This window comes from Cervus elaphus, chromosome 2 (genome assembly GCF_910594005.1).
Source record: "Cervus elaphus chromosome 2, mCerEla1.1, whole genome shotgun sequence".
Classification (NCBI taxonomy): Eukaryota; Metazoa; Chordata; class Mammalia; order Artiodactyla; family Cervidae; genus Cervus; species Cervus elaphus.
In genome coordinates, this window is record NC_057816.1 from 10,561,322 (window position 1) to 10,702,500 (window position 141,179).

The 141,179-nt window shown below is 55.6% G+C and overlaps 1 protein-coding gene across 9 annotated transcripts; it reads right to left on the minus strand.

Moving 5' to 3' along the window:
• Positions 1–4,845: 4,845 nt before the first annotated feature.
• DAGLA (diacylglycerol lipase alpha) lies at positions 4,846–77,571 on the minus strand. 9 transcript variants are annotated; one of them, XM_043871936.1, is made up of 21 exons: positions 77,439–77,569; positions 75,779–75,913; positions 33,268–33,406; positions 32,722–32,933; positions 31,076–31,177; positions 30,085–30,223; positions 26,878–26,965; positions 24,715–24,849; positions 24,112–24,189; positions 22,186–22,310; positions 16,375–16,528; positions 15,796–15,879; positions 15,605–15,682; positions 15,026–15,106; positions 13,852–13,994; positions 13,234–13,302; positions 12,818–12,890; positions 11,425–11,621; positions 10,583–10,712; positions 9,892–10,079; positions 4,846–8,299 (listed from the first exon to the last, which is right to left on the minus strand). In XM_043871936.1, the coding sequence occupies exons 3-21, from the start codon at positions 33,360–33,362 to the stop codon at positions 7,351–7,353; spliced, it is 3,120 nt and encodes a 1,039-aa protein (XP_043727871.1). In that variant the 5' UTR covers positions 33,363–33,406; positions 75,779–75,913; positions 77,439–77,569; the 3' UTR covers positions 4,846–7,350. The 9 variants fall into 9 exon arrangements, with proteins under 9 accessions (XP_043727871.1, XP_043727834.1, XP_043727888.1 ...); XM_043871899.1 differs by lacking the exon at positions 75,779–75,913 and having other exon boundaries at positions 77,439–77,571; XM_043871953.1 differs by lacking the exons at positions 75,779–75,913; positions 77,439–77,569 and adding an exon at positions 55,267–55,403.
• Positions 77,572–141,179: the final 63,608 nt, after the last annotated feature.

A 141,179-nucleotide genomic window follows, 5' to 3' on the forward strand; every position in this document is an offset into this window, starting at 1 on the left:
CTTAAACACTGGATGGCCAGGGTAGTCACCCAAATCACTCTTTTTAAAACGTAGATCGGATCATGTCACTTCTTTCCTAAAACCTGGGGTTTCCCTTTGCACTGAAAATAGTATCTAGGTCCTACCATGCTCCTGCAAATGGCATTATATTTGTGTATGTATAACTGATAGGCTTCCCAGTTTGTGCTAGTGATAAAGAAACCCGCCTGTCAATGCAGGAGACTTAAGAGACAAGGGTTCCATCCCTGGGTCGGGAAGATCCCCTGGAAGAGGAAATGGCGACCCACTACAGTATTCTTGCCTGGAGAATCCCATGGACAGAGGAGCCTGATGGGCTACGGTCCGTAGGGTCGCAAAGAGTTAGACATGACTAAAGAGACTTAGCACACATGTATGTATAACTGATTCACTTTGCTATATAGCAGAAACTATCACAGCATTGTAAATCAATTATACTCCAATAAAAATTTAAAAAATAAAAACAACATCTAAACCTCCACCCTGGTTTCCAAGGCCATGTGTGACCTGCTCCTGCCTGTAATGCTGACCTCATCATCTCCTTTTCTCTTCGTTGCTAAGTCACAGCCACCAAAAGTCCTCCTTACGATCACTCAAACATGCCAGACTCACACCTGCCGCAGGGCCTTGGCACATGATGTTCCATCTGTCTGCAACATTGGTTCCCCTGAGCTGGTTCCTTCGGAGTAGTCAGTCTCAGCTCACTCATCACCTCCCTGGCCATCCTACTGAAAGCAACTCCCCCTGTGTGTGTAAGTGCTAAGTCGCTCAGTTGTGCCTAACTCTTTGCAACTCCGTGGGCTGTAGCCCACAGGCTCCTCTGTCCACGGCATTCTGCAGACAAGAATACTGGAGTGGGTTGCCATGGCCTCCTCCAGGGGATCTTCCTGACCCAGGGATTGAATCCGCATGTCTTAAAGTCTCCTGCACTAGCAGGCGAGTTCTTTACCACTAGGGCCACCTGGGAAGCCCAGGTCCCCCTACCTAGCCTTTCTTTCTCACCACATAAAAGATTTGTGTCTACTCTTTGTTCATTCTTTGTATGATACTCTTTGTATCATTCTTCTCCTCGCTCATGAATGGAAGCTCTATGAGGGTAAGGGCTTTTTCTGACTTGGTCATTGCTCTAACTTCAACACCAAAAATGCTACTTGGCACTCAGTGGGTGCTCAAAATATTGATAGATGTGATGAATGAATGACTGGAGGGTGGCGTCTTCAAACTGCAGAATCTTAGAACTCTGAAACCTCGGAAGCAGGGAATTCTGGAATCCTGGACCCGGCGAATCATCTCACTACAGAGTGGCTTCGCTCACAGCCTCCCTGGGTCCTCAGACACAGCACGGGGGCTGGAAAAAAAACCCACCCCACCCCAGCCCTGTTTTGTTGTTGTCCAGACGCTAAGCTGTGTTCTCCTCTTTGCGACCCCAGGGACCGCAGCACGCCAGGCTTCCCTGTCTTTCACTATTTCCCGGAGCTTGCTCAAACTCATGTCCATTGAGTCGATGACGCTACCCAACCATCTCAGCCCCTGTCACCCCCTTCTCCCCCTGCCTTCTATCTTTCCCAACATCGGGGGCTTTTCCAGGAAGTCAGTTCGTTGCATCAGGTGGCCAGCGTATTGGAGCTTCAGCCTCAGCATCAGTCCTTGCCGTGAATATCAGGCTCGGTTTCCTCGGCGCTGATTGCCGGACGACAAAACTGAAACAGAGGCCAAGGAGGGGGTGGTGGGGGGACCCACAGGCAGATCAAGATGCCGGCCTAGCCAGCCCACCGGTGGCCCCTCAGAGGACAGTGGGGGGTGGGGGGGCGAGCTGGGCTGCTGGGTGGGGCTGGCGATGAGAGCCTGCAAAGCGGTTCCCACCCAGGCCACCCTCCTCCTTCTCCCCAGCGGCCAGCCTTGGTGGGGGTTGGGGGGGACGGCCGGGGCCCGAGCCCCAGATGTGGCCCAGTCAGCAGGCCCGTGGTGGCCCGCCGAGGAGGGTCAATGCCACGACAGTTCTGGGACTGGGGGAGGGGGTGCCCAGGCCGGCGGGCACCTCACAATGAGGTTTTGTCCCCCGGGGGCCGCTCTCCGAGCTGTTGCTCTTAGATATATAGAAATGGATTTTGCTGGAGGCCCCAGCTGTGTGTGCTGACCGGCGCTCCCCCCGCAGGGGCCCGACTGAGGGAGGGAGAGGGCCACACTGAGACGTCTATTCTTTTCCAGCTGATACACCCCAGAGGTTTTTCCCCCTCTGCAGCCTCCCTTAAGACAATTGTTATTCTCTGCTGTGCCCCTTCCCCCACCCGGGTCAGGCCCGCCCAGCGGACAAAGTAGACACCCGCCTACGCCGAGTGATTTTTTAAAATGAATTTATTTTAGGAGTTGCCCAGGACCGCCTGGAAAATCAGCTTCTTTATAAGCCTCCCCCATCCACAGGTCTTCCTGCCACATCCCACGCGGTGCCCAAAAAGTCTACCGTTAGGAGGCGGTCCCCATCCGCAAGTGATGCCTTACCCTGGCAGTGGGTGGGTGGGGCTATGCGTATTTCGTCCTCAGCACCCAAGTCCTCAGGCTGGGTTGTTGGGTCTTGGCGCATGAGCCTTGAAGATGCATGCGGTGGGATGGGGTTTCCTGTTCATCTCATGGGAGCTGAACTCACTCAGGGGGTTCTAGTCCTGCTGTCTCCCCTGACTCCACTAAACCACTGAGCGAGGGAGCAGTGGTCCCCTGGGATCTTCATTTCTGTGCTGGGGGACTAGGGTGGCTGAAAGGTCCCAGACTCCAGGGCTCAGCGAAGAGTCAAAGCTGCCACCCTCCAACTCCATAATGAAGGAGGTTGAGGCTGGCGAGGGAGCCCCAGAGAGCCTTGTGTATGCAGGACCTTGAGGGAACCCCTCCATGGAGAGGAGTCCCTGCCAGTACCCCCTCCTCACCACGCCACACGAGTGAGGGACCAAGATTTCCGTGCTGGCCTGGCAGACATAGCTGTCCCTGGGGCTGGCTCAACTATTCTGTAAGGCCCGTCCTCTGCACCTCCATCTCTGAGTCAACCCATTTTTCCCCACCTCACGGTGTAGGTTAAGTACCAGGGATGTGATTGATAAATGAGGCTTTCTCTGATTCCAGGTCAGAGCCCAGCGCTGGCCCTTGAGGGGGCAGTCGGGTCAGGAAGAGGCAGCCACTCAGCAGGCAACCCTGGGGAGAGGGAGGCAGGGACATGAGCATTAATGAGTAACGGGCTGGAGGCTGGCCCAGGGGAGGGTGGAGCGCTGGGAACAGAACCCTCCCTACTGCAGCCTGCAGGACTCCGGGCCTCCTGTGGACTCAGACAGCCCTTGGCACCTGCCCACTTTGCAGAGGAAGAGAGGAGGGCCCAAAGGGTGGTGAGCGTGAACCCAGGGAGTCAGCGAGTGAGGGGTCCTGCAGACTCACCTCTCTCTCCCACCTCCCTCCCAGCTGAGACGGGACAGGCCATCCGGGGCTACTGAGTGGGGTCTGGGAGGCAAGGCGCTGCTCCAGTCCTTCCCCCAGTCGCTCCTCATGACAGCCTTTCCTCGTTCCACACTCTGGCTGTGTGACCTCAGGCAAGTCACAGAACCTCTCTGATCCTCAGCTTCTGCTCCTGCTCCCCTGATAGGACAATTTGCAAATCAAATGAGACCACAAGGTGTGAAGAGCCTTTGAAAACCATTAGGCAAGTGTGGAGGCAACCGTCCGGGGCTGGGAAGGCCTGGATTTTAGTCCTAGGTCTGTCCCTGGGCCTGAGCGCCCTGGAGAAGGTTTCCACCTTTATGTAGCCTCCGCTTCCTCTGTTCAAAGAGGCCTGGGGGAAGACAGAACCACTCTGTCACCCTCCCCAACCCCTCAGTCTGCGCTCAGAGCTGGGAGCTTGGGCAGTGTGGGGAGGGGAAGGTCCAGGTCTGGTCAGACCTTGGCTGGTCCATGCCTGGGCGACGCTGGTGCAGGTCCCCTAGGGACTGGCTGGAGGAACAGCGCCATCTGCTGTGCGGAGGGGGCAGACCTGGGCACCGGGCTGGCAGGCGGCCTGGCCGCCAGCCCACCTTGGCCTTGCAGCCACTCCTCAGGACTCACTGGCCTGGGGCCAGGCTGGAAGGGGGTCCCTGGGCCTGACCAGGGCTTTTGCACCCTCCCTAGGGAAGGTGGGCTAGGTCTCCATGATGGGAGATCTTGACTTCCAGTCTGAGTGCTGCCAAGACGGGCTTCCCTGGTGGCTCGGACGGTAGAGAATCTGCCTGCAACGTGGGAGACCCAGGTTCGATCCCTGGGCCAGGAAGATCCTCTGGAGAAGGGAATGGCTACCCACTTGCCTGGAGAATCTCATGGACAGAGGAGCCTGGCGGTCTACAGTCCATGGCATCACAAAGTCAGACACGACTGAGCTACTAGACACTTTCACAGGGAAGCTCTCGGCAAAGACTTCCAGTGGCCCCTGCATTCCAGTGCTACCGAAATCGGGAGTTTCAGTGCCCTCACCAACCGGCCACTCCCTACCCCTGGCTTCCAGCAGTCGGGGTCGGAGTGGGGAAGGGCAGGCACTGTCAGACCTGCCAGGGGGAAGAAAGGGCCCTAACAAGGTCAGACAGATCCCCTGGCACGTGTCTGACACAGGCAGGGCCCAAAAAGGAACTGCCCCCATTCAAACGGGGCTTCAAGTGTTTTCTGGTCTCTCACTGCGACTCCAAGGGTGGCCCTGGACCAGGGCATTGACAGTGGTGACAGCCGGCCTCGGGCTGGGGTGGGGGGGTCCCCTCCCACCACTCTGCCACGGAGATCCACCCCCACCCAACCTGCGGGCAAGAGAGGTCACTCCAGGCAGCCAGCGTGCTTCTACATCCAGTTTATACACAGCTCTATACAATATACAGAAACCTTTATATACAGATATATTTATAGAATAAGCTATATTAATTTGTCTCTCCTTTTTACAGCAATATTAGTTTGGATCTTTCATACATTAGGTACAAAAAAAGTCACGGGAGGATGGCACGAACAGTGCATGAGTGTCTGTGGCGCCCAGCTCTCACTACTGATTGCATATGGAGGTCGCCCAGGCCCCTGGGAGGACGGGCCGGTGCCGTCCGGGAGACCTTGTGCTGCGGGTCTGGGGGACAGAGTGGGGGGACTGTCTGAGCCGAGCTGGGCTGAGGGGGGTGGCTCAGACCCCCCTGAGTGTGGTGCGTGGAGGAAGGGAGACACACGCAGCAGGCCCATCCTCCAGGGGCGAGGTGGGGAGGGGGTGGGCTGACCCGGGGGCGTCCAGGGCTGAGTCCGAGCCTGCCCCAGCCCCAAGCCTGCAACCCTGTGTGGCTGCAGCCTTGGGGGTGGGGAGTCTGTCCCTGATGGCTCAGTCCTGGGCATGGGTGGGCACCACGCCCCCTCAGAAGTCCCAGGCCCACCCTGGTGGAGGAGGAATTAAAAGGCCAGATCCCAAGCCCCTCTGCTATTGGCTGGGGTGCTAGTTGGAACTTTACTCTGATTTATGATTTGTCTTTTTTTTTTTTAACTCTAAGAGCCACTGATTCCATCTTGCTTCTGTGCAGGGGGGCGGTGGGGGGGCAGCCAGCAGGGGTAGGAGATTGATGGTGGGTGAGGGAGATTGATGAGGGTGGGAGTCACAGAGGGTGAGGGAGGCCCAGCTCCCAGGTCTCTGTCCCCATGTGGTAGGGTGGGCAGGGGTCCCAGATAGCAGTGATCGTGAGATGGGGGTCTTGGTGAGGGAAGCCCTAGGCGACCCAGGGAGGCCGTGGGTGGGCCCAGAGTAGGGGGGACCATGCCTCCGAGGAGATGAAGGCACAAGCAGGCGGTCAACGCCTCGGCACACACCTGTCTTCCAAACCAGGGGTCAGTGGCCGGCGAGACGAGGGGGGAACCGTGTGTCAGAAGTTGAGCTCGTCCCGTGGCCCCCACTGCATGGTGCCCCTTGTGTTCGCTGCCTGCTGTTTCGGCAGGCCGAGGTGGGGGCCAGTGGGCAGACGGGGCGGGGAGGGCGCTCTAGCCACCCCCCCGACCCTGTCCTCAGGGACGGCACACACTCATGCACATGCACACACACACACCCCCACCCCAGCATGCACCACCCCCCTGCTGGGCCTCCAGGGACAGGCAGGGTCTCCACCCCATCCCCTATGCTTCCCCAACCTAGCAGGGAAGGCGCCCCTCCAGTGGAGGCTGTGGAGGCCTCAGGCTAAGCCCCTGGCCCTCCCAGGTCTCTAGCCAGGTCCCACAGTACCCTACTCTCGGCCCCACTTCCTGACAACAGGTCACGGCGGGTGGGAGGGGAGAGAGCCCAGCTCCCAGGAGAAAGCCCAGGGCGCGGGGCAAAGTGGGAGCTGCGGGGAACGGAGGCTTGTTTGGTTTCAGATCCCAGGGCCTGGAGTGCTGAGGCCTGGGGGAGGTGATTAAAGGGGGGAGCGGGGTGTTGGTGGGGCCTTCCTTCTGCCCAGGGCACTGAATCTGCAGCCAGGGCTTTTCACACCTGTGCCCTCCACCCTTTGAGTGGCCAGGATCCTGGGGGTAGAAGGCAGGCCAGGAAGGGACAGGCTGCCAGGGCAGGCAGGCCCAGGTACCCGGGACCCATCGACAGAGGGATCACCGTGAGGGACATCAAGCAGAGATGGATGGGCCCCCCGGCTGCTGTGGGCCGTGTGGAGGCTGGCCCCTGCCTGCTTAGAAAGGGGCGGCTGAACACACAATCGCAAGGGCGAAGGGGGCTTGCAAGCCCAGGACACATCCTGAGCCCAGCCCAGCAGCTTCTGTAAACATACACGGCACTGCGGGCCACCTTGGTGGAGGGGGGGGTCACCCCCAGGGGGCTGGCCAGCAGGCACCAGATCTCGGGGTGGCCAGGGCAGGTGCCAGCCTGGACCACAGATGAGAATATGTGGGGAGGGGGCCACTCTCCATCTCGGCCCTGGGAGAGCAGCCAGAGGGCAGTGATGGGGAGTCAGCATACTCATGGCCTGTCCCAGAATAGGGGTGCCAGGATGCCCCTGCAGGGGAGCAGTCAGGCTGGGAGGGCAGAGTGCGGCCCTGCCCCACCCCTGGCAGGCTGTCCCTGCAGCCTCCTCCCTGCTCACGGCCCTCCCTGTCATTCCCTATCTGGAGGGCCCAGATCCCAGCTGCCTTGGCTCCGGGGGAGGGGGGGGTCCTAAGCTGAGGTAGGGAGGCGGACCCCCCAGCTCAGCAGCAGTGCTCAACGCCTGAGGCGACACTGGCCCAGGAGGGGCCTCTCCCTAAAGCTGCCCGGCCCGAGGGGCAGCCACCAGGAGCCCGAAGGAGCCACCTGCTCTGGCCTGGGCCAAGGTTGGTAGCCACTCCTGGGTGCTGCTAGCGTGCCGAGATGACCAGGTCGTCCTGCTTGGTGGGGCTGGCCCCGCGGCCGGCCTGGGTAGAAGTCCGGACCTTGTCCACTGCCAGGCATTCCTGGCTGCTGAGGCCCGTGGGGGTCAGGTCCATGAGCTCGCCCGAGGAGCTGAGTGGGAAGGAGGGTGACAGCGAGATGCCCGAGGAGGGGTCGGCCGAGCCGGCGAAGAGCCGCGGGGGCTTGGGCACCAGATTGGGCTCGAACTGGGCTCGGAGCAGGATCTCCTGCTGGCTGGGGGACTTGGGGCCCTCGGCATAGTCGCTGGTGGGGCTCTCCGGCACCACCATGCAGTAGAGGTCCTGGAAGGAACTGCTCTTGCTGTCCAAGTTGAAGAGGCTGTCGATGAACTCGGCGAACTCTAGCACCTGTGGGCTGGGTGAGTCCCCCAGGCGCCTCTCCTGCAGCGCCAGCTCTCCGCTGCGGGGGGCTCCGCCCCCTTCCTCCGGCTCCTCGTTGGCCGCCGCGCTGGGGGGCCGCTCGGGGGTGACGCCCCCGCTGCCCAGGGCGGCCTCCAGGGGCTGTGTGTCCTGCGAGTGCTTGGACAGGCTGTCCGCCGCCAGCAGCTCGGTGCGTGAGCTCAGGGACGGGTTCTCCTCGGGGATGGCCGGGTCGATGTAGAAGAGGTGGCCCTCGTCGCGCTCCAGCACGGCGTGGAGGCTGGGCGAGCCGCGGATGCTGCGGAAGCCGGAGGAGCGGCGTGAGTCGAAGCTGTACAGAGACTCCGTGTCCGACAGGCTCTCCATGGTGGCCAGCGGCGCCCGCCGCGCCTGCAGCTCGGCCGCCAGCCGCTCCTGGGTGGACAGCAGCAGCAGCTCCACCGGGTCCTGGCGGGCCGCCGAGGCCGCGGCCACGGGGGAGAGCAGCCGGCCCTCCGAGAAGCCCTCCAGGCTCATCTCAGACTGGGACTTGCTCCTGCAGCGGGGGAGGGCAGGGAAGGGTGAGACTCACAGGGGCGGGGAGACCCCCCGCCCCAGCTCCTCTAGCTGGACGGAACTTGGGGAGGGGAGGAGGGGGAGGTAGTTGAATGGTCTGAGAACAGGGAACCCTCATTTTTAAGACCAGCTCAGGAGACCCCAAGATAGAAGACAGGAGGGTTGATGCAGGGCTGAGCAGGACAGCGATGGGCGGGGACACTAGTGCCATTGTACCGACCAGGAGACTGAGGGCCAGAGAGACTGGCTGCCCCAGGTCCCTGAAGGCAGAGGGGAAGGAGAGAGAGGGAAGGAGGGAAGGCAGGGAGGGAGGCGGCACAGCTGAGAGCCGCATCCACCAGGTCCAGCACCCTCCGGGCCAGCACCCAGAGGGGGTCCCTTCCAAGCTGCTGTTACTTCCTTCCTCACCCTGGGGTCCCTCCCACCTCTCCCAGGGGGTGTAGCCCTCTGCTGGATGGGGCCCCGGAGCCCCGGGCTCCGCACACCAGACTGCAGGGAGTGAATGAAAGTCCAGGGACGGGGAAGCAGCGGTTACTGTGGCTGCACGGACACTGGCTCCCCCGTCTGGTCAGCAGCAGGGAGAGACGTCCAAGCATGCCTGCCAAGGGCGGGGAAGCCACCAGCACCCTTCTCAACTGCCTCTGGGCCAGATTTGTCACCGGGACCCAGGACCTGGGAGGGAAGGGTCCCAGGGAGGCAGGAGGAGCCCCATCCGCCTCAAGAGCCACAGCCTCAGAGGCCCCAAAAGGTGTGTATGAACGCAGGGTGTGTGCGCACACCTCTGTTTGTATGCAGCATGCGTTGCGTGTCAGCCGGTCCAGGTATCTGAGTGGCTGGGTCTGGGCACAGTGCATCCCTCATTTACATGCATGGCTGCCCGTGCAAGCATATACCTGTGTTCGTACAAGTGTGTTGGCTGCTGTCTTGGTGTGTGTTCTATATGTGAGTCTGTCTGTATGCGGCTCTGTACACTCAGAGCTACTATCTGTGAACACAAGTATATACACATGTATGCTTTAACACATGATGCAAAGAGCCGACTCACTGGAAAAGACCCTGATGCTGGGACAGATTGAAGGCAGGAGGAGAAGGGGACAACAGAGGATGAGATGATCGGATGGCATCACTGACTCAATGGACATGAGTTTGAGCAAACTCCGGGAGATGGTGAAGGACAGGGAAGCCTGGCGTGCTGCAGTCCAGGGAGTCACGAAGAATCAGACACAACTGAGCGACAGAACAACAAATGTGTGTGTTTATGTGTAAGTGCATGGGTGTCCACCACTTCGGGTCTAAACGGCTAATGAGTGAATCTGTGTTTGTGACTGGGGGTGTGTGCATCCCTAGACGCCCACTGGCCCACATGGGCTTCAGTGGTGGCAGGCTGAGGGGCAGTGGGGGGCAGAGCAGAGTGACCCCAAACAAGGGGGCAACCGCTCCCGTGCATGCGTACAGAGCCGTGTGAACATACGAGGGCCCAGGGTGTATATATGAAGGTCCACAAGCATTCACGTTCTGAAGGCACACTTGGGGCCCCTGCACGCACTCCCTGGGGTGGGGAACAGCACTGACCTGACGCTGCTGTTCCGGTGGTCTGCAGCGGGCAGCTCCAGGGCCAGGCCGGCAGGCACAGGTGGCCCCGTGGGCAGCGGCTGCTGCTGGAAGATGAGCTCGGGGGTCAGGTCCACCTCCGTGGGGCTCACCATGACCTTCGCAGCGGACAGCAGGGCAGTCTTCCCCTTGTTGTAGTTCTCCAGCACCTGGGGATGGGACGGGGAAGCAGGCAGTGGCCGAGGGGTGACAATCACGAGTGGGCGCGGGGTGGCAGGCCCAAAAGACCTTCATGGGGTCAGCCGGGCCCACTCTCCTTCCTGCCAGGCCCCCGCTCCTCCAGGAAGGCCAGGGACGGGCCCTGTGATGGAGCCTCGCCCCACACATGGGCCAGATTGGAGCTGCCCTGTGGTCGGCCGTTCCACGGCCGGGAGATGGCCAAGGCGGCCCCAGCTTGGCTGTGTATCCGCCCAGCGCCAGGTGGCTTCGGGGTTTCTGAGCCCAGCCTGCCTCAGGGACAGGTCCCCACGCATCTTCTAGACTCTCCCACCCCAGGACCACACAGTGGTGTGGACAGAGCCGGGGTGTGGAGGCCAGGACACGAAGGGGCTCCCCGGCCCACTGGGTGTCCAGGGAGTGGACGCTTCTGCGTGTCGTGGCCCCCTTGTGTGCAATGCGGGGACGGACCCGGACAGCGGGGGCCGCAGCTCACCTTGTTGAGCCCCTCCATGACCACATAGGGGAGGTGTTCGTGAAGCATGGCCGGTGAGATGATCACCTCGTTGAAGGCCTTGTTGTCGCCCCAGATGGCGAAGTACGTGGGTTCCTCCTGCTCACAGCAGCTGAGGGATACAGGGGCCAGAGGGAAGCAGGGGGAGGGGGTGGGGGCGGCCTGACCTTGGCCCCCTGGCTCTGCTCTCGGCCCTGCGTGGATTTGGAGACCCCTTGCCTGGCCAGGCCAGCCGGGCTGCGTCCCTGGGCTCCTCGCTCCCCACCTGCGCCTGGAACGCCTATGCCAAACGGAGCGAGAGAGGCTGACCTGGGGCCCTGTCCTGACCCTCACAGAGCCTTTGATCACAGAGCCAAGTTGTGGTCTTGGCCATTCCTGCTCCATCCCTGGGGCAGGGTCCCAGTTCACTCCTCTGAGAGATCAGAGTGGGGGGAGCGAGGTGGGAGAAGTCTCTCTGATGCCCCCCTTCCTTTCCTCTCTCCTGCCCCCACCAGCTGACTGCCAGCTGATCCCAGCAGCTGAGGTGTGGGCCAGCCGGGGCCTTAGGGTGACCCTCCAGGGCATTTGCTTTTAAATGGACGCAAGTGGGGAGAGCTGTGCTGGGGGAACACCAGGGAAGGGCTGATGCTGGGGGCATGGGCTGGCCGATCATTCCATGTCCAGGGCCCGAGACGGGGGCAGCCCCGCGGTGGGGGCCCTGGGCCATCACTGCCCAGCCTTTGCCCCCTGCCCCGAGCGTGACCGAGTGAAGGTCGGCCCATCCCCTGCCCCCCTGCCCCGGCCGCTGCCGCCTCCCAGCTGCCCGGATCACAGGCAGCACCTACCAGCATTGCTCCGCTGGGTGGTTGTGGACCACGTGGATGATGCGGCCGGGGGGGTAGAGGGGAGTGCTGGCTGACAGGGCGATGGTCAGGTCGCTGGGGTGAGTCCAGAGCCGCGTGCTGGCCAGCGTGGTCACCTCCACCTCCTCGGGCAGCTCTGACTTGGGGATGCATTTGGTGGCCCCCACAATGATTCGCCACTGTGGGGACAGGGGGAGAGGGGGGGTCAGGGCTGAGCAGCGCTGGCCAGCTGGGGAAGTGCTCAGAAGGAGGGCTCACAGGTGACGGGCGAGCTGGGAGGGGGCAGGGGAAGGGCAGCGCCCAGTGAAGAGGCCGGGGCTGGAGTGCTTGGGGGCCACGATGGCCAAAAGGTGCCAGGGACAGCTGGCGTGGGATGGCTGGACTTTGGGACTGCAAGACCAGTCAACCCCTTGTGGAGCGATGGGAAACAGGCCCAGCGAAGGAAGGGGACGTGCTCTAGGCTGTAAGTCAGAGGCAGGATAGACCCTGAAGCTCAGGTCAGCTGCACCCACTCGGCCAGGCCAGCATCAGGTCCCCCACTGCCTCCTGGGCCAGACGAGCGCCTGGGAGGGGCAGCTCCACATCCTGGAACCAGGCCCCTCATAAGGCTCTGTTGCCTGACCACCCTGGCACCTGGCACCTGGCCCAGCGCCCTGCCTGCCAGAGGGTCCTGGGCACCAAGGCTGGGAATGGTCCCACCTGGGCTGAGAGGGTGAGTGGAGAGAGGGCCAGCCTGGGGGCACAGAGGCCCTGCCTGCCTCGGGGAGCCTGGCTGCAGCCTGCCCACCCCCGGCCTAGCATGCTGAAGGCCAGCTTGCTACAGGAGGAGCCTCCAGTGTCCCACCCTGCACGGGCCTGAGCAAGGGGGTTAGGAAGGGCTGGCTTTCTCCTCTCAGCTGCAGGCAAAATCAGAACCGACTGCCCCCAGGTCCCCTCTGCAGGTGACCTCCAGCCTCCCTAAGCCTGGGGGATCGCGGTGGGCTTTGGAGGAGGACTTCCAGTCACATGGGACCACTGAACCTCGGGACTGCTTTGGCCGGACTGTAGGTGGCTCTGGGCCCAGGGGCCAGGACTCAGGAGTCCTCAGCTCCAGTCCTGACTGTTACAATGGGCTGTATGAGCAAAAGTGAGTCCCTTGCCCACTGTGGGGCTCAGTTTCTCCATCTGCACAAGGACAGACAGGGGGCAGCTGGGGAGAGCGCAGAGATGCTGAGAATCTAAGAGCCTGAGGTCCCTGAGACACCAGCCACACCCCCAGTCTGGCCTCCCGTGGCGGGGGCCCCTGTGCTTTGCGCCGAGGGACCCATGCGCCAGGAGGAGGTCGGGGAGACCAGAGCCCTGGCTGCCCAGGCGGGAGAGAGGGGAGCGAGCTCACTTTGGGCTTGGTGCTTCGCTGCAGGACATCCAGGAGCTGTCTTCGGAAGCCTTCCAGCTGGGAGAGGCCGATCCTGGGGGAGGGATCAAGACAGAACGTCAGCTGGGACTGGCCAGGGATGGGGAGGTGGGGGTGAGGGCCAGCCGGAGCCCCAGGAACAAGGAGACCGGTCCATCAGGGTCACAGGGCGGGTGGGGCAGGGCCTGCAGCTCAGCAGGGCCCAGCGAGGAAGCGGGGCCAGGGAGGGCGGTGGGGCAGGCCGGGCCTACCCTCTCCTCTCACCCTGGACACGAGTAGGGGGGATTCTGGGGTCCCTCGAGGAGGTGGGAATCTCAGTGAGAAAGATGGGCCTCCTGGGTGAGGGCTGAGAGGGAGGACAGCCCAGACCAGGCCGGGGGAGAGAGGGACCCACTTGCCTGGGAACAAGGTCTTTGCCCAGAACCACAGCCGTCACAAACTCCTTGGAGTACTCCATGGCGTCCTCGCTGCAAGGAAATCCAAGGGGTGCTAAGGCAGCGGAGGGGTGCGGTGTGTCCCGGGGGCTCTGCTCCAGCACTCCTGGAGGCAGTCTCTTGACTCGAGACCCTCTGGGGGGAGACTTCCCTGGTGGTCCAGTGGCTAGGACTCCATGCTCCCAAGGCCGAGGGCCTGGGTTCGATCCCTGGTCAGGGAACTAGATCCCACAAACGGCAACTACAAAGATCTCACAGGCCGCAAGGAAGAACAAAGACCTTGAGTGCCACACCCAAGACTTGGCACAGCCAAATAAAGGAATTAAAAAAAAAAGACCCCGTGGGGAGTGGGGCTGGGGTCCCTGCCCCGCCTACCCTGTCAGCAACTCTTTGCTGGGGCTGGATCCCAGGGTGGGCCTGGTATTTGACAGAGCGCCCAGTTCCACCCTCCAGGCCATCCCTAGATTCCCTGATGACCAGATACCAGTCTGCCAAGTGCAGCCCCCGGCCCAAGCCAGCTCCCTCCACCGTCCATCTTTGCCCCACCAGCCCCAGCCAAGTCTGGGGCCCTGGACCGCTTACCTCAGCAGGCCCCCTGGGGGGGAGTAGGCAAAGCACTTGAGGGTTGGGTACTGGGGTCTCAGGAGGAAGGAGAGGATAGCGGCAGTGCCCGCGCCCAGGGAGTGGCCCACCACAATCAGGCCGTAGTGTTTGGTTCCGCGGCCCTGGGGGCAGAGAGAAGCCCTGAGACGCCTGACCTGCTGCTGCCAGGCTGACCCCAGGGAGGCAGAGGGTGCTCCCCAGAGTCCTGGGATCACGTCTTGTGTTGTATTGGGCAGAGGAAGAGCCAAGCTAGACACCCAAGGAGCAACTTCTTAGAGAGACTATTTAACAAACTCCTACTCATCCTTCAAAACCTTGCACAGAGGTGACCTCCTTGGAGAAGCCCTTCCTGATTTTCCAGGATGCGCCTGTACCTGGGATTATTGCTGTTGTTCAGTCAGTAAGTCATGTCTGACTCTTTGAGACCCCATGGACTGTAGCCCGCCAGGCTCCTCTATCCCTGGGGTTTCCTAGGCAAGAATACTGGAGTGGGTAGCCATTTCCTTCTCCAGGGGATCTTCTTGACCCAGGGATCAAACCTGGGTCTCCTGCACTGGCAGGTAGATCCTTTACCTCTGAGCCACCAGAGAAGCCTGCACCCAGGACAGACCTTTATATGGGTGATTATGCTCTATTATGACCATGTGGTCACCTGCTCCCATCCCTGGACCTGCTCCCAACAGCTGGACCAGGTCTGAGCCCAGGGACAGCTTGACTGTGGGAAGGGCAGTTGGGAGCCTCTTGGCTGCCTGCCTGCACAGGGAGGGGTGGGCAGTGGGCCGGGCCCAGATCACCCCATCCACAGCAGCACCCCTTCTATCTGCTCTGCAATCACGTTCTGTGTTCTTTCTGCTCAGCATCTCAGAAGCTCCGGACCTGAGCCACCTTTGTGCTTCAGCTGCCCGGCACCGAGCACGTGCCCACCACTCGGGTGGGGCCAAGCAGAGATGTCCAAGAGGAGCTGGTGCAAAAGAAGAAAGGGCCAGAGGGGGTGGGAGGGACTGAGCAGTGAGGAGAGGGCTGGGGGCCTGGGATGAAAGGAGAATGTCCGAGTCCGGCTTGTGGGGGGCGGGCAGGGGTGCGTCATCATTCACCCATTCTGTTCCCAACCTGTCGCCTTGCGGGAGGGCTTGAAGTATGGAAAACCCCTCACCAGGTCTCGCCCGAAGGCCTGGGACAGGACCATCTCCTGCTCCAGCTTCTTCTTGATGTACTCGGCCGAGAGGACCATCCCCTGGGTGAGGAGGAACAGAGGTGGGTGTCACTATCATGGGGAGGCAGGGGGGCCTGTCGGGGACCAGTGAGGCCAGTGATGTGAAGCTCACCAACCCCGTCCCACCCACGTCCCCCTTGGGTCCTCAGGACAACCTGGCGGTGGGGGGGATGGGGGGTGGGCTGGTGGACACTTGATCACATTATTTCCATTTCACAGATGAGAAGACTGAGGCTCAGAGGGATTGTGGGTCTAAGAGGAACCAGTGAGATCCCTTCTCCATTGCCTCCTTGAGCGCTCTCTTGTGGGACAGGGTCTGGGCTGCACAGGGCTGTGGGGTTCCCGGCCGGTGGGGGGCAGTGGACCTTCCAGACTGATCCACACCGCTCTGACCATCTCTCTTGGTGAGAGGAGCGACTCCGGAGGAGCCCCCGCCCCAACCGCGGGCCAGGCCTGCCTGCTGGCAGCAGAGAGGAGAAGCCTGGGGGCCACTGGGGGCCCACGAGAGGAGGGGGGTACCTTATGTCCCAGCCAGGTGCCGTGGTGGCCCTCCACGGGGAGGCGCTCAGCATCACCGGTCAGGTCTGTCAGGGCGTCCTGGGGGGCAGGGAGAACAGTGAGGCGTGGGGCTGAGAACAGGGAGAAGGTGGGTGCCCCCCCCAGGGGCTGTGAGGGGGCCCGGGGGCGGGCGGGGTCACTGGGCGGCGTACCTTGGGGGACAGCGTTCCCCGGATACTGATCACCACCTTCTTCTTGTCGTGGTCCACTGCCACGTAGAAGGGGGTTTCATAGACCTGGGAGAAGGGCAGCTCGTGAGCCTCAGTGGCCCCTGGGCTGGGGCCAGATGTGGGGAAGTGACGGAAGCAGGTTTCCTTCAGGGCCCAGGAGTCTGGCTCCACTGGCCCCTGAGGCCGGCAAGGGTCACAGTAGGTCCCTCCCAGCCCAGCACCCAGCCTGCCCTGCCCTCCCACCTCTGCTGACTCGGGCGCCCTGAGTACCAGGTCCTGCCTGCCTGGTCGAGGGGCTGCCCTCTCCCCTCCCGAGTGCCTCTCTGTGTCCCTCAACTCCTTCCCCGCAAGGCTGGAGCCAGGAAGCCGCAACAGCAGGTGCAGGGCTGGGGTCCACGTCCAAGCCCCAGAGTGGGCCCAGGCCAGGATGTGGGGAGAAGGAGGCAGCCCGGCTCTGGCTCGCCCACCTAGGGGAGCCACGCCAGCCAGGCCAAGGGCTCCTGCCCCTGCGCAGGACCCAGGCTGCGGGGAGGCTGCGCACCAGCCCGCCGGGACCCTCACCGCATCGTGGCAGGAGGTGTAGACGATGTCCACCGCGGTCATGTTCTCGTCCAGGAAGTGGCGTCGAATGGCAATGGCGTTGCAGCCGCAGCAGTTGTCTTCCTCGATGGTGACTCCGGGGGCGAACCGGGGCCGGGCAGGACATAAGCAGCACCTGGGCGGGGGGCAGAGAGCTCAGAGCCCGGGACCCCGATGGAGCCACAGTCTTCCCCATCCTCTCGGGAATCTGTTCTTGCAGCCAGCCCCACGCCCTCTCTGAAAGCCTCCCTTGCAAAGCTCTCCAGTCCGTTCCCCAGGCCTCGCCTTATTCAGCCTCTTGACAACACGTGACCCAGGGGGTCTCTCCCGCCCCGCTTCGCTCTCTCCATCTGGCAGAGGGAGCCCTCTCCTGGAGTGCTTCTTCTTGTCCGTGTCTTCTCACTGAGACCAGAGGTCAGCCCTGGACCTCCTCTTCTTTCTAATGACAGGAGCTCCCAGGGCCTTACCCAGTCTTGGGCTTTAAATACCACCTGAATGCCAAAGAGCCCCCCAGACCCTGCTCACATTCAACCACCCATGAAAACCCTCCTCCCAGATATCCCCCAGGATTGCAGTCCCCTCAGCTCCAGATCCCAAGGGCCTACCTAGCCCCCTTGCTTCAACAGTCCCCCACACCTGCCCCTGAGCATTCAGCCCATGCTTAGAACCACTGGGTCCTCAACCCACCTCATATCCCATATTGTCGGTCAGCACATCCATTAGCTGTGCCTTCAAATTCACATCCAGATGCCAAATGCTTTCCCTCACCTCTCCCCACCCCCCTGTCCCGCTCCAAGCCACCTTATCCCTGCCTCCCTGCCTCAGAGTGTCACAGGGGCTCCCAACTGGTCCTCCTCACTCACAGCCGCCCCTTACGTTCTCAGCCAGAGTGACCTTCTATGATAAAAGATGAGGCGGCGTCCCTGGTGGCTCAGTGGTAAAGAATCTGCCTGCCAATGCGGGAGACATGGGTTCGATCCCTGGTCTGGGAAGATCCCACATGTGTTGGACCAGCTAGGCCCATGCATGAGCCGCAACTATTAAGCCTGTGCTCTAGAGCCTGGGAATTGCAACCATCGAGCCCACGCTCCGCAACAAGAGAAGCCACTGCAGTGAGAAGCTTGCACATGGCAAGGAAGAGTAGCCCCCACTCTCCACGGCTACAGAAAAGCCCGTGCAGCAATTAAGACCCAGCACAGCCAAAAACAAATAAATAAATAAAGTAATTTTTTTAAAAAGATATAAGATGAGCCACATCACTGCACTCAACATCTTCCAATGCTGCCCTTCCTGCCCAGGGTAAAGGCCAGAGTCCGAGCAAGCGCTGAGGGCCCAGCTCCATCTGGCCCCATTCTCTGGCCTGTTGCCTCCCACTCCTCTCCGATGCACTGGTGATACATTCCGTCCTCAGCATCTCTGCACTGCGGTTCCCTCTGCCTGGAACACTCTCCTCCTGGATACTGTGTGGCCGGATCCCTCACTTCTTGAGGCCTCTGTGCAAAGTTTATACTGCTGTGAGATCTGCCTGGGGCCATCTCATATGACAGCTACTCCTTGCCCGGTGTTCCCCAGTTTGACCACACAGTCAGCTCAATTTTCTCCAAAATACTCCTGTGTTCCAAAGCGCTGCATTTCCTTGTCTGGGCATCCCCAGCACCAAAAACACAGTTGTTGCTCAGTCGTTCAGTCGTGTCTGACTCTTTTCGAGTCCATGAACTACAGCACGCCAGGCTTCCCTGTCCTTTACAATCTCTCGGAATTTGCTCAAACTCATGTCCATTTGAGTCGATGATACCATCCAACCATCTCATCCTCTGTTGCCCCTTTCCCCTCCTACCCTCCTCAGTCTTCCCTAGTATCAGCGTGTTTTCCAATGAGTCAGCTCTTCACACCAGGTGGCCAAAGTATTGGAGCTTCAGCTTCAGCAGCAGTCTTTCCAATGAATATACAGAGCTGATTTCCTTTAGGAGTGACTGGTTTGATCTCCTTGCAGTCCATGGGACTCTCAAGAGTCTTCTCCAACACCACAGTTCAAAAGCATCAGTTCTTCGGGCACTCAGCCTTCTTTATGGTAGAACTCTCACATCCATACATGACTACTGGAAAAACCATAGTCAAAGCTATGGACCTTTGTTGGCAAAGTGATGTCTCTGCTTTGTAATACCTTGTCTAAGTTTGTATAGCTTTTTTTCTAAGGATCAAGTGCCTTTTAATTTCATGGCTGTAGTCACAGTCAGGAGTGATTCTGGAGCTGAAGAAAATAAAGTCTGTCTCTATTTCCATTTTCCCCTGTTGCTTCTTGACCTGCATACAGGTTTCTTAAGAGGCAAGTAAGGTGGTCTGGTATTCCCATCTCTTGAAGAATTTTCCACAGTTTGTTGTGATCCACATAATCAAAGGCTTTAGTGTAGTCAATGAAGCAGATTTTTCGGAATTCTCTTGCTTTTTCTATGATCCAGAAGATGTTGGCAATTTGATCTCTGGTTCCTCTGCCTTTTCTAAATCCAGCTTGTACATCTGGAAGTTCTCAGTTTACACACTGTTGAAGCATAGTTTGAACGATTTTGAGTATTACCTTGCTAGCATGTGAAATAAGTGCAATAGTGGGGTAGTTTGAACATTCTTTGGTATTGCCCACAACACAGTTGCTGCTAAGCTGCTAAGTCGCTTCAGTTGTGTCCGACTCTGTGCAACCCCAGGGACGGCAGCCCACCAGGCTCCGCCATCCCTGGGATTCTCCAGGCAAGAGTACTGGAGTGGGTTGCCATTTCCTTCTCCACCACACAGTAGGCTCCCCCAAAAATGAATGGGCGAACTGCTGAGCAGGGCACCCATCTTGGGTGCAGTTACTCCTTGGGCCACCAGAGGGAGCTAGCACCCAACATATGGGGCTCAGGGAACCAGAAAGCATGTGACCCAAATCTGCCTGCATTCCTGTTGCTATTCAGTCGCTCAGTTAGTTGTGTCTGACTCTTTGCGACCCCATGGACTGCAGCACGCCAGGCTTCCCTGTCCTTCGCCATCTCCTGGAGCTTGCTCAAACTCATGTTCATCGAGTCAGTGATGCCACCCAACCATCTCATCCTCTGTCATCCACTTCTGCTGCCTTCAATCCTGCCCAGCATCAACGTCTTTCTAATGAGTTGGCTCTTTGTATCAGGTGGGCAAAGTATTGGAGATCCAGCATCAGTCCTTCCAATGAGTATTCAGAACTGATTTCCTTTAGGATTGACTGGTTTGATCTCCGTGCAGTCCAAGGAACTCTCAAGAGTCTTCTCCAACACCACAGTTCAAAAGCATCAATTCTTCAGCGCTCAGCCTTTTTTATGGTCCAACGCTCACATCCATACATGACTACTGGAAAAACCATAGCTTTGACTAGACGGACCTTTGTTGGCACAGTAATGTCTCTACTTTTTAATAGGCTGTCTAGGTTTGTCATAGCTTTTCTTCCAAGGAGCAAACATTTTTTATTTCATGGCTGCGGTCACCATCTGCTTTCCTGATTTGATGGCTAAGATTTTACTAAGAATCCTAGATTTAGGTGATGTGGAGAGGTCTGTCTTCACTGCAGCAGCCCCTGGGGGACTGATGCAGACCTCCCAATGGAAAGAGGCCTCCGCAGGAAAACCCAGGGTCAAGCCACGTCTTGAAAGCCATGGGTCTGGGGTGGGCGACCACTTCCATTTACTCCGGGAGACCCCTACTCCCTCCCCTGCCACTACTGGTCCAAATGGACACAGCTCTGGGTCTGTGGGCCAGGCTCTCATTTTCAGGCAGCTAGCACTCCTCTCCAACCTCAGCCTGGCCCTCCAGCACTGAGGCTGTGACTGCCACAGTGAGGCCTGGGGAGACAGAGGCCCAGGCTGGAATCCTCGCTCCAGTGGCCCTTCCTGACTGCGATGGCCTGGCGGGGTGGGGCAGATGCCAAGAGCTACTTCACAAGGCTGGGGTGAGATCAAAGGCCCAAAATGCACAAAGAGCCTGGCACCAGGGAGATGGCAGCCCCCGAGTCAGTGATCTGGGGGCCTGGGGAACCACGAGAGCGGCAGGGCCAGCAGCCTGGGAGGAAAGGGCCATGGCACCTTTGAGGCCAGCACTCCCGCCTAGAGGAGGCTGGGTACTGAGGGGCTCAGAGGCTGCGGGAGCCCTGAGCATTTGCTTGGCCTTTGGCAGGGCCTCTCCTGCCCACAGGAGACCAACCACATGTCCAGGGCAGGGCTGGGTCTGAATGGGGTGTCCCCAGGGTTGGGGGGCACATAGGCAGGCCTGGCTTGCCTTGCTCTGCATGGGACGGGAAAACAACTCCAGGTGACAGGCCTGGGCCTGAGGCAGGTGGGCAGTCCTTCCTCTAGCCTGTGCTGGAAACCTGGCCTGCTGTGGACAGGCTGGGCTCGGAGAAGGGAGCCCGACTCTCTGGGCTGTAGGCTGGGACTTTGGGCCTGCCTCTCCTCCGCCCTCCAGGCACCTGGCTCTTCTCGGCAGGGACCCAGCTGGGCCCTCACGGGTCTGAGGTCTTTCTGCTGCCTCTCCTGGCAGCTCTGAGAAGCTGATACGAATGCAGCCTTGCCCCTGTTGGCAGAGCCCCTCAGATGCCCAGACCGCCAGGGACACTGCCTCCCTCCCAGCTTCTGAAAGATCCCGCCGGCAGGAGAGGCAGACCCTGCCTGTGCAAATGTCGTTCCTGCCCTGCCAGTGAGTAAGGAGTGTAAGTAAGTAAGTGAGAAAGCCCTGCCAGGGCTGTGGGAGCCCGGGTCTCAGAACTCCTGGTGCTGGGCTCATTCCGAGGACCTCTCAGTGGCCGCAGGGTTCCCAAGGATGCTGTCTGTGGGCTGGCAGAGATAGGGAGGGGCGTGGGGTGCCCTGGTCGGCTCTATCAGTCAACTGGGGGATGGTGATGACAACCCAGAGAGCCCCCCGGCTTTCTGGGGAAAGGACACTGAAGGACGGGGTGGCTGCTGTGGGCCCCGAGGGTAGGGGTGTGGTGGACAGAAGCTGCCCGCCCAGCATGCCAGCCTGTCCGGAACAGGGAACCCGGGCAACCATCCTCCTTCTGCCAGGCCTGGGCAGAAGGTGGAGATGCCAGAGAAGGGGAGGGGCCCTCACGGAGCCAAGCCCTCCTCTGGCCCACTTAGGAAAGCAGGGTCCACCCTGGCCACCCCCCGCAGTTGGCCAAGGGCGGCACCCAGCTGAGGTCTTGCCAACTCCTTGTGAAGAGGATTGGAGCCGTTCACAAAGGGCCTTCTTGCTGCCTTTCCAGACGCTTCTTGGGATTGGGCCTCTACCCAGAAAGGCCTTTCTTCCAGAAAGGCAGAGCACAGGAGGGGAGTAGGAGGGGAGTCAGAAGAAGGGAGGATGTGGGCAGAGGGGAGTGGTCGAGAGGGGCGGGGAGGGAGATGGGGGGTGGGGGGAAGGAAGCGGTAAGCCAGCCAGATGCTGGGTTCATTTCAGCCTCTCAGAACAGCTCTGGGAGGTATGTATTACCATCCCCATTTCACAGATGGAAACTGAGGCTTGCAGAGGTATGCTGACTTGCCTGACTCTGAAAATGACAAAGTATGGGTTCAAACCCACAAAGTGTGATTCCAAAACCCCAGCCATGATAACGCAGAACCAGAAAGGTTCTGGCCCAGAGATGGTGCAGAAGTGCAGCGGTGTGGGCCGCAGGGGGCACGGTAGCAGGTCCAGTTCATTTAGGGAGACCCGGCCCCACCATGGGCTGGCCCGGCATTGTGACCTCAGCCCTTCTGCACTCGCCACTGGCAGGGATTGGGGAAAGGCCAGGGTACTCACGAGCAGGACCGGGCCAGCTGGCAGAGGCCACAGGCGGGTTTCCGCATCAGGTACATGGGCCAGCCATAGGCAGCCAGGGCAAACAGCATGTAATAGCAGACCTCCTTATAGCGGAGCATCTCGTGCTGGAAGAGAAGCGGCAGAGGAAGGTTACCTCCTGCCCTTCCCGCCTGTAGCCTCGGCGCCCACGGGCTCCCCTCCATGGAGGCAATGGAGGCGGGAGCCGCCCTCCCCACAGGCAGCAGACCATGCCACCCCCACCCCGCGTGGAGGAGGGAACACGCCTCCAGATGATAATTGCATTTCCCTAATTATCTGCATGCAACCAGGGCACGAAACCTCCCGAGACCTGTCCTGTTGCTCCAATCTCAGAATTAATGATTTGGGGACAGAAAAACACTCAGAGCACTGGATCAATTTCCTTGCCGGTTTCCCAAGAAGGGGAGAGGGGGAGGTGAGAGCCACAATCACCCGCCTTGGCCATCAGGCCCCGGGAAGGGCAATTGAACCCCAAGAGGCCTGGATGCTCCCCTCTGGAGCAGGATGCCCAGGCCAGAAGCAGCAGGGCCGGCCCTGAAGATGCAGACATGCTGGGGACCAGACCAATCACCCCAGCCGTGCTCTGCACTCAGGGAGACCTTGGCTTGACTCAAGGGCGTCTGGGGCAGTCGGGATCGTTCTGAGAAAGGCGCTGGTTTGAAAGCCAGCGTCTGAGGCCGGTGGCTGCTGTTATCAGCCAGACTGCCCAGGGAGGCCCGTCAGGAGGCACACGTGTCCCAGGGAAGCCGCTTCTCCCCAGTCCTGGGCGCCCCAGGCGCTGGGGGACTCCTGCACTTAGAGGGAATTAGTCACCTTGTAAAAGTTAAAGACAGTGATTAGTCATCTCGTGAAGTGAAATAAGCAGGACTTTAATCAGGGCCCAGAGGGATGGAACCGTCCCGGGCCGCTGGGTCTGCTCTTCAGGAAGGCGCAGAAGGAGGTAATTAACCTCTGGCTCACGCCTGGAGGGCGGGGCGCTGGCACCTGGGGGCTCGGCGGCCCCGCCCCCGCCCCCGCCCCTCCGCAGGGGAGAGCGAGCCGGGCGGGCATCCCCGAGGGAGGCGGGGACTGGCAGGCCGGGGGCCTGCTACGGAGGGGCTGTTTGGAGAAGGGATGCAACCCCCGCCCGCTTTGGGGAGCTGGGCGGGGGGGCCTATGGAGAACCGGCGTTTCCAGGTGAGTCAGATGTGAAGGCCGAATCCTTTCTAACGCTGTCCTTACGGGCACCAGTGTTCACTCACCTCCTCCCCACCAGGGCTCTCGGTGGAAGGCAGGCCCAGCACCGCTTCCGCTGCGGGAATAGGCTCAGCCGGGTCAGGGACTCGCTCAAGGTCACAGACCCCGGTGGGGAGCCGCACATTAAACCTGTTTGCTCCCAGCGCAGGGCCCGCTCTCTGGCTGCAGTTCCAGCCCTGGGTGAGGGGCTCCCCTAGCCTAGGACCAGCCCCCTCTTCACTGGGACACACAACGCCAGAGTTTCTACTAAAGGCGCTTGAGAAGAGCTCCTGCTACTCAAAAAAAAAAAAAACAAAACAACCCTTGGAAACCAAGTGCTACGTCTTGCTGCCTTTTATAACAATAACAACCGTGGCAAAAATAACAGCAGCTCAGCCCCTGGAAGTACTTGACAATCTCAGGAGGCCAGGGCCAAACATTCTGAGCTCAGTGGAACCGATTCAGGGGGTTGGCCTGCAGAACCAGACAAATGTGGAGGGAGGCAGGTCAGAGTGTGCTTGGGAGGAAGGGGGCTGCTTGGAGGGCCAGGCGGGACCCACAGCAGAGCAGGTGCAGCCAGTGCCTCAAGGGCCGCGGGCAGGTGGTCTGCTCGGGTCAGCCCAGCAGAGGGAGAGAGGGACCCGGCACGCGGTGGGGGTGGTCCTGACTCACCGAGTTCTTGAGGTCGAGGTACTTAGTGTTTCTGGTCACTGGCATGCCAGACAGGAAGGCCAGGATATCGTTGTTGGCCTGCAAGACAGGCGCGTGAGGGTGGCTGCCCCGGGCCCAGCCCGAGAAAGGGGTCCAGGCCCTGGCTCTGCACTCTGCCTGCCTCCCAAGGGCCTGAGAACCCAAAGAGGTGTGTGGTTTCTAGCTCTTCCACGACCGGGCCGCTTTACAAATCCGAGGTCTCCTCATATATCCAGTTGCTTCCCTTCCACCCAAAGCATCCATGCTAGGGGAGGGAGCCGGCCCAGGGCCAGAAGAAAACATAGTTGCGAGACCCCAGCTAGGACTGGCGAGTTGCAGGGGGGAGGTGATGAGGCAAGCACGGAGGCTGGAGCGCAGCACTGGGTGGGTCGTGGGGCCGCTGTGATTAGATGGTAGATGGGTGTAGACAGCCTCTGGGCCCTGCAGAAGGAAGCAGCTCGAGCAGGGGCCCTGGGTGGCTGGCTGAGGGTGAGCTGGGGAAGGGAGGGGAGCGTGGAACCTGGGGGCGGCAGGGACGGCCTCGGCAGAGGGCAGTGTAGGGATGCGACTCGCGCGTGGGCTCACCTCGTCCAGCACGGCATTGCGCTTGGCCCGCTGCCGCTGCCGGAGCAGCACCAGGCCGGCGATGATGTCCGATGGCACGATGTCCAGGTCTCGGAAAAACTCGGCAAAGAGGTAGGCGATTTCCGAGTAGGCGTCCTACGTGGTCCGGGGAGGCGGCGGGGGGCGGTGGCAGGGAGCAGGAGAGAGGACAGAGGCCGGGCGTGAATGTCCGGGGATGGGCATCCGCTCTGGGTCCCTCTGCAGGGACCCTTCTCTGGCCCCCCCTTCCCAGCCCTCCTGTCCTTGGCACTCCTTCAGCACTCAGGCACCGGCCTGACGCCCCCAAGCCATTTCCTGCTCCAGGACTAGGAACCAAGGCCTGCAGGCCCAGCCTGTTTCTCCTTCCACCCTTCTCTCCAGCAGAGGAGCCAAAACTGAGCTCCTGGCTGCTTTTCTCCACGCTGTTTCTTCCCGCCTCCCTCCAGCTGTGACCCTGAATGGCCCTGCCAAGGGCCCTTTGGAGCCCAGGGTCTCAGGCCCCCTCCCCCTCCTGCCCACAGCTGGAGGCGCAGGGACCCCCACCATGTGCCTGGACAAGGGACGTCTGATGCGGGGCCCCTGGCCCCCAGCTGCCCTGCAAACTCTGTCCTCAGGACACCCGTGCTTGGGGCCGGGGCTTTGGGGGAGGTCGTGAGGACAGAGGCAACCCCGCCAGTCCTGTGCAGAGGCCTGTCTGCCTCCCGACAAGTGGAAGCCTGGAACCTCTTCCCTAACCTGTCAGGAGAGGCTGTGGTGGGAACAGACTCATGGCAACCAGCTTTCTCCTGCTGGGTTTCGCCCCTGAGCGTCTGGCACTTGTGAGAGAAGAAAAATCAAGGGCTGCAAACTCAAACGCCTAATGCAAGGGCCGAATCTAGAAATACTGAACTCGACACAAACGCCCCCGATTTTTAAATCCTGGCATCCAGTGCAAATGTTTGAGCAACACAGCATGAGCTGATCAAAACTCTGGGCGGGACCTGACCTGACCTGACCTGATCACCATCAGTGTCTGGTGGGACCCAGCTTCTGGGGATCCCCCCCTGCCTTATTTGAGAAAAGACTTCAGCCTTTTCCCCAGGGTCCAACACCAGCCCCCAATCTGCCTGCCAGGAGGGGTGGGTGTGCCCTGGATGAGACCCGGCCCAGAGAGCCCCGTGGGGGGTGCTTCCCACCCACCAGGGAACCTCCGGGGTGGGCGGGGCTTTCTTACTCTCGATTTACTCACTCTATGGTTCAGCAGGGGCTGCGGGTGGGTAGGAGCCACTGGAGGCTTTTCCGGTGGCTTCCATGGAGGGCACTTGCTGTCTGGCTTGGGCAGGAGTGGTCTCCTGACCTCACTGGCTCTGCCACTACCTAGCTGTGGGACGCTGAGCAAGTCACTCCACCTCTCTGGACCTCAGTTGCCTGATCTGCAAAATGAGGGGTGGGGCTAGATGATCCCTAAGGACCCTGCCAGCACTGCAGGGGCGCTCCACTGGGGGGCGCTCCACGGAGGGCTCCCCAGGGCCCTGCCTCCCCTCCCCCACCAGGGGGCCACCCGCTGCTGACCCACCTTCCTTCTGCAGCGCCCTAGTGGGTGCGGAGGACAGCGACGGCCGCACTGACCACATGGCTGCTGATCTTACAGAAGGACTTGCAGCTGGATGTGGTTTAGTCTGACTGCTTTGTGACCCCATAGACTGTAGCCCGCCAGGCTCCTCTGTCCATGGGATTCTCTAGGCAAGAACACTGGAGTGGGTTGCCATGCCCTCCTCCAGGGGATCTTCCTGACCCAGGGATCGAACCCATGTCCCTTGCATTGGCAGGCGGATTCTTTACCACTGAGCCACCAGAGAAGCCCTTGTGGCTGGTGAGATGCTGCTTGCTTTGCTTCGTCTTCAGGTCACCCTGATACTTGAGTACCTCTTCTCCTAGACTCATCTCTAAGTTCCAAGGGGGTCAAATAAAAGGTCTTCCCATTTTTCTGTCCCTTAACAAAGGAAGGGAAGGGCTGTTTCACATGAAGGAGGGAGTCGGGCGGTGAATAACAACAGGTCCTCTGAGGAGCAGGCTGTAACCTCCGGTCCTGCTCAAAGCCCAGCCTCACCCAACCCGGCAGAGAGGAGGACCTGAGCCCCAGGGCAGCGACTTCCCAGTACTTACTGACTGGGAGTCCTTCGTCCGAGTGCAGCAGAGGAACACTTTGAGCCGACGTGACCAGCTGGTGGCCTGACCCTCTTCTAAGCGGTGCCTGCAGTGGGGGAGAGTTGGTATGTGTGAGGTCAGAGGGCTGGACCAGAAGAGCTGGGCCTAGATGTTACAGTAACAGAGCAGCCTGTTCCCAGGACCCCGGCAAAGGGCTCCCCGGCAGGAGGGTCTGGGGGGGCAATAGGCCTGGGCCCGGTCAAAGCCGGGTGGCCAGTGAGCTGTCAGCCTGCAGGGCTCTCCCTGAGGGGCTCCTGCTGGCCTACGATGGCGCGCTGCTGGCCAAGGCCGGGGCCTGTGCCTCTGGTACAGGGACACCAACACACCCGGGGGGCTTCGGAGCTGGGAGCCGGAACTGGGGTCCGCCCTGAAACCCACTCCAAAGGCTCTAACCAAGGGCCCTGGGAGACGGCGGCAGGGTGCTGGGCCTCCCTGCCGATTTGTTCCACGTTGGGAGCAGACCTGCTGGCCAGACCTGTTCCCCTCTCAGAAAGGATTTCTCTCATCTCGGTACTTGGGGAAGCTTAAGGGGCTGAATGAGGTTCAGCATGCTGCAGTGCCTTGGATCCATTATCTTACAAGGGAGAGGGCCCCTGCCCTTCCCCTGCCTCTACCCCCAGCCCCAATGGGTATGTCTGCTTTGATGGGGAGGCAGGGTACCCAGGGGTCTGCACTCAAAGCGAGAATGATTGGCCGGTTATCCACGGAGACCGTTCCAACACTGAGTGTCCAGAGGTCGGTGTGTGTTTTGAGCATAAAGATCACAGATCCAACATTAAAAATGTAAATTTCCAGACTGAGCAAGAGGGGCTGGCTGGCTTTTGTGACATGCGCCCTCCCCGCCAGCCCTTTCAGAGCCTGGTGCTGGGTGGTCAGGAGGGGCAGGCTCTGAATGACCCTGGATGCCTGCAAGGCACTTAGCATCCATCAGGAGTGACAGGCCAGGCGGTCGCTGCCTCCGCCTCCTCTCTGCAGCTAACAGCCGCTTCCTGCTCCCAATCCTGGTGCCACAGCGCTATGGGCCACAAGGACGGGGAAGCCACAGCGCCGTCAGGGCGACAAGACGGGGTTAGGAAACAGGGCAAGGGACTTGCTGTTTCTGGAACCTGCCAGCCCTAAGGGACTTGGGCAGCCTCATATCCTAAGCCAATGTCCCCCCTACTGGGGGCTGGATGAAGGGACAGCATGCCAGCTAAGCTAAGTTCCCAGAGCATCACATTCTTTAACTCTTTCTAACCAAACTGGTGGTCAAACATTCAAAGACAATTTCCTCCCTTCCCCCTGGCAGATTAAGTCCTGTATACTATATTGCAGTACCCTTTATGCCCACCAGGGGGTAGATGGCGCCAACGACAAGTTTGGCCTAATACATCCGTTGGGCTACAGAGACCAAGACACTCGGTCTGGACAGAAAGTTCATGGACCTGCACCCCTCTGCCCTGGGGCTCACTAAAGTGAAGGGAGGGCAGACACTCTTGCAGAGATCCAAGGTCAGGCTCCCAAGGAGCAGTGGTGGGAAGAACCCATCTCAAATCCTACCAGATTTCACCGGAAGAAGAAAGGGCCCAGGACTTGAGCAGCAACCTAACTCCCGGAAACTAAAATAAACCATCGGTGTGGGAGCAGCACGACTTGTGCACAAAACCAAACCTGGAAGCGGATGAAGGGTCAGCAGGCTTGAAAAATGTCCTTGTTAAGAAAAACTTCTGTTGGTCTAAGAGCAGAGTGAGGGGGCCGGGGGAAGAGCCGGAGAGGTGGTCACAGTAACGCAGTCGTGGACTGGGCTGCCCCCTCCAGCCCATCTGAGAGATGGAGAAACCACAACAGGTGGGGGTCTAGGAGCCTGAGACCTCTTACAACCCAAACAGGGCCCGGAAGACTTACTAATTCAGATGACAGCCACCACCAACACCCCCTCCCCCCCACCCCCACTGTAAAGGCATTGGCTGCCCTGGGCCCCAAAGGCAATTATCCAGAGTAGGGGAGGGGAATTTTTTTTTTCCCCCAGGGCCCCAGGAGTCCAGAAACCAGGTCAGGTGGGGGCATGTGCTCGGAATGAGCAAAATGGGACGGGTGGTGGTGGCCAGCTGCGCCGCCGGGAGGAACAACAGGCTCTGGGGCCTTGGCTCCCAAACCTGGCATTTGGGGCTGGGAGGTGGCCAGTCCAGGCGCGGGTGTAGCTCTGGCTCCAGGGCCCAGCTGACGTGGAGGGCCCGGGGGGCTGGATGGAGGGGCATGGGAGGGTGGGGTGGGGGCCCAGGCAACCCGCTCCCCTGGGTGAGGGCTCCCAACCCTGCTGCCCTGGGCTGGGGGTGGAGTGCCAGCTCCACTCCCCCACCACCCTGACCCGGGCATGTGGCCTGCCCTCCCTGGGATTTGGACCGCTCATCTGTAGAATGGGTCTCACAGCCGCACCAGGGTTGGCAAAGGGATGAAACAGACTGCTGTGGAAGTGTAGGGCCAACCCAGGACAGAAGCTCGATGAACGGGAGCCACTGTGGCCTACCCTGAAAGCCCCTCTGCTCTTTTTCTTTCAATAAACAGGAACTCTGTGACCATCCCAGACGCCCTGCCTCATTTTCTCTGCTTCCCTCCTTCTCCAAAACATTGTGCAAAACATCCCCCCCACTGCAAGAAGCCTTTTGCCTTGGTTAACCTCCTCTAGCCCCCTTAATCCTAGAGGCAGCCTCGCCTAGTGGTTAAGAGTCAGGGCTCTAAGGCCAGACTGTCTGAGCTTGATCCCAGCCCCACTGTTCACCAGCTGTGCAACCTCAGGCAAGTCACATAACCTCTCTGTGTCCGTTTCCTCATCTGTATTATGGGGATGACAGGAACAGCGACCTCGGGGAGTTATTGTAAGTTAATACGTGCACCTCTGGGCTTGCTTATCCAAGTGCTTCCTACTATTACTCTCATGTTTTCAGTCCCGAAGATGATCTGAGCACGAAGCTCCCATGAGCGTCCATGTTCATCACTCTGATAAACCTCACGGCAGCTGCATGAGGCAGAAATGATTGCGTTCCCACTTTACAGACCAGGAAATTGAGGTAAGCCTTGGGCCAGCACCTGGGACTCACACAGGTTGAGATGCAGTGAGGGAGGTGCGGGGCCGGCCTCTGCCTGCCTGGGGTCAGCAAGTCCCACCCTCCCGCCCGGCCCACTGACCGCAGATTGTAGGTCCGCAGGTTACGCTGCCTCCTCTTGGTGGCCCTCAGCTTGACGAAGGTGCGGCCCGTGGGGTCGAAGACGCAGAGGACCGTGATGCACACGCTCAGGATGACTACCCAGTTGCAGACGACCATCCCTGTGGAGGAGGGGTGGGAAGCCAAGGGGCATGGCACTGGGGACACCTCTCTGAAAGAAAGGGGCACTGGGGCCTCCCTACCTCAAAATGCTTCTGGGGCCCGACAGCCAGACTCCAAAGACCCCAGCCCCAACCTCCAGCTACACGGCCGTTACCTGCTGAACTGTGACCACCCTCCACCGCCCCCCCGCCAGGCCCATCCTTGGCACAGAGCAGATGGCTATGTGGGTTTCCAGAGCCCTGGTCAGCTCTGTGCCTTCTGCTGTGCACCCCCAGACCAGGGCCCCCAAGTGGGGGGACAGCAGACCTCAGGATGAAGGCTACAGCCTCACCCAGCCAATCCGTCAGCCGAGCTCACAGAAACTGTTTCCGTCTCAAGGTGCCTGAGCTTATTGCCCTCTAACCTGGCCCCTGGACCCCCGATCCCAGGGTTAGAGTTAGGGCTGGCTATGTCCCCTCCACCTCAGGGTTGCATGAGTGCTCAGTCACTCATGACTCTTTTGAGATCCCTTGCACTGTAGCCCGCCAGGCTCCTCTGTTCATGGAATGCGCTGCTGTTTAGTCACTTCAGTCGTGTCTGAGTCTTTGAGACCCCATGGACTACAGCCAGGCTCCTCTGTCCATGGGATTTCCCAGGCAAAAATAATGGAGTGGGTTGCCATTTCCTGCTCCAAGAGATCTTCCCGACCCAGGGATCAAACCCATGTCTTCTGCAGTGGCAGGTGGATTCTTTTACCACTGAACCATCGGGGAAGCCCCCAGCCCAGGGTTAAGGATGCTATATCCCCTCCACCCCAGGACTGCCCTCTCTAACCTGGCCCAGCCCTCCTACCCCAGGCCCGACCAACATACCGAGCGTGACGTTCTTGGCAGTGAGGTCGTTGCAGGAGGTGTAGTACTGGGTGAGCCAGACAATACCCACGATGGCATAGATGAACTCGATCACCAGGATGGCTGCAAGCAGAGCAGGGTCCCGGCTGAAGGACGGGGAGGCCCTGGAACCTGGGCCCGGCTCCTCGGCAGCAAACCACCCACTGCCCCGCTCTCAGGCCTCAAGGTGCAGAGGCCCGGGGAGTGTGGCCGTCCCATCCCCTGCTCTGGCTCACGTGCCCTCGGCCCTGACACTTCCCTGACAAGGTGACTACAAAGGCAGATGATGAAGAGGCATTTCCCTGCTCTTTCAGGAATTAGAGTTGTATCGGTGAACTCTGGGATCAGATGTGGGGCTTCCTTGGTGGCTCAGTGGTAAAGAATCTGCCTGCAATGCAGGAGACCCAGGTTTGATCCCTGGGCTGGGAAGACCCCCTGGAAGAGGAAATGGCAACCCACTCCAGTACTCTTGCCTGGAGAATCCCACGGACAGAAGAGCCTGGCAGGCTACAGTCCATGGAGTCACAAAGAGTCAGACACAACTGAGCAACTAATACTGTATCTTAGGTAAGTTACCTAATCTCTCTGAGCCTCCACTTCCTCCTCTGTAAAATGGGAGTGAGGAGGTCCACAGTTCAGGGCTGTGAGAACTGGAGGACAGGGTGTTCATTTCATGGAAATGGCCGTTCCCGGGGAGGCGGCCTCCAGCACTTGAGGCAACAAGAGGAAAGGGGCGAACCAGCTGCTCAAGGTGCCCTGTCCAGGGCTGAGCCCAGGGCTGACATGGAGTTGGGTGTGGGGAGCAGGGGGGAGAATGGACGCCACCCCCCACCACCCCGGGGACAGCACTGGAAGCCCCAGCTCCACAGGCAGCCCTGGTGGCAGCCAAGAGTCCAGGTTTTGGAGTCTGACAACCTGGGTTCAAATCTCAACTCTGACACTTGCACACTTGTTAGCTGTGTGACCTTGAGGGAGCTAATTAACCTCCCTGGGCCCCAGATTCTTCATCTGCAAAATGAGACCAACAAAGGGCTCCTCCCTGAGTTAACACAGGAAGAGGGCTAAGCTCAGGCCATGGGAGCACAAGAGTGTCCAGCAGGAGTGACCGGGGGAGGCGGCTGAACCCGAGTCCAGGAGGAGGAGACAGGTGTGTCCTCAGGGAGCTGGTCTAGGCTCCTGAGGGGCCTCCCCAGGACGAGGAGGAGGGGCTGTTTGGGGAAGGATCACAAAGCCGCTGAAGAGACACACACAGCCGAGACAGAACAGGGGTCGGCAAGCTTTTTCCATAAAGGGCCAGAGAGTAAATATTTTAGACCTTGTGGGTCATACTCTCCATCACAGTGACTCAGCTCTGCCATGGTTGTGCAGAAGCAGCCAGAGGTGGTAAGTACCAAATGAGTTGAGTGTGGCTGGGTTCCAATAAAACTTTATTTAAAAAAAAAAAAAAGACAGCGGGCAGGATTTGGCCCCCAGGCTGCAGTCTGCCCATGCCTGGTCCAGAAGTGGGTGCAGGGAGTCTGCCTGTTCGCTGCTGGCCCTCGGTGCTGGCTGAATGAATGTTAGGCACAGGAGGCGGGTGGGGGTGGGGAGGGCCGGAGTAGCCCCCGCCCACGGCGGGTGGCCCTTACCCAGGCGCACGTAGAGCACGTACTGCATGGATTCACGGGGCTCTGTGTAGAGGATGCCGCCGCGCATGCTCAGCCAGATGATGGCCATCTCGGCGATCATGCAGCTCAGTAAAATGCCCAGGTAGCCGCGGCCGTGGTCCACCAGGTTCAGGGAGCAGGCCTCGTCCGGGTTGTAGACCAGGCCGAAGAGCACCACGGACAGGATCACAAACCTGGGGGAATGTGTACATTAGAGGGGCTAGGCGGCCCCTGGCAGGCGGCCCCGCCCAGCCTGGACTCCAGGAGGAAGGGCTTAAGTGATCTGGGCAGGGGACCACTGTCCGCCAGGCAGCAGGGCCCTCTGAGGACACAGGCGCCCAGGGACAGGGCAGTGGGAGCAGGGAGCCCAGGGCTAGGTCAGCTCCCGGAGTGGCCAAGCAGGGTCTCTGGGCTCCGCGCGGGTATTGCCCTAAAGGGGGTGGATGTTTCAGCGCTGACTCCTGGGACAGGGTCAGGACAGAGGGTCAGAAGGCCTCTCCCAGGCCTGTGAATGGCCCTGAGGCTCACCAGGTGGTATGCAGCAGAAAGAGGAAGATGGCTGGCAGGACGAGGTCATCGCTGCCCACAGACCAGCGCCGCCGGAACACCACGATCCCAGGCATGGCTGGCGGCTCTGCGGAGGCTCAGCGGGCCTGGTGCTCACCTCCTGAAACAGAGCAGATGACCCCCAGGTTGCCCGGGCCGCGGTCGCATCCAGGGCCACTGTGCTCCTGGCCAGGCAGGCCCAGCAGCAGGGGCATCCTCCTAGTACGACATCCCCAGGGCTTCAGTCCCGTCCCTGGGCAGGACCCACCTCCCACCATGTCCATCCCCCTGGAGCCAGTGTGGAAAACTGCAGTAGCCAGACACTGGCTTCAGTCTAACCCCCGAGGACTTGCCTGTCCCCAAGAGTGGCACAGGCCCCTTGAGATCAGCTCAGCCTGGGGTTACCCCAACAGGAACTGCTAAGCTCCACTAAAGACCTGGGCTTATTCCTGCCCCCCTCCAAGGGATCAGGGGACCCCCACCCACCTATCCAGTGCATGCAGTCCTTGGTGTGGGGTGGGGGGTTCCCAGCCCAAGCCTGAGCCTGTCTCCCGGCATCAGCCAAGCCAGGGAGGTGGAAGGCTGAAGGCGCTGGGGAAGGTGGGGGTGAGCGCACGCGTGGGGCTGGCACTCACTCATGGAGGATGGGAGCACTCAGCACATAGTAGGTGCTCAGTAAATATCTGTTGAATGAGGTCTGTTTCGTGCTTTGCTGGAATGCCAGGAGGACACTCTATGACCTGATTTTGCACCCATCAGACAGAATCCCCAATCACAGCGACGCCCCTTGGTAGGGAAGGACCTGGTTGAGACCGGGGGCCGGGGGGGGCGGTCAGGAGTGTCGCTGGGGTGCCCAGCTTCTCTGCCGGAAGGGCAGTGGGTGAGCCCTGGGGGTATCCCATCCTCCTGGCAGCCACCCTCCACCCTCCATGCTCCACCTGAGCCATGCAGTCTCTACTGCCTGGATCCCAACTCTCCGAAGTAGCTGAATTCAAATTAGCCGCAGGGAAGCTTGGGGAGAAGGGCCCAGGAGTCCGGTCCTCCCCTCCCAAGAGCCCCAGGAACCAGGGCAGTGGCGCAGGCCACTGGCTCCCCACAGGGGGCTGGTGGGGAGACACGGGGGAGGGGCTCAGGGTAGCCCCGCGCTCAACTCAACAGAGAAACCCCAGCGACAGGAGGCTGGGCGCTGGTGGGCCGCTGCTCCCAGGCTGGCAGAGGCTTACATGGCACCTGGTCCCGGCTGGGTGGCAAGTCCTCCTCTCCCCGGTGACGGCTCCAGGGAAGAAGAGTGTCCGTGGAGACCAGCATCACTCAGCAAGTGGCCAAGTCTCCCCGGCCGGTGGGCACGGCCCTCAGGGTGGGCTGGGGGGTGTGGGGCCAGGTGGCCGGCCCAGCACATCCGGCCCGGCCGGTCTCCGTCGCCCTCTCCCGGGTGCAGCCGCTTCATCCGGCCGCTGCCAGGCTGCTCTCAGCGAGGTGGCGGCCTGGCGGGCGGGCGGGCTAGCCTGCCGGGGTCGTGCCTACTCCTCCCCCCACCCTCAGGAAGTGACATCATCCCACTCTCTCCAAGGAGGAGTCGAGCACGGAGCGCGGATTCTGGGAAGCGGGAGAAGGATGGAGAGCCCGGCGCTGCGTGGCGGGGCGTCCGGGGGCGGGGGTCTGGGACCGCGGGAGGCCGGGGCTTCCAGTTGCCTGTCGGGGACGAGGGGCTGGCCGCGCCGCCAGCTTCGGTTCGAAGGGACGGGCGGGAGGGGTGGGAGAGGCTGGGACGCCGTGGGCGGCGGCCGGGCTGGGGAGGACGGAGCTGCCAACAGCTGGGATGGCAGCCGCCAGCCCCTCCTCGACGCCAGGTGGCCCCCGGAGGGTGAGGAGCCGCGTGGGGCTGGGCCCCGGGGGTCCCTCACACACACATACACATGTGAAACCACTGCGAGGTCCCAGCAGGTGCAGCAGCCGCTCTCAGCAAGCCAGACCCCAGCAGAGGAAGGGGAGGGCTGTCCCAGAGCGGCTGGCAGGCGCGGGCTGCCCTGCCGGGAGCCCAGGACGTCTCGTTTTCAGGGGTACACCCAGTGAACCCTTCCCAACCGCCTCCTCTCCCAGCCCTTCACCTTTTAAAGAGTCTAGAATGGCTAAAACTCCCTCAACTCACACGTTATCACTGAACAACCTCACGCGTGGCCCCACCCTCCCGGCTCTCTGGTAGAAGTGGGTGGGCGGGGAGCCTGGCACCCGTGTAGAGGGGGCCGAAGATCTGTCAAGACCCCTGTAGTGATACGAAGAGTGGCAGCCTCTGCCCCCCTGGCTCGGCGAGGGGAGGAGTGCCCAGCTGACCCCCCGCCGTAGGCACTGACTAGGTCACACCTAGGTCACATGGCAGGGTGGCTGCGGGCTGACCCCGCCGGGGTGCCTGGTAACAGGTCTGGGGACCACACCCCACGACCTCCGGGGCCAGCTCGCCACTGCAGAATCCCAGGTCCAGGGCTGCCTGGCTCCCGACCCCGGCTCCATCACCCACTCATGGTATGACTTACTAGCTGTGCCTCAGTTTCCCCATCTGTAAAATGTCGATGGTCCCCACCTGCTAAGGGTCTGGTGCGAACCATACGAGAGGCCTTGGCAGCACTGGACGAAGCCAGCGGCAGTTTTAGCTCAGGAGGGCGAAGCAGAGAGAAATCGTGTGAACCGGGTGGACGAGCTGTCCCTCCCCTGCCTGGGCTGGCGGATTGTCCGGCTGGTCACCACCGGGTCATGGGGGGTGAGGGGGGGTGAGGACAGGGCCTGTGCTGCTGCTGGGGGTGGGGAGGATGGACCCTGCTACTCCATGCGGATTCATAAATCTCAGGACTGCTATTTTTAAGGGCCTGAAAGACGCCCTTTCTCTCGAGACCCCAGCCCTTCACAATGGGGTCCTGTTCCCCTGCTGGGGATGTGATTTCATCTGGAGGAAATGTCTCAGGATGGGGGAGGGCAGAGGCTACTTCCTGGTCTGGGGAGGCCACAAAGCATCTCCTCTGGCTCTCCTCCCCCAGGGCACAGGGGCCTTAATGGGACGGAGGGCATCCAGACCAGGGGGCACTTCCAGGGGAGGGGCAGTGCCCCCTTCAGGGGGTGCAGAACAGAAGCATTGCTGGGAGCCCCCTATGCTGCTGACTGGACATCCCCCCCACCGCCCAGGCAGGTGTGAACGCCCAGGAAGCTCCCCACACATGGGTGGAATGACGAGGGGCACTCTGAGGCCCTTTCTTCCTCCACTCACAAAACCCAGTTTCCTTGATGGGGATTCAGGCCTTTGATTTAAGTATGAACCATCCTCCGAGTTCCTCTTTCTAAAAATGCAAAACTGTTTTTCAAAAATGCACAGGCTGACCCCTACTTTAAAAATCGTCCATGGCTCCAGGGATCTGCAGGATAAAGTCCAAGCCTATCAGGCAGCACCTAACGGCCGCAGCAGCTGGCAGGCAGGCTGTGCAGCCTTGGGCAGGGGCCTTGCCCTCTCTGAGTCCTGGAGCAGGAAGTCACTCCCCAACTCCTAGGGATCCAAGGCACAGACAGGCACAGGGCCGCCTTCTGGCTGGGGAGGCACTCCAGTGCCCTCTCACACTCCCTCACCCTCCTTTCCCAACCCCCAAACTTGTTGCTCCCTTAAAAACACCTCATTGGAATCTGTGCTTTGTTTATCCTAATTCCTCTGGCAGGCAAAATCCTACTCATCTTTGTAAGCCAACCAAAAGCCAGCCCTCTTTGAATCCCTCCCTGACGGCACTTCCCCCCCCCCCCTTCTCGTGCAGAACAAGCCACTCCCTTATGGGATCCCCTCATCTCAATACCCTGGGCATACCGGCTTACACTTGCTGATTCCTTTTTGCCCATCCCGGCTGGCCGTGCTCAACAGAGAGTCCCGGGGGGGGGGGGTGGGGGGGCTGGCAGCACTGCTCTCCTTCACACGCCGCCCCCCCTCCAGCTCTTGCCCCTGGAGTGTGAACACAGCCCCTCTCCCCCTGGGCAGCCCTGGCCCTTCCAAACCACTGCTCCATCCTCCTGAAGCAGCTGCTGTAAGGGTAGGAGACACGACTCCTGCCCCTCTTAGCTCAAATCCTTCACTTTGGAGGAAATGTCCCTCCCCAGCACCCCCACCCTGATCGCTCTCAGAGGACCACTCTCTCCTCTGGCTATCTTAACTATTCTAGGGCTTCAGTTTCTCCAGCTGCAAAAGGGGGACAACCGCAGCCCCCAGAAGGCTGCAGCGAGAGAGGGTTGGGATGAGGTCACAGAGGTCTGCATGGGTCCCGGCAGAGCCCAGGCTCCACTCGTGGGTGGGTGGGGGGATCGTATCAATAGGGCTTCTGGGGGCTTCCTGGCAGGGTGACCTGCGACAGGTGCAGGGTCTGGGCAGGTATTGCTGGGATGTCCCTGATCAGCTCTAACTGATCAGAAACGGCTGGACTGAACTGACCTGAATCCTAACAGGGTCCCCTGCCCTGCCATGGGCTTTGGGAGGCTGCTATTTAGAGATGGGGCTGGGCCTCATCCCCTGACCCGAAGGTCCCCTTGAGCTCGGCCCTGGGAGCAGGCTTCAGGGAGAAGAGCCCCTCAGCAGTGGGTCCCAGCTGATGGGGTGCTGAGAGCTCCAGGGGGAGGGACCAGGGCACGGAGAATTCCAGCTCGAGCTGGTGGGAGGTGGGACGTCACCTCGCTAGTCTGCAGTGGGGCCAGGGACCAGAGTCAGGCTCAACCACAGGGGACAGGATGATGTGCTGTGGGAGGCCCGTCCAGCAGCCCCTAGGTCAGCCCATGAGATTTCCCATCTGGCAGAGGTGGCCTCAGGCATCTGGACCCAAGGATGGGCTGGAAGTTGAGCCTGAAGGAAGCGATGACAGCCAGGTCCAGGCCACTAGGATACATCTGACATCAGCTGAGCACCTTCCATGTTCTGAGTCCCGGACGAATTGCCCACCATCCTCACAGCGGCGATGCAGGGTGACAGCCTCACTCTCACTCCACATGTGTCTGGGTCCCGGCTCTGCACTTCCTGGCTGTGTGACCTTGGATAAGTTACTTAACCTCTCTGTGCCATGGTTCCTTATTTCTAAAATGGGGCGAAGAACAGTAGCTACCTCGGAACTGTCACAAGGGTTAAATGAGTCGCAGACACTTAAGCCAGCACCTGTCACAGATGTTTAGCGAACGTGGCTCTTCCACTCATATTTTCATTGAAAATGAGGAGGCTGAGGCTCAGAGACCCTGCCCCACACCTTCTGAGGAGCAGGAGGCTGGGCAGGCAAGAGACTCGGGTCCTTCCTCCTGCCATCTAAAGCCCACACCCACTGCAGGAATGTCAGGCTTAGAGGGGATCCTGGAAACTGTCCTGGGGCCCCCATTTATGGGTGAGGAAACACGTTCAGGAAGGCCCCAGAGGCTCCCAGCTTTCTCATTATGTCCCTCTCAGCGGGAGCTGGACGTGCAGCCAGAGTCTCTGAGCCGGCCAGGCCCTTCCCTGCCACACAGCACACGCCTTCTCCAACTCCTGAGAGCCACTCCCATTAGTAGAGTGTTGCCCCAGGGAGCCTGGGCTGGGATCCTCTATCACACTCTGGATACAGAACCCTCTTGGAAGCCAGCAAAATTCACATGAGCTCCCTTGCTGGAGATCAACCTGCAAGAAGGCATCAATCACTTGAGCAGTTTCAAGCAGAGTCATCAGCGGCTAGCTCTCCACCGCCCAGAGGGTGGGGTCCCCGCGGCTCTGCAGCTCAGTTGACAAAGGAGAAGAGGAGACCTCAGCCCTGAGCCCACCTTCCCTGGATCCTGAACAGCCGTGCTGGTTGAGGCTGGTGATCGGGCCAGGTCCAGCTACGCTCCGGAGCTGCCAGTCCCAGACCACGGGCAGCATCCCCAGGACAGAAAGTCACTGCCTCTCCAGACCTCAGTTACCTCTTCCGAAGAATGAGGAGCCTGGACTAAGGGGCAGCTGATGTTTTTGTATTTGTTAACATTTATTTGCATCCAAGGCTGCATGTACCTATATAGGAACCCAAAACAATGAAAAGGTGGAATATAAATTTAAAAACAAACTTGAAAACAAAAAGTAAGTAAATTAAAATAGAAGGCTGGGAAATCATCGTACATGTACAAGACATAAAGCCCATCATAGGAGCTGCATGTAAAACTAGCATTAGCCTCCATGCTGCCTGGTGGCCAAAGTGAAAAGGGAAATTGGGTAGTCTGTATGCACTCTCTAGGGCTTCCCAGGTGGCATAGTGGTAAAGAATCCACCTGCCAATGCAGGTGATGCAGGAGACGTGGGTTTGATCCCTGGGTCGGGAAGATCCCCTGGAGAAGGGCAAGGCAACTGGCTCCAGTATTCTTGCCTGAAAAATTGCCCGGACAGAAGGGCCTGGTGGGCTACAGTCCGTGGGGTCACAAAGAGTTGGACACGACTGAGCATGCACATGCTAGCAAGGCCTCTTTTAGCACTCTGTAAGGTGTTGTATTCCTCGGGGTTCTGAGGGGAGGGCCCAGGACTCCCATTCCCATAATGAATGGGATGCCCCCATGCGACAGGCCTTAGAGAAGATGCTCCCAAAACGGTGAAAGGGACCTGCTGCCTCCTAGGCCCTCTGGGTCTGTCTGTGTTGGCCGCTGGAGCTTGACTAGTCTTGAAGGGTGGTCATCTGACCTGGAGGACTGACTGCAGGGAGGTTGGGCCCCCGGGCAGCCTGCGGGGCGGGTGCTGGCCCCTAGAGGCTCAGTCCCAGCTGGGCCAGACTCAACAGGGGCTGCCCCTTGGCCTATGTGGGCTGGCAGATGCCTCCTGCCCTCTTTATCTCTGTCCAGAGCACGGGCTCCCGGGGCGGTGGAATCCTGGCACGGCCAATACTACTCAGCTATGTGGCTTGTTAGGGAGCTTGTTAACCTCCCTGCCGGCTTGTGAGACTTAAACGGGGAGCACCTGCAGAGGGAGGGGCGCTGCACGTAGTAACCAATCATCTCCCGAGGTTGCAGGGCGGTTCCGGGTGAGGGAGGAGAGCTCCGCCCACCGCGAGTTGGGGACTCAGCCCTTCTGCGCCCTCCAGCATTTGTCAGCTGCCTATCGAGTCCTGGGCCTCCTCTCAGCTCTTTGTGCACATAACTCACTCAGTCCTCATTGGAGGCACTGCTATTACCGAATTTTACAGATGAAGTGATTTGCCCGGGTCACATAGCCTAGTTCCACAGCCCGTGTCTTAACCGGCACTTCAGAGGTGCAGGATCCAATTATATGCGTTTCTGAACCCTGGGAGCGGGCTATTCATGCTCCCCCACCCGCTGGAGGGAGGCGCCAGGGCCTTGGGGACCACAACCCACCGTCTGGGTCTTCCTCTGGCTCTAGACTCCTGGTCCCACCACTAGGGGGAGACCGTGAGCATCGACCCCATTCCCAGATGAGGAAAACTGAGGCTGAGGAGAGGCTGTTCCACGAGCTGCCTGCAGGTGCGTGGGCTGCAGCCCGGAGCTAGAAACTTCATGTGTCCCCTTACTCCAGCCTCATCAGGCTGCAGGGCTGGGATTTCAAAGCAGCCTCTTGGAGTTACTTCAAAGGAGACAATGTCTCTGCCCCTCCTGCTTGCCCTGGGGGTCCCTCTGCCTCCCAGGTGTGAGGGTCCTGCAGAGGCGAGGGCCGGGGGAGGGCGGCGAGGGAGGCAACAGAGAGTGAACACGCGGGGGCAGGGGCCGCGGGGGCCGCCCGCCTGGGCCGGGGTGTGCGCAACAGGAGTCCGGGCCGAAAGCTGTTGCTTTTCACACGTCAGCTGTGCCGGAGCAGAAGGCAGAGGCGAGCCTGCCCAGGGCTGGGGACAGATTTCGGCAAGAGATGGGTCCTCACACGCCCAGGCCCTGGGACGGAAACAGGTGTCTGGTGAGGCCCGCGGCGGGGTAGTGGGGGGGCACGCTGCTGTCTCTGCTCCCGCCCCACGCCGCCCCCCCCCCCACCCAGGGTTCCAGGCTCATGAGCAGCTTTCCTGCAACCCCCACCACCCCCCTAACCAGGGCAGCCTTGAAGGACCTAGGGAGGTGCCTCCTACTCCCCTCACTAGGAGCCCGTGGGTGGGCATGACTTCATGTCATGCTTTCATGTCACAGATGGGGAAACTGAGGTTCCGAGGTTAAGCAACCAACTGAGCGAGGTTCTAAGTCAGGCTGTGAAGCCGGGCCTCCCTGCGGTGTCCTCCCCACACCCACGAGCATCCGTGTGTTAGTCATTCAGTCGTGTCTGACTCTGCGACCCCATGGACTGTAGCCCACCAGGTCCTCTGTGCGTGGAATTTTCCAGGCAAGAAGACCACAGTGGGTTGCCATTTCCTTCTCCAGGGGATCTTCCTGGCTTAGGGATCGAACCTGGGTCTCCTGCATTGCAGGCAGATTCTTTACCATCTGAGCTATCAGGGAAGCCCATGAGCAGCCGCGGCAGCCCACAAACCGGCACTCTGGGGCCTGGGCACAGAGTTCAGGGAAGAGGATGCAGAGAAGCAGCCCCACTGCTGGCGGCCACACCTACAGTCATGCTGGGCTGGACCTGGAGATGGCGCCAGGAACTATTCTATCACCAGTTATTAAAAAAAAAAAAAAAAAAATTCTTAACATAGCATTTCCTACACGCCAGGTACAGCAGTGAGCAATTCATAGGTATCACCTACTTTAATTTCATCTTTCTAGCATCCCTATGAGCTATGTGTTATTGTCAACCCCATTTTACCGATGAAGAAACAGGCCCAGAGAAGTTAGGTCCCTTGCCCAAGGTCACTCAGCTGGTGAGAGCTGGGCCGCGAGCTTCCAGCCTGTGCCCTCGGCCCCTCCCAACAAGCCCTCATCAGGGCTCCGTTTAGCACAGAGGCTTCAGCTTCTCGTTCTCACGCTAATTATTTTCCACTCGTCTACAACAAGCGGAATTTGCCATCTGCCACGGGCCCTGTCACTGACACCAGCCAACTCCCTGGGAATCAATTGAGGCCTTTCGTTTCCTGCTAGTTGTTCCGGGAGGGAGGCTGGCTGCTGGGGGATGAATTTGGGGGGGGGGGGCCGCCACCCCTAGAGGCAGCAGGATGTGCCCCCCCCCTCCACCCCTCCCTACCCCGGGCATGGCAGTCAGGCCGGGCCCTCCTTCCACCCTGCAGTCCTCCCTGGTCCACTCCTCCAGCTTTGTCCCGGGCCAGAATGGACTTGTTCCGGAGAACAGAAGAGATTCCCCTCTGGCCAGTCCAAGATTTTGTTTCTGAATTCTTTCCTGGAGACAGTTTCTGTTCCTGAAACTAGGAATGGCCTTTGTCCCACACTCATTCTGGTGCCTGGGGCCGAGGTGCCCTGGGGCAGCCCCGAGAGGCCGGGCTCTGGTCTCCCAGCCCCTGGCCAGTTCCTCCCGCCTGTCTGTGCATGGAGGCAGGCGCCCATCACAGGTTTGTTTCTATTTAGGCAGAGTCTTTCCTGCGCTGCCCCTGTGGTTGTGTCGCGTCCCCCCTTCCCCTGGGACCCGCAGTCTCAAATGCGAACTCCTGGAGGGTAATGGTTCCTCCAAGGAGCCCACCGCTGGTTTCCCTCCAGCCTGAGGTGGGACAGCCCTGAGTTTGCATCTTGGTTCTATTACTTCGAGGTGTCTGTGACCTTCATTTCTCTGAGTCTCTGTTTGTTCATCTGCAGGAGAGGACAACGAAGGTCCCCGCTTCACCGGGAGTCGTGAGGAGTAAATGAAATAACGTGTCGAAAGCACTCAGCGCCTGGCAAGTGTTCGTTGCCACCATCATTATTTATCCATCATCTTCTCCTGAGAGTGCTTAGACCTCATCCTCACGGCCCAAATCCCTCACCGCCTGAGCTGTGGCAGGGCCGCTGATCTCTGCGATTGAGTCAGGCCTCCCGCACAGAAAGGCCCTGCTCCCCACCCCTGGCCACCAGGCTGACCCATGCCTGCCCTCACCCGAGCCAGCCTACAGGATGCCCTGACCCACCTTCTCGGGTAGAGATGGCAGGAGCCTCACCTGCCCAGGCCGAAGCCTCACCAGCCCTGCCTCCTTAACCCAGGACGAGCCACTGAGATGAGAATCACCATCCCACGGCTCAGCTCGGAAGGGGGAGCTCTGGCCCAAGGCCCCCCCCTGCTCCTGCAGACGCCCCCCATTGTCTGTCTCAAAGGTTCAGGGGGTCCCCTGTAGGGCCCTTCCCAGCCCAGACTCTGGATGCCCCAAGGGGCAGAGGCCCACCGCTCATGCCCGTGTGCCCACTCCAGCATCCTGCAGGCAGTGCCCGCTGTGGACCCCCTGGCCCCTGGCCTCCCCCGGGGCCTCCGCTCTCTGGCAAGCCAGTCGCTAGAAACCCCACATGGCAGATCATCTGCAGCACTCTGGCCTGGCTCCCCAGAGCTTCCGAGAAGAGTCTCCTTGTTCCGGGTGCTGGCAACACCTCCGAGAGGATTTAGCACCCTCCACTTCATGAGGAGCCCCCAGCGAGGCCGCTAATGAGTCTGCTAAGTGGGCACACCTCGCCTGACACCTTCCCGCCGGGAACCCCGCCCCCAAGCCCCGCATACCCTGTGCCACCTCGGTCCTATCGGTCCTATCGCGCCTGCCTCTGCAGCCTGTACTGGGGGGCTCCCGACTCCGGGGGTGGGGGCTGCATGGGCTACGGAGGATCCGCAGAGGGGGGCCACCTCCCCGGGCAGCACGGCCATCTCGGGCATAGCCCTGCGCTCGGGTATCGAGTTTCACGTCAACCATTCCCTGGGCATCGCAGAAGCGGGCAAGGATCGAGTGACTGGGTAACACAAGCTCTCTCCCAGGGGACGAGGTCTTCAGAGTCCCCGTGTGCCACAGGAGCTTTGCAGGAGGCGGCAGGTGCTGCTTCCATGGGCCTTGGGGCCTCGGGAGGTGGGGGGGCAGGTCACGGCAGGCTGCGACTTGCAGGCTATGCTGGTCAGAGTGGCTATTTTAGCTTTTTTACTCACTGGGGCTCCTTGTGACATTGTGTTTGAGCTAAATGGTCTCAGGGCTTAAAAACGTTTGACAAACCCCTGGAAACAGCCTGACCTCTCAGGTAGGTCCACTCTGGCCTTGGCTTTTAGAGTTCTACTTGCTATTTTGGTGCAGGAGACAGCCTGGGGCTTCACCCAGGGGTCTAGGCAAATTCAGCCATCACGAGTGTCTGCCTGGCCTGCGCCACAAGGCGCCGAAGGAAACACTGACCCAGGTGCTCGGAGACTCCCTCTGGCCCCCTCGTTCCCTCACATCTCCTTGGGCACGGCAAAGTCAGGCCCAAGCACGTGACCCCAAGTCTCCAGGGAGGGCTGGGGGCTCCAAAGGCCACTGGATGGAGAACAGGGTAGACCTGCTTTTTGTTCTAGTGTCTCTGTCCACTCAGGCGTGCACTGAGCCATGACCTTCCAAGTCAGGATGAATCAACCACTGCTTTCTCCTCCTTGGGAAAGCAGGGCTGGTGATGACAGTGCCTTCCTCGTGGGAGACGACAAAGTGAGTTCAAAGTTGTGAAGTGCTGACAGCTGGGTCCTGCATACACGGGATACTTGGTAGCATTGGCTACACACACACACACATACACCCACACCCACACACCCACCCACCCACCCACACCTGTTTACAGTTTTAACTAAATTAACCCCCCTCCTCACAAGTGCATTAAAACTCCTAAATTCCCCTTGTTGTTGTTACTATTTAGTTGCTAAGTTGTGTCTGACTCTTTGAGACCCAGTGGACAATAGCCCGCCAGGCTCCTCTGTCCATGGGACTTTCCAGGCAAGAATACTAGAGTGGGTTGCCATTTCCTTCTCCAGGGAATCTTTCCAACCCAGGGAGCAAACCCACGTCTCCTGCATTGCAGGCAGATTCTTTACCACTGAGCCACCAAGGAAGCCCCTAAATTCCTCTCAAATAAGATGACAACACCCAACCATTAGCTACTGAGCTCTGCACCAACCAGCCCCTCCAGCCCAGCTCTTGAGCAAGCCCGTTCCCTGCATCCATGTCCCTCTCCTGCTCATTAGTGGCGTGGCCCCTGCCTGGTGCTTCTTTCTCTCTGGATACCCGCTCACTTTAGGGGCTCCTCCCTGGCGAAGCCCAGGGCCCATCCCGTTGGCCTTAAGCCCCAGTCCTGGTTGGTCAGCCCACACCTCATCAGTGAAGTTCTGGCTCACCATCCTGCAGGCTCCGGGCCCTCCTGCCTCACCTTGTCTGTTAACATCGGAGGCCCCCCCACTGGCCTCGCCCTACTTCTCCCCCAGGCTAAGGGATGGGCCCAGTGGCTCAGGACAACATAGACTGGAAATTGGGGGGCACTGGCCTCCACAATGGGAGTGACTCCATCAGGCCCCGAATAGAGGTCAGCCTTCTGCCTCCTCAGGCCTGGGTGGGACCTAAGGGCCAGCTCTGTATCTGGGCACATGAGGCCTGGGAGAGAGCAGGGCCCGACCTGGGCTCCGGAGTAGGGTGTCACTTTCCTCCCCAGAGGACTCACCCTCAGGGCCTGGGGCCCCAGGCTCATCACACTGTCACTCCTGGGGCCTCGGCTTCCAGGCGTGCTCCCTGGGGTGGAAGGAGGAGCAGCCCTGGTGACTGCACCCGCTGCCCGCCCTTCCCACCCCCAGTGGCACTCCACGGCCATTTCACAAGGTCACAGCGGGGAGGTGACAGGCATTTGGCAGGGTCTCCGCCCCGTCGACCTAGGGCAGGCGCCCGCGGCCCCATTAACTGCCTGCTACCAGCAGGGACACACCTGGCAGCCGCAGGGAGGCTGGCAAAGCTGCCGGTGACTCCAGGGCCCAGACCTTTCAACCAGAGCTGACGGCACTGTGGAGATAGGCCGGCAGGGCCGGGTGCTGAGCGCTGTGACGGGGCGCCCACCTGGGACCCAGGAGACAGACAGGGTCCTGGCCAGACCGACTGGGGCCGAGGCTCCTGCCAGGCGGAGAGTGGCACCGTGTCCCTGCCGGGGCTTGGGGAGCAGGGTGACAAGGCCTGTTTCCTCAGCAGGCCCAGCCCTTCGCCGCTTGCCCAGGAAGCCTCTGGAGTCGGGGGTGGCGGTGGGGGAGTCGGCGAGAGCTAGGGGACTGGAGGGGGTGGCCTGCGTCACGGCTCCTGCTGACTGCCCCACCCTCGGTGGCCGCTGGCTGCTATAAATATGGCTCCTGCCTCCGATGGTGCAGGAGGTGACCTAGAATTGTGGGCTCTGGGGCCTCCTGGGCGCCCCTCCCCGCCAGCATCAGATGCAGCAGCCTGACCAGAATGTCCTTGCATCCCAAGAGCCCACCCCCATGGCGAGCATGGCCTCGGCCGGGGCTGGGGAGACCCTGGCACTGGGGGGGACGGCTGCGGCTTCACAACCCGTCTCCCACCACCATCCTTTCTACCACTTGGCGGCAAGCGCCAGGGCCACCGGGTCCCCCGAGATCGACGGCCTGGCCAGTCCACAGAGGAGACAGGTGGGAGGCCTGAGACCACCCACCGCAGCCTCCACCCTAAAGCCCATGGGCAAAGGCCCCAAGGCCATTTGTTCCGGGCCCCCCCCCCCGCCCCAGTCCATGGCTCCTTGGCAACGCCACCTGGCTTGCAAACCTGCCACCGCCCGGAAGCCAGCCTGGATGGACTCGACACTGACTCTCCTCCTTCCAGTCGGTGGCAGGCATCTGAGTGAGCACGTTCCCCCTCGAGGGACCCCAGGCAGGTCCAGGCCCCAAACCCCAGGGCTGAGTGGACCTGGGAGCAGAGGACACAGCAGCATGGCCCCAGGCCTGGCGGTTTCGAGGACCCCCAATCCCCACGTGTGGCCAGTTTGGTTCCAGACTCCCTGGCTCAGGGAAGCGCTGGGACCTAAGGGGAGAGGAGGCCAGGAGCAGTCCCGGGGTGGGGCCCCAGGGTGTGAACACAGGTGAAACGTCGTAAAAATTAATTTCCCGCACAGAGCCATCCTCCACCCTCCAACACACAATCAGAGAGCCCACTACGTGCCAAGGGGCCACGGCAATAAGTAAAGGCCCAGGTGGGGCCAGCCCTCACGGATCCAGCAGGCCAGAAAGGAAAGACAGGCTGGAAGCTAATCTTCACATACGATAGTGAAAAATTCTACAACTTGTGCTCAGAAGAGGGGTCCTCATTGGAGCCCCAGCAAAGAGCTGAGGGGCAGCTGCCTTAAGAACTGGGAGCCAGAGCTGAGATCTGAAGTATAAGGTGGAGTAACCTGGCCCCTCGGAGAGGGCGGCAGGTCCATGTGCGGGGCGGGAAGGGGAACCTGGAGGGTGGAGTGAAGACCAGAACCGGCCAGATGGGAGCCAAGGGGAGGGATGCGCTGGAGAGGCTCCTGAGGTCTTGTGAGCCAGCTTCACCCTGGGGCTGGGTGGGAAGCTCCGGGCCAAGGTGGGCATGATAGGGGAGAGAAGCGGGGGCCAGACCGAGGTACAGCAGATGGTGGGACTGACAGACCAGGCACTGCTGAGGGCGCCCCGGCCTGATGATGGTTCCCCCAGATAGGCCGAGGGGCCGGCACTACATCAGCCCTCAGAGCCTTGAGCCGCCAACCGGGGCTGCCCGCCCAGAGCACTTCCTGCCCAGTCTCTTCCTGCAGGCAGGGGAGGATGGGCCATGCCCCGCTCCACCACATCCTGGGGGAACCCACTCCCCAGTTTCAGCTCTGCCCTCGGGCGGTGCGGCAGGCCAGAGCGTCTGTCCAGCAGGCACCCACTCAGGGGTGATCCCTGGCCTCCACTCCCCCAGCCGAGGGACCCCCATCACGAGCCTGAGGGAGGAGGCATTCCTCCTTCTGTGCTCATCTCCTCACTCTCCTGGCCGCTGGCTCTGACCACAAATGCCACCACCCGGGGGAGGGGGGGTGTGCTGCACTAAAGCGGGGAAACAGGCTCGGAGAGAGGATGTCTCTGTCAGTCGACCAGCCTCCCCCCCGCCCCCACACCCCATTTCCAGTCTCCATGTGGAGCTCATCACATGTAGAAAACACTCTCCTTCCTCTGCCGGCCAGCATGCCCTCACCTCCACGCTGCCCTTGCTCACCAAGCCCCAGGCACGCGGGTTTTCTCTCTGTCCCTCAGACAGCCAAGCCTGTCCTGTCTCCTGGACACACCACCCCCCTGCCCACCCCATCATTCCGATCCCAGCTCATGCATCCCTTCTCCCGCCTTCCTGCCCAGCCTCAGGGCAGCCCGCAGGCCCTCTCCATCACATTACCATTTTATTTCCCTCTCAGCACTTTCCACCATCTAACCCTCTCTGGTTTATTCATGGGTTGACGTGTTTACTATCTAAGCGGCAACCCACTCCGATATTCTTGCCTGGAGAATACCATGGGCAGAGGAGCCTGGCGGGCTGCAGCCCATAGGGTCACACAGAGTCGGAACACAACTGAAGTGACTTAGCACACACATTACTGTCTGAGTCTCCCCACCAGGATGTGGCTCCTGGGCAGGGGCCTTGTCTGTCTCCTTCCCTGGTGTGTCCCCAGCCCTCAGCAGAGGGCCTGGCAGGTGGCAGGAACCACATCTAAAATGCAGCCTTGGGGAATCCAGTGCAGAGCGGAGCCCAGAACCAGGTTCCTGATTTCCAGCCCCAGCTCTTTCCATTCTACCCACTGGCCATGTGCCTTGAGTCCCAGCTCGGGCATGGATGGCTCTCCTGCAGCAGAGGCCACAGACGGGCTTCCCTGGCGCCGGAAGACCACACTGCGGGCGAGGCGGGGGAGAAACGCAGTGCCATCGTTGCTTCGATGATGCAGAAATGCAGGGTCGGGGTGCTGGTGATCTGCTGGGGTGACACTGAACAGTGGAGCCAGGGTGTGGCCAGTTGTCTGGGGCGTCCTGTTGGCTAAGGGGCTCCACTGCATGGGTGCACCTGCTCCCTTGGCCTCCCAGCAGGCGCCCAGGCCTGCCTGTCCATGGGAGGGTGGCCTGTGGTACCCCCCACCGCAAAGCCTGCCGCTGAAGGGAGGGCACACGTCAGTGGGGAGACCGGGGCTTGTGTTCTCGGGGTGTGGCGAGCACTCGAGCCCCCTCCCCACGACAGGGTCCCTGAGAGACCCACGTGTCTGCAGCCCAGGGGGCCAGGGGGGCTCCCCAGGATCCCAGGGATGCTGTCAGCAAGGAGGAAAGGGAACACCCGGAGAATGACTCCCCTCTTAGAGCCTCAGTCATCTCCCGTTTGGGGCTTTCCAGGTGGTACAGCTGGTAAAGAACCCCTTGCCAATGCAGGAGACACAAGAGATGCAGGTTCGATCCCAGGGTTGGGAAGATCCCCTGGAGAAGGAAATGGCAACCCATTCCAGTATTATTGCCTGGAGAATTTCATGGACAGAGGAGCCTGGCGGGCTACAGTCCATGGGGTCGCAGAGAGTCAGTCACGACTGAGCATGCAATGCACATGCTCTCCCATTTCCCCAGGACTCACTTTTTTGTTCCTCCCGAATGCTCACCTGCCAAGGGCCTTCAGCCTCTGCTTTGCAGACATAATCCTAGGAAAGATGCTGAAATATCGATACCACCGCACAGCTGCCCTGGGAGGGAGATGGGCCAGGAATGATCATTCTAGGCCCAGTATTTTAGATCAATCAGAACCAAGGCCAAAACCTAGGCCATCGGTGACTTGCTCGTGACTGCGGAGCCTTGAAGCCTCTTTCCTCTCCAGACAATGGGCATGGGAACAGTGGCTGCCTCCTGGGCTGGGGGCTGGCTGGGGGTGGGGACCAGAGATGACCAGGGAAAGGGCCTGCCCTGCAGATCCTCATTCTGCCTCCTCCCTGTGGCCCTCATCTGCTCTCTGCCAACTTCCTAGGAATGGGAGGAGAACAAGACAGAGCGGAAGCTTCTTAGAAGGAAAGCACTATAAAAAGCCTCAAAGTATGATTACTTCCCTTTAAGACAGAACCCTGGGCTTCGACACCCCCGCCCCTGTGGGGCCTCATCGGGATTCTCCCAGCGTCCCTCCTCCTCCTGCACCATCGGGAGACCGAGACCGGAGGCTGTGGGCAGGCCCAGCGGGAGACACACCCCAGCCTCCCCTTACTAGAGGCAGAGGACCAAGGCGGGTCTGGACGGCAGGCAGGCTGGTTCTCAGCCCTGTGGCCGGCTCTGTGCGGCCTGCCCACCCTTGGCATCTGGAGTCCTCTCAGCTCTTCTGGGACTTGGGAGGACACGTGAGATCACATCTGGGAAGTGCTCGGAGCTCCTCAGAGAAAAAAAGCCAGAGGAATCCAAAGTGGGATGGATTACCTATCAATGGGCTCATTTATTAGCACGTTGGTTTAGGTCGGGGGCAGACGGGGGAGATGCATGGGGTTCGCTGTCCGAGAACCCAGGCTTCATACTGGGCTCGGTTTATACTACCTGTGGGTAGGCTGGGGCTTCCCAGGTGGTACAGCTGCTAAAGAACCCCTTGCCAATGCAGGAGATGCAAGAGGCGCAGGTTCAATCCCAGGGTTGGGAAGATCCCGTGCAGAAGGAAATGGCAACCAGTAACACTCCAGTATTACCGCCTAGAGAATTTCATGGACAGAGCAGCCTGGTGGGCTACAGTCCATGGGGTTGCAGAGAGTTGGACACGACTGAGTGTCCGACTTAAATCTGTGACTTAAATCACAGCCTCAGAGGACTAGCACTCCCCTCTTCCACGTAGGTCCTGCTCCCCAGATAAGAGGTGGTGGTGGAGACACCAGGCTGCCTCCCTAGCCCCAGCACACAGCCAGCTCCCCCAGGGCCAGCATGGGAGTGACCGGACAACCTCACACGGCCGTGCCCCCCTGGGAAGACCGTCCCCAACTTGAGCTAGGACGCACTCCTGGCTGCCCATTGTGTAGAGAGTTCTCAGCCCATGGCAGGTGCAGTCCAGCCCCTTGGTGACAGCCTTCTGGCCCCCACGGCTTGTCTGGCAGGCACCAAGGGGTGGAGTGACCACAGGCCACAGCAGTGGGCTTGCTAAAGGCCACAGTGCAAAGCAAGGTGGGCACCCCGTGGTGGCGCAAGATCCCTCATTATCCCAGGACCCGAGCCACAGGCAGGACTGCAGGAAGCAGGGTGCCGGCTCCCTGTCCAGCTCCTTCAGGCCTCTCCTTGGGGTCCCAGCTTCAGGGGAGAAACGGCTCCTTCTCCACTGGGACGCGAGACCCTCCCAGCCTCTGTTTACCTAATCTGTTCCCCTTGGTCCCAAAAATCCAGCCTGTGACTTCAGGGAGCCACCAAACACATTCCCCAGTCAGTGAATGCTGCTCTCAGGAGGAGAGGTGGGGGCAGGCCCAGGACCAGGGAAGTTTCTGGTTCTGATTCATCTGAAAGGAGGTGAGGGCAAGGCAGGGAAGGCCTGAATCAAGGCAGACTCTCCTCGCTGGGACAGAGAGCAGGGCCGTGGACAGGCGCAGCTGCCCCAGGAAAGGAAGGGACACAGGTGTCCGGTGGGATGCTCCCAGCTTAGGCCACGTGCTCCTCTGTCCCTGGCCGCACAAAAGCCCCATTGATGCCAGGCCTCGCCTCCATGCTGCTGCCCTGACTCAAGGGCTCTGGGGACCTCTCCTGCTCCTTACTGACCATCCAGCTGCCGCTGCCACTGCTGCCCTGGCATGCCAGGCATGCCAGGCCCAGCAGTGCAAAGTCACATGCTGTGCGCGGGCGAGGCCAGGCACTGCCGGGGCAGCGTCGGACTGCAGGGTGTGGCGCTTACGGGCAGCGCAGCCCTTCTCGGTTACACGGAAAAGCTGGACGCCAAAAGCAGTGGACCACTCGTCCGCCACCCCCGCCCAGTCCCACCCACTTTCCTGGAGGGCAGATCCTTGGGCAAACAGTCAGCCAGGTGCTGGCGGCAGGGCAAAAGCAGGGCTGGGAAAAGCAAACACTGCGGGCCACCCCCACCCCACCCTGCACACCAAGCCTTCTCCAGGGGACAGGGTATGTACCCGAGCAGGAGGCTGCCAGGGAGAGTCAGGCTGACCTGGGCCTGGACCTTGGCCATGTTCCTGACTGGGTGACTCTGAACAAGTCTCGGGACCTGGGGCAATGCCCACAAGTACCGCTCTTGTGAAGGTTAATTGGGAGGAGGCCTGTGTGGGAGCACTTAGCACGGTTTGGCATAGACTAGGGTCTTGATTCACGGAGGCTCTGTCCAGTGCTACATGGACGTGGGGTGAAGCCGGGGCAGGTCACAGAACGAGGGGCAGCACCCGTGGGAGTCTGGGCACCACACCCTCTGAGGGCACGCTTATTCATGGCTCCCTTGTCTTAGCCTCTGGGAGAGACTTCTGACAATGGCTCTACCAGCAGGGGCTGCTCCACCAGCAAGAGATGCTCCACCAGCTGAGGCAGGAGGTGCTCTACCAGTAGGAGGATGCTCCACCAGCAGGAGTGCTCCACCAGCAGGAGTGCTCCACCAGCAGGAGGTGCTCCACCAGCAGGAGGTGCTCCACCAGCAGGAGTGCTCCACCAGCAGGGGGATGCTCCACCAGCAGGAGGTGCTCCACCACCAGGGGGATGCTCCACCAGCAGGAGGTGCTCCACCAGCAGGAGGTGCTCCACCAGCAGGAGTGCTCCACCAGCAGGAGTGCTCCACCACCAGGGGGATGCTCCACCAGCAGGAGGTGCTCCACCAGCAGGGGCTGCTCCACTAGCAGAAGATGCTCCTGCTGGCCCCAAACTCAGGGCAACCATGAGTCAGATCCCAGAATTCCTTCCAGCTGCCGAGGGCCCCACTGGCCCCCATGCAGGGCTTCTGCGTCAGGCTGGCCCCGCCCCACAAGCAACCAGAGGGTCACAGTCTGCTCCTCCTCACAGACCCTACTCTGGGGCTGACGGCACATGCTGGTGAAACCACCTGGCTTTCTGCTCTATCACTCACCATGGTCGAGTGCTCTGTGGCATCAGAGGTCGTCATGCCTCCGTGCCTTGGCACACAGGCCATTCTCCTGGCAGGGGATGCCTTTTCTAGTCCTATTCTCCCGCGAACTCCTCAACCTACCAGGGCTTAGCCTAAGCACGCCCTCCTCTGTGAAGCCCGCAGAAGCCTGCCAGCCCTGAGGCAGATCCGATCCAACTGGTGCCCCTCCATTCCTGCCCCAGGTACCCTGGTTCCCCACCAAGATGGGAGTTCATGGAGGGCAGGACTGCACCTTCTGCCTGTGTCCTTGGCACCCAGACCATGCCTGGGGCCTCGCAGCTGCTCAAGAAACATCAAACCAGTCCCAGGCCCTTGTTCTTCCAAGATCTTGCCACTGGCCTTTTTTGGCCAAAGAGACTCAGGCAGCGTGTGGTAACCTAGGCAAGACAGCTTCCCTCACGAAGCTGATGGGTGCTCGAGGATTCTTCTGCTTGGACACCATCCGCGCTCTGCGCACCAAGCTTCCCCAGTCAGAGGCGGCTTCGGGGGCTGCAGGCTGCCTCCCCATCTCCCAAAGCAGAAAGCAAAGTTAACAGGAGGGTGAGCACAGGGAAGGGAAGTGCAGCCGGAACTGCAGGGGGAAAGGGAGTCGTGGCTGCCATCTGCTGTGAACAAGATGTTTGGAGAACACGCACTCCTCGGCTCTGAGGTCTCCCAGCCAACTCTCGGAGGGCGGCCGCCCCTCCGCAGATGGGCGCCGGTGGGCTCAGCCAAGCCCAAGAGGGGCCAGGCCCCCTCCCACCACCCAGACCTTTCAGGTGCCCCCGCCTGACCTCTTGCTTCTCAAGCTGGCTGGGGCAGGGGGCAGGGGGAGGCGATGCCAGCCCAGGACGCGAGCCACCTCTTCCAGGGAGCCCCCCACAGGCTCTGAGGGGACAAGTCCATCACAATGATAATAACATTGCAGACATCATGATAACAAGAGTAACAACACCGGTTCAGAGAGAGCTAGATGACCTGCCGGAAGGCCTTGTCCTGGGAGCTCGCAGCCACCGTCTCACTTTGGCCGTCACCCCAGGGAGGAGGGAGGAGACACGGAGAGTCCAGGAGGGCACCTGTGCTCTGCCCCAGGGTGTGGGGCACCTGGCCATCGAGGCCCGTTAGGAGATGGTCCTTGGGCCCTCCTTTATTCTCTAAGCTGGGGGAGCTCAGTGAGCAACAGGAGAACATCTGGGTGAGAAGGGACCTTCCGGGCCACGGAGTCACACACCTGCATTTCAGGGAGGGAAGGGAGCGCTAAGGATGTGGAGAACTGCCCCAGGCCACCCCGAGGTCAGCGGGAGGCTGGGAGCAGAACCCTGGCCTGGGACCCGGCTCCTGGGGCCTCAGCAGGCTCCCATGCAGGGCTGTTCTCTGGCCTTTAAAGAACGCAGCCCTCGGAGGGCTAAGGGGGCTGGCCCTGCCTCGAGGGCCCATCCTGGTTTGGACCAGGCCTCCCTTATCCTCCATGCCCCTGACTGCGGCAGGGGGCTGAGCTGAAAGCCAGGGAAGGAGAGGCTTGTCTTCCTGGCTGTGCCCCAGGCCTGCTCTGGACCTCCCCCCGGGTTGCCCTGCCCGGAGCCTGCTCACAGAGGGATTCATGTGGCCAACAAGGCTGGGCATGCTTGCAGGGGTGCTGGGTGGCCTGCCCACCAGAGACGCTGGAGCTGCCCCGAGGCACCCGGCCAACCACACGCGCGACCTCTCTCACCAGACCAGGAGGGTGGTTTCTGCAGGTGGGCTGCAGAGAAGCCTGCCCGCCTAGACTGAACTGTGCCAGGGTCCTGAATGCCCCTCCGTGGAGCTCACTCAGCCCTGGGCAGCCCAGTCCCCGGAGGGGTGGGGGTGGTTAGGGGGCTGCCGGCCCCTGCCATTCCAGCCTGGAGAAGTCAGAGGGCAGCACCCCCACCCCCTTTGGCACCCGGAAGGCAGGATTTCTGGGGCAATCACCCAGAACTGTGCCTCCCATCCCATTCCCAGCCCGGCTCTCCCCACGCAGCCTGCTGCTGCCGCCCCCACAGGCCTTCTCTCCAGCCGCGCGCTCCACATTTCTGTCTGCTTGGTCCTCCCCCAGCAACCCCCCCACCTCAACACGCCATGATTGCAACACCTCCATCCCGCTGCCTGCTCTCCGGAGGACGGCACAGGCAGCCGGTGGCCAGAGGGTCTGAAGACGGGCTCCGCGGGGCATCTGTGGGCCTGGAGATCGCGCACTGGATTGTGTGAACTCTTCTCGGGGGGCAGCCTGCAGTTTTCTCTCCTTCTCCAGGGGCTCTTGGCCCCCGGGCTGGGTCACCGCCCTGGCCCCACTTCCTGCCTCTCAGTCCCCATCGGGTCGCCCTGGCTCTGAAGTGCCCAGGCGGATCAAGGGAATCAATGGCTTCTCTGTTCTCCAGAGGGAAGGCATTTCATCACCCTTGGGGGGAATCTTTCAGGGAGGCAGGGAGCAGCCAGGCCCCGACTCAGGACCCCCGAGGCCTCAAGGCTCCTCTTGTGTTGGAAAGTGGGAGCCCTGTGCTTGATGGAGATGTCGATGGGTGGGGGAGGCAGCTGGGTGCAGGGGTCCGGGGAGGCCTGGGGGCTCCGTGGGCGAATCTGCCCCCAGCCGCCCGGGGCCGCTCAGCCCCAGCTCCCCTGGTTCCCGGGACACCCTCCGAGTGAGCGACACCTTCATGAACAGCTCCCGCCTGGGCTGAGGCACAGGCAGGCCGGGGTGAGTGAGTCAGCCAGGGGAATCCCTGCGCCTGCACCCACTGCTGGGTGACAGTTCCGCTGACACCTCCAGAGCAGGGCGCCCAGCCCCTCCCGGCGCAGGGCGAGAGGAACACCCCAAGGGCTCCCCACCCCCATGCCCTGTTCCCTGAGATGGGAGCCTGGCTGCGGGGCAGGGAGGAGTAACTGCTCAAGAGACGCTTTAGAATGGGAGCTCCAGGCTTGGGCCTTGCTCTGCGGCCTCTTTGGGACTGTGGTCTCTCATCCTTGGAGCATCGGTTGGGAAGGAGGTGGGAGCATGGTCGCTACCGCCAGTTCCAGCCCAGCGCCCATCACCCCAGCCTCTGGGTATTCTGCTTCCTGGGGTCTCGGTATCTCCAGAGCACATTCCTGGTATTCTTGGTATCTCTCCCTCGTTCCTGGGGGGCCCTGGCCAGTCTCCTGCCTGGGCACCCCCACCACAAGCTGTCCTGGTCTCCAGGAAGGGCAGGATCAAGGCCCTGTCCAGGAGAAGTGAGGCAGAGCAAAGCGAAGAGCAAGGCCAGCAGCCTGAGTGGGGAGGACAGAGAGGACGGACACAAAGCCTGCCCCAGCAGGACGTGCTGTCCCTCAAGAAACCCAGCCAGGTCCCCACAAACCCGCCAGACCGGTTAGCGGCCACCTCGTTACTGCCGGCTGCCTGAGAGTGCTGGGGCGGGGGGCCCCATTGAGCAAGATCCTGCCTAGCGGATGCCTCACTGTCGACCCCACCCAATCCGTTATTTCATTCCCTCCCAGCCCGAAACCTGCCCAGGGAGGACCACCTTCTGGGCCCAGGTGAGGGCAGGGAGATATTCTGAGCATCCTCGACCCTCAGACCAGGGGTGGGAAAGCAGACACCGTCCCCGCCCCACCCAGCCGATGTGCTCAATGAACTCTTAATTAGCAGCCTCGGGGCTGTGAACGTGAAAGTGACAAGCCCCAACCCTGATGAGCTCACGGTGCAGAATAATAAGGACACCCACACGCAGGGCAGTGAATACAGGGCTCTAACGCCAGGGATCCCGCAGCAAGGACAGCTGCTTAGCCCAAGGCAAGACAGAGAAGGCTTTGAGTCGGGTGCTGACGGCTGAGTAGGAGTTCACCACCAGGCCGAAAGAGGGGGGAGGCACTTGTCACTCTTGTCCTCCCCCTCCTCCTGCACCCATACACACTAGCCTCCCAGAACCCCTGGGGGGCAAACACAGCCTGTGCAGGGGCTTGGCCCCAGCCAGCATTCAGCCTGCCCCTCCCTCACCTCTGCCCTGGAGGCGCTCTGGGCTGAGCATCAGGGCTAGCTCCCAACTCCGGCTTCTGGGTTGCTGCCAGGCAGGGAAGCTGGTGATGGGAGAGACCCAAAACCCATCCATTTCTTTCAAAGAGCACTGAAGAGATGTGACCACAAATCCCATGAGCTTACTGAAATGTCTTTAAAGCAAACGGCTTGAATGGATTTCTCCCACCCTCTCTCCCCACTGAGCCACTCACTGGAAAACAGCAGCTCACAGGGTAGAGACTCGGGGCTGCTGGGGCCCAATAGAAATGGAGTGTCAGCTACAAAGCTGGGCAGGAGGCACTGGGATAAAGGCAGCTCTGGGCAGGAGATGATGAAAAATGACACCCGACCACAGGCAGGGCAAAGGTGACGGAGGAGGGCTCGTGGGAGGCCAGCATCAGACCCAGGGACGCTCGGATACCCTCAAGCCCTCGACTTCGGGTGGCTTTCCCAGCACCATGGGTCCCCCTCTCTCCTGCTCCTCCCTTCACCCGCGCCTTGAGGGCCCTGCCCCGAGCAGCTGCTTCTGCACAGTCTCACTGTGTTAGGGGAAGCATGCTGATTGAAACCGCCCACCCTGGCCAGGCACCATAGTAACCAGTTGCATGAGTTGTTTTATGACAGGAGATCTTGATAAGGAATACAGAACTAATAAGCCACCAGCAGCAGGAAGAGTTTGGGAAAGGTTGAAAGGAGACACCGTGTGTCTGTCCACTTCCCAGAATCCCTCTCGCTAGCACCTATCTTGGCTGAGTGATGTGTGCGCCACCAGGAAAGACTCTGAATTAGAATGATTGGTCAAAGACCACCCAGAAACTAATCCCATCACCATACAACCCCAGACTGCGAGCCACGTGGCAGAGCGGTTCTCCTGGGTTCCCTTACCCTCCTGCTCTCCACCCGGGTGCCCTTTCCCAATAAAATCTCTTGCTTTGTCAGCATGTGTCTCCTCGGACAATTCATTTCTGAGTGTTAGACAAGAGCCCAGTTTCAGGCTCTGGAAGGGGTCCCCCTTCCTGTAACAAATGGCGACTCTGGTGGGACTCTTTTTCGCTGAGACTGACATCCTGACCACTCGGGGTACTCAGGGGCCAGCTTGCCTGCAAATGGACCAGACCCAGCGGCCGCAACTGGGATCCTTTTGTCCCTGGTCTCCTCCTGATGTGGACAACTGGCCAGAGTGCCCCGACTGGTATGGAACAAGAGACTTTATTGACCTCTCTCCCCTCCCCTCTCTCCTCTCCTTAGCCCTTCCTATCCTTCCCGTTTTTCTAATCCCCCAGTCCTGGACACAGGAATCTGGTCAAAGGGCCTCAGCTTGAGCTGAGGATTGGAGACCGATCACCTCCTCTTGGCAGAGAACTTGAATTCTGGTTCTGGTAGGGCCGAGCTCCAGTCCTCCCTTCTCTGGAAGCCCAGGGAAAAGTCCTGTAATGCCTGGGTATCTGCAGGTGGCAGGAGATGTCTGCAAGGCCACCCCTTTTGCCCCCCTTTCCCGCCTCCTCCCCCTTCTTCTTTCAACCTGGCTTCCTTTCCTCCTTTTGAAGTTTTGTGTCTCTATAGAAGGTTTTCTGAGAGACTGTATTCTTGTATTTAAGGGAGTGTCTGATGAGGACTGCCAGGTTTATACGTGTGTGTTTTAACTCTGTTCTGTGTTGTGATTTTTGATGGCCATTTTCCTTTGTCTGGCCACCATTTGGTTTAGACCTTGATTTTCTTTCCCTGTGCCTTGAGACCAGGGCTCTCAGCAATACTTATCTAGACCATCTCTAACTCCTGAGACTGAGGGGAAAAGGGAAAAAGCCTTTAAAATTTTTATTTATTTCAACTTTTTTTATAAACTAGTACATTTTATATTGTAATATCTAATTCATGACCAAACTTAGAAAATGAAGCTAGATCTCGCACTGTATCTGTCTAAATATGTCTTGGTATGTCTTTGTCTCTGGGTAATATTTTTTAGGTTAATTTGTAAATGAGCTCTATTTAATTGGCTTAGAGAAAGGTAAGCAGTTACAAATCAAATAATTCTAAATTAAACAATAAATACCAGGTTCAGGTGAACTGGGAAATATTCAGTATTAAATACCTGATATTAATGTTTGTTTGTTGATCTATCTAATATAGACATGTCTTAGAGTAATTAACATCAAGTAGAATATTTTCATTGTACCTAGGTTTAATGTAAGTTAAATATTATATCTGTTACAAGTTTGTCAACAAGGAAATTACCTCGAGTGAAAAAACTCTATTAAGAATAGAATAAAAAGAAAAGAAAAGAAAAAGAAAAGAAAAGAAAAAGAATAAAAAACTCTATTAAGAATAATTATTCTTTAAGAATATCTGTCTACAATAGTCTCTCCAGATTGGCGTAACTTGAATTTCTAAGGGTTGTGCTAAACTAAGTATTGGAAGTCTATTGAATAATTAGGTCATTTCCAAATAAAATAAGATTTTGAAACATTTACTACTAAACACTGATTTCCTTCTACAGGAAAACTAAAGAGATTTGAGACTATACATGAATAATGTTTGATGCCATCCCAAAATGTTTTAAGAAAGCAAGGGTTTTAGAAATTATCACTGGTATTTATGCTCACCAATCTATAAAATGCTAATATAAAAGTTAGCTCTTGGTTGCTGAAGGAAAGCAGGAAGTGTGCTTTCAGTAAAAAAAGGTATGAAAAAATACTAAAAAGAGTTATGCATGATCAGGATTTTCTAAAATTGGATTACAATTAGTTAGATAAATGGATTTTGTTAGGAATGACATAAAAAAACTGGTTAGAGCCATTTAGGTCCAAGATGGCGGATCTGACTTTCACTAGACCTTGAGCCTTGGTATTTACGCCCATTGTGACATATCAACAAGCTAAATGATACACCCATCGACAATGACTAAATCTGACCAAATGTTCTAAACTTTTAATTGATCTTTTCGATAAAACTTTCTAAATCAAATTCTTTTGAAGTTCCTTTGACCTCTAGCTAACTTTGGGGGTGCTTCAGAGGGCCCCTGAAACATCCCAAAGAGAAATATTAAACTGTGTTTATTTGGTTGGTTAAATTACATAAAAAAGATTATCAAATGAGTAATAAATCCACTCATGTTATAATGTATGGTAAAATTACTAATACAGATATCCTAGAAATTATATGGAGTTCTTAACATTTTGATATGTCTTGGTATTCTAATGAGAAACCTGATGACTTCACAAAAGTTAACAAAGGACTGAATGAACCAGCGAATATGCTTATAATTTTTATCGTTTCTATCTGAAAAATTACAGGTTTGAATCTTGTGTTTTCCGGGAGTAGGGAAAACCTTCCTCTCAAACTAATTATGAAAATAATTTGGTAAAATTATACGTTATAAACAAAACAATTATATTTTCTCTCTATCTGATGCCTCCAGAAATTTGAAACTCTTAGGTTTCCAGTAAGTTTATCAAATGAGCTAAGAAGGTTATCTCACTAACAGGTACAAAAATCTCAAGGAATTTTTGAGACCTTAAAAAGGAAAGAGTTCACCTAGATTTGTTAGGCAAAATCTGTGATAAGCCTTTGGTGTGAGTCTCCCAGCCCTGTTTTATATTAAAAGTTCAGTCTGAGAGTCTATAAATGTTTCAACAAAATAAAAAGTCTATAATCAATTATGGTTATATAAATCATCAGACCAAAATTAGTGAGAACAGACCTATTTTGCAAACAAACTAGCTTTAATTTGGTTGTATTTGATAAAAATGAGGGGAAAAAAATGAGGGTAACTTCAGGGAGAAAAAGATATTTCAAAAAATGTTAAATCCCAGTTTGTTAATGGAGGGCTGCATATAGTAAGACTCATTTCTTGGATAGTTCTTTGCTGTTATGTGATATTAATGCAAAATTTAATTGAATTCTTAAAGAATACCCTAAGCAAAATTTAATTGAATTCTTAAAGAATACCCTAAGTTTGAATTCTTAAAGAACACCCCTAAACACACCCTAATTACCTGTATCTAGTTTCTGAAGCTTATCTCAGTAATCTATCTTTGGGTGAAGATCAGATGCCTCATGACCTGCAACCAGGATGGAAAAAGACATAATTTAAGGGACTGTCTCCAACCTGGATGGAAGGACTTTTTGTCAGGAGAAACTACACTATACCAGAATGAGAAGAAGACGACATCAGAGGTAGACAGCTTGCCCAAGATGCTGGACCTGATTCGTATGATCATTTATAATGTTTTCTTGACTTCTTAGACCTTTGCATATAAATCAAATGCTTTTCTTTCATAGGCCTGATCCTATGCTAGTTTTAGAAATCAATCCAATTGTTGGGTTTGCGGCCAATTACCTGTATCTAGTTCTGGGTTACCTTGGTAAATTTCTCTACTACAAGACTCTAACTGGTTGGCCCTGAGGAAATTTACTTTAAAAAAAAAATTATAGTCATATTCACTGAAAGATAAAGATTCGTACAGAGTAGACTAAGTCAGACGACCTGGGATATACTGGGCTACATCTAATGGAAGCTCTTAACTTAAGTCTTACTTGTGACTTTACTAATACTGCTGGCTATGTTCTTTGTATTTCACCTGTTTTACAAAATTGCTGTTTCTTACACTGCCAAATGTGTGATGAGGCCTCTGATAGAATAGTATATAGTTCCCTATGAGATCGAGGATGATAACAATGTAACTCTAGATATGGGAAGAAGCAACAAGAGGGAATGTTTTCCTGAACCAAGAGGCTAGTAAGACAGGTGGTCCAGAGAATTTTGGACACTGTTTTATGGCCTAGTCTAGTAACAGCACATTGAGTGGTCTGTCAACAAAATCTTTGCCAAACCTGAGAATGGACATTCTCAGCACCATGGGATAAAATGGTCATGAAATGCCCCCCTCAAAATCATGGTCAAGTTTATGAGCAAAAGGGGCTCTGCCAACTGAAGACTGACACTTGCTATCTACATCTACAGAGATTAAATCATGGCCACTGCAACTGCTGACTTTCAATGGCCCTGAAAGGAGTTCAGGGTGAAAATCAGGAATGAGGCACTCTGTGCTCTGAGAAAAACTGGCAGAACAGGCCTTCAGATAGTTAGATCTTTTCAGGAGATTTTATGAGTCCCAATTCTTGCATCTTCTCATACCTAGAGAAACACTGACATCATTAATGGTGACATCTGCTTTGGCTATTAAGGAAAATTTTACAATTAAAAGTCAAAATAGAGTACTCAGCTATGGTTCAGACATCCTGGGAAATAACCAGGTGTTACTATGGGTGAAATTTCAGATTAGATGTTGTATTGCTAAACACTTGAGTTTTCTGGGTCGTGTCAGGCTTAGATGCCACCATTCTCTCAACAGTTACTGCTGGAAGCTAGTAACTTATACCTTACTTTTTATAAAACTAGGCAACTGGCCACCTGGCTACAAGTCTCCCCGAAGTGCCAGGTCCAGACTGGGTTTCAGGCCTATTCTTCTAAAAAGAAAGAGATTTATTTTGTCTATTAAAATTCCAGTTATCCCTCCTCCAGCTACTACTAATTGGGTCTGTTACAACAAAATGGCAGACCAAGGGATTGAGATTTTAATCATACAAGGCTCAGATGTAGGACTTGGAACTCAGGAATACTTCCAATTCAGTGTCTCTTCTCCAAGCTGAGGCAGTCCTATGCCCCATTTTGACAGGAAGTTATCACAGTCATAGTTGCCCTGTTCCCTAAATTAAAACTGAGCAGGACTCTGTGGGGTGGCGACTCTGGAGTACAGATCTGCTGTGTGTTCTCCATTTCTTATCTGTAGGATATAGGCTTCATTCAGCCTCCTTGACCTTCTCTGAGTTCCAAAGGGTAGATTCAAACGATTGCTAATCAGGGAAGGGAGGGAATACAGAAACAGAGGGGAAACAATCAAATGGTGGTACAGCCTCCAGACAGGGTCCTGGTTCCTACTCAAAGAAATATGCATAACAATGTCTTTTGAGGTGACTCAGATGGTAAAGCCTCTGCCTGGAGTGCGGGAGACCCGGGTTCCATCCCTGGGTTGGGAAGATCCCCTGGAGAAAGAAATGGCAACCCACTCAAGTACTCTTGCCTGGAAAATTCCATGGACTGAGGAGCCTGGTAGGCTACAGTCCATGGGGTCGCAAAGAGTCGGACACGACTGAGCGACATCACAGGAGCCACCACCCAGGTGGAGGATGGTAACTTCAGACTAAACACAAGATTCCTGGAGCATAGCTCTGTTGCTTCACCACCAACCAATCAAAAAAAAAAAAAAAAGTCACAAACCCTGCAGCCCTCACCCCAAATGTTGCCTCCTGTTTCTGGGAACCAGTGATGACCATTCTGTTAGGTCTCCTGTTTGGCCCCTTTCTATTTCATCTCTGAGAGGTGCCAACAGTTTCAAACTAAATTGCTGTTATTACAAGAGTGAAAGCTGGTTCCAGATATGGAACACCCCAACTTAGATGAGGGAGAGAGAGACTTCTGCTCTGCTAGGCAGGCCTATGCCCATGCACAGCAGGAAGAAGTTACAGAAGAAAGAGACCTCCGCCCCAATTCCCAAGAAGTATCTTGAGTATGAAGTCTCTCAGGGGGAGTTGTTAGGGGAAGCACACTGATTGAAACCGCCCACCCTGGCCAGGCACCGTAGTAACCATTTGCATGAGTTGTTTTATGACAGGAGATCCTGGTAAGGAACACGGAACTAATAAGCCACCACCAACCGGAAGAGTTCGGGAAAGGTTGAAAGGAGACACCGCGTGTCCGTCCACTTCCCAGAATCCCTCTCGCTAGCATCCATCTTGGCTGAGCGATGTGTGCGCCACCAGGAAAGACTCTGAATTAGAATGATTGGCCAAAGACCACCTGGAAACTAATCCCATCACCATACAACCCCAGACTGCGAGCCACGCGGCAGAGTGGTTCTTCTGGGTTCCCTTACCCTCCTGCTCTCCACCCGGGTGCCCTTCCCAATAAAATCTCTTGCTTTGTCAGCACATGTGTCTCCTCGGACAATTCATTTCTGAGTGTTAGACAAGAGCCCAGTTTCAGACCCTGGAAGGGGTCCCCCTTCCTGCAACAACTGGGCAGCCAGAACAGACAGGTGAGATTTTCCTGGACTGCACAAACTGCTTACAAAACCAGGCAAAGGAGCAAGAGTGGGAAGCTATGTGACTCACCAGAGATGAGAGCTGGATGGGGCCAGGGAACTCAGAGTTCAAGACTCCCTGAATCTGAGTGGTGAAGACTCTAATAGGCCCAGAGAGGTACGCTGATGTACCGGAGGTCACACAGCTATGGGGCCTTGTCCTGTCCCTGGCTTCATTCCAAGACTCATTCACTTCAACCGTTACTTCTCAAGCACATCCTAGGTGCCTAGCCTCTGGAATTTAGGCTTAGGCTTTTCCTAGATGATGCCCTGATGAAAACTGAAGTCTGTCCCCTGAGGCTTGCAAGCTGGGGGACGGGGGGTGGGCAGGGGGCCTCCCATGGCCCCTCCCTTGGCTCTCTCCTTCCCACTCATTTCTCTTGTGTAAAGAGGAGGAGGAGGTGCCTTCCCATCACCAGGGGAAAATTTAAAGAAGGGAAGAAGTGAAAAAGTGGGAGAAACAGTGGGAAGGACTGGGGAACACTGGGCGCAGCCTGGAGGGGAAGGGAAGAGACCAAGAGGAAGGACACCCCGGGGGGCAGGCTGAGCAAGAGAAACACTGTTCTGGGGGTCCTAGGCTGCTACCGGTGCCTGTGGCCTGAGGACCCGGGACCAGAGAAGATTACCTATGCCTTCTTTTTCCTTCTTATCACAAAGTACATGTTCTCCATAGAAAACAGAAACAAACAAAAAAACAGAAATCATCCAGGATCCCTCCAGGAAAACTATTAACTATTAAGATCTGTGTAGTCGTTCTTCCCTGTTCAAATACAGGATCATTCTGTACCTGCCACATTTTTTTTTTTAACTGAGCCAGAGAAGGTGAATATTTCTTCTCACTAAACATTTTTCTAGCCCAATCTTCCCTCATTATCGTACAGCAGTCCATGTGCATGCAGTATGTGAGTTTATTCAACCAATTTCCTACTGGTGGCCATTAGGCTGTTTCCCCTTCTCACTGTGAGAAAAGCCCCACAGCTGGACCCAAGGATGAGCCACTCCGGGCCCCCAGGCGGGGTGGTGCTGGCTACTGGGGGCTCCTGGCTCCCATCTGGGGTCCATTCTCCCCCAGCAGAAGCAGGGCCTTGTGTGCAGTATGGGGCGGTGGGTAGAAGGGTCTTGCCCTTCTCCACCGCTCTCAGACAATGAGTGATTTCCAGGGACTCTCAAACTTGACTAGGCAGAGAGGAGGTGGGTAAACGCAGGTTCCCAGGCCCCACCAGGCATTGTGAAAGCCAGTGGTCTGAGGTAGGGCCCAGGAACCTACAGCTGAGCCCATCAAGGCCATCAAGGTCAACCCCAGGAGATTCTGAGGCTGGGTGAGCCTCCTGGCACTGAGAGATGCCCTCCTGGAGAGGATGAGGCCCAGCATGCTTCTCTTCCCTGAGTGAGCCGAGGAGGCACCTCAGAGCTGCTTGAACTGCAGGGTCCTGGGCCCCCCTCCAGAGATTCTGATATAGTGGGGGAAAGGGCACCCTGAGATTCTGACCTTTCTAACCTGTCCTCAGGCATTGCCGCTGGTTCATGGGCCACACGCAGGAGCACTCAAACTAAACCGGCGTGGGCACCGTGTCCAAGTACAGTGGGCAAGTGCAGGTGCCGGGCACCCGCCTGGAAGGGCAGTCACAGCGGGCACTGAGTGAGCTCTTCTGAGGGCCTGAACACTGCCCCGGCCGCTCAAGATGAGCCTTGCGCTCGCGAGCCTCGTCCCAGGGGGCAGATCTGGGCCCCACCGGCCTCAGAGGGAATCTGCAGGATCTTAGTTCTCCAGCTGGGGACGGAACCCGTGACCCCTGCAGTGGAAGCGTGGGGTCCCAGCCACTGGACCACCAGGGAAGTCCCTAAAGCGGCACTTTGCTGGGACCTGAACTCCGTCATCCCGTGTCATCCTCCTGACACTTCTCCAACGCAGGTCAATTATTCCCGATTTTACAGCAGAGATTCTGCAGCTGTGAGGTTACGTGATGCTGTTAAGGTCTCATAAGTGCCACCAGCAGGAGCTGCAACAGGAAGCCGGATGGTCCAGCCCCAGAGCCCGGGTTCCTCACCCCAACTCTCAACACCCTCTGCAGTTTTCCGTTCAAGCCCCACAATCATGGCAAGAGGTGAGACCTCAGAGACCAGGGGAATCAAACCAACTGCTCAGAAGTGCTCCCAGAGAAATGCAGACGGGGCTCGGGGGTGGGCTGTCTGCTGTGTCCACACCCACGTCCTTCCCTCTGGGCCCACTCTGTCGGTGGCCCTGGTCTGGGTGGGGGTTGCGCCTCCTGAAACCTACAGGCTCTGTGGACACGGTGGGGGGGTGGGGGTGGGGAGCAGGAAGCGGGAACTGGGGCGGAGGTACCAGGAGCTCAGTTTGGTCTGAGGACATTCTTTCTTCGCAGCCAGACTCAGCTCTATGTGTGCCTTTTGAAAGGCAGCAGAGAATATCTGTGCTCAGCCCAACGAGGCTGGCCCCTTTCAACCTTCCCCTTGCTGCCATTTCCAATTACAACTTCAGAGGCGCCTGTAATTTATACATCTCAGGATGCACTGCTCCAGCCGCTTTATGATGGGAGTTCATTACACCATTAAGGTTAAACTTTTATAAAGTACTGAGCAGGTGGTGGGCTGGGCGCCTGGCTTAGTTACCACCGCCAGAAGCCTGCTGAATAGGGTTCACCTGGGGTGGAGGGGGGAGGGATCAGGTTCTCTGAAGGGGCCAAGAAATGGAGAAGGCGGTCCCAAAGAATGGGGGCCCTCTGTTAGCCATTTATTACGCCGCACGGTGGAGCAGGCAGGCAACAAGGGGAACAATCTGCAGCAGCTCAGCAAGGCTGGCAGGGGGTGTGGGGGTGAGAGGAAGCCCCCCCCAACCCCCGTGCGGCCTGCCAAGGCGCAGGGCCTGAGCCACGGACGGGCCCAAACGTGGGCAGTGACAAAGGAGATGGGAGGCTGGTCTTCTCAGCAACAGGGTGGCTCCAGGAGGGGTCTTCCTTTTGTAGGAACCTGTCCTTCCTGGGCCTAAAGGGGCCCCCCAACCCAATGCCAGGTGGGGGAGCAAGAAGGAACACCCCCCCACACCCGAGAGCAGGGGCCAGACCAATGAGGGTCCGAGGCCCAGCCGGCCAGCTGCAAACACACGGCCTTGAGCCGGTTTCTTCAATCCTCCAAGGAAGCTGAGATCCTCAGCCCATCCCTCAGCTGTCAAACGCACGTGCCTCCCTCCCAGGGCACAGCCCCAGCACAGAGCTGGGTGGGCGCCCACTGCACCAGAGCTGTGTCTGTTCTTCGCATTAAATGAGTTAACCGCAGACAGAGCACCGAGGAAGGTGTGCCTGGCAGGGAGAGGATTCTTGGCGCTTTGTTGCCATTGTTACATTGTCTGTTTATGTATCAGGCCCTAACCTGGGAACTCTCTGAGGAAGCGGTGGTAACTTTGCTTACTCCCAGCTCCAGGCACAGAACTTTGGCCTGCAGTAGCTGCTTGACCAGGGTCCCTGAAAGCAGGTGGACGGGAGTTTTACAAGTGACGGGGCTGTTCCTGGCTCTGCAGGCTGGCCTGGGTCCCGGGGACGGTGCCGGGCGGAAGACCAAGTTCTCTCAAAGGTATGAGTCTGAAGCCACCTCTTGAGAAACATTCCTTGACTTCCTAGGAGGAAAGAGACTCCAGATGTGACTGGGTTTTCTGGCTCCGGGACACCGGGGTTGACTCGCCTTCTCCTTCCACAAGTCCCCGGAACCCAGGAGGATGAAGCAGGGGGGTCTGCTGGCCCAGGAAGCACCACTGTGGCCCGGAAGGCTGGCCTCCTCCAGTCGCGGGAGAGGCTGCCCCAGCTGACAGGCTCCCAGGGCTGGACAGGACCGGATGGGACTCTGGACTTGTCAAGGTCGCCCGCGTTCTTGGCTGTGAGTCCAAGTCGTGACCCCCATGCTCGGGATGCACAGTCTCACCCACGGCCCATCTTCCCACAGTCGTGGGGAGGGGGAGGGGCGGGGGGACGGCCGCTTGGCGCAAAGGGGTCAGAGACTCTCTAAGGAAAGACTGGCCTCTCCCAGAGACCTCAGGGGAGGAAAAGGTGGATGAAAGAAAAAAAAAAAAAGGCAGCCGGATGGAAGAGGCGCCAAAGGGAAGGAAACCAAACTAGGAGAGGAACCAAGAGGGACGGGCCACCTCGGAGAGTGCTGGGGCGGGTACAGGGTTGGACGCCAGAGGGCCGGCGGGCCACTGCCAGCCCTGAGAAGCGCCAGGGTGGCCTGGCTGCAAGATGCAGCCTCACGAAAGCGGTGGCGGGGGTCCCCTGGGGGGACAGATGAGTGGACGGCAGCTAACATTTACAGTGCTCCTGGCATTGAGCGCAATGTCCAAAGAGGTGGCATCTCATTTGATCCCAACAGCTGCCCGGCGTGCCGTGTTCCACTAGACACCCCCCCCAACTTTAGAGACGAGGAAACTGAGGCTCTGAGAGTTGAGGGACTTGCCCACATAGCAGTGGACTCGAATGGAGCTTTATGCTGAAGTCCATGTTCTCAGGCCCATGTTACACTGACTTTAAAGAGAGAGAGGACAAATTGGTGCTGGCTGATTGGAAGAACGAGAGGGGCAGCGTGGTCTTGGGAGGCTCGGCCGTGCCAAGAGGGCTGGATGGGCAGTGCCAATCAGGAGGCAGGGCATCCAATGAGACTGCAGAGGCCAGGACGGTCCGCTGGGCCCAGGGCTGCCGGGAGGACCCAGGCCGGCCCGAAGCTGCAGCGGGGCAGCTGGCCCAGGGCAGCGCGGAGCTCCTATGAAGCAGAGTCTGATGTAATCCCCGCCTGCAGAGGGCGGAAACTTGGGAAATGAAACCAGCCGTCACCTCGCTGCAGCCCGGCCACAGATTTCCAAAGGCCATGCCAGGCGGGCCTCGCCCCTGCCACAGTCTGAGGCCTCTGCCCTCCTCCCCAGGGCCTGGGGGAGAACCGCCCCCCCGCCCCACGCCACCCCCAGACCCGGTCCAGGGCTGAGACGTGCTCGGAGTAAAGCTGATGAGAAAGCAGAGGGTTTCTAGCCAACGCCCTGGGAAGCCTGCCATCGGGAGACTGACGGTCTCACCGCCTTCCGGAGCAGACACGGGGCTCACCTCTCCACCAGGCTTTCCGCATACTTGGAAGGGTGAGGGGAGGTGCCCCGGGGCGGCGTGGTGAGGCATTCTCTGTCCGCACTGAACCTGCCTGAAGCGACCTGGTCAGGCTGCCCGGGCAAGTGGCAGACGAGACGGGTGGTGAGGTCGGAAGCTCAGGCAGGCCCCGTGCAGTTCCGCATGACCCAAGGCCCCAGGGCAGGCGGGGTGGCCCCCAAAGGGCCCAGGCACACTGGTCAGCCATCCGGGACACCAGACTGTGGCCTGGCCCCCTTGAGGGACCTCCTGCCCAGCTTTTGGCCCAGCAGGGTCCTCAAGCAAGGCCTTCCAGCTGGTAAACCATGGAATTCACTAGTCCGTGCAGGCAGCTCAGAGAGTGGGTGTAGATCCCTGGCCCGGGTGTATGCCCAGTCGTAAGCATTCCTGGCCTTCATGCCAGCTCCTGAAGCTTTGAATCTCACACATAAGCAATTCTAACCCCTGACCAGCAGAGTGTCTTTCCCACCCAGCATCGCCTCCGAGCATGGGCACAGCCAGAGAAGGAGACAGAGTAAATATCATTGTTACTGTTATACAAATGGGGCAACTGAGGCTTGGAAAGGCTGAATGACTCATCTGAAGTTGCCCAGCAGAGCCAGAGGCAGGATCCAAGCCTGGCAGCCTCCACCTGCCTTGCTGTCTCCCTAAAATCACCCACCCTGGGACCCTTGAAATGGGTGCTCTGGATCCCCACGGCAAAGGAGGCAGCCCAACACAGGCCAACACATCAGACCAGACAAGAGAAAGGTTTGAGGCCGCTGGATAAATATACAGATATCGGATAAACAGTCCAGAGGAGATGGAGAGAGGAGAGAATTACAGGAGGACAAGGCCAGCACCCTGTATCTCAAGGCTGCTGGAGCCCAGGAAGCCCTGCTCTCTGTCAGGCGACTGCCTAGAGCACATTTCCACACCTCACCTATAAAACGGGTTAATACCACCTGCCTCTCAGGTGGTGATGGGGATTAAATGAGCTAACGCATGAAAAGTGCTTAGCATGGCGCCTGGCATTTTGGTAAGTGCTATTTGCCATCATTGTTGGTCTTCAGTGAGAACATGCATTAGTGAGGGGAGCAAGCCACGAACATTTAACAACACACGCTCAGAAGGGCGCCGGTGCTCCGCCCCCTGACCACGTCACGTAGTACAGTCCTGGAGTCAATGGCAGGGGGTGGGGAAGAAAGGCATCACAGTAGATGCGGGCACTGTGCGGGCCTGAAGGAGAGGCAAGGCTCAGAGAGGAGAGGGTAGGGTCCTGGGCTCAAGCCCTGGCTTCCCACCTACTTGCTGTGTGTCCTTGGGCAGGTAACTCACCCTCTCTGAGCCTCCTATAAGACACAAGTAGAGTGGGATGGGGAAGTAGAGGGATACTTAATCACAAGGAGTAAGTGGGATTCTTTCTGTGCTGTATGCTGTCCCAGGCTGAGTTCCCAGCAGTCACAAAATGGAAACTATTGTTATCATTACTGTTATTTGGTGGCTGAGCAAAGGTTCCTGGAGACAGATGCCCTGAGGCCTCCCGACCCCTCAAACCTGAAGGGGTCCGGCAAGAGCCAAGGACAGGGCTCTGGCCCTAAGGTGGGTGGGGGCGGGGAGCCAGAGGAGCGGCCTCACCGAGCTCACCCCCCGTGAGGCCGGCCCAGTGGGAGCTGCCGCGTGCTGGGAGGTGCAAGGCGGATTGTATATAATAAAGAGACATTAATAATAAATTAACCTCAAGGAAGTCCAGGAACATCAATCATAAATTAATTAAATGGCTCCGGGAAAGGCAAGGACAAGGGGCCTCTTCGGGGCGGCAAACTGCCTCACCTTACACAGCACGGCCCACCCTCCCGCCCCTGGCCCGCAGGGTCTGCGGCCACGGGCATCTCCAGGTGGAGGAGCTGGTCCTCAGGAGCAGCTCCCCAAATGCAGGTGAAGCTAAGCCCAGCTCTCCTCCCACCCAGCCTCTAGCTCGGAGAGCTCTCAGACGCCGAGAGGGTTTCTGATGAAACTTCCCAGAATAGTAACCTCCTGGGCTGAACTCGGGCAGGCAAAATTTCAAGGGGTAATGCGATGAGAAAATGATCAGACGCCTGGCAAAAAGTGTGAGGAACACTGGAGCCCCCTTGCTGGGTGCTTGGGGATGAAGGAGCACAGCCTCCTTCAGGGCATACCCGACAGCCCCCTGCTCGCACCCCCAGCCTGGAACCTCCCCCCCACCCCGAGTCAAAGCAGCTGGAAGGCAAGTGTGGGATACACATCTGAGTCCCAGAAGAGGCTATGCCCCAGGCCCAGCCTCTTACTGACCAAAGTGACAAAGCTCGTGGCCTCCACCTTCCCGGCCTCCCGAGGGCGGCCACTGCCTGGGTGCCAGCCTCCCCATTCCCGCCACCCAGCTCCCCCTGGCACACTCTCGCTCAGAACACTGTAGTGACTGCCCATGTTCAAGGACCAGACCTTCTGCCTCATGGCTGTGGCTCTTGGGGACCCAGCCCCAACTCACTTCTCAACCTTTTATCACTTCCGTTTCCTCCTCCCATGGTCAAGCCAGACCACAAAAGGTCAGCCCCTCGCTTTCTCAGCCATTGCTGCTGTTTCCTCTACAATCACCTGGCTGGCCAGGTTAAAGGCCATGGCCACTTAAGTCTCCCCTGATCTTTGTGGTTTGAGCCGCTCTCTCTCCTTTGACCTCCGGTAGCATCCACCTCTTGATGTTACGGTGGAGACCTCCAGGTCCATCTCATAGCTTCTCAATAGGTTGTGAACACCAGATTCCATACCTTATAGGTGCTGGTATGGCCACTTTGGCTTCCCAGGTGGCTCAGTGGTAAAGAATCCCCCTGCAATTGCAGGAGACGCAGGAGATGCGGGTTTGATCCCTGGGTGGGGAAGGTCCCCTGGAGTAGGAAATGGCAACCCACTCCAGTATTCTTGCCTGGGAGATCCCATGGACAGAGAAACCTGGTGGGTTACAGTCCATGGGGTCGCAAAGAGTCAGACACGACTGAGCATGCACACATGCGTGTCCACTTCATCTTCATGGCCCTCACTGACCTCCAGCCCTCAGAAGGTGCTCAAGAAATAACTATCAGCTCCATCGGAATGGGAACATACGCCAGGGACCACAACGTTATATTGAGTATGATTCTATTGACAGATACGCCAGATTCCATCCAGGCCGAGGGTAGGGTGGAGCTAATTTCTCCTCATCAAGAAAAGGGACATGACCTATTGCGTCTCCCCCTGGTGCTAATATATGCAGATCAGGATGAAGCTGCTTGTTTTGTGGGAAAGATCCTGACTGCAGGAACAGAAGCACTTAGCGAGGGTACTTCTCACCACTGTGATCTCTCCACTCACCAGGCATGCGGTCCTTATAACCCCTGCTCCCCCTGGGAGGTTTTACTGTCCCCATCTTACAGATGGGGAAACTGAGGTGTAGAGAGGCACCAGGGTTCGAACTAGGGTCTGTTTGACCCCAGAGTCCCAAGTCCTAAGGCCCATGGGCTGTGCTACTCTCTTCTGTCACCCGAGTGGACTGTCCCTGGCTGACTTCCCCGGGGGCTTGGGGAGGAGGCGGGAGCAGGCGTTGTGTGAGCATATATGGGTGTTGGAACCACTCCCCCCAGCCTGGGCTTCCTTCTAAGGAATACTGAGAAAGCAGAAAGGCTGCTCCGGTAAGAATCACACCGAGACGTTAAGTTCCCCCTCCCCGAGCTGGAAGGCGACCCCTCCTCCCACCTCCCACTGTTTTCTCCTGCTTCAAGGGGCCCAGCAACACCCCAGCACACACACCCACTGACACCAGGCCAGCCAGACACAGGAGCCCACGGGCTCCCCCGCCACCAGGCGCTCCTCCTGCTCAGCCCTCACTTCCCACAGAAACACTTGCTTACGGGTACACGCGGCTCCGCACACGTGCACACGCCGGGCAGCCCTGTGGCGGGAACGGCCCCACCCCTGCCCATCTCCACCATGATCCTGCTGAGGATCGGGGTACTTCTGCCCGTGAAGGTGGCCACACCACTCCCCTCTACATCACCTCCCCGGAACCCTCCCTCAGCAGCCAAGAGGACCCCACAGGGAGGATGGTTTCCTGCATCCTCCTCACCAGCACACCCACTGCCCCATCCAGCAGAGAGATCCCGTGCAGCCAAAGTCGGAATCAGAAAGGAAGAAGGACAAGATAAACAGCCTTCAGCCCTGCCCGCTGGGACGTAACCACATCCCACAACGTCCCAGGCTCCACGGCGCTAGATTTATTGTCCTCTGACCGCATTGATAATTCCCCAGCGCAACATGCCTGGTCCGCTTGAGTGTGTTAGTCGCTCAGTCGTGTCTGACTCTTTGCGACCCCACGGACTGTAGCTCTCCAGGCTCCTCTGTCCATGGAATTCTCCAGGCAAGAACACTGGAGTGGATTGCCCTTCCCTTCTCCAGAGGATCTTCCTGACCCAGGGATCAAACCCCAGTCTCCCACATTGCAGGCAGGGTCTTGACCAACTGAGCCACCAGGGAAGCCCCTGCTGGAGTGTAAGGCAAAGCAATTCCAGGGAGAAACTGAACTCACATGGAGCACTGGGCTAACAGGTGATTAAACCCTGAGCGATCGGGATCCCTCTCTGGTCCTGGAGAGAGGGGATGCAGGGAGGGTCCGTGCCTTCAGCTGTGGCCTAGAAGCCTCTGTCCAGAGATGCCTGGTCCCCGGCACCCCTGCTGCTGAGCAGCTGGGCACCATGATTTACGAGGCAGCTGAGGTGGAAAGGTTGCCAGGAGCTGAGTTAAGCAACTTTTGGAGAAACATGGACAAAGAAAGGGGAATAGGACTGAGGACCAGAGTTGAAAAAAATCTTGGCTCCAGAGAGCCCTCGATGGCCACTCCTGTGTTACCAGTTCCCTCCCCTCAGCTGGAATCTGCTCAAAACCATGACAAGGGGTGGTGGTGACCTGGCGGGGCTCCTGGTGGCCTCAAACCCTGAGGACTCGGAAGACAGTCCTGCTCTGCTTCGGGCCAACAGAGGCTGGGTCCTCCCAGGTTGGCTTCTCCCATCTCCCCCGCCTGCCACCCAGCTCGCCTGTGCAGAGTCCCAGCCTCCCAGGCAGATGGCAAGGGGTGGCTGCAAAGGGCTTCTGGATCCCCAAACCACAAGGCTGAGCCACCAATCAGAACAAACAGGCAGAGGTGTGGAGGGTGCGCTGAGGGGACATGATCGTTCAATATTCACACTGGGGAGGCCTGAGGCTTCCTCTGAATGGACTCTCACTAGGAGAGCATTCCAAGCAGGAGCTGAAGTGCTGGCAACTCCTGGGGAGGCAGCAAAAGGGGCCGCGGGGAGCACATACAATAGGCCTCCGGCACCCCGAGGATGACCTGGGGACAAGTGGCCAAGGAAGCACCAGGCAGTGTCCAGGTGGCGACCCCTGGGAAGGCACAGTCCTTGGCCTGGACAAGTCAGCTCACCATCCGGGGCCTGGTAGGATGTATCCTCCTCCGTCCCTCGTGCCGTGACACTGCAGCGTGGACATAGGGCAAAAACTTTCTACCTTGGAGACCAAGCTTGTGAAATGGGTTGCTGGCTAAGGCAAATACTCCTGCGGAACGCTGGAGAAACGGGCCTGGGTTCATGGAATCCAGCCTGCCAGTGTGAAGCTTTCGAGCCATGGGGTATGTAATTCAGGCTCTGCAGCCCATTATTAGTAACTGGGCCCCAGTGGTGTAAAGTAAAGACCCTGGCAGCCACACTCACTCATCTTCTTCACCTGGGTCGCCCCTTCAGGCAGAAGTGGGTCCTGGGAGATTCCTGCTACACCTGTCCACTCTCAAGAGGCCCGCTCTGAGGGTGTCCATCACCCCTTCTCCTTGCCCCCTGCACTCCTCATGGGCCCCAGCCTCCTGCCATCTAGCCTCCACCTCCGTCACAGGACCACCCTGCCCCGTGTCCTGATGACTCTGACCCACTTGGCTTTCTTTAGGCCACAGCCCCCCAAAACACAGATGTGGCTGCTGCCCACTCACATCCTCTGAACCGGGAACCAAAGTAAATTCTCAAGAGAAAATACACACGTCCAAGTCATGCTCCCACCCGGGTACCCCAGATCTGCCAGCCACAGATACCTCCCAGCCCTGCATGGCCAAAGGCACGTCTGCAGCCCCAGCGAAGGGCTTTCTCCTGCTAGGGCCACTCCTGCAGGGCTCTCCAGTGGCTGCGGCCATGCTCGGACCGTCCTCGGGAAACCTGGGGCCTGGTTCCAGCTCAGCAGCTGACTCACAGTGTCAACAGATCCCACTTTCCCCACCAGGAGCCTTTACGCTCAGGGCCTCTAATTTCCTACGACAGGCCCTTCCTCCCCACTCACATTCCATGCTTCCACCTCCTCGGTCTCCGGCCCTGGTCTCTTCACCTGAGGATAATCCCTGACCCCTGGACAGGTCTTCACAAAGGGTTTCTGCAGGTACCATCTTTCATCCTCTGCGACCACCTTCCGATGTGGCTGTGAGAGGTAAAGTCACCTGCTCAAGGTCACGCCAGTGAGCCTGGAATTCAAGTCTTCTGGCCCCAAAGGCACCAGACAATACTCCAGCTTTGAGGAACCTCAGCAGCATCTCCAAGCACCCACTTGGGCAAATGAGTTGCCAGCCCCACCCTAGTCTTCTATACCCTCAGTCTGGTCTTTCTGGATTCCTAAAGGCCCAGCCTCATTTATTCTTCTCTTGCGATTCCACTTCCCCAAGAGATCCACGAAGACCTAACAATTTCCTCCCACATCCTAAGACTTCTCTGGGGGTGGGGTGGGGGGTGGGTCTGTAAATTGCCCCTCTGTGAAGTAGGGCATATGTGATGCTGAGTGTGACCCTCACCCAGAGCTTCCCAAAGGATCAGTGAGGGCAGACGCAACCCCAACACACTTCTGGTGGCTGCAGACCCGTCTTTCAAACATGCCCCAAATGATCCTCTGGACCCAAAGGCTTCTGAGCATCACAGACACCATCACCCCAAGGAAAAGGCAGGGCCCGGGAACCACAGATGGCTGGAGCCCTACGCCTCCCCCTGCCCACGGACATGGCCCACCTCTCAGCCCTGCAAATGTCTCAGGACACATGTTCAGAGATAGGGAGCAGAGCTGAGAACCACCCACCCCTCCCCTCTTCCCCAAAGCTGGATGAATTCATGAGCCCAGGATGAGGCTAGTGCCTGGACAGGTCTCCGTCTGGGTCACCATCAGGGTCTTCAAGGTAGAAGCATCTCCTGGTAGCTCTCTTCCATGTCCATTATAAAGGACACCAACCCTCTCCCAGACTTCTGCATTCCTCAGTCCCCCAGTGCACCCAGCAGACATTAAAGGTGGGTCTCTGTGCCAGAAGCAATACCCCTCCTCAGACCCAGAGGGGGAGGACAGGCATTCACCCTGCCCGTCCACCAGGGTCTGAGGGCCACGGATTCTCCCCTCGCAGGGCCAGGCTGCCCCAGCACTAGGCTGTGCCAGGGCCATTTCTCACAGTCACAGCCAGGAACTCCTGCCATGCTGAGGACACACATTCTTCAAGCCCTGGGTGCCATCACTCCAGACCATCTCAAGGCCAGAACCACTGGACACCTTACTAATGAGAGCATTTCCTCACACCCCTGCCGAGGGCACCACCATGCGCCCACCAGCTGGCCACCGCCACCCCAGCAGGAGTCCGATGGCCGGGCCCATCACCTGCCCGCACAGAGGGCTGCGCCCGCCTCACACCTGGGCGGCCACCACCACACCAAGGTGGGGGTGAGTCTCCTTCTGACACCCGTGCCGGGAAAACCACGCTGCCCACGCCCGCGCCACGCATGTCACCCTTCCCGCATCGGTGCCAGGGGCTCCACGGATCCCACACCTGTCACGGGCGCGCGCGGCAGCCGCACCTCCGCCTGCGGACCCGTCGGGCGGGCCATCGCGCGCCTTGGACACTGCCCAGCTGCCGCGCCGCTCTCACCGCGCCCAAGCCCAGGGCCCGGCCCGCCGCACCCGCGTCCCCCTTTACCTCCAGCCCGCCGCAGGGCTCGGCCCGCCGCCACCACCGCGACCGCCACCTCCATCCTGGGCTCCCCAAGGCCCCGATTCACTAACGCCGCTTCCGCAGGGCGCCGGCGCCGGCGCGAAGGCCGCCTCCGCCCCCCGGGGGACGCTGCGTCCTTTACGTAAACCCCACTCCGCCGCCAGCGGTGACCATGGCGACGGCCGTGGGGTGGCAGCGCCCCCTGGTGCCAGGGAGGGGAGTGGCGCCGAGGCAGGAGGGAGCGGAGTCTTTCGCGGGCTGGGGCCCGGAGCGTGGGGGCGGTGGGCGCCGGGCTTCTGCCGCCGCTGGGGCTCCGTGGGCGGCCGGGAGGGGCACGACCTGCCGCGGGGCATGCGGGGAAGGGAGCCGCCTGGGTCCCCCTCCTGCAGGCCCCGCGTGACCGGGTTTAGCGTGGGAGAGGGGGAAAAAAAAAAAGCGTGTAGGATCACTGGAGAACTAGTTCATTTGGGGGGAGGAAAAAGGGAGCTGGATTCCACCTCCTCCTGGTGCAGAGCGCTCCTTGGAGTAAGGGGGATGGGGGGCGGTCAGAGCGCATCTTCACCATCTGTGTCCTCTCGCCGTCCACCCCGCTGGGGCCCAGCATAGCGCCTGGCTTCCAAAAGGGCGCTTGGTCAATTTTGAATTCCTGGCAAATGAAGAAAATTGCCCTTCCTCTTCTGCTTCACACGCATCCATTCATTCACTCAAAACACCTTCCCTGAGAGCCAGCCTTGAGCAGGGAGCGCCACTGTCCGCGTGCCTCGTGCTAAGCTGGGGGAGTGAGTGGGCACAAAGATGAGCAGAACCCAGGCCCAGACCTCCAGGAGTTGGATCTCGGGGGTACTAGCCCATCACAGTACAGGGTGCTTGCGGTGTAGGAGCTCAGCAGAGACTGCGGGCGGTGGAGCTCTTAGATGGACCCTTAAGCAAGCCCTGGGGGAGGGAGTTGGGTCTGGAGGCCAAGAGGACCCAGCTGGGTCTCAAAGCTGGAGTAGAATTCAGAGCAAAGAGGGGAGCCGCATATTTCAGCGAGGGGAGTGCTTCTAAAGTGTTGTCGGGGGCCCTCTTTTCATCCCAAGGAAACAGGGTGACCCACCGCAGTTTGGTGTAAGTAGGAGCTATGTGAAGGGGAACTAAAGTGGATCACCCTCCTGAAAATTTTCTGGACTTTTGCTTTAAAGTGAGACTGAGTCCAGGGCAGCCTTCCTCTCTGTTGAAGCATGTGGGAGCTACTTCTGGAAGGAGTTCTGTATTATCCATGGTTATTTTGAAGGCAAACTCCAGTTTGCTTTAAAAAAGGAAAAATGGAGGCAGGGAGGACAAATACTGGATTGGATACCTTAGGGGATTCAAGAAAGAGGTGGACCTTCCCAGCCTCGGGAAGAGCAGGGTATCAGGGAGGATTTAAGGACTGATTGTGGCATAGCAATTCAGGGACCTTCTGTCTAGATCACTGCAATGGATCAGAATCAAAACTGCCAAATTAAACGTCCCCTTGGTTCAAAGTTCTAGATTCCCAAAAGAAAGAGTTTTGTTGGTCCAGCTTGGGCCATGGTCAATCATAGCAGCTACATTCCACCCCCTTAGCTGCCCAGTGCATACAAATTCACACATGTATGCACGCGCGCGCACACACACACACACACACACACCCTCCTCCCATTCATTCAGAGTCATTTTCACCAAACAATATTGTATTCCAGTACTCCCTGGTCAGCTACCTCCAGACTTGATGTCATAATGAAGATCCAGGTTCAAGATCTTCAAGGTGCTGTCCATGTCCATTTCTCCTCAAGGTTACGGTGATCCCATCTGAGCACTTAACAACTGAGTTAAAGGGTACTTAACTACCACCACCATGTCCTCTGAATTCTTGATGCTCATAGGGTGGCAGCAGCACCATGGGGAGGGGGGTGCTTGTGAGAAATGCAGAATCTCAGGCCCCCACGTCTCAGCAGGTTGACATGATCCCTCAGTGTTATGTATGCATATCACCATTTGAGAAGCACTGCTGTTCCAAATACGGATGGAAAGGAGAAGAAAATACATGAAAAATGTGTTTTAATGGTGATCGTTGCTGTTTAAAAAGAAAAGCAGGAGGGCTGATTTATTTAATCTTCAGCCACTCCAGTAACCAACAAGATAGTGGCTGCAGTCTTTATTTTTGCAACTGTTTGCAAACTCCTAAAAGGTGTTTATGACTTCCTTCCTCTAACTCCTGCCTGCATCTCATTTTCCTGGTGGACTGACTGACCCAAGCCCCCATCCTTGAAGGTGTGTGTTAGTCGCTCAGTCGTGTCCGGCTCTTTGCGACCCCATGGACTGCAACCCGCCAGGCTCCTCTGTCCATGGGATTCTCCAGGCAAGAACACTGGCGTGGGTTGCCATTTCCTCCTCCAGGGTCCATCCTCGAGGCCCTGAGCTATTGGTGATCCTGAGTGTAAAGCATCACAACAGTCTGCCTTTACCGTAGGGCATGAGGGCGTAGGAGGTACTCCGTGGGGACCCTGCGTCCCACCCGTATCGCTCTTATGTGTGTGTCTGTGTGTGTGTGAGATGAGTGTCCCCAAGTGGCCAGGTGGCAGTCCCAGTCTCCAATTCAGTGGAACCGTTATTGTGCCCCCTGGTGGAAACGTCCCTCCCTTTAGTTCTGAAACCACCAGACAATCGAAACTCAAGAATCGCCTGAACGGGAGGCAGACAGCAGACATTTTGACTCTGGTGAAACTCACATCACCGCGTCCACCCCTAGTTCTGAGACCCTTTGGAAGGAACGCACCCTACCAGACGTCTGGTTGGGAACACATGTTCCCTGGGGGCCTTACCTGGTCCAGCCACCAGGCTGCTCCCTCTCCACTTCAACATCCCATCTGCCCTTCCTGCTGAAAGCCGTCAGCCCTGGTTCTGACAGAGTCTGGCCAGGTGTCTTTGTAGACGGCCACCAGAGCTGCGAGCAGACTGGAGTCAGGGAAGAGGACAAGACTGAGGGCTCCAGGATGGGCGACGAGCCATAGATTGGTCCCGGTCCAGCTGCTGAGCTGTGTTCCCTCAGCTCGATGCCAAATTCCCACTCTGGCCTCAGTTTCCCTCTGGGTCCCAGTGGGGATAATAACATGGCTCCTCCTTCCAGGGGGGCTGTGTGGATTAACTAATTAATGAGCATGACATCGTCTGCTTCTGCAAAGGGGCTGATTAAATGCTGAGTGTTGTTATTAGAGCGATGAGGGTGTGTGACAGGCAGAGTCAACTGCAGACAGATCTACTCCCCTTGCTCGCCTCCTCCCCGCCCTGTTCCTCCGTCTGCCCCACACTCTGCAAGCTGAACATCTTGCAAGACAAAACCAAGATGATTTTTGGCACCCCAAAGACGGTGTCTAAGTTTTGCGTGTTTCCCCTGTACTGGAATGTGAGTCACGGCCCAGCTCCGTAGAGTAATCTGTCTCCGACAGCTGGCACAGCTGTGCCCTGCCTCAGACTCTTGGCTCCCGGCAGCTGCAGGGTGGGATGGCTCGGCCAGTGATTGCATCGGGTTAGAGCTGCCTGCGGAAAGACAACTGCAGCATTCCTGAGCTGGGCACCAACCCCCTGACTGCATTACCCCATAGTCCCAGCAACTGAGTGATTGCCTTTCCTCACAGCCCGAGGGAGGGAACATCAATGCGGCCTACTGGCTTACGGCTTAAGCGGGAATTCAGAGCATGCAGTGTTTTAAAGTATAAAGTATCTGCTCATGGCTGCTAGAGATCCAATGACTACATTTTAGCCTGGATGCAGGGTATAGGATAAGGCATGAAATCAGCTCTGGACATGGTGACTTTAGCTTGTTCCCAGATGTCCAAGTCCCGAGTGACATAGTGAATGTGACTTTCCCAGTAGTCAGTGTGAAATCATTGCCCACTCACCAGTGCTGGGTCCCCCATCTCTGAGTGTTGTAGGATGCTGGCTCCCACCCAGAATCCTGGCACCCATAGTGGGGCGGATGGGAAGGGATGGCTCAGTCCCACCACCAGGTAAACCCCACCGGGTAAACATCTGACAACCACGAGAAATGTTATTTACCCAAATAGCACGAACTCTGCCTGTGGAGAGGAGAGAAAAGCTCTGGAGGCTGAGCTGTCAGACTCCCACAGGGAGAGAAATTAGCCAGTTTCGAGGTCTAGGGAATGAATGCATGTGAACTGGGGTTTGGGACACCTGAGCCAGCTCAGGATTACCCGGGGTTTCTCATGGCAGGATTTCAGTCCTTTTTTCCCCTAAAAATCGCTGCTCTCCTGCCTTCTTGATCCTCCCACTATGAGATATAGGAATGGGTCATGGGGGCAGATAGCCTTAGGGGCTGGACCCATGAGGATTAAAATCAGCTACCACTGGGATGTGCTGAGGTCTTGTGCAAGAAGCAAGTCGTCCCCTCCCACCCGAGGGGAGCCTGCAACCCATGCCTTTTACCTGAGTGAGCATCATTTGCAATCAGAGTCTCAACACATTTGTATGGTGATGGAGTGATAACGGTGGAGATACTGGAGGAGGTGAGAGTGTTGATGGTCTAGGTAGTGGTGTTGATGGGGAGGAGAAAGGACTGATGGCTTCCAAGGGGGTAGTTCTGGAAAGTTTTTTGCTTCCCACCTCATCCTCCATTCACTTGGGTATCACTAGTACTTTCACTGTAATGCCCAAAGGATTGGGGGATCCTTGCATCTCATTAAACCAGCCTATTTGTAAGTGTCTGCTCCCTAACGGGCATTGTAGTAACTAGTTTTTCTCCTTGGGGCACTAGGGAGCTATGGGATTATAAACACAGATGTCTCAGGAGAAAGACTGCATGCTTATTGACTAGTGTGATTCATCTGCACTTTCTGGACAATAATAACAAGAGTAGAGAGTCCTCTTGAGGGTGTTCATCCATCCGTCTACCCACTCAACCACCCACTTATTCTCTCACCCCCTCTTCACCCACACATCCACCCACCCACCCACTCACCTTCTTCCATCCAGTCTGTCCGTTGCCCACCTACCTACCTACCCACCCACTCACTCCTCCATTCACCCACACATCCACCCACCCACCCACTCACCTTCTTCCATCCAGTCTGTCCGTTGCCCACCTACCTACCTACCCACCCACTCACTCCTCCATTCACCCACACATCCGTCCACTCATCCACAAATGCATCCATCCATCCATCTATCGATCCACTCACCTGTCCATCAACTCTTCCATCTCTCCACCTATCCAACTATGTCTTAAATCTTGTCCAGTTGATTGTCCCTCCTAAATATCTTTACAACTATCTACTTCTGTCCATTTCTACCAGTACCACCCAGGTACGGGCCACACCAACCTCTCTTCAGGGCCACTGCCACGGGCTCCTAACTGCTCCCACTTCTCATCCAGTGTTCCACCCAACAGATAAAGCGACCTCCTATAAATGAACATCAGATTACATCATGTCACTGCTTAAAACCTCGCTGTGGTTTCTTATTGCTCTTAGAATACAGACCCCAATTTTTGTTGGGTATACAGTAAACTGTACAGATGATGAATTTCCCCATATGTGTATACCTGTGATCACACCCAGATTAAGACACAGAGTATTTCCAGTTCTTTGTGCCCATAAAAGTCAGTTACCCCACTCCCCAATGTAGACACTAATTGTATGTCTACACTTTAGGTTTGCCCGTTTCTGAACTTCCTACAGATGGAATCATAGAGCATGGACTCTTTTGTGTCTGGCTTCTTGTGAGAAACATTATGTCTGTGAGAGTCATCCATGTTATTATGTATACCAGTAGTTCACTGTTTTTTATTGCTGTGTAATATTTCATTAGGGTTTTCCTGGGGACTCAGTGGTAAAGAATCCACTTGTCAATGCAGGAGATGTGGGGTTGATCCCTAGGTCAGGAAGACGCCCTGGAAAATAAAATGGCCACCCACTCGAGTATTCTGAACAGAGGAGTCCAGTGAGCTACAGTCCATGGGGTCACAAAAGAGTAGGACACAACTTAGCAACTAAACCACAACAGCAACAATATTTCATTAGATAAGTATACTATGATTTTTTTGTTTATTCTGCTGTCCTGGCTTTTTCCAGCTTGGGATTCTAGTGTATAAGGCTGCTACATTCTTGTAAAAGTCTTTTAGTGGATATTGCACTTATTTCTCTTGGGTTGGGGGTGGACAGGATAATGACCCCTAGTGATGTCCATGTCCTAATCCCCAGAACTTGTATGTTTAATTATAGTGTGTGCTTGCATGCTAAATCGCTTCAGTTGTGTCCGACTCTTTGTGACTCCATGGACCCCATGGACCCCAGGCTCCTCTGTCCATTGGATTCTCCAGGCAAGAACACTGGAGTGGGTTGCCATGCCCTCCTCCAGAGAACCTTCCTTACCCAGGGATTGAACCCACATCTCTTACGTTTCCTGCATTGGCAGGCAGGATCTTTACCGCTAGTGCCACCTGGGAAGCCCTCAAGTATAATACAAAAGGGAATTCAGGTTGCAGGTGGAATTAAGGTCTCTAATCAGCTGATCTTGAGATAGAGAGATTATCCTAGATTATCTGGGTGGGCTCTGTGTAATCAGAAGCTTCTTTATAAGTAGGAGGGGGAAGCTAGGTGAGAGAAACAGATGACAGTGTGAGAAAGACTTGACCAGCCATTACTGGCTTTGAAGATGAGCCAAGGAACTGGGAAAGGCAAGGAAACAGGCTATCCTTCTAAAGCTTCTAGAAGGAACATAGGCTTGCTGATACCTTGATTTTAGCCCAGTGAGACCCATTTTGGACTTCTGAACTTCAGAACTATAAGATAAAGATTTGTTTTAAGCCACCAAGTTTGTGTCAGTTTATTACAGCAATAGAAAGCTAATACAGATAGATGTGAGATTTCCCTGGTGGTCCAGTGGTTGAGAATCCTCCTTCCAATGCAAGGAACACAGGTTTGATCCCTGGTGGGGGAACTAAGATCCCACATACCTTGGGGCAACTAAGCCCACTCCCCACAACTACTGAGCCCACACTCTAGAGCCTGTGCGCCATGACAAGAGAAGCCTTCAAGCCACATCTGGAGAAAGCTTGAGCATTGCAACAGAGAGCCTGTGCACCACAATGAAGAGCCAGTGCAGTCAAAACAACAACAGCAACAACAGGTAGATACTTAGGAGTGGAACTGGTGGAACTGCTCGGTCATCAGATGGACAAAATCCTCAAATTCTTCTTCATGCCACCATCCAGCATGTCTGGCCCTGCCAACGTGTCTGCCCACATCTTGGGCCACTCTCTGCTCTTCTGTCCACCCTCCCGCCAGGCAAGCCTGCCATGATGTTCTTCAGAGATGTCCCTTGCGTGTGCTGTTCCCCCTGCCAGGATGGCCCTCCCGTCCCCCACTCTTAAGCTCTCAGTTCCCAGGAGGTCAAGTTCCCAATTACTGATGGGCTCTCCAAGCACTCTGGTTTTTTCCTCCAGACCACTTGTCAAGGTTTCTTGTTTAGCTGCTAAGTCATGGCAACTCTTTGCAAACCCATACTGCAGCGCACCAGGCTTCCCTGTCCTTCACTATTTCCTGGAATTTGCTCAAACTCATGTCCACTGAGTCAGTGATGCCATCCAACCATCTTATCCTCTGTTGTCCCCTTCTCCTCCTGCCCTCAATCTTCCCCAGCATCAGGGGCCTTTTCCAATTAGTTGGCTCTTCACATCAGGTAGTCAAAGTATTGGAGTTTCTGCTTCAGCATCAGTCCTTCCAATGAATATTCAGGGTTGATTTCCTTTAGGACTGACTGGTTTGATCTCCTTGCTGTCCAAGGAACTCTCAAGAGACTTCTCAAGAGATCAAGATTTACCATGATGTGTTCATTTAAGTGGAGGACAGGGGAGCCTGGCGTGCTGCACTCCACGGGCTCACAGAGTCCTACACACCTTGGTGACTGAACAACCATTTATTTAAGTAACTGAGTTTGCCCCCCCCCCCCCATCCTTACGCAGCACCCTATCCACAGACGAGAAGCTCCCTCTGGGTAGGGACTGGGTCACTCTCATGTCCTTAGCACACAGCTCCAGTGCCTGGCACATAGTAGGCCCACAGCAGCTAACTGCTCCCTGTTGAATGAGTGAACTTCTGTTTGATAGGGATGGGGAGATGTCTGGGTACAGTGAGGATGTCAGAACAAGTGTGGAGAGAGGGATGGAAGAGGAAGCACGGAGACAGGAGGAGAGACAGAAACACACGCCCCGGAGACCATCGAGCCCCAGACTCTACCCTCAATTTCAGTCTCATTTCACTGGCCTCCCCAGGGCAAGGAGACTCTTGAAAACCATCCATGTGAATCAAACCCACAGGAGGGAAATGCTGATCTCTTAGTGAGAAAGGCCCTGTTTTCCTTTAAAGACAGCTCGATGCCTTTCCAGGGACCTGTGACTCATACCTACTGCCTTGGAAACAGTCGGCCTGGCCGCTGAGGAAGGACGGGTTTTATACATAAGTCTGGAGCTGACCTCGACCCCAAGGTGGGCGGTGGGTTTCCCAAGGCTCCCCCAGCATGTTAGAATCAGAGCTGGGATCTGAAACTGGAGCTCTTGACTCCCAGCTCGCTGCTGGGGTGGCGTAGGGTTGCCAGATTTAGCAAATTAAAAAACAGGATGCCCATTTCAATTTGAATTTCAGATGAACAATAAAAAAATTTTTTTTAGTGTAAGTGTGTCCCAAGTGTTATATGAGACATACTTATACTAAATAATTATTGTTGTTCATCTGAAATTCAAATTTAACTGGGCATCCTGTATTTTATCTGGCAATGGGTGGGGAGTAGGACTACAGGGCGGAGTTGGGGGAGCAGTTAATCCCAGCTTCACTACCAAACAGGCTTATCTGGGGACCCAAGTCCCCATGCTCTCTAGAAAACACAGAGTCTGTTTGTCCCCTGGGCAGAGTTGGCTACCCTCTGACCTCTTTGGCTTCCTTAACTCACCAGCTTCGGCCTCGGAGCAGACCCCGGCCTTCTGCTAGGACACTGGTTCTCAACTCAGAACCTTAGAATTACCTGCCCAGGCTGCACCCCAGGCCAGTGACAGCAGACTCTCTGGGGATTGCACTCAGGCATCAGGAGTTCTCGAAGCTCCCCAGGCAACCCCAGCAGGCAGCCGAGGTTGAGAACCACTGTGTAGCAGGACCCGCTTGCTTCTCGGCAGCTGAGGGCGTGTTAGTTCTGCTTTTGCCTCCTGGAAGAGCCTTGGGAACCACCGCAGTCTCAGCTGCTCCCCTTTACAAAGCAACGTGCCACAGGCCCTTCTGCCCTGGGCTTCTCTCAGCCCTTTCCGGTTGATTCTGAGGAGTTCTCCTTTCAGAGAATGACAGTTCCTGTTACCCCATGGCTCAACAGGAAGGCAGGAGTGGGGAGCCCCCACCCCCAACCTCTATTCTGGGATCCATGTGCCCCTACTGGGATCTGGAGCAACCAGAGAGCCTCTTGGGGACCCAGGGTCAAGGCCAGGAGGAAAGCAGGTTATCCTCTGAGCTGATTCTTTGAGCCCCATCCTTGCGGCCGGGTTGCATCTGTCGGCTCTGGGTGTCTGTTGCCCCTCCGTTCCTCTCCCCCAGAGCAAACGGTGCGCATTGCTTGCTTGTCACTCTGTCTAGCTTCCCCACCAGACCAGCTCCAGCGGGGCAGGGGACAGGTCTGTCTTCTCAGTCCCCAGACCTTGGCTGGTGGCTGGAGCAGGGATATTTGTGTTAACTGGTGGATGGACTTTTGCAATTATGAATTCTCACCCTGCCCTTGTATAGACAAGGAAACAGAGGCAGAGAGATGGGCAGGGACCCCCCCCGGGTTGCACAGCGTGATGGAAGCTGAGTGAGGACTAAAACTCAAGACTCTGATTCCCATTCTGGGGCTCTTTCCACTCAGGAGGGCCCCCACATCTACTCCCGCCCGTGTCACCCCCCTCAGCCCTGTTCTGAGTCATCGACTTCTCCTTTCAAGCTCTCCTCCTTAGGGACAGACAGACAGACACACATGCATACACACACTATATACTCTCCCGAGGCGTCCCTTCTGGAAAGGGTCAGGGAGACCCTGACAGTGGGTGAAGACGCAGGCAAAGGTGGGAGGAGACATGTGTTCTGTAGAAAACACTGGAAGTCCTTCTAGCTGAAGCCTCCTCTACCAAACAGACTTCCAGTGAAGGGGCCTGGCAGGTGTGCAAGGACTTCTGTGTGGACAGGCTCCGCAGGGTGGACATTGCCCTCCTCCCTCCTCCTCTCACCTTGGAAGAAAGACTGAGCTGCCCCCAAGCTCAAAGAGCCTCCTTCTCCCTAGAGCAGTCCCCAGCTTGAAGGTCCACAAGCAGGATTTGGAGCCGAGTCAAGCCAGCCCACACACCCCTCTCCTGGATGTGAGACCTTCCTTGAGGCTCAGTTTCCTGATCAAGAAAATAATAATATTGCCCTGGACAGGCAGTGGTGAAGATGATTCGCAGGGTGCTGAGCTTGCTGTTAGGTGCTCGGCCAAGGCGCTTTCCGGGAGCCTCTGCCCTGGGGTCCCAGAGACATTATAAGCCGCACACGCGCACAGTTAGCAGGAACTCGATGCTGACCCCCTGATTGGACAAATCGATATCATCAGTTTCTTTCTGAGTTGTGAATCAGAAGGTGGCCTTTTTGGTAATTTCGTGAATAACAATGACTTCCCAATGGGCCCCAAAGAGACCAAGTACCTTTCAGAGACTTCCCTGCCTTTTAAGAAACTGATTTTATTGGAGTGTAGTTGATCTACAATGTTGTGTTAATTTCTACTGCACAGCGAAGTGATTCATTTATACATATTATGTTCTTTCTCATAGTCTTTTCCATTGTGGTTTAATCACAGGATATCTGATGCAAAGGGCCGACTCATGGGAAAATACCGTGATGCTGGGAAAGATTGAAGGCAAAAGGAAGAGGGGGCAGGGGAGGATGAGATGGTTAGATAGCATCACCAACTCAATGGACATGAACCTGAGCAAACTCTGGAAGAGAGTGAAAGACAGGGAAGCCTGGCATGCTGCAGTCCGTGGGGTCGTAAGGAGTCGGACACGACTTAGCGACTGAACAACAACAAAAAAAGCTGAATATAGTTCCCCATGCTATACAGTAGGACCTTGATGTTTTCCCTGACTTTTGAAGTCCTGTCAAGAAGGTAAGCAAGCATTTGCACTGCAGGGCATTGGAGGCAGATTTGCAATGGGTCTTCCTGGGAGGGTAGATGTCAGAGCAGACAGAACCCAACGGACTTCAGTGGACAGAAAGAACCCCAGAAACCTCAGGGATGGCATTTGCTCTCAGACATCTGTTTCTTAGTAGTTTAAAAAAATGTGTGTGTGTGTGTGGTGGTGAAATAATTTGTTGTTGTTGTTCAGTCGCTAAGTTGAGTCTGACTCTTTGTGACCTCATGGACTGTAGCATGCCAGGCTTCCCTGTCCTTCACAATCTCCTGGAGTTTGTTCAGATTCATGTCCATTGAGTCAGTGATGCTGTCTAAACATCTTATCCTCTGCCAACCCCTTCTTCTTTTGCCTTCGATCTTTCCCAGCATCAGGGTCTTTTCCAACGACCCTTTTAACCATTTTAAAGTGTATGGTTAAATAAATAAATAAATAAATAAAGTATAAGGTTCAGTGGTGTTAAATACATTCACATTGTTGTGCAACCGTCTCCAAAATTTTTCTGTTCCCTCATAGTTCAGTTGATAACAAATCGGCCTGCAATGCAGGAGACCCAGGTTCAATTCCTGGGTCAGGAAGAAGGGATAGGTTACCCACTCCAGTATTCTTGGGCTTCTCTTGTGGCTCAACTGGTAAAGAATCTGCCTGCAATGTGGGAGACCTGGGTTCGATCCTTGGGTTGGGAAGATGCCCTGGAGAAGGGAAAGTCTACCCACTCCAGTATTCTGGCCTGGAGAATGCCATGGACTGTATAGTCTATGGGGTCGCGAAGAGTCAGACACAACTGAGCGTCTTTCACATCCTGAAACTCTGTATCCATTCAACAGGGACTCCTCATTCCCCTCTCTCCCCAGCCCATCCCAGCCTCTCTCCTACTTTCTGCCTGGATGAATCTGACTGTACTAGGTACCTCCTATAAATGGCATCGTGCAATATTTTCCCTTCTGTGTCTGGCTTATTTTGCTCAGCATAATATCTTCAAGGTTCATCTATGTTGTAGCATATGTCAGAATTTTCTTCCTTTTTAAGGCTAAATAATGTACTGTTGTATATATAGACCACATTTCATCCATCAATGGGCGTTTGAGTTGTTTCTACTTTTTGGCAGTAATAATGCTATGAATGTGGATGTACAAATATCTGGTCAAGTCCCACTTTCGATTATTTTGGGTATGTATCCACGTCAAAATATAAACTGAGGCATGTTAAATTTTTTAAGATTTGAAAAAAATGGATTCAAATCAGGCAGCAGTCAATCTAGCAGACAGAAAGGAGCTCCAAGGAACTGAACAGAAGGAAAGACTTTTGTGAGCAGAAGGGAACAGGAACAAGCAAGTTACACAAGGCAAAAAAAGTGGGTTGGTTATTGCAAAATTACTTTCCTTCCGGGCTTGGCAGGGGTCAGTCAGGCAGATGACCTAACTAACGCTGATCAGACAATTCCTGATTGACTGGTTTAAGATTCCATTTCTGGGAGAGCCAAAACTGTCACTCAGCCTCAGTTTGGTGACATGGGCTTTAGCATGCACAACTTTATTTTGGTCCTGTTACCTTGTTTTTAACACCCAGAAGTAGGATTGCTGGATCATATGCTAATTTTATGTTAGACTTTTTGAGGAACCGTCATACTGTTTTCCATGGCAGCTGCACATTTTATACGCCCCTCAGTGATGCCCCGGGGTTCCAATTTCTCCACATCCGTGCCAAGATTTGTTTTCTGGTTGGCAACTTATTTGCTCATTTGTTTCTGTTTGTTTTATATTTTGCTTTGCCGAAACACCTATTTGCTTTGTTTTCATTTGGTCTATTTTTTTGTTTGTTTGTGGGGTGTTTTGTTTTGCTTTGGCCATATACCACGTGGCTTGTACGATCTAAGTTTCCTGACCAGGGATTCAGCCTGGACCCTTGGCAGTGAGAGCGCAAGGTCCGGCTGTGAACATTTGTTTCTACGTCTTGGTGAGCATGTGCGTGCACCCATTTCTGTTGAGTACATTCCTAGGGATAGATTTGCTGAGTCATAGGATATATGTATGTTAGGTTTGGTCAGTTCTTCCAGTTTCACAAAGTGGCTTTACCAATTTACAGTCCTGCCAACCATGTATGAGAGTTCCCGTCACTCCACATCCTTGCTAACATTGGGATGGTCTCTTCTTTCTGTTTCAGTCGACTTTTCATCCACTTTTTTTTTAGGAATGTGACCCAATTTGTTTCCTTTCCCACCTCCTGTAATGACTCCATTGGTCAGAGCTGATAGCCCTGGGCTGGCCCCCATTCTGAAGGACAAGACAGAAGGTCAGTTAACTCCCTGGTGGGGGTTGATCTAAGCTTCACCCCGTGGAATCATTCTATAATAAGTATTCAATGCTCTGATTCAAAAGAAGTATACCCTTGGTCATTCATTTGAAATATATTTCTCCTGTATTTGGTTCCCGTCCACGGTTCTTGGCTCACAGCTCCCCAAGCCCTTGGAATTTGCTTTGCAATATGATCAGTGGGAGCATCTTTTTTAGTGATATGTGGTCTCTTGTCCTTGCTTCATGAAATCTGTCTTCAGAGACACAGAGGTGAAATGAATGGTTGGTTATTCGTGTTTGTGTGTGTGTGTGTGTGTGTGTGTGTGTGTGTATTTAAGTCTCTTCAGTCGTGTCTGATTCTTTGTGACCTTATGAACGGTAGCCCTCGCAGCTCCCCTGTTCATGGGATTCTCCAGGCAAGGGTACTGGTGTGGGGTGCCGAGCCCGCTTCCAAGGGATCCTCCTGACCCAGGAATCAAACCTGCGCCTCTTACCTCTCCTGCATTGGCAGGCAGGTTCTTTACCACCAGCGCCACCTGGGGAGCCCTTTTTTATTCACAACAAACCCCTTTCCACCGCAGCTAGGTTTATGTTAATGAGCTGACTTCTGTATGCACTATACAGAAGCCTCCTAGGGATGGAGGCTTGTTGTCAGGGGAACCACCATGAATACAGGAGTGGGACTGATTTCCAGGTTGGGGAAAAGGAGGTTGAATCGATTGCCAATGGCCAATGCATTAATCAATCGTGCCTAAGTAATAAAGCCTCCATTAAAAAACAAAAGGAGTGAGGGTTCCGACAACTGACATGTAGGGGAAACAGAATGCTTCCCTGTGCTGCCTCAGTTCAGTTTAGTCACTCAGTCGTGTCTGACTCTTCGCGACCCCATGGACTGCAGCATGCCGGGCTTCCCTGTCCATCACCAACTCCCGGAGCTTGCTCAAACTCATGTCCATCAAGTCGGTGATGCCATCTAACCATCTCATCCTCTGTCATCCCTTTCTCCTCCTGCTTTCAATGTTTCCCAGCATCAGGGTCTTTTCCAAGGAGTCAGTTCTTCACAGCAGGTGGCCAAAGTATTGGTGAGTCAGCTTCAACATCAGTCCTTCCAATGAATATTCAGGACTGATTTCCTTTAGGAGGGACTGGTTTGATCTCCTTGCAGTCCAAGGGACTCTCAAGAGTCTTCTCCAACACCACAGTTCAAAAGCATCAATTGTGCTTCCTGGCCAGCCCCAAACTCCCGGAGGACAGAGGCTCCTTTGTTCGAGACCGCACCCTCTTCATCTGGCTGTTGAGTCGGGTTCTTTAATATCCTCTGTAATAAACCCGTAATCTGGTGATTGAACTGGCTTCTTGAGTTTTGTGAGCCGCTCTAGCAAACTTACTGCACCCGAGGAGGAAACTTTGGTTTACAGTCAGTCACTCAGAAACACAGGTAACAACCTGGGTTTGTGTCTGGCACCTGCAGTGGAGGGCAATCTGGATGAACTGAACCTTTAACCTATGGAATCTGATGCCATCTCCAGGCAGATGGTGTCAGCACTGAACTGAATTCTCAGACACCCTGCTGGTGTGGGGGAATTCCTTGTTGTTGTGAGGAAGTCTTCTACACACATTGAAATTGGGGCCAGGAATCCCAGAAAGTGTGGCATTAGGACCACCCAGTCAAAGCCTTTCCTTGGGACATATAGTATCAGCAGGGAGCAGGTGACATGGGTCAGGACTCTTGTGGTGACCCTAAGCACCCCCGCCCTATGGGGTGATCTGGGACCTGGGGGATTCTGTGACTAATGCCTGCCTCTACTATGGCTTCTGGGCTTCCCTGCTGGCTCAGACCGTAAAGAATCTGCCTGCAATGCAGGAGACCCAGGTTCCATCCCTGGGTCAGGAAAATCCCCTGGAGAAGGGAATGGCCACCCACTCCAGTGTTCTTGCCTGGAGAATTCCACAGACAGAGGTGCCTAGCCAGCTACAGTCCTTGGGATCACAAAGACTTGGACACGACTGAGCAAGTAACGTACACACACACTATGGCTTTCATTTCCCACCTGTGACCTCAACCCAGCATTGCCGGTAGGTTCCTCAAGCTTTGTAGCTGGAAGGCATTTGGCTTCTGCATAGGTAATGTTTTTCAAATGTACGTGGATCCCATTGTGGTTAATAACATTTGAATTGACTGAAAGCTTTTCAGTATTCACAGTCATCTTTTGTGTTATGTTTTCTCAGTTCGTGACTTCACAAAAATACAACTATTAATAAATGGGGTGGGAATAGGTCAAACTGAAATGTAAGAGTTCAGAAAACAAAAGAGATCAGAAGGCCTTGGCTGTCAGTCAGTGTGGCCACTGGAGGTTACCGAAGCATGGGGGTGTGTCATGGAATGCTTCAAATCTTCCACCTTCCTGGAGTACCCCTGCCTTGAAAGATCCAGGTGAAGTGGCTTCAGACCCTCTTCGTACTGGGAACGTCAGTCGTCCTTCACCGCGTCTCCAAGTATCTCCAACGGATGCTCATGATTGCTCTCTTGGTATCTCCTAGTCTAGATTCCTGCAACCTCATCGCAGTATCCCCCCACCACACATACATACCTGCTGCTGTGATTTCTCTCCAAAGTGCTTCACCCAAGCACAGGCCTGGCCCTTGCTGATGGGGTGATTAAGCTGGACAACAAGGGCAAGACTGCCCAGGTTCAAAGCTCAGCTCTTCCATTGACAGACAGCTGACTGACCTTGGGCAAGGTTCTCTGTCTCTCTGGGCTTTGATTTGCTCATTATAAAATAGGGGCAAGTGTGGCCCCTCCTCTTCAGGCTGGTTGACGGTCATATGAGTTGATGTGGGTAAAGCCTCCAGTGACTGGTAGTTAGAGGGCAGAGCCATTATTTTTATTCATCCCCTACCAAGTACTACCAAGGGCTTCCCTCATAGCTCAGTTGTTAAAGAATCCTCCTGCAATGTAGGAGACCCTGGTTCGATTCCTGGGTCGGGAAGATCGCTGGAGAAGGGATAGGCTACCCTCTCCAGTATTCTTGGGCTTCCCTTGTGTCTCAGCTGGTAAAGAATCTGCCTGCAATGTGGGAGACCTGGGTTCAATCCCTGGGTTGGGGAAATCCCCTGGAGAAGGGAAAGGCTACCCACTCCAGTCTTCTGGCCTGGAGAATTCCATGGACTGTAATGTCCATGGGGTCACAAAGAGTCAGACACAACTGAGCGACTTTCCCTTTCACCAAGTACTACTGTTTACGACTGATTTTATTTTAATATTATTTAAAAAAGAAAAATCTTTTGGCCATGTTTCTCTGCATGTGGGGTCTTAGTTCCCCTACCAGGAATCGAACTCTCACCCCCTGCAGTAGAAGCTTGCAGTCTTAACCACTGGACTGTCGGGGAAGTCCCTGTAACTGATTTTATGGAAGGTAGACCAAGGAGGGGGATTACAGTGCAGAATCAGAACAACTTACGATGAACCCCAGACCTCACCACGTTTAGCATCTCTTGTCTATCTTAGGAAGTGCCCACCAGCCTGCTATCTCCTCTGGCCCAGACCTGAGGCCATTTCTTGGAGCCTGTTCACCAACCCCCTCTCCAGACCCTCCTCTCCAGTTCCTCCCTCCTCTTAGCCATCAGAAGGTGCAAAGTTGATTTTGCAGGGCATCTACATTTTGGTCTCAGCTGCTGTCTTGTAGAAGAGGCTCTAAGACAATGATACTCAATTAGGAAGGGTCTGGGAAAACTGTAAGGGTGTTTTTCTTTGTGACAATGTATGTGTGTAACCAGTTATTATATATAAACACCAAGTAATTTTGCACGCTTCTAATATGCACAGAATCTTCCAGGAACACAACTCTATTATGTACACGGAAGGAAAAGATTGTCCTTTGTTTTGTTCGGAATTTTGCCAGGACTCGTTGCCCATTTCACGTCACCAGCCTCAGCACGGCTCGTGGTGTGTGAGTCACCATCAGGAGGACCACTTGGGTCTGTCTGCCTCTGTGGCTGTCATGTTCCCAGTGGGGCCACTAGGAGCAAGTGTCAGGGCTACGTCAGCCCGTTTCCTCCGCAGTCGGCTTGTGCGTTTTCACCTTGAAATTATTTTATTATAAATGACTTCCCTTTAATTTCTTCTTCATACTATGGTCAGGATATTACATCGATTTGCTTTCCAAAAAACATGTGTGAGGGCATGTGTGATCACTTAGGAATTCCATTTCAGCTTGGCAACAGGGGAACAAAATATTTGCAATGTTGCTGTTTAGTTGCTAAGTCATGTCCAACTCTTCTCGGCCCGTGGACAGTAGCCCACCAGTCTCCTCTGTCCTTGGAATTTCCCAGGCCAGAATACTGGAGTGGGTTGCCATTTCCTTCTGCAGGGGATCTTCCTGACCCAGGATTCAAATGTTCGTCTCCTGCACTGGCAGGCGGATTCTTTACCACTGAGCCGCCGGGGAAGCCCTTAGATATTTGCAAAATATTTGTCTTCTGAAAGGGGCTTGGGTCTGCCAGCTACCTCTCAAAGGCCCACCTCTGCATAATTTAATAACCCATTCTTTTTCACACAAACAATTTAACATTGTTTATTTTCAAAGTTCAGACTTGTTATTACTCTCACTTAAATAGTAAATACTTGAAATCAGCAATAAAGAAAACCTAGGTATTAAAAACATTTAACAATTTTTACCCCTACCCCCCAAAATAAAATCCCTCCTTGAGCTCTTGCCAGCCAGGAGTGGTTGTTTCTGAAACGAAGTTCTCAGCTCACTCGATTGTGGAGGCTGCTGCCGTCATTTATTCCTTTTTTTTTTTTTTTTTTAATTTGGCTGCACTGGGTCTTCACTGTGGCACTCAGGCTCGGTCCTTGGAGCACACAGGTTTAGTTGTGGCAGGTGGGGTCTTGGTTCCCCGACCAGGGATCAAACCCAGGTCCCTTTCATTGGAAGGCGGATTCCGAACCCCTGGACACCCAGGGAAGTCTCCATTTATTCTTTTAAGCAGCTCTTTTCTCTCCCCTGTAAATGCTCTGGGTTTACAATCCCACTGCTGGTCCCCTTACTCCCAGACCACTTCCTTCTTGATTGAGGCTCGCACAGTGGCCCCAAGAGATGGTCTCAATATCCGAAGGTGACAAGGCCACATCCGGACCTAAAACCGTTCTGTGGCCCCACGTTGAAGTCAGAGTCCCTTAGCCTGGCCTCGCTGAGCCCGGGCACAGGACACGACCTCCTCTCTGCTCACTCCCCCCACCCGTGTTGCCATCCAGCCTCAATGCCTGTGCCCAGGCTCCTTCCTCTGCTGGATCCCCAAGCCCCACCACCGCCCTCAGCTCCATCTGCCAGGGATGTCCTATTCTCCTCTTCACAGAAACTCAGTCCTGAAGGTCCACTGAGAGACAACGGGCTTCCACTGGGGCCTGGATTGAGCAGGAGAGCAGTGGCCACTGGGGAAGGAAGAGCAAGATGCCTGGTTTTAGAGAATTCAGTCAAGATCCCTCCTCATTTCTCCCTCTGGGAGAAACACACAGCAGCTGCACAGACAGAGATCAAATTGATTCCCTCTGTGACTTCAGATCCTTGGCCAAGGGCACTTCCTATGACCCCACCCTTGAACTTGACCTTCACCCACCCAAACCACCCAATCCCCCGCCCAAGTGCAGATGCGTAAAAGCTTCCGAAAGAGAAGGGGCTGGGCTTGGCGTGCCCAAGCAGGCCTCCCAAACTTGGCCATCAGTCACTTCTCTGCAGGGGAGGAGGAGGGCGTGAACTACAGAGAGAGGCTGGAAGATGACTGCAATTCAATGGACACTCCTTCTCGTGGAAACATGATGGGAGAGGGTGGGAGGAAGGGAAGCTGCGATGAAGACACCAGCGCCTGGTCAGTGTTGAGGACAGGTTGGAGACGGGGCAGAGGCTCAGAGAGGAGGCTAAGGCCAGAGGAAACCATCAGAGTTAGGGACTGTGCAGAGAAATTCTCTAACTTAAAAAACTTTGATTATCGCCAAAGCTGTATATGTACATCGTAGAACGTTGGAACACAGAGATAAGCAAAAATAAGAAAACAAAACCATTTCTCTTCCTACCATCTGGGGAGGATCACTGTAAATACCTTATTGTCTGTCTTCCCAAATCTCTGTTTATGCATATAATATATATAATCATCAAGACAAGCTCATAACGCCCTTGTTGCATTGTAATCTGCTTCCCCCTCCACCCAACCGCCCCCCCGCCATTAACAATCTTGACCTCTCCAACAAAACACTTTTGTCTTACCTACTGCACAGCACATATTCAGAATCCTTCTATGTCCCCCAAAACATCCTTTAAGCCGATGTAGACTCCGGTACTGCCGTGACACTCTGGTTGGCTGCACTTAGGTCTCTTGTGGTTTGGCAAGTCCTTTTCTTATGACGGGCTTCCCTGGAGGCTCAGACAGTAAAGAGTCTGCCTGCAATGCAGGAGGCCAGGGTTCAATCCCTGGGTCAGGAAGATCCCCCGGAGAAATGGTCATCAGTGTTGCCATACTGCCATCACTGCGGTATTCTTTCTTGCCTGGAAAAATCCCCTGGACGAGGAACCTAGCGGGCTACGGTCAATGGGGTCAAAAGGAGTTAGACACGACTGAGCGACTCACACTTAACTTTCTTATGACAAAGACTTGTGAGGACTAGACTGGTTGTCTCGCCAAATGCTCCACCTTCAGCTTTCGCCTCCTTGCTTCCCTCTGGCCTTGTTACGTTCACTCTTCTGTCTCCTGTGTCACCAGGAGGATGTTGGACTCAGGTTACGAGGTGTTTTGGAGGAGGACACGTGGTGGCTGACAGTGGTCTCCTTCACAGAACATCACCCCAGAAGCCACGTTTCATCTCAGGAGTCATGCTGACTTGCACTGACCATTTCTTGCAGGGCTGGGCTGAAGCGTCCTTTGAGCTCCTTGCTCTCATTTTAGACGCAGAAACTGAAGTCCAGAAAGTGACCTCCTGGGGCCCAAGCCCTTAGAGATTACGGAGGGACTTCTCCCTCCAGGGAGCCCGTTTGGAGCTTCTGTGCGGCACCAAGATGCAGGAATCGTGACTCTCATTCCAAGGAAACGAAGGCTCCGTGTGGCTAAGGGACCAGAGCTGGGAAGTGACCGCTGGTTCCTGCCTCCAGGTCTTTTTCTTTCCCCTGGACCAGGCCACAGGGCTCTGTCTAACCTGCCCTTCTCTGTCAGGAGACACCTTGGCGTATCTGACTCTGGAACCCTCTGGACTCAGCCTATGGGTCCACCCCAGGGCCCATTGACTCCCTGAGCAGGTTCCACACGTGTCCTTGCCTTTCGGAGGCACAGGCCTTCATCCTGGGCCGGGGGGCACGGGGACACAGCTGTCTAGACCCCAGAATGTGCCAGCTCAGCAGGGCTCAGATTTCCCTCGGAGGACAGAGCCTGTCACAGGCCGCGAAGGACAGGAGAGAGACCCTGGCATTGGCTGCCCTGCCGCTCCCTGGCTCTCCTTCCTGCAGGCTCCCGCTTTAACCTGCAAGTGAACTGGGTCTCAGAGAGTCTGCAGAGCCACCGGCCTAGGGATGCCCAGGTGGGTGGGGCAGAGCCAGGACGGGAATGTGGGACCCTGCCTCCTAACCTAGGGCAGCTTCCATGGCCCTCCATCCTCCCACGCCATTCTGGAGGAGATTCCCACTCACCAGCCAGTCCCAGCCCAGTTAAAAGCTGGGGGAAGTAAAGACAGCACTGGATGAGGAGTTCTGGTCTCGGTCCAGCCTGCTGTCTATCAGCCATGCCCGTTCATTCATTCGTCAACGTGCCTCATTTCCTGACAAGCACCACGTTTGCTTTAAGTGTGCTGGATACAGAGATAAAAAACGTTTTGGAGTCAGAAGGAATTGTTTTCATACCTTGGCTCAGTGACTCACGTGTTATGTAACCTTGGACAAGTTATTTAATCCCTCTTAACCTCAGTTCCTTTATCCACAAAACAGTGATAAGGTTCTCCGGTTGCTTTGTTGAGAGAATTAAATGCATGGACAGTGCTTAATAATAGGAGCTCACACTTATATAATGTTTACAGTGTGTGCCAGGCCCTGCTCTACACATCTCAGACAAATTAATTTGTTTCATCTGCACAACAGAAGCAGGCAAAGCAGCTTATTAACATCTTCATTGGACAGGTGAGATACCTGAGGCTCAGAGAAGTTGCATGCTGGGTCACACAGCATGCAAGTGGTGGAGCTGGGTTTCAAACCCAGGCAAACTGGTTCCAAAATAACCTATGCTTATAATCACTAGGCTTGGACTAAGGCCTGGCCACAACCTTCATAAACATAGGATGCTATCACTGGGTCGCAGAAGGGAAATGCTTTCTGTTCAGACCCTTCTTGTCACTATGCTTGGTCCCTAATGTTCTCTGGACCAAAAGAGTTTAGGGGTATGTCTGTCCACTGCATAGTCTGGGAAGGTGTATCAGGCAACGAAGGCGGCAATAGTGCTGTGTAACAAAATAAGCCCAAACTCAGTGGCTTATTTCTTTTTTTTTTCATTTGAAGGTTACCAGTTTTATTAAGGCTTTTTAATTTTTGTATTTTTTGCTGGACTGGGTCTCCTTTGCTGCGCGTGGGCTTTCTCTAGCTGCAGTGAGCGGGGGCTACTCTCTAGCTGCAATGCTTGGGCTTCTCTTGTTGAGTAGCATGGGCTCTAGGTGTGCGGGCTTCAGTAGTTGGGGCACATGGGCTTAGTTGCCCCGTGGCACGTGGGATCTTTCCAAACCAGGGATTGAACCCATGTCTTCTGCATTGGCATTGGCAGGTGTATTGTTAGCCACTGGACCACCAGGCAAGTCCCCAAACTCAGTGGCTTAAAAGGACAGTCACAACTTCTCACATTCATGGGTCTGCAGAGGGGCTGGGCTTGGCCGTGTGGCTCTGCTCCACACAGAAGGGCCAGCTCAGCTCAGATGCACGGCTCCTCCTGGGGCCCAGCCTGCAGGGGCCCACATCTGGATGTATTCTTCCTGGGGATGTGGCAGATGTGCAAAGGGGGGAGGGGCAAGCTCAGCTGGAAAGCAGGTTTAGAACCCCCATTCACCTCATCCTCCAAGGGTCAAAGCAAGTCACATGATCAAGTTCACAGTCAAGAGCAAGAAGGGCCCCCCTTCCACCACGAGGCCCCTGTGAAAGGGTAACGTCTCAAAGCCACTACAGGGCAAGGAAGAACTGGGATCAAAATTTCAAACCTCCAAAGAAGGGAAGGGTCCTGGGCCAAGTGACTCAGCTTGGGCCCACATCAGGCAGGAATCTCTCGTGAGCCCAGAGGCTCTGGGCTACATCCAGTTCTGGAAGCTCCCAGCTTATTTAAAAAAAAAAAAAAAAAAAAACAAGACAAGCTCATACGGCTTACGATAATTGTGGCATATTTTAGATGTTTACATTGAGCAAATTAATGCTTTTAGCACGCACACAAATTGCTAAGCGATATAATTACTCTGCTCACAAGAAAATTATAGGATTTATTAAAATTATTAATTGCTGGTCTATTGCAGGCGGCGGGGGCCAGCAGTGGGCCACAGGTGTGAAGTTTTCTGGTTCAGTCAGGCCAGCTCTCTGTCACTGGACAGACGACTTCCTTGGGAGACAATGCCCTAAGCCTAACCCTGAGGCCCTCATTGTGCATTAGAAGCACCCAGGAAGCTTTCCTAAAATGCTGATGCCTGGGCCCTACCCACAAAGTTTCTGATTTAATGGGACCTGGGGTAGAAGGGCTTGGGAACCAAACCTTTTTTTTTCCCCAAAAAAACTCCCTGTGTAATTCTGACATGCAGCCCCAGGGTTGAGAACCATTGGATTACAGGGTGGGAAGTTCTAAGTCAATCTGTGTTCATAAGATGTGAGATAGAATTATTTGAAGCTTTTGAAATTTGGGGGAAAGAATCTTCCTTATTCTTGAAAGAGATCTGGAAAGCTACATGTCTCTTCTGATGGATACAGACAGGGAAACATGCTGTTCCCTCCTACTGGTGACATGTCTCAGCTATGAGGCAAGCCAGCCTGAGGACAAAGGGGATACAGAAGAAAGAATTCAGAAACAGCTAGAGTCTTGATCTCACTGTATCTGAAACCTACCTACCTTCAGTTGTACGAGCCAATACAAATCTCTTCTTGCTTAAATGCGTTTGAGTCTGGTTTGCGTCACTTGCGCCCATAGGCATTGAATAATGAAATCACTTCCCATGGGCCTTCCTGGTGGCTCAGGCAGTAAAGAATCCATCTGCAATGTGGGAGACCTGGGTTTGACCCCTGGGTTGGGAAGATCCCCTGGAGAAGGAGACGGCAACCCACTCCAGTATTCTTGCCTGGAGAATCCCCATGGACAGAGGAACCTGGCAGGCTATAGTCTATGGGGTTGTGAAGAGTAGGACACTACTAAGCGACTAAGCATGGCATCCCATGCAGGACTGGGGGAAGGACCAAGAGAGATGCCGCTTATGAGTGCACCATTGATGTTAGCTGCAAGGGGTGCTGGGAGAACGGCTGCCCCAGGAGAGGCTTGCTGTGTGGCAGAACTTAGGCCTAGGACCTATGTGTGGCAGGTGCTTAATAAATGTCTGCCCAACAGGATGGGCGCTTTATGCTTTCATTTCCCTTTCTGTAATGTCTGGTCTCTGCCAGATGCAGGGGAAAGAGTAATCTGATTATCTGATTAAAGTAATGTGGTCCCGAGTACCAGCAACTCCATGGCTTAAGCCACAGGGCAGATTGGTGTAGGTAAGAGGCTTACCACCCCAACAGTGAAATAATCAGGCCCGCAGGGGAGCGATTAATTAGACAGATGCTTCCTAAGAGCCTACTATGTGCCAGGCACTGTGCCAAGCCAAAGCAGCTGAAGAAGCTTCAAGACCTTAGCTCCCACCAGAAAGCCCGCAGGGACCTCTGAAGACAGAGGAACACTTCCGCCCCTTACCTATGCCCTCACCTACATGCCTGGGCCACAACAACGGAGGATGCCCTGATACACAGCCCTCATGCAATCCAAGTGCTCTCTCCTCCGAGGCTTTCCCATGTCCTAGACAGGGGGATAGCAGGGACTGGAAGCCACGGTTTTGCATGTGGTGTGTTTGAAATCATGATGTTTCAACCAGGTAATTCAGTGCCGTGAATCAAAAATTTAAACAGTATAAGATGGCAGAGTCTGAGAAGTCAGTCTTGTTCCCACCCCGGTCCTATGCACCCCACTTTCATGTCTCTAAGGGCAGTCACTTCTTAGTTCCTTGGGTGTCCTTTCTGCAGTGGTTATAAGGCCAGTTGTAATCTGTTGTGTGCTAGCTGTTAAATATTCTGATTATCACCTCGCCTGCCAGCATCATGATAAAGTACAAGCAGACAAAAAATATTTTCTCCCTTTCTTACTTTCTCACACAGAAGTAATGTTATGAATACATGGTTCTGAATCTTGCCCTTTTCACTGAAAAAATATCCCAGTGCTCTTTTCCTAGCAGAATAGAAAGCGTCCTCATTCTTTTTTACAACTGTATAGTAGTCCTTCCAAAGATTATTTATATACAGTGCATGTTTAATTTGCCTCCAAGCTTTTGTTATAATAAGCAATGGTATAGGGAGTAGCCTCGTACTCATTTATGAACAGCTCTACCTATCGGATAAAAGGTAGATATAGGATCGCTGAAAAGCGAAAAAGTGTTAGTCGCTTAGTTGTGTCAGACTCTTTGCAGCTATAGCCCGCCAGACTCCTCTGTCCACGAAATTTTCAAGTCAAGAACACTGGAGTGGGTAACCATTCCCTTCTCCAGGAATCTTCCTGACCCAGGGATCGAACCCAGATCTCCTGCATTGCAGGCAGACTCTTGACCGTCTGAGCCACCCAGGATTGCTGAGTCAAATGGCAAATGCATTTGCTACTTTGATAAATGTTAAAATGTTGCCCTTTGTAGGGAATGCTCCATATCGAATTCCCACCATCTGTATATGAATGTTGTTTATTTTTTACATGAACCAAATAAAATACTTTTCTTCCTGAAAATGAAAATGTGTCCCTTGTATTGTACCTAACTGGGAAAATACAAACACAGAGCAGAAAACACAAATTACACTTGCTCCAACTGTGCGGAGATCCCTCCTATCCACAGTCTGGTGTATTTTCTTCCAGTCTTGCTTGGTACCCTGCATGTTATTCCATGAACTGATTTATTCACTGAACTAATATTTTGTGAAGGGTTTCTCATGTCGGTAAATTTTTTTCTACCCTCGGAGAAGTGATAGAACAGAGATATTAAGCAAGCGGACTCTGGTTCAGAGTTTAGCCACACCGCTTTCTAGCTGCACAGCCTTAGGCAAGTTACCTAACAGTTCTCTACTTTCATCTCCTCATTTAAAATGGGGATCCTAAGAGCACCTACCTCATGTTTTTGTCATGAGAGTTGAGCCATGAGGGCCGGCACATGTGAAATGCACAAACAGGCTTTGGCACTATAATAAAAGTGAGCTGATACTGCATCATATTTGACTGCATCGTATTCCCTCAGATAGCAGTAGCATCGCTTATGGAATGAGTTCCCTATTTTCTTCGACACCCAGATTATTTCTGTGTTTCACTGTTCAGCTGTGCTGCAATGATGCAGTTTTGTGGATACAACTTTGCCCGGGTCTCTGGTTATCTTCATGGAAGCGGGAGGGAACAGTTATGGCCCACCTTTCACAGCTGCCCAGGATCTGCCCCCTTGGAGCTTTTTAGGGTTGGTTTCATATCCCTGCCCCTCTGGGTATTCCTTCACGCAGGCTTGAGAGGCAGCGTCCAGCCTCCCAGGTGCCATCCTTGGCCCCTCCACCGGGGTAAATCCAGTCACCTCTCTCGGCCAAGATAACATCAGAGCCTTTAAACCATCTGGCAACTGATGAGTGGATTTTTTTAATGTGATGTCGCCATATGGAATTGGTACATGTTACAACAAGGATGAAACTTGAAGATATAAAGGTAAATGAGAGAAGGTGCAAACGGAAAGCCACGTACATTCCATTTATGTGAAATGTCCAAAAAAGACAAATCTGTAGAGACAGACAGTCGATTAGAGATTGCCAGGGGCTAGCAGGAGAGCTGATAGGGAAGGATTGCTAATAGGTACAGGGTTTCTTTTTCAGGTGATGGAAGCTTTCTGAAATCTGCTGCGATAATGTTTGTACAACCTTGTGGAACATACTAAAGCCCACTGAACTGTACACTTTGTGCTGTGTGTGCTTAGTCGTTCAGATGTGTCCGACTCTCTGCGACTCCATGGACTGTAGCTCACCAGGCTCCTCTGTCCATGGGGATTCTCCAGGCAACAATGTCTGAACAACCTACTGAACCATACACTTCAGAGGAAGTGATTTTTCTCCAATAAATAAATAATAGAAGAGAACTGAGCAGAACTGGACATAGGGAGATGGAGGAAGCCCCCTTCTGCCCACCCAAGGCTTAATACCACCTGGCAGAATAAATAAAGCTTAACCTCTGGGTCTTGTCCCAGTCCTCCATGCATCTCAGAATCACCTGGGATGCTTTGTGATCCCAAGGCCCAGGACGCACCCAGACCAAGGAAATCCAGTGATCCCTATGCAGAGTCGGGACTGAGAACCAGTGCCCACATGAGCCTAAAAACAACAACAACAACAAAAAAAAAACAAAGCAAAACATCTGGCCTGTAATGATAAGGACTCTGACGCCCGGAGAGGTGAGTCTGTTTGCTTGGCAAGTCACGGGCTACCCCACTTGGCAGATCCTCTTGCATAAGAGCATAGATTCTGGAGCCAGGCGGACCTGAGTTCAAATCCTGACTCTTACTTAATTATCTAAACCTCCCTGAGCACCAGCTCTCTCTTCCACAGGCTAGTCATTAGTACCTGTTCCTCAGAGATCAGATGAGATGCCATATGAGTAAGCACTTATTTTATGCAAGTATCTGGCAGTCTCCAAAGTGCTCGGAGAAGGGCAAGGGAGCATGACTCCTAACCCAAAGTGTCTGCCTTTTTATACTCTTAATAATCATAATAACTGTTGAATCTTGCTCATTCCAGGTGCTTTGTGGGAGAGGGGGTGTCTTGACCCAGGTCCCAGGTTGACCCCCGCGTTCTCTTCCTTGTGGGTGGATATGGGAGTACAAGTCGGCAGGGAACAGCCTCTGCAACGCTCCTGATGGTGGGTGTCCTTGGGGTGGTGGGCTTCTCTTCTCTCTGCTTCCACAGCACCTAGTGCCAGCTTTGGTATTTAATAGGGACTCAAGAAAGATTGCCACACAGAGGAAAGTCCCCAAAGGAGCTCCGCTCCTGGTGGGTTTCCCAAGGAGACGGCAGTCCCCCGTGAGGCCACTAGGGGTCTCCACGCTCCACCAAATGGCTCCGCTAGGGTCTCGTCAAGGGTTCCGCGGGCATTGGTTAGCTTGGGAGGAGGGTCCATCCCGCTGAGAACAGGCTTGGTGGTGACCCCCTGAGGATGCCATGGCCTCTATGATGCCACCCTTTCCCCTTGCCCTCCCCTGGGATCGGATCACCAACGACGGTGAGGATCAGCTTCTCAAACAGCTCAGTACGACGTCAGCATAAGGGAGAGGGGTCATAAGGTGGTCAGCACAAGGTTGGAGGGAGGCGTTCATGGTGATTGAACACCTACTACGTGCTGACTCTTTGAGCCGGCTCATTTTCTTTAATCCCCACAGCTACAAACCTGTGAAGCAGACGTCGTTTTCTCCATTTTATAAATGAGGAAACTGCAGCTCAGAGAACCAGAGCCATTGATGGGGCTGGATTCCGGCTCTACTGCGCCTGGTTTCAGAGACAGCATGCTCTCTGGGGCCATCTGCTGCCCTCGTCTCCCCTGGGGCCTGGCTTCTGGAGGGACTGACTGTCCCTCACCCTACACACTCAGTCACTCACACAGCACACTACACACACACACACACACACACACACACACACACACACCCAAAATCTCAGAGCCCAACTGAGACATCTCAGTCCCTGGAACCAGGGTTCTCATGGAGGGAGGGGAGCCTTAAGGAGTTATTACAACAAGATCAGTTGCTCTGATCTAACCGTCTATTTTTAAACTTTTTTCTTCCCTCTGAATGTACTTTGCATCAAGGGCTTGTCTTCTTGGTTCCTATGAGAACGCTGTGCTATTCCTTAACTGAAGGTTCATTTATGGTATTTTTTTCCTGGTCTTACAAAAGCAGTGTGTGCCATTGCAGAAAACAGAGAAGCCAAGAGAACAGAAACTCCCCTCCCCCGTGCTGAAAACCCATCGCCCATACAGAAGACTGCCCTTCCCCACACACACCCTTCTCCCACCACCGGGCCTGGAACCCCCACTGCATCTCAGCTGGTTCCCTGAGACAGAACTCCCAGGCAGAATTCAGAGGCCAGGGTCTTCGTCCTACCCTGCCGCAGTATCCTGTGTGTCCTTGGGCAGGGCCTGCCTGTCTTGGGGTGGGCCTGGGGTTAATCTCAAAGGGCTCTAACATTCAAGGACTCTGGGCCTGTCTGGAAGGGCTCAAAGTCCAGGGAACAGCCCCAAGGGCCTCCTCATGCAGGACAAGTTGGATGTGCCCAGTCACAAATGCTTCTGGAATAATCTAGAGACCAGGGAAGGCAAGCTCAGGGAAGCCCTCATTTAGATTAAGCATCGAGCAGAATGGCAGCCTTCCTGAGGACAGACCACGAAGTCATCTCCTCATCAGGGCCAGCTCCCAGGTGTCTAACATGTGCAGAGGGGGGCAGAGGATGAGATGGTTGGATGGCATCACCGACTCAGTGGACATGAATTTAGGCAAACTCTGGAAGATAGTGAAGGACAGGGAAGCCTGGCGTGCTGCAGTCCATGGGTCACAAAGAGTCAAACACAACTGAGCGACTCAACAAAAACATGTGCAAGTAGCTCAGGGACCAAGGCTTGGGATCGTATTCTGCTGTCGCTACCTTGAAATTCTTAACCATTTTTTAACAGGTACCCCACATTTTCATTTGTCCCGGATTCTGCAAATTTTGTAGCCTGTCTTGCTCCTAATAATAATACCTATTACTGATATGGGCTTCCCTGGAGGCTCAGTGGTAAAGAATCTGCCTGCCAAGCAGGACACATGGGTTCGATCCCTAGGTTGGGAAGACGCCCTGGAGAAAGAAACGGCTACCCACTCCAGTATTCTTGCCTGGGAAATCCCATGGACAGAGGAGATGGGCGGGCTACAGTCCATGGGGTCACAAAAGGGTCAGACACGACTTAGCAATTAAAGAGCAGTAGCAACAATTGCAGCTCCAGATCTCGCTGTGTGCCAGGAATGACCAGCTTCTCCTAGTTACAGTTCATCTGTCCTCCACGTTGGCCGGGTGTACATTGCCTCTCTTGGACTTGGTCAGCTCAGATGATGATGTTTACTGGGAGCTAGGCATTTTTACATATGCTGGCACTCCTAAGGCTCTTAGCAATGCCAGAGGGACTATGACCGTCCACATCTGATACACGAGGCCCCGAGGCCCAGAGCGGTTAAGCAACTTGCCTGCAGTCTGTAGGGTCGTAAGGAGTCGGACACAGCTGAGCATGTAAGCACTGCAGTTGTGGAGCAAGTGAGGGGTCACCCGCTATTTGAATCCACGCTTACACACCCTGGCCCTCCTGCCATTGTGTGGGGAGCCCACTGAAAGCCAGGGGTCCCCCCAGGAGCTCGGCTGCCCTGCCCCCACCAGCTTCCAAGCCAGCTGTGGTGCTGGGTGCCCAGCGGTGCCCGGGTGGGTGAGCTGCCAGTTTCCATTCCCTCCGCCTCCTGATCCTCTGACAGCTGCTGCGCTCTGCCACCTCCCGTGCCCAGGTGCGCGATCTGCTCCCCGGCTCAGCGAGGACCCGTGGGGCCAGGAAGTGTCACTTTCCATTTCTGCCCGCAGTGCTGAGCTCCCTGCGTTCCTGGCTGCAGCTGTGGCTCCAGGGACCCTGGGCCGCCGGCGCCGGTCAGCACTGACGTGATAACCCAGGCGGAAGGGTCTGATGCGGCTGGAAGTGGGGTGGCCAGACCAGCGCGCGGACACGCTGCCGGGATAAAGAGAGCAGGTTCATCAGTGAAGAATTGGGGGTCTGGGGCACACAGTCTTGAGTTCAAGTCCAAGATTTGGCACTTATCAGCCATTTGACTTAGGTAAATTACGGAATTGAATTTCAGGGCTCCCTTCTGTAAGAAGACAGCAAGAAGGAGGCATCCTGGTTAAGAACTCAGACATAACGGGGACTTCCCTGGTGGTCCAGTGGCTGAGGCTTCTTTCTCCCAATGCAAGAGGCCCAGATTCGATCTCTGGTCAGAGGACTATTAATACATTCCACAAGCTAGCAAGCTAAGCTACTTCAGTCATGTCCAACTCCGTGTGACCCTATGGACTGTAGCCCACCAGGCACCTCTATCCATGGGATTCTCCAGGCAAGAATACTGGAGTGGGTTGGCATGCCCTCCTTCAGGGGGTCTTCCTGACCCAGGGATCGAACCCATGTCACATGTCTCCTGCATTGGCAGGCAGGTTCTTTTTCACTAGAGCCACCTGGGAAGCCCCAATACATCCCACATGTGGCTAATTGTTAATAAGACCTGTCGAGGCCAAATAAATAAATTTTTTAAAAACTCAGACTTGATAGACTAATGGAAATTCAAATCCTAGCACTTATAGCACTTGTGTGCTAAGTCCTATCACTTTGTACAACTCATTTCAATCTTTCTGAGCCTCAGTTTCCTCATCTGCCAAGTGGAGATAACCCCTGTGGCAACCTCATGGTGTCCTTGGAAGCCTGAGCCTCTTTTCCCAGTGCCTGGAGTTTAATACGTGTTCAGTAAGCCACTGTTATGACCAGGATCTCTCAGGGTCATTGTGAGGACCTGATGGGAGTGCTGGATGTCACAAGACCCAGTGCCCTGCTGGAAGGGCAGGCTGGGGAGGGAGCTGGCCAAGGGCAGGGTATCCTCCACGACTGGGCTGCAAAGAAGATAGCCCATGTCCCACCCAGAGGCCGAGCCTTGGGAACTTGTAGCTGAGCCCCGGAGGGCTGACCAGGAGGCAGGTAACTGAGGGGCTGAGCCTGGAGTGCTGAACTTATTCAAGTTCAAGACCATGGCAGTGGTGTGGGAGAGACACACCAAGCCCTTATCAACCTGGGCCACCTCCCCCGCCTCTCAGCGACCTCTCTTTCCCCCAGCCCCCAGCCCACCTACTCTTTAAGCCCCAAAGGGGAGCTTCTAGAGCTTTACTATTCAGAGGAACCCCAAGTGGGTCCTGGGACCCCACATTTTCTCACCAGCCCCCAAGTATACTGTTGCTGCTGGTTCAGGAACAGACATGAGTAACCAGAATCTAAAACACTGCATAAACGTAGATCATGAAAACGAACAATAATGTGGGTTGTTGGATTATTATCTGGTCTGACTTTAGTTGTCTTCAGGATCCTGTCTGAGAGATGATTCTCCCCAGAGGTCAAAGTGAACACCGTCCTCTGAAAGTCAGAGGGCACTAGGATATGATTTTTCTCCTAGGAGCAAAGAGAAAGGGAGAGGGGGTCCTTCCAGCTTGGGTAACATGGACAGTAGTTTCCAAACTCTGGGTCACATGCCACCTTCATTTGAGCTACTTGGGGAGCCTAAAAAATATAGAGGGACTTCCCTGGTGGTCCAGTGGTTAAGAATCCACACTTCCAATGCAGGTGGCCCAGGTTCAACCCGTGGTAAGGGAACTAGATCCCGCATGCTGCAACTAAGACCGGCACAGCCAAATAAAGACAAAACAATTTTTAAAGACAAGTGCTGCATGATTCCACTTAAATGAGGCATCTAAAGTAGTCAAATTCAAAGAAACAGGAAGAAGAGTGGTAATTACCAGGGCCTGGGTTGGGGTGGGGGTGGTGAGTTCTTTAATGAGTGTTGAGTTTCAGATTTGTAAGATAAGAAAAGTTATGTAGATCTTTTTCACAACAATGTGAATTTACTTAACATGAGAAGGTACCCTGAGAAACGGTCAAGATGATAAATTTTATGTAATGTATTTTTTTAATCACAATTTTTAAAAAAATTACTGATTCTGTCCCTGATTCCTGAGATCCTATTTAGGTGTATCAAGGTAGAGCTTAAGAATCTGTTTTTTAAAGTCTCCCCCAGGGATTCGGGTGCATAGCCAGGCTTGGGGACCACTGGTTGGCAGTGGGGGGAGGCTATACCCTGAATATCTCCTGAACCTGCTCACCTCTCCTGTCTCAGCCCCCATCTTGACAATTAGAAGTCCCATGCTCCCTCTCCCTGCCTCCCTCCACCAGGCAGTTAGCTGCCTCGTGACCTTTTGAGATCACAAATCTGATCCTACAAGCTCCATCAAAACTGTTGCCCAGCCCCCCATTGCCCTTAGTACAGAAAAGGAAAAAGCACGGCCCCCGTTATCAGAACCCAGAAGTTAGGTTCGTTCCGAGCGTCACACCAGGGAGGCTTTGGAGCTATGGCAGAGGTGTGTACACGGACCCCAGGGCACCAGGAGGCAGGGACTGATTCTGCATCAGAGAGAGGGTGGCAGGAAAGCTTCTCTGAGAAGGAGGCATTGGGATTTCCCTTCCAGTCCAGTGGCTAGGATTCCGTGGTTCCACTGCCGAGGGCCCAGGTTCAATCCCCAGTCAGGGAGCTGAGATCCTGCAAGGGTCTTGGAGGACAAGCTGGTGTCTGTCAGGGACTGCAGTAAAGGGCCAACTAAGCAAAGGTTGGGAGGGGATGACCCTGAGGGGAGGAGTTGGGGGGGGTAGATGGGAGAAAAATGAAAGTGGAGGTGGGGCAAGGTCTGTAAGGGGCTGAACAGGGAGGAGGTAAGAGCTGGTTCAGCTGGGATCGGTAGGGGAGAACTTCCAGGGCTGGCTCCACCCTCACCTCATGGAGCCGTCGGATCCCCAGTGTGGATCAGTTTACCAGCTTCAGGCCGAAGTGAGCCCTCACTGTCCCACACCCTCGTGGGGGCCTCCCTCTGCAAGGACACCTGTCTGGGAGGGGGCTCAGCTCTGTCTGCTTGGAGCCCACACAGCGTCCCAACCATCCATTCACACTCCTTGCTTGGCCCACTTCCCAAGGGCCTGACTCTAGCTTTGGACCCAGTGCGTGTGTGTGTGTGTGTGTGTGTGTGTGTGTGTGTGTGTGTGTGAGACAGAGAGAGAGAGAGAGAGTTTTCAGGGCTGTGTGATCACACAGTCTCTTTGTGCATCTGTGTACTTGTGGGTGGTTTGTTAAAATCTGGGTATACAGCACATATGGGCTTCCTGGGTGGCGCGAGTGGTAAAGAATCTGCCTGCCAATGCAGGAGACACAAGAGACACAGGTTCGATCCCTGGGCCGGGAAGATCCCATGGAGAGGAAATGGCAGCCCACTCCAGTATTCTTGCCTGGAGAATCCCATGGACAGAGGAGCCTGGCGGCCTACAGTCCACGGGGTCACAAAGAATCGGACATGCCTGAGCCACTGATCACACGGAGCGTTTACAAATGTCGGAGTGCAATCCCTTCAGATTCTCAGTGAGGCCCCAGGGCCCTCCCAGGCTGAAAAGGGGGATTCTAGGGGTCACAGAGATATGGACCTGGCATGAGGGAGTCAGAGAGGCGCTCCAGCCTCCCCAGATAAGCACAAAACCCAGGTAAAAAGAGCCCACTGGGCAAACACAGCATCAGGCAGGGCCAAGATCCCCTCTGATCTCCGTGTCTCCAGGGTCGCCCCCATCACCACCATAGAGGAATTCAAGAGCGTGCATTTCAGGAGGGGCCCTTTTCATTACAGACCAAGCAAACTCGTGCTCTGAGGCTGGGGCTTCCCTTCTGCACCCTCCTTCTCCCCTGGGGAGGTCTCTTTTATCTCCACCTCCACCCCCGCCCCCCTGTATACACATGCAGTTTCTTACCTGGAGCAGAAACAGGGTCCCATCTGGGGCCTGGTTGAGCTGGTCAGCCTTGCATGGGGTCACGTGGCCCCAGCTGGAGGGACACGACAGCCACCTCAGGGCTCACGGGAGGCTTCTGTCTTTTGAAAAGGAGATGGGAACAGAGATATCCCAGCCAGCCCTGGAAAAGATATCATGTCCCATAACGGTTGGCAGGAAGGTTAATTGGACACAGCCGTAAGCTTGTTCTGACAGTGCTAAAACATCTGAAAACGTCTAGAGACACAAGGAGGAATTAAAAGGCCTGGCGAGTCCAAGGGCATGCTGAACAGCACCCAGGAGTGGAAAGAGCACTGGACCGGGAGTCTGAGCCCTTGGCTCCTTACCCTGACTCAGCCACAACTCGCTGGGCCCCTCGGGCGAACTCCTGCCTCCCCGGACCCTGAGAAACATTACTGTACGCGAGGCACACGGAAACCTCGCTGGGGTCCCGAGCGGTGGTACTGTCATCATCAGCTCCGTTCGGAGGATGAGGAAACAGAGGTTCCCTGGGGAGAGGTGGCTTTTGCCAGAGCTGGCAGCGATGGGTCAGGACTGGACCCCGACTCTGAGCTGAGAGCCATTCATTACAGGGCGGGACTAGAAGCTGGGGGACTGTGTCCTCTGCTCAGGTAGACATTCCCTTGGTGTCCACTAGGAGGCGCCCCAGACTTTCTCCTGGGCATCAGCATCTTCCTCAGACTGTGCGGTCTCCCCAGCTCTGAGCTAGGCGGGCCTGGGGGCCAGCTCCTGGGGCAAGGTCAGAAGGCACACTGGTCCTCCCTCTCCCTCCCCACCCACCCGTTATGGTGGAGCCTCTTTCTAAGGGTAAGGGAGTGTACAGTAGTTCCTTCCTCGGGAGGCCGATGTGTGTGTGTGCATGCAGGCTCAGTCGTATCTGGCTCTTCGTGACCCCATGGACTGGAGCCTGCCAGGCTCCTCTGTCTGTGGGATTCTCCAGGCATGAATACTGGAGCGGGTTGCCATTTCCTCCTCCAGGGGACCTCCCTCCTCTTCCCGAGCCAGGGATCGAACCTACGTCTCTTGCGTCTCCAGCATTGGCAGGTGGATTTTTACCAGAGCCCCCCCGGGAAGCACGCCAGATTGGGGTCAGCTACAAATGGCAGAGGCTCAGAGAGGGTTAGTAACTTGCCCAAGGTCATACTCCTAGGTGTGTCTGGTTCTAAACACAGGAGCCCGGCCCTGGTTCAGGTGAAGCTCTGGGCAGGTGTACTGGACTCAGCCTGTCACGTGGCCCCCGGCAGGCAGGAAGGGCTCGGTCAGCTGGGCCTGTGAACCCTGGTGGTGACAAAGTGTCCCTCAGTCCCGGCAGTCGGGGACGGGCGTGGAGGCTTGTTAAAGGGCAGGGCGGGCACTCAGCAGGCAGCTGGTGGCTGTCCTTGACGCTGGTGTCTTGAATGGAAAGTGGGGTGGAAGTGGGGGGTGGGAGCAGAGGGGGTGTGTGTCGGGCTCAGGACCCCCAGGTCATTCTGGCTCAGAATTCAGATTTGTCAGGGTACTGGGAGGAAAGGGGATGGTGCTGACGGGGGCCTGGGGTGGGGAGAGGCCTTCGGGGATGGGGGTGGGAAGGCTGTCATTGGGGGAGGGGGCTTATGCACAGGATCCAGGTGTAGCGTTGACAGGAGGGGTTGGGCTAGGTCAGTGACAGTGACATTAAGTGTGGGGCTGCAAGACCCTTCTCTCCCCTGCTAGGCTTCCTGTGGGTTTGTTTGTTTATTTTGTTTTTGTTCATTGGGTGTGATTTTTTTTTTTTTTTTTTGGTTGCACGGCATAGCAGGTGGGACCTCAGTTCTCCAACTAGGGATCGAACTTGTGCCACCTGCATCAGAAGCACAGAATCTTAACCACTGGGGCATCAGGGAAGTCCCCCGCTTGGCTTTCTGAAGCATGGATGCTACTCTGACATCCAGGGTGGGAGACCTGGACCTTCCAGGAAAGCAGGGGGGAGGCTGAGTATCAGGGGAGAGAGCCTCCTTGCCTCCCCAGAGTTACAGCCAGCTCCTGCCCTCCCACCCAGTCGGGGCTTCTCGGCTGGAACCCTGCCCAGAGCAGGGCTGAGTCCCCTCCCCAGTTAGATGGAGACATCTAACCTGAGCCTGTGGCTCATGGCAGCAATGGTGGAGGCAGGGTCCGGCCCAGGGCTGGACTCCGGCCTCCAGAGATGGAGAGGAGCACAACACAGACCCCAGGGCACTTGGCAAAGCTGGGGAGACAGGAGACCATCTGCATGCACCGTGATGGGGCTGCTCCAGGTGTGGGAGCTCCGTCTCCCCCGTCTTCCAGCAGACAGATGAATGTGGGGACATCAGGCCAGTGGAGCCATCCTGAAAACTCTGAGCCCTTCCCCAGGCAGGTCACAGAACCTGCTCTCCCAGCCTGGGGCCCCTCCCTCTCTCCGGGCAATGTGTCCAGGGGCACCTGACTTGAACAGGCTATAAATAGAGGGATGACGGAAGGCTCCTGAAGCCCAAGGGAGGGCAGGAGAAAGGGTTCTGATTCTCCCCAGAGGGGCCTAGGGAGGCTTCACTGACAAGACAACGCTTTCGTGGTGAGTCTTTGGGGTTGAATAGGGGACCCCCTGGCGGAGGAGGCATTCAGGCAGAAGGAGTAATCTGGCTTAATGGAGCAGGTGGGGGGCTCAGAGCCACTGGGCAAAGGCTGCAAGGGGTTACAGCAGGCGATGAAACCCAACATCCAAGAACCTTGAATGCCAGGGTAAGGGCCATGTTTCGGGAGCCAGGTCTTGCTCTCGGAGTAGTTCTGGTTTTGTGATGACGAGTCAAGAGTAACACATGAGAATAAGTTGAGGGTGAGCCCAGGGTGCCTGGAACACACTGCCAGAAAATACATGGCCAGTGAAATGGAAGAACATTACGGTGTGCTAAAGACTGCTAACTACTCCCCCAAATCTGTGCTCCTCATCTCCTTTGCCATAGTACTCCTGACTTTTTGTTGGACACATAACCATTTGAAATAAAGATATTTCCCAGCCTCCCTTATAGTTAGCTGTGACCACATGAATAACCTCTGCCACTAGGGTGTAAGAAATGTAAAGACAGAGGTTTTCACCTTTTCTGCCTCTTCTTTTCCACTGGCTGGAGTGTTTATGTGATTGCTGGAGCTGGAGCAGCTACCTTGGATCATGAGGTAGACACCACATGTTAAGGATGAAGCTCGAACAAGAAGGAGGTGATCTGGGTTCTGATGTTCGTTGAGCTGCCACTTTGGTCCTGGACTAGTCCTTCCAAATGTTGTTTGCTTGGGAGAAAAGAGATTCTATATTGTTCAACACATTATTTCTTTGAGCTTTTCTGTCTCCTTCAGCTGAACATAATTCTAAACAACACACAGGTCAGAAGAGAACCTCGAGAACCCTTATACCCAATTGTTCTGCCACTGAAATAAATCTGTAAACAAAACCAAATGAAAAAGGAAAACCCCAGGGGGCATTTACACCTGTTAAGCAGTAACAACAGGCATGAAACAATTCTATTCCAGGTATCATCCCTCACCCACTGGATCCTTTCCAATCTCCCTTCCCTGTAATTTCAATAGAACGCTTGGAAATGTACCATCTTTACTGCAGATAATATACAACATCCTGAGAGAGCTTGGTTCCCTGTGCCAGGCCCCACATCCAGGCTGCCTGTTCTGGATGCTGTCACTCAGGTACCCCATCCCCCAGCCGGAGAGTCACATGCCCAGAGAAGCACCAGAAGGCTGAGCCACTCACTGTTGGAGGAATAAATACAGAAGAGAAACTTTCGTTACCCCTTCGGCATGCCTCGGTGGGTCACTTTAACCCCTTTCTCAGCGCACAGGGTTCTGTGGTCTTTTATCTCTGATCATTTGTTTCATCATGATCATGATGAAATGATCATGAGAACTATGATAAGCTGCCACTTAATGAAGTCCTTAAAGTGTTCAGCTCTCTCTGAGAGGACTGGTCAAGTGGCCTCCCCCCTCGGCTGAGATGGAAAGGGAGAATGCAGCCCCTGGCTAAGGATTTAATGGAGCCCTTTATGGGAACAACCTTCTCTTTGCGTGGCTGAGGAGTAGTTGTTAAGGGCCCCAGAGCTGCTCTTAGGCTGATACCACTTACTGGATCCCGGGCAGGAGCCAGGTCGAGAAAGGGAGGCAGCTGGGAAAACATTTCTAAGCCTCCTAAGGCGGCTCAGGCCGTTCGGTCTCTGAGTCTCGTGTTTACCTTCAGTAGCGGCTTGTGAGGCTCCCAAAGCTTTCAGCCAGGCCACGCCTGAAGAGGGAGGCGGGGTGGGCCGACAGGGGCCCTGCCAGGATGACCTGGGACTATCCTAGGACTTGCCCACTCCCTCCTTCCTGGCTGGAGCGGCAGGGAGGGCACTGCCTGGGCTGCTCCTCAGTATCCTGGCTGAGGAGGATCCCAGGGGGAGGGTGCCTCCTGTAGTCGGGATGCAGCTTCCAAACATGGGGGTGGATGGGGGATGGGAGGGGGGCTTTGCACCAGGGACAGCAGATGGTGGCAGGAGGCTGAGGCTGGTGGGGTGGGGGAGGGACGAATGACTGGAGCCAAGCTGCCTCTTGGGTTTGGTCCCGGCTCCCAAGCTCTGGGATTCGTCCAGTGACTTATCGTCTATGAACCTCAGTTTCCTCATCTGGACAATGAAGAAATTCACAATTCCCCTCCTCTCTGGGCCATCATGAGGATGAAATAAGTTACATGCCAAGAGCATGTAGTGTATGAAATGGGCTGGAAGAGTATTAGCTGCTAGTTGTTTTATTATTCTTAAATATTGCAAGAGAGAAGCTCAAACTCCACGAGCCCTCTCAGTGAAGGGAACTTCCGGTGAAGAATCTAAGTTCTGAGCTGTTACCTCAACACCTTTCAGCATCACCTCCCACTCTGTAAAGCTGTCTAATCACCCCAGCCCATCAGGGGAGAAGGGCTAAACCCATCCAGGGCGGCAGAGGCATGTAGTCATTTCCAGCACAGACTCTGGGGCCAGACTGCCTGGGTCTGAACCCAAGTTCTGTCCTTCTGGAACATTCCTTAACCCCTCTGGGCCCCTAGCTCCCTATGGTGATGTAGGATAATGCAAGTGCCTTCTCAGTGAGCTGTAAGTGTCTTGTGAGCCAGCCTGACAGCCTGGCGCTAAGGGTGTGGGGAGACCAGGGCCCAGTGCCATGGGACTGGCTGCCCCAGCACCCCCTGTTCCCCAGTGTGCCCCTGAGGGATTGTGCCCAGGAGCTCCAGGGTGGCTAAGAAGCGGTGCGTGTGTGCATGCATGCGTGCATGCATGTGTGTGTGTGTGTCAGACCTATATTCAGGGAAGTTGCCCAGAGGGCCCACACCTGCCTCATCAGGGGAAACAAGAGATTCAGGCTCCACCCTGCCCAGCTGGAGGCCCCTTCCACAGGGGGCGTGGGGTGGGTGCCCAGCTGGCTGCCCCACTTCATCTTCTCTCCACCCCAGGAGGCTGGCATTTACTGTCCCATTCTGCAGGTGAGGAACTGAGGCCCAGGGACCCAGCAATGGGGGTGATCCCAACCTTGACCGATTCTGGTGGCCCCTACCCTGACCAGGACACCTTGGCTCCAGGCTCCAGTGTGAAGCCACTGTCACCGTCTCTGGGGTGCAGAACTGGGGAGGCACATTTTCCCCCAGCTGACTCCCTTCCTCAGGGTCCAGCCTTCTAGTCCCACCTGCTGGCCCCCTCTTTGTCTATTTATCCCAAACAGCAGTGACTTGGAGTTTACCGCAACTCTCTCCTACAACCCTGAAGACAAGCAACAGCCAAGCCCTGCCCTTGAGGATCTTGTCCTGGAGCCTGGGAGGGAGCCGTGGTCAGCAGCAGGCACACGCTGCCCCTGGGGAACACGGGGGGACCTGTGCTGGAGCCGGCCAGGAAGGCTTCCTGGAGGAGGTGGGCCTTGAGACCATCTGTTGGGCACCCGCTTGGTGCTACATGCTTTCCTTGCATCCTTTCATTTCAATTTCACGATTACCTTACTTGGGAGATCCTATGATTGTCCTGATTTTTCAGATGAGGAAACACACCCAGAGAGGTTTGCTGACTTGCCGAGGGTCACACAGTTGTCCGGTGGCAGAGCAGAAGCTAGGAACCCAGGGCTGTCTGATATCTGAGCCTGTGTCCCTAACACTCTGACCGCTTTCTCTGACCCTCCCTCCCAGGCTTCCCCATCATTAAGAAGGGCAGGGGCGGGGAAAGTGGCACTCTGCTCCGCCATGACTCAGGGCCCTGTTGTCAGTGGCAGCAGCAACGGCCCCTCTGGAGCCCAGTGCCCCCAGCTGGCCTCTTAGCAGCATCCCTGACCCACCCTGGGGGCAGTGAGGAGCAGGTGCTGGGTGAGAAGCCTTGTCCTGGGGCTCATTTTCCTGTCTTTGCTGAGGGTGGGGGGCTTGATGGGGAGGAGTCGGGTCCCCAGTGCCCAGGCTCTGCTGGCTAAATTTAGGCGCTGGGATATGGAAGGAACAAGAGTAATTAGGGGTGTTGTGCCACTTTCCAGCTGCCTCTCACGTCCCCTGAGCAGTCACACGCCACTCGGGAAGGAGGGAGGAGGCGTGGGTGACACAGAGGGGAGGGGCGGATGGACAGTTGGGGCCGGAAGAGGTGGGGGGGCCCATAGCCTTCGCCCCAACCTGGAGGGCTGAGCAAGCAGGGGCTGCTGCCCCAGGAACCTGCAGTGGGGGTGACTCAGGGGGAGCCGATTTTCAGCCAGATATCACAACAGCTTCCTCCAGTTCACATCATCCGTAAACGGCAAGTCCTGCCCTGGAAGGTGTGACCCTCTCGTCACTGGCAGTGCTCTGCCTGGGGGGACAGCCACCAAGGACAGGTCACGCACAACATGCAGCAGGATTTACATGTGTGTCCTCATAAAGTGCTTCCAACAAGGCCATGAGAAAGGCATTACAATTCCATCTCACAGAGGAGACACTGAGCAGTTAGCTGCCCAGGTTTGCACGGCTGAGACTTGGGGGTCTGGGTGTGAACCAGGCCAGCTGGCTCCAAGTTCCCAGCTTCAGGCTCCAAGCAACAATGATCCACTGCGATGTGGTCACTATCACTCTGAGAAGCAGGGAAGGATTACCAAGAAGGCTTTACTGAGAAGGTGAGAAGGGGAGGCAGTAGGAACCAGGTCTGCAATGACTAAAAGCCAGTCTGGGGAATTCCTTGGCCGGTCCAGTGGTTAGGACCCCACACTTTCACAGTCAAGGTCCCAGGTTCAATTCCTGGTTGGGGAACAAAGATCCAGCAAGCCACCCAGTATGACCCCCCCCAAAAAAAGGCAGTCTGCCCATCCCAACATGCACAGGCTAATGTGAAAGGAAGCATGAGGCTTCTGTGTTGGATCCATAGTGATCGCTGCTGTATCTTTACAATTATTAAGACCAGATTTGGCCTGGGAGCTTCCCTGGTGGTCCAGTGGTTAAGGCTCCGAGCTTCCCAACTCAGGGGGTGCAGGTTCGATCCCTGCTCCAGAAACTAAGATCCCACATGCCATGCAGCATGGCCAAAAAAATAATAAAATAAAAATAAATGAAAAAAACAGACCCGAAGCACCCAGTTCAAAAGCAGGCAAAGGAATTTAATAAGCATTTCTCCAAAGAAAAGATCTGCAAATGGCTAAAGAGCACACGAAAGATTGGTCATCTGGGAAACAACACCATTGGTGTCGAACAACACCAATGACCAACACCATTGGTCATCTGGGAAAGGCAGATGGAAACCACAGTGAGATCCACTAGGCAGGCTAGAGTCAAAAAGTCAGACAATAACAAGTACTGGCAAGGATGTGAAGAAATCGGAACCCCTGTGCATTGCTGGCGGGAATGCAAAAAATGGTGCAGCCACTTTGGAAAATCATTCAGCAATTCCTCAAAAGTTAAATACGGATTACTGTGAAAGTGTGTTAGTTGCTCTCAAACATGTCCAACTTTGTGACCCCGTGGACTGTAGCCAGCCTCCTCTATCCATGGAATTCTCCATGCAAGAACACTGGAGTGGGTAGCCAGTCCCTTCTGTGGTGGGTCTTCCTAACCCAGGGATCAAACATGGATCTCTCACATTGCAGGCAGATTCTTTACCAGGGAAGATCCAGCAATTCTACTCGTAGGTATACACCCAAGAGAACTGAAATCATATGCCCACCAAAAAATTGTACGTGAATGTTTATAGCTGCATTATTCACAAGAACCAAAAAAGCACAAACAAACTGCCTATCAGTTGATAAATGCATGTCAACATGGTGCATCCATGTGATGGAATGTTATTCAGCCTTTAAAAGGGGTGGAACTCTGGCACATGCTACGACATGAATGATCCTTGAAGATATTACGCTGCATGAAAGAGGCAGACACTAAGGCCACATGTATAATCCCATTTATATGAAATATCCAGAATAGTCACATTTGTAGAAATAAGAAGTAGATTAGTGATTTCCAGGGGCTCAGGGGCAGGGAAGGATGGGAAGTGACTGCTAATAGGAGCAGTGTTTCTTTGTGGGGGTCATCTTCTGGGATTAGATGGTGAGTGGGTAGATAAATAACATTTTTACCGAAAACTACTGAATTGTACACTTGAAAAGGATGAATTTTATGATATGTGAATTATATATCAATAAAACAACCTAGACCTATCTCTAATATTTGCAGGAGCATAAATGGAGATCCACACACCATATGCCTAAATATTTAAAAATCAAGCAAACAAGCTGTTAAATAAAATATGTTCCCTTCTCTTACCTTGACAAATATACCTCCATAGTGGTAAAATTGAAAAGTATGTATAAAGCTATGCTTTGTATATGCTTGAAAGCTGGTGTGTTTGGGTATTCTGTTGATGGAATGGCTGTGTTTGGACAAGTGATAAAATAAAGACATACATTATTCATAAATTATTATAGTTTTATTCCACAAAAAATGTTCATGCCTTCATTTCACTAAAAATACTAATTTGCATTCTAGTAAGAGGAGTGATCTGAAAAGACTAAAGAGACAAAATATGTTTTCATGACAATGATGAATTATAGTAAAATGTAATGATGTTTTAATATTTTTCAAAATATATATATTTCTAACATATTAAAATTACTTATTGACATTATAAGGCAGAATACAAATTCAATTAAGAAAACATCTAAAAGTCAAATTTGAATTTTTATTTTTTAATTAATTAAAATTAAATGTTATGAGACATTAAAAAAATAATAATACTCTCAGCCATTCTAGTGTTCAATGCCCATCTACTTGGTAATGTAAAGAATCAGTATCATACTCCACTCATGTTATATCTAAATTTATCTGTACGGATTTAAGAGTAATAGAAATTGTTTAAACATTGCAAGATAAATGTTCCTCAGCCACCACGGACATCGTTGTGGATACGGCATTAATTCACAGGAACCGCTGGAACCAAGAGTCACTACATGAAAAAGACCCAGAAAATGACTCTCGACCCCTAGTCTGAGGGTGGGACTGAGGGAACTGCAGACCCTCCCCAGGCCCCTCATCCCGGTGGGTTCATTCTCATGAATGTTTCCATGCAGCTGGCACCATTCTGCATGGTTGTCTAAACTGTGTCTTCGGAGACGCAGAACATCTGAGCCAGGAGACACCTGGGGGCTGGTTCAAACGCTAGCCCAACGCCTTTTCTTCTTTCTGGCTTGTCGCCCACTCCTCCACACTCCTCCGTGTAGCAGTGTGGCTTCTCAAACCCCAGGGCTGACCTCCACTTACCCCCCATCCTCCTCTCTCTTCTCTGCCGCTCACACGGCCGCTCCGAAGCCCCTCCCTGCCCAGTGCAGGTCCCACTCCCTGGCACCCTCCTTCCCTCCCTTCTCTGCCCTCGGCTCTCACATCTCCCTGGCTCTCCTCCTCTGGAACGGGAGCTCTCTGGGCTGACCTAGGGCGTGAGCCCTTGGAGGGCAGGGACCTGCTGCCTGGCTCAGGGCTCCTTCCCAGATCAGGCCTTTGGCCAAGTTGGCTGAGCAAGGAGGCACCAGCCCAGGGGGCCAGGAGAGGGGCTGGGCCTGGTTTCCTCCATAAGCTTTTCCTCTGGTGATAACTCAGAACAGTGGGTTCTTCCCAGAGGGGTCTGGGCCAGGTGGGCAGCATCTCGTGATCCCGTCATGGTCTGGATCACTGAGGCTGGGGGCCCTGGGGACAGACTCCTCATTGCCTGGTCTACCGTGAACCCTCTGACTCCTTCCCTCCCAGATCCCCTCTTTTAGTCTCCCTTGACTTCCAGCCCTCATCCGAGACCTCAGTTCCCCAAGCTCAGCACAGTTGCATATGACAGCTAAGATTCTGGGAACCTCCAGGGCCATGCTGTCTAGAGCAACGATTCTTCCTCCGTAGCATGTTCTTTGGGCAAAAGACAAAATGATCAAGCTGGTTTCCTTGACCCAAAAGTGTGAGGGGAGGAGAACAGAAAGTGTGGGCTGGAGACCACAGACACAGAGTAAATTTCAGCCTCAGTTTTCCTCATCTGTAAAATGGGAACAGTAAGGGTTCTGCTTCATAGTGCTACTCTGAGGATTAAATGAGATAATACTTCATATAAAGGGTATAGCAAATCCTCAATATATGGGATTGTAATAATAATAGTAATAATGATATGACAATTATTATTATTATCATAAATTTATATAAACTTGATCCTTACTATCCACTCAGTCAGTTAACAGGCATGCAATAGTGCCCAGGGTCCAAATATCCTACTGTGGCCTAGAGCAATGGAGACATTCACAGACAGATTTCAATCTGCATTGGTGAGAAAAACATTTGATCACTAGCCAAAGAAAACCTGAAAACTGTGGCTTAAACATTTCAGGGATTTCTCTTCTCACATATCAAGGAATCTAGAGGTAAGGCCATCCTTAGATGTTGGCTTTCAACCTCATGGTGCCACAGTGGCTGCCATTCCTCCAGGCATTATGTCTAGGTTCCTGGCAAGAAAAAGAGAAGTTGGAGTCAAAGGAACATGACCAGCTCAGTCTGCCTCTTATAAAAAGCAAAACTCTCCTGAAACCCCACACAATTAACTTCTGCTTATGCTTTATTGGTCAGACATAGATTCATGGGAAACTGGGGAGCATGATTAGCTCAGGTTAGCCCCGATTTATCCATGGGGATGGGGGACAAGGCAACCCTTTGCAAAATTGGAGTGTGGTTAGCAAGAGGAGGATGGGTATTACATGGGTAGTTAGCAGCATTTGCCACAAGTCACAGGATGGAGGGGGCTTAAAGCTCATCCCCTCCGTATGGATACTAGGGCACTGGGATTTAGAGAGGTGAAGCAACTTGCCGAAGGTCACACAGCAGAACAAGGGAGCACTGGAACCCAGACCTTCTAAGGCCACAGGCAAAACTCTTACCCCTCCCCTGGCCAACATGACATGGCTCCATTGACAAGCCCCCATCAGAGGACTCAGGAGCTGGGGACCTCAAGGCTTTGGCACCCAGAATCTTTCTGGAGGAGAGGAGACACTGTCCATAGGAGGAGGTGAAGGAGGACTTCTCTACTGTCACCATCTCCGAGGGGCAGAGCCGGCCACTCGGGGTGGCTAGCTGGCAGGCAGCTAATTACCCTGTCACCCACTGTTTTCTGGGAGAGACAGCCATATAATCTTCCTGTCAGCTGGACAGAGGAGGGTCCCCCCTCCTCCACCCCCTGCTGGGGCTGACACTTGGCTGACAGGGGGGTGGCAGGGTAGCTTGTGAGGGAGGGGATGATGGGGGGCCAGCTGGTAGGCAGATGGACAAGTGAGAGAAGAGCAAGGATGCCAGGCACCAGAGCACTGTTAGGATGGGTAAACTGAGGCAAGACCAAGGCTCAACCTCTGCCAGGGGATAGCGTGAGCTAAGATGTAGGGCCTCTCCTGTGCCTGGGTCTCCAGGCTCCTTGGAAGGTGTCCTTAGAAGACCCGGGGGTGGGGCGGGCACTGAAGTCCAGGTGGGGGTGGAGGGCAGGGCCGAGGATATTCAAGTTGGAGGAAGCAAAGAAGGGCAGGAAAGGTACCCAGGCAGAAGGGATGGCATGAGCAAAGGCATGGGGACCTGCCAGCCTGTCAGGGCCTGTTTTGCTGCAACTTCCAGGGAGCAGCAGCTAGAGGCATGTGGTGGGCGTAGGGACAATGGAGGCAGTACCTGCTGCAAGCAGGCGCTTTTCACTATCTCACAGAACCCTCCCGCAGCCAGGGGGTCCTCTTTGCATTCCCATTTTACAGATGAAAGGGCTGAGTCTCTGAAGCCACACAGCTCATCAGTGGCAGAACAGAGACCCAAGCTCAGATCTGCCTCCCTCTCGAGCCTGCCCTCTTAGCCTCCACCTGGCTCAGCTGCTGGCCGTTGGGAGGATGGATGAGGGCCCTATAGGGGAGCCTGGACTTTGGGGAAGGTGAGTCATCGAAGGTCTGAGCAAGAGGAGGTTATATGTCCCATCTGTAGTTTTTTAAATAGTTCTTCATTGGTATGTATTATCTTCTTTACAGCACGTGGGATCTTTAGTTGCGGCACTTGGAATCTTAGTTGCGGCATGTGGGAACTAGTTCCCCAACCAAGGATCACACGGTGCCCCCTGCATCAGAAGAGCAGAGATCTAGCCCCTAGACCATCAGGGAGGCCCCGCCCCCCATCTTCATTTAAGAGGAACCTTGGTTGTCTTTCTAAACGCCACCCCCAATGTCTACATTCTTGATTTTCCTCTTGTTTCCTTTATGGGGATGTAGAGTGGTGGCGAAGTGCATGAGATCCAGAGCCAAACTCCCTGGGTTCAAATCCTCTCTCTGCAATATGCCAGCTATTGGCAATGGACAGGCAATCTATCCAAACTTTCTGTCCCCCAATTGGCTCATCTGTAAAATGGACATCCTAAGAGCACCACCTACATCACAGTTTTGGTGCGGAGGTTAAAATTGTTATATAGGGACGTTCCTGCCAGTCCAGTGGCTAAAACTCTGCACTCCCAATGCAGGGGGCCTGGGTTTGATCCCTGGTCAGGGGACTAGATCCCACATGCCACCATAAAGATCCCGCACGTCAGAACTAAGACCTGTCGGAGCCAAATAAATAAATAAATATATTTCTTAAAATTGGTACATAAAAAGCCTTGTAACAGAGCCAGGCAGGGAGTGAACACTCCGTAAAGGTCAGCTACTGTTAGCAGAGTGCCCTGCTTCTACACGTTTGTTAATGGGCCCCTGTAGCCTTGCTACACTGTAAGCTCCAGTGAACCAGAACGGTGTCACCTACTGTATTCATTGCCTAGAGCTGCTGTAACAAAGTACCACAACCTGGGTGCCTTACACGTGTAGTAACGCATTGTCTCACAGTTCTGGAGGCCAGAAGTCTGAGGCCAATGTGTCAGCAGGGCTCTGGTGCCGCTGAAATCCGTTGGGGACAATCCCCTTTGCCTCTTCTAGCTTCCGCTGTTGCCGGAAATCCTGGCGTTCCTGTACATGTAGACGCATCTCTCCAGTCCTGGCCCCTACCGTCACGTGGTATTCTTTTCTTGTGTCTTGTCTTCACATGGCCCGTCTTCCTTTTTCTGATAAGGACACCATCAGTCATATTGGATTAAGTTCTGCCCTACTTCGGTACGATCTCCTCTCAACTTGATTCCGTCTGCAATGACCCTTTTTCCAAAGAAGTTCATGTTCAAAAATCTGGGGGTTAGGCCTTCAATGTATCCTCTGGAGGTGGGTCAGGAGGAGGGGGATATGTTTCAACACATAACACTCATCAAAGCAACCCCAGCACCAGGTTCCGGAGAGATCTGTGGGGTAGATGATAAATGTGAGTACATGGGGTCTTCTGATTGTGAGCCCCCAGGGGCAGGAGTCACTGTTCCTGGGAGCTGGGCAAAGCCTGCTTTCTTGGAGGGCTTTAGATGACTCAGATGGTAAAGCATCTGCCTGCAATGCCGGAGACTCAGATTCGATCCCTAGGTCAGGAAGATCCCTTGGAGAAGGAAATAGCAACTCTAGTTGCCCATTCTAGTGTTCTTGCCTGGAGAATTCTATGGACAGAGGAGCCTGACAGGCTATAGAGTCCATGGAGTTGCAAAAGGTTGGACGTGACTGAACGACTATCACTTAGATGGATTTTAATTTAGATGCATCTGGGGGAATTTTCCCAGCCAGCTGCCTGACTAAGCCACCCGTGACAAGAGTCCTCTGGGGCCGGGAGGGGTAGAGGGTAGAGGTTTCTGCCCCTCAGAAGGGCAGGCTTGACTGCTGAGCCCAGAAAAGCTGCCACTGTGCTCAGCACTGCTGCCACTCAGCGTAGACGGGGCAATCCTGGGGGAGATGCCAGCCGGGGGCGACCGATGTCTCAGTGACATTGCTAATCTGGGGCCCAAGCTGCCCATGAGTCAGGCAGTGACTGGGCAGGGTAGGGGTGGGGGGAGCTGACGCTGAGTCAAGGGACAGTGGGCTCCCCCTGCCTGGATGAAGAGGCAGGCCCACCTCTCAAGTCCCCTGCCCAGCAGTCCCTGGCCCCCCCCCGCCTCTCCTATTCCAGAAGACTCCAGCATCCAAGGGACGGTCAGCCAGGCTGCGCCCAGAGGCCTTGACAGGAAAAGGAGGACTCAGGCAGCGGCTGTAAAGGTCAGCAGCCCTTGGGGCCAGGAACATCCACGATGCAAATGTGGAATTTACACTCCCGGGTGCCCGCTGGCCAGCCTGCCTGTCTGTCTGTATGCCAGCCAGCAGTTCTGGGCAGCACGGGCACAGCAGATGTCCTGGGCCATGCCCGGAAATGGGGAGCTCTGGGATTCCCCGTGGCTGCGGGCGCCTCCCCACGGAGGCCCCGGGTGTGATGGGGAGGGGCCTCGGCAGGGCTGGGGGCAGGGAGCGGGGGCTGCTCTGGCTGGTGTGGACTGGGGCCCATCTGGGTGGACTCTGGCTGTCTGCCTGAAATTTCCACCACTAGCTCCCCTGGCTCCACGGCTGAGCGATTCTAGGGGCTAGACAAGAACAACTGGACATCAACCAGCCCTGCTTTCTGCTTATCTGGATTCTGTCTGGGGCCAGTTCCATTCTACGAGACTGTACTGACCTTCCCGGGCAGAATCGTGGAGCCCAGCTACAGGCCAAAGGTTTTTCTTTAAACCTGCTAACATCCTGTTGTTATCCTGCTGTCCCAGGAGATGAAACTGAGGTTCAGAGAAGAACCCTGACAAGATCACACGCGTGTGGAATGTTGGGGCTGGAACTCAGACCTGGGTCACCTTCATCTCCAACAGGCAGCGAGCAGGTCTCTACACTTTCCTCAGCCCCCACCATTCTCAGCCACCTTCCCTTCATCTGCTTAGCCCAGCAAACCCCAAAAGATGCCCTCCACACCCCACATCAGGCATTGAGAGTCTGGGTATGTGTTCAGCTCAATTGCTTGGTAGGAGGTGCCTTACAGGGAGCACTGGGCCAGGAGTCCCGGACTCAGGACCCGATTTGTATCCGGCTTGCTGAGTGACCTCAGGACCTTCACCTAGCCTCTCTGGGCCTCAGACTCAGCAGAGACCCCAGGGTGACAGTAAGGGATCTTTCTAAGTCAGTCGCTCCTCCGTGTGTCCGGAATCCCCTGGGACTGAAGCCATCTTCTCTTTTTGCTTTGTGAGCTCCATGTGCCCCCAGCAACCAGTGATGAGCTTGACACCCCGTGGGTGCTTGATAACAGCTCATCCTTGCCTGAGTGACAGACCTGCCACTCTGAGTCCCCCGGGACGCTGTCCACGGCCTCCTCGGAAGGCTTCCAGGCAGAACACTTTCCAGGGCTCAATCTTCGTTTGCAAATTTACTCGATCTCTCTCTCTGTCTCTCTCTCTCCCTACTCCACACACACACACACACACACACACACACACACACACACACCCCTGCCCTGGGGAGCCCTTCTCCACAGCACTATTGCACTGAAGAGGTGAGCCCAGAGTTCAGAGTTTTGGGTGTTTGGGGCCCGAGGGCGTGGAAGAGGGGAAAGGCCTTAGTGGTGGAAGGCTCACAGTTCCCCCCAAGAGCCACCTAGTGGGTGGCATAAGGGGAATCGCCCCTCCTGGGCAGCTGGAGTCTCCTCAGCCTTCTTGGACAGAGGCCAGCCTGGAGGAGGGGGCAGGTCAGGGAAGGTACTTAACGTGTGGTGAGGTGAGGCCGGGAAGGCAGAGGGACCAGCCCAGTATCCCTGGCTCAATGCCTTCCCTCCCCCACCTCTGGGCCCTCGAAGGAGATTCCAGAAATGCTCACCAGCTGATTGCTGGTTGTGCCAGAGACACTTGGGGGCGTGGACTCAGAGGGCAAAGGGGCCTGGCCCTGGGGGACCCAGCACTAAATGTGGACAGGCCACCGGGGCTGTGGGTTTCCTGGGGAGGACAGGAGGGGAGGACTCCGGAAAGGAAGAGGCCTAGGGGAGCTGCCCGCGGAAGTTGCTGCTGGGAAACGAACCCCCGTGAGTGCCTGCCGAGGGAGCTGGTATTGGCTCTGCCTTCTGGGATGCCACCTGCCTGGGGCTCAGGACCAGTGAGCCACCCTCCTGCTGAGCCTCTGCCTTAGGAGGGCGGAGCAGGGGCTCTGCGAGTCCTTCTCAGGGAGGCCCCACCCCCGGACAGGACTGGCGGGACCAAGTCTCGTCCATCACCCACTCCTGGGAAGCAACATCCTGGGGGTGGGGGGGCCCAGAGCCCAGGTGTGGTTGGGGAGGGCTAGGAGGGGGTGCTCCTCACCCTGGGGGATCCTGAGCAGCCCAGAGCTGGAAGGCAGCCAGAAACAAGCAAGGAGCATGGGCTCCAGGCAGACAGCCTGGGTTCCAACCTCCCGTCTGCCTCGTGAAGGCTGTGGGACCTCAGGGAAATATCTAACCTCTCTGGGCTTCAGTTTTCTCCCGTATAAAGTCAGACAGCTGCTATCTGTTTCCAACGGTTCTCTGTGAGAAATGAGCATAATGTCACATGCAACACGTGCTTGGCACAGTGCCTTCCTGCTCAGTAAACAGCCACCGATATAATTGCTGTTTTAAAATTTCTAACCACAGCGACAAACCATTATTCAAATATCTGATTGGCAAAGCTCACAGAGTTTGATAAAACACAGTGCTGGCAAAGCTGAGAGAGGACAGGCAAACGCAGGCACCACTTTGGTGGTGGGAGGGGAGGATGAGACAGCCTCAGCGAGGGCGATTTGACCCCCTCCTTCTCCTTCACGGGTGCTCCTAGCCACGTCCCAGCCTGCCGTTCCACTTGGGGGAATTTGTCTGCAGGCTCGCTGGAACACATTTGAAATGGCACACGTACACGGTTGTTTATTATAATATTTAATGTAATTACCCAACACTAGAAACAAGCTAAAAGTGCATCAATAGGAGATCAGTTAAATGATTTGCAGTCCTTCTCTACAATGAAGTAAACTGCAGCCATAAAATAAGAACGGGGAACCAGTTTTCAGCTGACAAAGAACAATAACCAAGAAATAGTTTTAAGGGAAGAAAGCCAGGAACAGAGCAAGATGTATATGCATTGAAAAAGAGAACAAATGAGAACAGGTGTGAACGTGACGGTTCTCTGGAACCGTCTGGAAGAACAGGAGCTGGCAATACTGCTCCTTTCTGGAGAGGGGACCTGAATGGGCAGGCCAGAGTGGGGGAACGACTTTCCCTTGTATGTCCCTTTTGAATTTTGAATCATGTAAGCTCATGACCCACTCAAAAATACAAAGGTGAATTATTTTTAAATTAATTTTTGTAAATTATTTTTTAAAGTCCATGTTTAAAATTAGACTCGCCTATGGGAATTCCGTCAAGGTCCAGTGGTTAGGACTCTGTACTTCCACTGCAGGAGACATGGGTTTGATCCCTGGTCGGGGAAGCCAGATCCCACAAGCCTTTTGGCATGGCCAAAAAAACCCCAAAAAACTAGATTCTTGGCTGAGACCAAGCTTCAGATGTGCTTTTGGTTCTGTGTATCCACTGGTGGAAATAGAGACCAGGGAACCTCAGAAGCTATGCCCAGGGTCCTAGGCAGTGAGGTGGGACCTCCTAGGACCTCAAAGTCTGCCCCAAAGGTGGGAAAATACTGGGACTGAGGAGCTATATAGGCACCTACTCAGCCATGGCCCCAAAGCTGGTATAAAGTCCTAGAGTACAGATTGGCCCTCATTACATTCTGCCCACGTCCGGCTGAGGTTGGCACAGAGCGGACACATTGAGGAGGGGGAGAGCGGATGTGAAGAGGTGTGGGATGATCCTGGAGCTGAGGTCACCACTGCCTCTTGTGTGAGGGAGCATTGAACACTGAACATTCCCAACAGCCACTGTCAAATCCTGTGCCCTCCCCACTGGTTTTCTGCCCCTGCTGGCCCCCAGGGTGTTCAGAATCCATCGGGGAAGCCTCTCCCCAGTCTCCGAGCACCTGTGTGCCAGCTGCTCTCCCTCCCCACGGAACAGGCCCGGGGCAGCCAGAACCACCGTCTCACCTGCCCATGCTCCCATGCTGTCACCGGCCCCCCCGGAAAGTGCGCGTCCGAGGCTGGCCCTGTCTCCAGCCTCCCTGGCCGGACGCCGGCCCACTCCCAGGGTCCAGTCAGCCCTGACGCCAAAGCGCCTGCGGCCCCCCGGGGTGGGGGGGCCAGAATCGCAGACACCCATGCAAGGCGAGCAGCCGAAGCCGTGCTGCCAGGAGACCGTCTCCCTGGATTCTGACTCTTTGAGGAGACAGCAATCTGGAGGAGGAAGGGTGCCGTCCACCCCCTCCCAGCGGCGGATGTCTGGTGCTGGGCTCTCGGAGATGGGGGTGGGCCCTCCGCCAGGACTGGTCACAGGGTACCGAAACCCCTTCCCATCTTTGCTATTAGTGGTGGGACCAGAGCAGAGAGGACTGATGTTAGGTGCTCCCTAGAAACAAGGGCCTCAGGTGATGGCTTTTCCTGCATTGTCAACCCCAGAGGGTCTTTCCTGAACTCCACATACAGAGGCAGGATCAGCCCACATCTGTTCCAACCGGTGGTCATAGACCTGCTGTATCGGGACCATCACCTCCATCATCATTAGACCTCATGAGAAGCTGGGATGAACATTCCTATTTTGCAGAAACTGAGGCTCAGAGAGCTAGTGACTTGCCCTGAAGTCACATACTTGCCCCTAAAAGCCCCTGATTTCTTTTCTGCCTCTCCCCCCGCCCACCCCACCTTCTCTCATTGTGCCTCTGAAATGGCTTGTATGTCCTGGGTCAGCTCAGTTACAATGGCCAGGGGCACTGGAGTCAGTTAGAACCTACAGCAATGAGCGCATGTTCCAGGAAGAGGGCACAGTCCCCGCAAAATATCTAGAGGTGGGACCGTTCATAAAGTGGATGAGAAGTGTGAGATGTGCGCTTGGTCTCTACAGTGTGGAGGGTGAGCACGGGGAATGCAGGGAGGTCGGGAGGCCAGTCAGGAAGGATGGGGTTCAAAAGCCAGGATGGGAGCACTGGGTCCCCACTGGGTGTTTCTGATTGGGGGAACAGGCAAAATGAGAAGTGTCTTTCTAAAGGATTCCTAGAGGAGGTGATGTGGGCACCAACTCAGGAACAGAGGCCCTGGAGCAGGTGCAGTGACAAGCAGAATACGGTAGTTGAAAGACAGGCTTCTGGAGTAAGGACGCTGGGACTGAAGACCAGCCGTACTGCCCAGCTGTGTGACCTTGGGCCAGTTACTTAACAGCTCTGGGCCTCAGTCATCTCATCTGTAAAATGGGGATGATGGTAATACACCTCTTAGGGCTGTTCTGATGACAGAGGGAATTAGAACATGTCCAGCATGCAGAGCAGAACCTGTTAGAACATAGTAAGCACCAAGTCTCAGCTGTTCTTTGTTATTACTGAACACCCTGGTGTTCAGCCCTAAGCTACGTGACATGTTGGTTCTCTCTTCCTACTCTGGGAGGAAGCAGATGGGAAGACAGGAAGCCATCGGGGAGGGAGGACCTGCCCTCACTGCAGATGACGGTGTCCGTGACCCGGATCTAAGCGGTCCCCTCTGTTTTCAGACGCCTGGTCAAGGTGACCAGACAGGCAAGGATGGGTCCTGCCACACCCTGTCCTGCCCCAGTTCCAAGTGGATGGGGGCACTTTATACCAGTTTCCCTGGACAGGAATCCTATGCCCACTCACCAATGCTCCAAGGCAGGCTTCAGGATCCCCCTGCCAAGCGTGGGAGGTGGGGGAAGGGCGATGTCAGGGCAGAGAGCTGGCAGGCACACCCACGAGGCTCTAATGAGGCGTGCGAAGGCCACAGAGGCTGCCTCGGAGTCATGGTCACGGGAGGACAGGGGTGCAGCGGGCCTGGCGTCACGGCTGCAGTGGCGGCGATCTGCCCTTTGCTGGCGGTTGCTGGGGTGAGCTAGTGCGCTCCGAGTCATCCGGCTGTAATAACTCTAATCCGCTCATTACCACTCCGGGGGCTGCCAAGGGTCCCTGCCTTCCTCACCCCCGTTCGCCCCGCCTCCCTCCACCCCTCACATCTGTGCAACAGCTGGGCTCCGAGACAGCCAGTTCTCCGCAGGCCCCGCACCATCTGCTTCCCCTGGGGAGGAGGCTCTGCAGAGGGTGTGCCAGGGCGCTCCTGCCCCTGGAAGGACAGGTGGGCCTGAGGTTCGCTTGGCCTGGTGTTCAGGGCCCTGAGCCTCGCTCTGCCTCCCACCAGTGGGTCAGGGATGTAGGCTGTGGGCTCGGAGGCTGGGGTCTGTCTCTGGCCCCTGATGGACAGTCAATGCTTCATTTCCCTGACACTTGAACCTCAAGGTCTCATCTGCACGGTGACATAGCTGTCCAACCCCCTCCCAGCTTCTTCAGCCAATTGGACCCAGTGTGTGAAGGTGTTTCCCCTATGTGTCTTTCCTGGGGCTCCTGTGTGTGTTAGGGTCCAGTAGAGGACACTTCTCTGGGCTGGGGATGGGGTGCAGTGGAGAGGGATGAAGGCAGAAGCACTGCTGGCCCCACCCCACCCAGGCTGCCTACCACCTCTGGGGTCCTTGGTCCCCTCCATCCACCCCCTGACTGGATCATGGGACTTGCTCTCCATGGCTGCCCCTTCCCAGAACTGGGAGGAGCCGTCAGGACCCTCAGGAATAACAGCAACTGGACTCCCCAGGTGGCGCTAGTGGTAAAGAACCCACCTGCCAATGCAGGAAACACACGAGACGAGGGTTCAATCCCTGGGTCAGGAAGATCCCCTGGAGGAGGAAATGGCAACCCACTCCAGTATTCTTGCCTGGAGAATCCCCATGGACAGAGAAGCCTAGCGGGCTACAGTCCATGGGGTCGCAAAGAGTCAAACACAGCTGAAGCAACATAGCAAGCATGAGGCTTACCGAGCAGCCCCCGGGCACCCTTTGAAGGCTTTATGCCAGGTGACCTCACGGGGGTGGGGCGGGTGTTCTCCTCATCCACAGGTGAGGAGCCTGAGGCACAAGGGCCCCAGAAGGTGACACAGCTAGCAAATGGCAGCCCTGGGGTGTGAGTCACGGCCGGTGTGACCCTGGAGCCCCCTCACCAAGCCCTAGAGCTACACGCGGCCCCAGTGCAGACTCTGGGAGTGGGGATCCCCTCCTCAAGCCAGAACCTGGTCAGGCTGTCCCTTTAGACTTTACCCTCGCCTGGCACAACAGGGGCGCTCAGCCCAGCCCCTGTTTGGGGCAAGAAGGAATCCTCAGGCAAATTGCTTAAAGCAAAACTGCTCTGGTGGGAACAAAGACGGAGTCCCATTGGAAAACTGCGAAAGTGCTTCTCTCCCTGCCTCTCATTTTCAGAGAGTAAAGCTGAAGTCCAGAAAAGAAAGGGCCTGAGTTGGGGGGCGGGGGGACGGGGACAGCACCCATCAAATTGGTGGCAGAGTCAATCTTGGACCCAAACAATGGAACTTCCCCAGTGGAGCGAGACAGAGACTCAGGGTTCTCTCTCCTCCCAGAGCGGGTGGCCTCACTCCCCGGTCCCTCTCTTGGGCTGAACCAGAGCCCAGGAAGAGGGCTAGAGACCCAGCCTGGGCCACGTTCTCTGAGCACCTCCACTAGCGGGTATAAGGAGCTCCTCGGGTGTATCAGGCTTCCTGGGCTCCTGCTTGCTGACGCCCTGCGCAGAGACCTCCATGGTTCACTCCAGGGACAGCCCATGTGTGTGTGCAGTTCAGGGCCACCTCATTCCCCACTGTTGACACACCCGTCTCCCTTATTCCATCAGCAAACACTGGGCCTGAAGAGACAGTCTAATTGGCTGGCAGTGCCCTGCTCCCAGCTCCCCTCCTTGCCTAAACACACAGCCCTGTTTATCCTGTGTGCCCAGCCACCAGGACCTCACTGTCGCCCAGCTCCCTGCCCCGTCAGCCACTCACCCCCGTCTCTCTCCCACAGTGCCCCTGCCAGAGCAGGAGAGCCCCACGGAAAACTCGTAGGACACCCCCTAACCATCTACCCAAGTAACATCACCTCCTCGGAGAGATGAAACAATGAGAGAGGGAAGGGAGTGGCTTGAGGTCACAGCCCAGGAGGACAGGACCTGCTTCCCATCGCTCACTGGGGCTTGAGCACCACCTCTGTGCCTTTCCGTGTGCTGGTCCTTTAGCCAGGAAATCGCTTCCTTGGTGCAACCCCAGCCCACTGAATGATTGACAACCTCATAGAAAACCCCACATCAACCCCTACAGTTGCCTCAGTTACGGACAATAATACCCACTACCTTCTATGGGTCTGCCTGGTGGCTCAGACCATAAGCAATCTGCCTGCAAGGCAGGAGACCTGGGTTCGATCCCTGGGTCGGGAAGATCCCCTGAAGAAGGGAACAGCTACCCACTCCAGTATTCTTGCCTGGAGAATTCTGGTGGGTTACAGTCCATGGGTTCATAAAGTTTCTGTATTACCCTGCAAATTCCTGGGTGTTTCATCTCCGGCCCCCCAGGCCCAGCCCAGAGTGAGGCCCTGATAAAGGACTGGCAGTGAGAGGATCAGCGGGCTAGAGCCAGGTTCTCAGTCCTGTTCTAGCCTGGCCCATCCTTGGTCCCTCAAGTCCCCATCCCTGCTCCCCTGGCCAGGGCTATTCCAGGAGCCCTTGTGCATGCTGCTCCCCTGGGTCCAGGAGCCCAGTGGGCTTTTCAGATCGTGTCTCCCTTGGTTCCCCGAGCCTGGGCCCAGCCTGGGCAGAGCCTCCTCTGGGCTGTTGTGGGTGAGTCACGGGCAGACTGTAAACAAGTCTACAGAGCACTGGCTGTACCACCAAGGCCCTGGCACTCGTCCTAGCCGTGCCGGGGGGATCTAAAAGAAGCCATGGCTGGCTCCCACGCACCCACTATGGAAAGGAGAGGGTGGAACAGAACCAGGGAAGCTTCCAGATTTGCATATCAACCTGTGCACAGGGGTCTGCAAAGAGCCCCATCCGAGAAGGGACTAAGCAGAACCTGGGGGTTGGAACAGTATTAGTTGCTCAGTCATGTGCGACTCTTTGGGACCCCATGGACTGTAGACTGGCAGGCTCCTCTGTCCATGGAATTCTCCAGGCAAGAGTACTGGAGTGGGTTGCCATTCCCTTCTGCAGGGGACCTTCCCGACCCAGAGATCGAACCCAGGTCTCCTGCATTGCAGGCGGATTCTTTACGGTCTGAGCCGCCCTCACTGTGATTGGGGTTGGGAGGGGGCAGTTAATCAGGATGAGATATGCCTGCTGGGAGTTTCAATTTTTTGAGTACCTACAAAGTGACAGGTACAGATGCAGGGCTGAGGATACCGCAGTCAACAAAACACAACTCTGTGGTTTGGGGAACAGGAAGAGCAGAGCAGGGTAAAGGAGGGTGTGGGGCAGTCACTTTATTCATCATTTGAAAGATAGTGTAGAAAAATGAAATCCTGGAGTACTTTCCAGCCACTTGACAAATGGGGAAACTGAGGCACTGGAGGGCTAAGCATTAGCCTGAGGTTACATAGTGAGACAGGGCAGAGGCAGGTCCCAAGACTATGTGTGTGGGCTCAGAGGTGACGCTGACGCCAATGCGGTCCGTATGGGGCCTCATTTCTATAGTTCGGGGGGTGGGGGCTGATGAGTACAGAACCCCTCTCCTCTGCTTCCTGGGGGAGAGGCTCCCGGGTACTCGGCAGCAGCAGAGACTCCTGGGTGAAACCAGGCTCTGAAGTCATTCCACGGTGGGTTCCCAGACCAGCCTCCTCCGTCTCCCCACGCTGTGAAGAGGGCAGCTCTAACTCCGTGCTCCTGGATGACCTCCCCAAGACAAACAGGTGCTCCCCAGGGAGCAGCCAGCTAAGGCTGCCAGTATGGTCTGGCGTCAGAAAACTCTCCCACTTCCACCGCAGCCCGGCCGAGAGCTCTAGGAATGCTGAGTGACTCCATTTCCCCGGCTTCAACAGTCTTGGCCGCTGCAGGGTCAGACCACGGGCACTGAGATTTTAGAGGCTCGCTCTCGGCTAAGTGAACATTAGACACAGCTTACTTAGCTGCTGAAATCTGTGGCTGCCTCCTACATGCTGTTTGATAAGCTTTTAGTCACCTCCCTCTGGTGCTGTATCCCCAGGTCCTGGGGCAGCTTGTTTGCCAGGAGCCAGGATGCTGCCAGGTCAGGGGGCAGGGCAGTGGGTGGCACAGAGCCCTGGCTGGAAGCCGCTACCCAGCTGAGCTACCTTGAGCACAAGGCTTGCCCTTTCTGATCTCACCTGGAACGGCTCTCCATAACGTGACCCGGCTTCTCTGTCTAGCAGCCCTTTCGCCAGTCCGCTCCTGGGTGCGGCCCCAAGTTTGAGACAAGGTGACCCATTCTTGGGTCACTAAGCCAGCCCCCCACCCCCAGCCCTAACCCCTGGCCCAAGCAATCATTCCAGGATCCTCACATCTCTTCCAGGCAGAGTCTCCTAGGATCCCTCCTCCAATGCTGCCCCTCTGTTTTCTGAGCTCCTAGCACACCCTGTCTAGGCTCACCCTGGACAGTGTCTTAGACCACTATGCATGTGGGTGCTCCATGGCGCTGGGGCTGAATGCCCGCCATAAGCCTGGGACATGGTTGATCTCTATAGGTGTCCATTCAGTCATTCAACAAACATCTCTTGGGGCAAACTATACCCCGCTCCATGCTGGGTTGTGGATATGGATATTAAAGGCTAATAAGGCACAGCCTTACCCTCAAGGAGCTCCAAGTCTGATGTCGAGAAACACAACCACATAGCAGGTGATTAGCGCACTAGTGGGGGAAGCCCAGGAAGCAGTTGGGACCACACAACGGGGCTTACTTGACCCTGGGAAAACCAGGGAAGGCTCCCTGGAGGAGGCAACATCTAAACTTGAAGGATCAGTAGAAGTTAGCCAGTGGAGGGAAGGGTTCCTGGAAGAGGGAACAGCTGAGGCAGTCTGGAGTGTAGAGGAAGCATGGTTCATTCTGGAAACTATTTGGGCTAGCCTCCTGATTCCTGGCTCTTTCCCACCCCTCTAATATCAACAAAAGAAAGGAGATCATTCTCTCCCATTGAGTGAGTTTCCCAAATTCCTATCCCTGCTTGAAGAGACCAGGGGACTCCCAAGAGGTTGACCATTGGCCCCATGCCCCCTGAACCGCCAGTCACTTCTCCACTCTGAGCCTCAGTTGCCTCATCTGTTAAATGGGCTGGGGCCCTCGGGCCCACATGGTTAATGTTTTGAGAGACTCAAAGGAAAACAGAGCAGGCACAGGCCTTTCCCGGCCTGGCCAGGGGGTGCAGCCTGGGTTGGGGATGGAGTCTGCAAGGGTCAGATGCAGGGAGATCTTGCCCATCAGTCTGAGCCCAGGCTGTGGAGTCTCTCTGTCTCAGAAGTCTCTCTTCCTGGCCCCCTCTCTCTCCCAGCCACTTTCAATGGGGATAAAAAAAGAAAAGAAAGAAATGGTCCTCCCACCACCTGGCAGGCGGTGCCCAGGATGAGAAATGCCTTTCTGCAGAGCCTTCAATACCACCCAGCCCTACCTGTCGTGATCTTGTGGCTGCACGCCCCCGGACCTCCTGGGGAGGGGTGGAAAAGGCATCGCTCATGGTGGCCTGGGGACCGGGAACCTAGGTGTGGGGGCCGGAAGGATGGAGGGGTGAGGGGGGCCCTAGGGCCAGCTTCACGCAGGCCATTCTTCCCCTCCTGGTTTACAGGGGAAGTATGGGGAGGCAGTGGAGTCCACGACCAGCAGACACACTGAGCCTGGCTCAATTCCCGGAAAGCCTGACCCCCATGATCGACTTGATAAGCTTATGAATCAGACTGGCAGAGTTGGGGGGCAGCAGGGATGGTCTCATCCAAGAAATGGGATTCCCAGATGGTGCAGTGGTAAAGAATCTGCCTGCCAATTCAGGAGACGCAGGAGATGCAGGTTTGATCCCTGTGTCAGGAAGATCCCCTGGAGGAGGAAATGGCAACCTGTATTTCCAGTATTCTTGCCTGGAAAATTCCACAGACAGAGAAGCCTGGTGGGCTATAGTCTATGGGGTCGCAAAGAGTCAGACACAGCTGAGCATACAAACATCAATAAATGGGAAAACAGGCCCAGAGGGGCCTGGGCTTCTCCAAGGTAACATAGCAGGTTAAATGAGGCAGAGTCAGGACTAGACCTTGGGCCTTCGGAGTCCAGTCCCGGGCGGGGACCAGCGGTGGGGATGGAAAACAGGGTTCCCTTGAGGACTATGACACAGCCAGGCCAGACTGCTACGGGGCCAGAGTCCAAGCCTGACCACGGCTTCTATGCCTCCCTATGCTGAAAAGGTTTGTCCATAGGTGGGCTGGGTTCCCGTTCCACCAACTGAGGTGAATGGCAGGGAGAAAAAGAATTTCTGCCTTGATTTTCCAGGAAGCCAGACTTCCAGATCTTTCAAAATTCCAGAATTCAAGAATGCTGGAAGGAACCTTCTGAATCACCTATGGATATGGGAACTGAGGCCCCAGGAGGAGAAGACTGTCTCAAAGCCCAGACCCCAATGAGTGGCCAATGCACTCCTTCTGTCCCCTGGTCCAAGTTCTCCTGGTATATCAGTGGTTAAGAGGCTGGGCTGCTGCTGGAGGCTGACTGATCTGGGCTGGAATGCCAGCTCTTGCCATTCACTGGCTATGGGGCCTCACTTCACTCCCTAGTCTCTCTGAGCCTCAGTTTCTCCATCCCCATGCAAGCTGGGGATAATAACACTGACCACCACTATAAGGATTTAATGCCATAACAAGAGCCCCACAAGGATAGACTTGGCCTCATTCATGGCTGTGTTCCCAGCACCCTGACACATGGCACACCCTCAATAAAAGGGAAAAGTCATCATCACCGTGTACCACACTACTGTGGCTTGACATCTTTAACTCTCAAGTCCCCCGGAGGGAAGCGGGGGAATCTGGCTGCAGTACAGGAAAGTAGCCAGGGTCCCAGGAAGAATGGCAGTGCCCCTTAAGCAGGTGCCATGCCCTTCTGTTTGGTCCCTTCCCACAGCACGAGGAGGACATTGCTGAATGATGACTGAAGGCCTCCAGCTCCAAGAGCTGTTCCTGACTTTGCGCCATGGCCTTGCCTGCAGGCACTGACCCGTACTCTCTGGGGTACCCTAAGCACGAACTGAGGGTCAGGCTGGACATAAGGGATGGGAAGGAGGCAGGAGCCAGTCTGCGAGGCTCTCGGGAGCCTAGACTGTATTAGGCTGCCTGCTTGCAGGACGCACAAGGGATCAGAGGAGGCAGGCATCAGCGTGGCCTGAGAGCCAAGCTGACGGTGGACGCTTCCTGGTTCATTAGAGGGGTGAGGGGCAGAGCTAGCTGAGCACTTCATGGGCCCCCACTTCCACTCCAGCCTTACCACCACCTGCACTTAGCAGCTCCCTCCCCACCAGGCATTTGGGAATGTAAGGAAGGTTGCGGCTACTAATAGACTACACAGCCCATTCTGGCCATTAGCTCTTGCTACCTGCAAGCCTCCATGAGGGTGTCTACCTCCAGGTTGCAAGCGGGTGGGGGGATGAGTGAAAGTCCAGGAGCCAAGAGGCCCCGGTTGGGCAGAGTGGGTCCCAGTGGCAGGACTGTGAGCCCCAGCCTAGGGAGGGCAGCTCCCATCCCGAAGTCTTTCCCTGGTGTGTTGCTCCCATGAATCCTATCCTCTCCCTCCACACACACACACCCCTTCAGCAGATCCCTTCCCCCTCCACATCACAGCCTCAGTGGAGGGACTAGTCAGTGGATTATTTTCCAGGGATCTTGGAAGGTCCACACCTGGGAGTCTGCTAAGTCTAGAAAGTTCTGGGCTCTGGAAAGAGAAAGTAACGTTCTTGAAGAAAGTTTCTTTAGATGAAATGGCCTCCAGGGGCCAGGGAGGAAAAACAGGAAGGGCCTGGCTGGGCAGGAAGTCCCGAGGGTGGGGCCAGGCCAGAGGAAGAGGCGCCCCGGGAGTGGCCACTGTGGCCCTGGCCAAGGGCTGAGTTAGGGACTGTCGTGGGTTATGCTGGGGGGGAGGGGGTTGTCTCCAGTTGACCGCTGCCCACCCGAGAGTTAGGTCAGGACCCTCAGATCACACGGTGGGAGCTGGGCAGGGCGATGGGCCGGAACCCTCTGTGAGCAGGGGACACAGATCCCTCACCAGCCCTCTTCTCCCCACTCCTGGGCTGCAGGTTCCTAGAGCAAACTCCCCTCCCCTCACTCACCAGGCCTTCACCTTTCATGCACTGAGCCCTGCTCTGCGCTCGGCAACAACTCTTACCATTGCCCCCAATCCACAGATGAGAAGACTGAGGCATGGGGACACTAAAATGCTTGTCCTGGTTTACCCAGCAAGTGAGTCAGGGAAGAGAATTCAAAGGCTGGCTGCCTGACTGCACAGCCCTTGCTGGTAAGGGGAATGCTAAAAAAGAGACCCTCTCCTGAAGGAAACAGCAGAAAACACCTCAAATCCCGGGGCGTGAGGGAGACCTGGGAAAGCTGAGGGGCTGGGCGGCTGACCTGAGCCCGGGGTGGGGCAGGAAGCCTCACTGCCGCTTTCACATCTGCCACCCCCCACCCCCGGCCCGTGCGTGCGTGCGGGGCGGGGGGGGGCGCTATTTCTCACCATCTCCTCTCCTCACACCCACCCCCGCCTCCCCCACCCTCACTCTCAGCTGTGACCTTGCTTCCCACTCCCCCAAGACACTCCAGCCTCTCACAAGTGCTTCCAGATTCGCAGGGGCACAGCCGCCCCCACCAGCATCTGCACCCACTCGCCCTGCCTCGTCCTAGGAGACTCGACTACCCACGCTCCATGCGCCACTCGGAGCCCAAGCTCTGCTCTGCTCAAGGACACCACTCCAGCAAGCCTCCCCAC

Coding starts and splice junctions, on each gene's coding strand:
- DAGLA (XM_043871899.1), bottom strand. CDS start 33,362: ATGCCTGGGATCGTGGTGTTCCGGCGGCGCTGGTCTGTGGGCAGCGAT. Junction 22,311..24,111: donor ACCTCGACCTCAAGAACTCG/GTGAGTCAGGAC, acceptor CTTCTCTTCCAG/CACGAGATGCTCCGCTATAA. Junction 13,303..13,851: donor CCCCCAGGGGGCCTGCTGAG/GTAAGCGGTCCA, acceptor ATTTCCTTGCAG/CGAGGACGCCATGGAGTACT.